The sequence below is a fragment of the Glycine soja genome, chromosome 5 (assembly GCF_004193775.1).
Source record: "Glycine soja cultivar W05 chromosome 5, ASM419377v2, whole genome shotgun sequence".
Lineage (NCBI taxonomy): Eukaryota > Viridiplantae > Streptophyta > Magnoliopsida > Fabales > Fabaceae > Glycine > Glycine soja.
Window position 1 is genome coordinate 42,495,003 of NC_041006.1, and position 133,320 is coordinate 42,628,322.

General features: G+C 32.0%; 14 protein-coding genes, 1 long non-coding RNA gene and 1 pseudogene across 31 annotated transcripts; 6 read left to right on the forward strand and 10 right to left on the reverse strand.

The window, feature by feature from the left end:
- The first annotated feature begins 6,449 nt into the window (after positions 1-6,449).
- Positions 6,450-9,247, forward strand: LOC114413554. Its single transcript, XM_028378017.1, has 2 exons — positions 6,450-7,236; positions 7,870-9,247. The coding sequence occupies exon 2, from the start codon at positions 7,874-7,876 to the stop codon at positions 8,897-8,899; it is 1,026 nt and encodes a 341-aa protein (XP_028233818.1). The 5' UTR covers positions 6,450-7,236; positions 7,870-7,873; the 3' UTR covers positions 8,900-9,247.
- Positions 9,248-10,757: 1,510 nt separating this feature from the next.
- LOC114413555 (protein phosphatase 1 regulatory inhibitor subunit PPP1R7 homolog) lies at positions 10,758-13,386 on the forward strand. Its single transcript, XM_028378018.1, has 7 exons — positions 10,758-11,092; positions 11,155-11,385; positions 11,469-11,615; positions 11,907-12,049; positions 12,125-12,239; positions 12,825-12,970; positions 13,059-13,386. Exons 1-6 carry the CDS (start codon positions 10,817-10,819, stop codon positions 12,903-12,905), a joined length of 993 nt encoding a protein of 330 aa, XP_028233819.1. The 5' UTR covers positions 10,758-10,816; the 3' UTR covers positions 12,906-12,970; positions 13,059-13,386.
- Positions 13,387-14,438: 1,052 nt separating this feature from the next.
- LOC114413556 (protein unc-13 homolog) lies at positions 14,439-19,283 on the reverse strand. Its single transcript, XM_028378019.1, has 5 exons — positions 18,725-19,283; positions 17,161-18,012; positions 16,485-16,949; positions 15,777-15,966; positions 14,439-15,686 (listed from the first exon to the last, which is right to left on the reverse strand). The coding sequence occupies exons 1-5, from the start codon at positions 19,109-19,111 to the stop codon at positions 14,749-14,751; spliced, it is 2,832 nt and encodes a 943-aa protein (XP_028233820.1). The 5' UTR covers positions 19,112-19,283; the 3' UTR covers positions 14,439-14,748.
- An 896-nt stretch (positions 19,284-20,179) lies between these two features.
- On the forward strand, positions 20,180-25,329 carry LOC114413557 (annotated as a pseudogene).
- Positions 25,330-43,692: 18,363 nt separating this feature from the next.
- On the reverse strand, positions 43,693-44,702 carry LOC114413558 (ethylene-responsive transcription factor TINY-like). The gene is given in 3 exon segments (XM_028378020.1): positions 43,693-44,002; positions 44,004-44,025; positions 44,027-44,702. Coding segments are annotated over 3 exon segments (648 nt in total). The 5' UTR covers positions 44,611-44,702; the 3' UTR covers positions 43,693-43,960.
- A 9,145-nt stretch (positions 44,703-53,847) lies between these two features.
- LOC114413559 (probable glycosyltransferase At5g03795) lies at positions 53,848-57,570 on the reverse strand. Of its 2 annotated transcripts, none has more exons than XM_028378021.1 (5): positions 57,436-57,570; positions 56,306-57,158; positions 56,078-56,208; positions 55,406-55,754; positions 53,848-55,019 (listed from the first exon to the last, which is right to left on the reverse strand). In XM_028378021.1, the coding sequence occupies exons 2-5, from the start codon at positions 57,086-57,088 to the stop codon at positions 54,351-54,353; spliced, it is 1,932 nt and encodes a 643-aa protein (XP_028233822.1). In that variant the 5' UTR covers positions 57,089-57,158; positions 57,436-57,570; the 3' UTR covers positions 53,848-54,350. The 2 variants fall into 2 exon arrangements, with proteins under 2 accessions (XP_028233822.1, XP_028233824.1); XM_028378023.1 differs by having other exon boundaries at positions 54,351-55,019; positions 56,306-57,224; positions 57,436-57,567.
- Positions 57,571-58,030: 460 nt separating this feature from the next.
- Positions 58,031-60,340, forward strand: LOC114413561 (CRS2-associated factor 1, chloroplastic-like). Its single transcript, XM_028378024.1, has 2 exons — positions 58,031-58,398; positions 59,021-60,340. Exon 2 carries the CDS (start codon positions 59,207-59,209, stop codon positions 60,002-60,004), a length of 798 nt encoding a protein of 265 aa, XP_028233825.1. The 5' UTR covers positions 58,031-58,398; positions 59,021-59,206; the 3' UTR covers positions 60,005-60,340.
- A 1,038-nt stretch (positions 60,341-61,378) lies between these two features.
- LOC114413562 (sugar transport protein 14-like) lies at positions 61,379-64,584 on the reverse strand. Its single transcript, XM_028378025.1, has 4 exons — positions 64,302-64,584; positions 62,774-63,096; positions 62,040-62,669; positions 61,379-61,936 (listed from the first exon to the last, which is right to left on the reverse strand). The coding sequence occupies exons 1-4, from the start codon at positions 64,441-64,443 to the stop codon at positions 61,496-61,498; spliced, it is 1,536 nt and encodes a 511-aa protein (XP_028233826.1). The 5' UTR covers positions 64,444-64,584; the 3' UTR covers positions 61,379-61,495.
- A 3,151-nt stretch (positions 64,585-67,735) lies between these two features.
- Positions 67,736-72,946, forward strand: LOC114413563 (probable lactoylglutathione lyase, chloroplastic). 2 transcript variants are annotated; one of them, XR_003666931.1, is made up of 10 exons: positions 67,736-67,938; positions 68,127-68,328; positions 68,556-68,680; positions 68,858-68,922; positions 69,165-69,377; positions 69,473-69,520; positions 70,515-70,622; positions 71,115-71,255; positions 72,259-72,367; positions 72,543-72,946. XR_003666931.1 is itself a non-coding variant. In XM_028378026.1 (9 exons), exons 1-9 carry the CDS (start codon positions 67,794-67,796, stop codon positions 72,582-72,584), a joined length of 1,089 nt encoding a protein of 362 aa, XP_028233827.1. In that variant the 5' UTR covers positions 67,738-67,793; the 3' UTR covers positions 72,585-72,946. The 2 variants fall into 2 exon arrangements, 1 of the variants encoding a protein (XP_028233827.1); XM_028378026.1 differs by lacking the exon at positions 72,259-72,367 and having other exon boundaries at positions 67,738-67,938.
- Positions 72,947-79,275: 6,329 nt separating this feature from the next.
- LOC114413564 (casein kinase 1-like protein 3) lies at positions 79,276-86,703 on the reverse strand. Of its 14 annotated transcripts, none has more exons than XR_003666943.1 (19): positions 86,455-86,700; positions 86,319-86,359; positions 86,008-86,077; positions 85,766-85,914; positions 85,483-85,578; positions 85,301-85,371; positions 84,998-85,059; positions 84,846-84,909; positions 84,653-84,737; positions 84,434-84,560; positions 83,963-84,045; positions 83,780-83,837; positions 83,531-83,661; positions 83,198-83,389; positions 82,935-83,114; positions 82,337-82,419; positions 79,858-79,931; positions 79,688-79,730; positions 79,276-79,607 (listed from the first exon to the last, which is right to left on the reverse strand). XR_003666943.1 is itself a non-coding variant. In XM_028378028.1 (15 exons), the coding sequence occupies exons 1-14, from the start codon at positions 86,528-86,530 to the stop codon at positions 83,210-83,212; spliced, it is 1,293 nt and encodes a 430-aa protein (XP_028233829.1). In that variant the 5' UTR covers positions 86,531-86,700; the 3' UTR covers positions 82,675-83,114; positions 83,198-83,209. The 14 variants fall into 14 exon arrangements, 1 of the variants encoding a protein (XP_028233829.1); XR_003666939.1 differs by having other exon boundaries at positions 79,688-79,737; XR_003666938.1 differs by having other exon boundaries at positions 79,688-79,931; positions 82,956-83,114.
- Positions 86,704-88,630: 1,927 nt separating this feature from the next.
- On the forward strand, positions 88,631-91,862 carry LOC114413566 (transmembrane protein 234 homolog). Of its 2 annotated transcripts, none has more exons than XM_028378030.1 (2): positions 88,631-89,101; positions 89,284-90,632. In XM_028378030.1, exons 1-2 carry the CDS (start codon positions 88,750-88,752, stop codon positions 89,358-89,360), a joined length of 429 nt encoding a protein of 142 aa, XP_028233831.1. In that variant the 5' UTR covers positions 88,631-88,749; the 3' UTR covers positions 89,361-90,632. The 2 variants fall into 2 exon arrangements, with proteins under 2 accessions (XP_028233831.1, XP_028233832.1); XM_028378031.1 differs by lacking the exon at positions 89,284-90,632 and adding an exon at positions 91,335-91,862 and having other exon boundaries at positions 88,632-89,101.
- On the reverse strand, positions 89,463-90,903 carry LOC114413565 (probable xyloglucan endotransglucosylase/hydrolase protein 26). The gene is made up of 4 exons (XM_028378029.1): positions 90,723-90,903; positions 90,320-90,420; positions 90,005-90,198; positions 89,463-89,905 (listed from the first exon to the last, which is right to left on the reverse strand). The coding sequence occupies exons 1-4, from the start codon at positions 90,886-90,888 to the stop codon at positions 89,497-89,499; spliced, it is 870 nt and encodes a 289-aa protein (XP_028233830.1). The 5' UTR covers positions 90,889-90,903; the 3' UTR covers positions 89,463-89,496.
- A 1,829-nt stretch (positions 91,863-93,691) lies between the features above and the next one.
- LOC114411411 (aldehyde oxidase GLOX1-like) lies at positions 93,692-94,436 on the reverse strand. The gene is made up of 2 exons (XM_028375102.1): positions 93,954-94,436; positions 93,692-93,865 (listed from the first exon to the last, which is right to left on the reverse strand). Exons 1-2 carry the CDS (start codon positions 94,434-94,436, stop codon positions 93,692-93,694), a joined length of 657 nt encoding a protein of 218 aa, XP_028230903.1.
- Positions 94,437-97,345: 2,909 nt separating this feature from the next.
- LOC114413567 (protein SPEAR3-like) lies at positions 97,346-99,380 on the reverse strand. Its single transcript, XM_028378032.1, has 5 exons — positions 99,031-99,380; positions 98,823-98,924; positions 98,066-98,133; positions 97,837-97,915; positions 97,346-97,726 (listed from the first exon to the last, which is right to left on the reverse strand). Exons 1-5 carry the CDS (start codon positions 99,322-99,324, stop codon positions 97,607-97,609), a joined length of 663 nt encoding a protein of 220 aa, XP_028233833.1. The 5' UTR covers positions 99,325-99,380; the 3' UTR covers positions 97,346-97,606.
- Positions 99,381-113,445: 14,065 nt separating this feature from the next.
- On the reverse strand, positions 113,446-116,444 carry LOC114413569 (auxin-responsive protein IAA27-like). Its single transcript, XM_028378033.1, has 5 exons — positions 115,834-116,444; positions 114,860-115,083; positions 114,552-114,693; positions 114,381-114,442; positions 113,446-113,886 (listed from the first exon to the last, which is right to left on the reverse strand). Exons 1-5 carry the CDS (start codon positions 116,229-116,231, stop codon positions 113,849-113,851), a joined length of 864 nt encoding a protein of 287 aa, XP_028233834.1. The 5' UTR covers positions 116,232-116,444; the 3' UTR covers positions 113,446-113,848.
- A 14,970-nt stretch (positions 116,445-131,414) lies between these two features.
- Positions 131,415-132,635, reverse strand: LOC114411578. The gene is made up of 2 exons (XR_003666490.1): positions 132,204-132,635; positions 131,415-131,989 (listed from the first exon to the last, which is right to left on the reverse strand). It is a non-coding gene; the product is annotated as an uncharacterized LOC114411578 (long non-coding RNA).
- Positions 132,636-133,320: the final 685 nt, after the last annotated feature.

A 133,320-nucleotide genomic window follows, 5' to 3' on the forward strand; every position in this document is an offset into this window, starting at 1 on the left:
CTTGAACTCTCTAGTTAATAGCATTCCAAATTTGCTTTGCTCTATGACAATCACGTAACACGTGGAGAATGTCTTCAGAGAATAAGCCGCATCTGCAACAAAACACGTTAGTAGAAAGGTGTCTATGGCACAAAAAGAATTTGGCCAAAGAAGAAAAAAAAACTATGGATTTTGGGAGTTGAGATGGATGTATTGTTCGTAGCTCCATTTGGAAGAGAGTCATCCGTGCGCTGATCGGGCAGAATAAACTCCATTTGGAGATGGGTGCCAAATAACACAATCTTCAAGCTCATTATTAGTAACAACAGATATCATTTGTTGCTTAACATCATGTGGAATATTTGTAGCCAGCAAATTAAAATTCCATTGGCCATTCACAAAAACATATTTGACCAGTAAATGGGTATCCCTGAATCCTGAATATTTACATAGTCAACTTGATTGCACAAATACCCCTTGTCTATAGCCACTTATCATACCATAAAGAAACATCACCAGATCCAATTCTTCTGAGAAACCCATCCTTCAAAAACTCCATTGCATTCATAATTGATGATCAAGTAAAGGAGCAATTGCTAGGAGTATGTGCTCGAAGGATATGATTAGACTTCAAATATTTATCCTTCAATATCTGCACCCACAATCTATCATTATTATGCATGAGACTCCATATGTGTTTGCCTAACAAAGAGACCTTACTCTCCGGCAGTATGTTTACCCAAACCTCCTTCGATCTCTCCTATGCTTGGTAATTATGACATTCTATTTAATTAACCCAATGAGATGTAGACTTACCCCAAATAAAGCCACGGGTAATTTTATCCATCTCATCACAAATTCCTTTAAGAATCTAACAATTTTGCATAATTGATGTTTAACGTTCAACGACTATCATATTTTAACATCGGTCTAAATTCAACGTTAAAAGCCTTTTGAAATCGATGTGAAAAAGTTGTTTTTTAGCAGTGAACATAAGTTGGAATGACGTAGTACAATCAGTCCTATTCAAGAGTTTACTCTTCCAACTTGTCAATCTTCCCTGAACTTTATCTAGAATAAAGTGTGTGGAAGGTGTCACAGGTTGTTGTGGCTCTGGAGGAACCCTATGGTCAGCAGAAGGGAGTGTACTGAGTCTGTTAGGGTTCTGTGACAGGCTTTATATGATATCTTTAACCGAATTTCACAAAACCAATAAATTAAAATAGCTAGAGTTATTTGTTTTTTTAAAATAAAAATACTACAACATACTGTACTAATTTTACCCTTATTTAACATCATGGGATTTAATTTGATTACCAACAATTTTGATTTTGAGAAATGTGATCCTTTCCTTACTGATTTTAATTTAAGTTTGCACCCAACTCCGTTTGTTAAGGATAGATGGGAAAAAAATACTCCTAGTTCATAAGAATTTAAGATAACTTGTTAAAAAAGAGCACTTTATTTTTTATTGTCTAAGAAACTTATTTAGCAGTTTTGAAATTGAAATAGTACTGTACAGTTCCTTATAAAAAAGGAGACATTTAGAGTTAGTCCATAAATGAGCGAGAACCACACGGGAACCACCATAGTAGAGAAAGAGAAATTGACGGACAAGAAAGACATAAAGGGTCTAATAAAGCCAATTTCCAACTCACCAACCATGAAAAGCTGTAAATTAAATTTCTGCACATAACCAATAGGCACGAAACGTAAAGCTCTTGCTTTAGTCTCCCACTTTAATTTATTGTGCAAAGTCGCAGTAGGTGCAATGCTTGCTTTATTGGGAGCGGAGAAATTCCAAACCACTAGAGGAAGGCAAGCACAAACAATTTATCTAACAAACACATCACATCTCCTTTTCTTTTTCTTTTTGTTTTCCTTTCATTTCTTTTTCTATTCATTAATCACCAACATTCAAATTAAACCCAAGAATACAGGGGGAAAAAACAGTTCCAAACAGTAACATACGGTGCAGTGAACCGAAATTAACAAGACAGTACGTATAAGCCAAAACACAAAATAAACATCAAGACAATCATCTCTCAAGAACCGATCCAAAAAAAAAAAAAACAAAGAAGCTGCTACATCGATCAAACGAAAGCAACAAAGTCGGTCACGTGAGTAGTGATCCATGTCACCATGCAACTTTGATGATGTAGCAGCCAAAAATATGCAGAAGGTTCGGTTCATGTGAGATATTAAGTCCTGATGCGACCACAAAGTTGGTTGATGAGGATCTCGAGAACCTTCTGAACTGCGGTTAGTATTTGGTGGAGGAGAAGCGGGTGGTGAAGTGGTTGGTGCGTTTGGTGGGGCTGTTACTGCAGCTGAAGGAGGTAATGTAGTGGTGGGGGTTCAGCTGCATGCATGAGGTTGTTCAGTGCAAGCTTGCCACGTTTCAGCATGAGATGGAACTACGCCATTATTTTGCTCTTGGCTATGCCCTTTCTCAACATGAAGAACAACATGCGTACCATGTTCCATACCTTCTTTGCCACCACCATCAGTAGTGCTTGTTTTCTTTGAGAATCAGAATTTGTATGCAACGGGAGAGGGGGTTAGGACCTATTTAAAGGAGTCTATGCAAGTGCAACACGGTTCTATTATTATCGTTATTGCCATCAAACACAATTATAAGATAATTGATATTTATAATAATTTTAAAATATATATTTAAGCTAATTTTTAATAGGATGAAAATGTTTAAAATTTCATATATAATTTCGCGTAGATAGCACGTGCCATTTAGCTAGGTACGTAGCTAGTATGAGATTTTTTATTAATAATTATAAATAATATTATTTAATTTATTTTAAAAAGTAATCTATGTATTGGAATTATGAATAATTTTTACACTGTTATATCTAATTAATATATATATATATATATATATATATATATATATATATATATATAGCTTTTTTTATATACCAACTACTTAAAAGTCATAGTAGTATCTATCATGATTATATATTAATTAATTGATATTTCCTAAAAATTAGGCTTTATTTTTATCTTTAAAACATATAAAATATTAATTAGTATTTTTCACTAATTTTATATAACCAAATGAAATATAAAAAGAAAGAAAAAAAAAGCAAACTATTTTTTTTGTCATTTTATTCCTTCATTTCTCAATTGGATTCATTGCAAGAAACGTGCATTCCATATATTGTCTAAACACAGTGTCGTCCTGCTTAAAAAAAAAAAACACTGTGTCATTCCCAAAGTAGGGTTTAGAACATTAGTTAAAGAAGTAGAAATTGTTTTTTTTAGTTTATTAGAAATCATTATCATTACAATATCTCATCTTTATTATTAATATTAATGAACTTTATATAATTAGCAAGACCAGTTAATTAAATAAAGACCATAACAAGTTTTGATAGCGGAGATTGGAGGGTCACACGCTAATTGATGAGTATGACAATGACAAAAATCGTTATTTATTTTTGTGCGTTTGCTGTTGTTGGTGGCTGCTAGCTTGGTGCATTACAATGAGCTTATGTTGGAAGGTGTCCATGATGGGAACCCATAATTATTTATTTTACTGAATTGCATTTGCACCCCAGCGCCCATATCATAAGTTCAATAATTGGAGACATGATTTGAGATTGAGTGCTCATCTGTTCTTGGGCTCAAGGATATGTGCAGACTAACCTCGTCATTAAACCGTACAATCTTTATACCTAATTTAATGAAAACGGAATATGTCAACACGTTGCAGTTTAAATTACATGCATTTGGCCCATTGAAATAAATTAACATGATTTATACACATTTTATTTATCAATTACTTTTAAAATTCTACGAGACTTTTAAACCAATTTCACCACGCCAAAACAAGAGATCCATAATTATCGTCTTGCAACCCCTTTCAAATACAATCATAAGAGAGGAGTGATTGCTCCTGCCATTGATTAAGTTTCCATTGTACAAGACCGATAATGATACCAAATAACAAATATCACACTCGAGACTCGAGAGTATAAGATTTGAAATTAGCATTTTTAAAATAAGACTGAGCAAACCATACACAGTAGCCATAACTAAATAATTCTTGCTCGTTCGATTGTGCACCACTCGATTTTGATTAATATGCTAAATAAACCATGGAAAGATATATGTCACACCAATCCTTCTCCAGAGGATGATGTATCAGAGGTATATAACGGTATCCGCAGTATCATACGCTGAACTAATGCCAAGTGGAGCCTAATGATATCTACAAAGTTGCAATCATGCATAATGAATCATGAATACTATAGCATCAACTACTCTGGAAACGTAGCATTCTCGTCTTCTCGTGGAAGCCCTAAACCATGAACCTTATATATAAGTCGTGGATATATATGACTGGACAAAATTTAGGAGCTGTATCTAGGTGTTTTTGTGTTCTTAAATTAAAATAGAGACTTAATTTGACGATTTAATTCAATGAAAATAGACATTAAAAATTAATTGACACAAATGATCGAAATATAAACTTCTAACTTCAATTGAAAAACAGGACGTACTACATAAAATGCTTATACGTTACACCTAAAAATTGTCTTATATAATACTCGCTTCCGCGAATGTCTAATGGCCACCGAATCTGTAGTGTTGAAAATTGAAGTATGAAACATCAATTCTCACATTAATTAAGAATGAGTTGAGCGGACAATATATAAGACTATAAGTTAAGAGAGGGGGGAGGGATCCCAAAAATAAAAAGTAATTAAAAAAAAAGGAACATATGCAACCTCTCATTAATACAAAATATTATATTTAAATATTTATGTGTATCTCATTTATACATAAATATACACATTTATAAAAAAACAAAAACACTAGTAAATTAAGTTAAGTTAATTTATGCAAAATTATTTTTAATGATAATAAAAATATTAAAACCATATATTTAAAACTTTTAATTTTTAAAAAATTCAAAAATTAGTTAGGAAGAAATTAAAAATTAAAATGTTGTGTACCTTAGTACAATTTTCATTTAATAAAAATTTATATATACATATAAACTAATGTTTAACTGTATGATACATTGATAATATATAGTTTAATTTTATGCACTAATTAAGTATGATCGATGTATCATACTGTAAATTTAGATTTATGAATTTGGATTCACTTTAGAATATTTCTTTTTTCAATAGAGAGTGCTACTGATATATTTTAATATATTACTTTAACCCCCTTTTTTTTTTATCATAAACATAAAGTTATTGAAATTTTTGAAATAATAAATTTAACTTATTAAATGAAAGCGAAGCCATATAATTTATGACTCTCAATAAATTTTAATTAATCTTAAATATGTACTGATAATATAAAATTTTATATTAATGTATAATTATAAACTATGGTGTATAATAAAATTATTAACCAAGTTAAACGTCATATTAAATATGATTTCTTACTAGTTAATATAAAAAAATACACTTACAGTACATGCCTAATAAATTCAAATTAAAACTATACAAATTATTAAAAAGATCTGAAATTGATATTTTTTTTGCCTCTATAGAATCATCGTAACTTATCGTAACGAAGTTAAGGTTATATTTAATAAAATTAACTTATTAAATTATAAATATTTGATAAAATGTAACTAAAAAATATTAAATGACAGAAAAATAATAAAATCATGATTTATTTTAAAAAAATAACTAAGAAATTAGATGAATATATTAAGGATAAAAATATAATAAAATATAAAAATTAAAAATTAATGTTTTAGAAAATGTTATTTTAATTAGCGTTAAAAAACGCTATAAAATAATAAAAAATTTATTTATCAAACTATCAAACAAATTTTTTTTCCGTTAATAAAAGAATTAAAAATTAACTAAAATATTTTATTTAACCTAACTTAAAATGTATGCTCTCATGCATATTGCTTAAATTTCCACTGCCATAATAAATTCATACACTCTCAATCACGATGGAAATATATAGTTTATTAGAAAAAAGATATTTTCTCTTTAAACATCAATTATGTTGATTAATATAGATTGACACAAGCTAATAAGTAGGGGGCAATTTCATCAAACAGATATCTATCTATATATTTATTTATGCACCAAATTACATATAAAACATTAATTCATATAAATTATCCAAAATGTTAGTTGCAATTATCAAAAGGTTACATATATTGACCATCACTGTCATAAGGGCAAACTAAACCTCTTTTTTTTTTTAAAAAAAAAAAATACAAGATTCTAAATATTGATCACTAGTTTCACATACTATATAGAACTTTCATGAATTTATAATAAAAAATAATATCTATATTAATCCTAAATTTTTAAGAAAATATTCAGTTAATTATGTTCTATAAAACTATTAAATTAGAATGGTATGCCCACATGAGGTTTATATAACGGTATATTTAGATCCATACACTTGAGCCGAGAAATGAGTTGGAGCATCACAACCTGTTCCGACATAGGTTTCCAAGCCTCTAGCGAGAGCATGAAAATGTATTTATTCACTTTTGCCTCTAGGTGTAGTTGTTCCCCGATACTCGAGATTGAGAGTAGTTACAAGAATCTGCACACCGGGTATATAGGGATATCGTTACATGGGATTGGGTATCACAGTGGTACAACCTTGGATCAAGCCTTTTCGTGGTTCTCTATCTCAATAGGTTTTGAAATAGGTCAAAATATTGAACGTTTAAAACTTGAGACCCAATTCAGTCTTGGTTCGGTTCAACTTAAAATCCAAATGAATTCGACTATCCAACCTAAAATGTGGTTTCTTTCTTGGTTTACGTTGGGTTGACCATGTTCACTGGTTAACCTATTGTCACTTATACTCTTATTTTTGCTTGAAGATAACACCTATCAGTAGATCCTCATATTAGTCCTTGAGATAGTAAGTATTAATAATTGTTTTAGTTTCTGACTTTTTTAAATACTCTTTAGTTTGATACCTAATATTCATTAAGTACTCGAACTCGAAGGCTTAGGTCATTTGAATTCTCAAATTTTCCCCGAGTGATTTGTTTTGAGTTTTGACTTTGAGTTGTTGCATTGCGTGTTGGAGAGTCCCAGTCTCAGGATTATTTTAGAGATGGCGACAAAATGTTAACTGCCACTTTTGGGCAGTCTCAACTACTCAAAGTATTAATTTTGATCTTCTTCTTCAAACTACAATTTTAAAGCGCAAATAGACTGAGCAACAGTCTCCCGAGAGAGAGAGAGAGAGAACAAATAATAAGATCACCGTTAAGAAAACAAGACAAAACAGGTCCACTTCTTCCTCCTCATTTTTCTGTTGAATTTTCTATGCCTCAATAATCTTTGTTAATCTTTTCTTCTCTTTTTTCATCAATCATCATGCCCATACTTGTTTCTTGGAATAATGGTTTGCCAAGAATTTAAGTCTTGTTGGACATCATATCTGGGACTAGAAATTGCCCATCAATGTGCACATTGACTTGATGATTTGGCCTGGTTTGCAATTCTTTTTTTTTTTTTTTTTTATGTTATCAGTTGTTTGCGATTCTAATAGCATCTGCAATGGAAGAAATACTTCTCTTCCGCTTTGTTTGAATGAATTGGTTGCACATTTTTTTTGTTTGACTTTTTAGTTCTTGGATTCTATCTCAAGTCATTTTTTAGTAGAGTAGCTTTGGTGGTGCTTGCACATGCTTCTGTTTTCTTTCTGTAATTGGACTTATTTTTATTTAATTTATTTCTCTAATGTAACTGCTAGTAATTGGACTTGTTTCTCCTCTCTTGCTGGTTTTCAAGATTTACTGGAAATTTTACATTTCTGGAATTAATTTAAGAATCAACATGTTATAATGTCCAATTGTATATCTCCTGGATCCTCAGAATATTTATTGAAGCATTGACAAAGGCGTTGACTCATATGCAGAAGAATGGAGTATCAATCTTTTGGAAGAGTCCCAAGACCAAAAGGTGCTAACATAATGCAGGCATTGAAGGTGATGCTAATTTTGGCTGTTGGTGCCTGGCTGATATATCAGGTCAAGCACTCAAGAAACAATACAGAGAACTATAGCGATCAAACCAAGCTTGATGAAGGACATGGAGTTATTTTGTTGGGGCGAAAAGGGATGCCATCACGGTTAGATCAAATGGATTTTCCTGACTCAGGAAATGTAGATTTTGCAGGAGAAGCTAAAGAGTCAAGTAGTGGCAGGGATGATGAGTCTGATGGAGCCAAGGAAGATAAGGCTGAAGAAGAGTTTGGACATATCAATGAGATATTCGGCAGAGGAAAAGAAGTGGAACTTGAACCAGAAAGTACTCAACCTGAGGAATCATCCAAAATTCAACACAAACATTTGTGCAAAACAAAATCTGAAAAGGTTGGTTTAGAATCAAGAAGTGAGTCAGGTCACAAGGAGCATGGCAATGAGAAATACCGAAACAGACCGATAATAAATGATTCTAAAAGTAGCAACAAAGAAGAAGATGTACAACTCAGGGAACAGCTAAATGAAGTGCATGTTAGAAAGAATGCTACATCAGGTTTCTCAAAAAAGGAGAATGATGGGGATGAAGGGTCCAGAATTAGAGAAAAGGAAACCAGGAAGCACAAAAATGTGGCCGAGAATGACACAAATGCTGAAGTGACAGAGGAAATAGATGAGGTCCAAAGCTTTCATGATGAAAATGGTGTCCCACCTGATGTTAATGAAACTGAAATAGTGTTTGCCCAGGCACACATCGTGCATGAAGAAAACATTTCAAATGTTCGCAAAGGAAGTTGGCTTAGAAAACACACTTATGAAGTCACATATGTTGAAGATAACATTGTTGAAGTGAATTTGGAAGCATCGAAGAACGATGCTGATGTTGAAAGTAATACAGAAAGTATTGCTCATGTCGACATTTCAGGCGTCAAATGCAATTCAGAAATCAGTGAGGGAAATAGCTAGTTTGGTTTTATTAGATTATGTTTCTCATCATTGTAATTTGTAAACCAGAGTGTTCATAGATGCCACTTTTCATTACAAAAAAAATTAAAAATAAAAATTACAGAGCTGTAAGGAGTAAGCTCCTAGGCTATAGATGATGGTCTTTTTTCTTTAATTCATGGCTATGTATGATGTGATTGTACATACATAGGGAATGGTAACATTGCAGATCTTTTTCTTGAAGAGATCACTAGCTGCACAATTCGGACGAGGTTTCATTTATGCAGCATTCTTTTTCTTGGATTTGAAAACCTGTATAGGCTAAAGATCAATGTAACTGTTGTGAATGACACTTTTGTTTTCCGGTTACTTTCAGCTTTATTAAAGTAGCTTAGCTTTCATTGAAAATCTGGCAACAAGGATTTCCGGTCCCAAAATTTCTAATATTATGAATGGAAAACATGTTTTGAGAGTGTTTTGATCCATTAAGTAGGTATAGGAGAAAAAATTAGAAGAAAAAATAAAATAAGTTTTTCCAAGAACTAACTAAGATAACTTATACATAAGCTAATTTGTAGAAGTTTACTTAGCTTCTCCAAAAACATATGTTAAACTTGGGCAGTTATGCATTAGCTTACCTTAACTTTTGAAAAAGCTTTTTTTTTTTTACTCTTATAAGTACTTATGGAAAAGTTTATCAAACATAACTCATTCATACTCAATTTCAATTAATCTCAGACAAAGAAGAGCAAAACAATTCAGTATTGGCATATCAATGTTAATTGTTAGATGATTGTTGGTTCCTAGTGTAAGGTCAACACACTTCATTTTTTATTGCTGTTGTTGGACAGATAAGAGGCAATGACGCCTACCCTTACCAGAAATAAAACCAAGACTAGATCAAAATCGATATATTGACCCAATAATCAAAGATGCTGGTGATACTCTGTACTTGACTTTGAGGCAGGTGATGCCTAGTTCCTAGAAATACAAGGAAAGAGGGTGTATCCGTGTGTACACTCATGAGCCGAAAGAAAGAGAAATAAAAAGGAAAAAGAAAATGTGATAGACATAATGAGAAACATAACAAAAAAAATAAGAGCAAAATAAATAAAAGTATGAAGTAAATGTAAAAAATCACGAGTGAAAAAAAAAACTCAGGACTGATGAAGATGTAGAGTCCACCTACCAGACTCATGAGCATATGATGCAAAAGCACTTGGGGACCAGTCATACATCAGCAATAGCTGATATAGATGGACACCTTCGGATCAACAATTCTATAATGATGGTGTCATGATTTTTTCTATTTTCTGTCTTCAGGTCGTAAACGTTACAACTTTTATATTAGGCCGCAAAAAATATTATCCATATATAAAAATAAAAAATTGGCAGAGAGAAAATAAAAATCAGTACTGCAGATTGACAAACAAGCCTACCAAGATTGTGAAGCCAAGCGGTGAACTGTAGAAAATAAAAGGAAACGCCAATTCCATCTATCATGTAGTGGGATTTGAGTTTGACTCCTGATACACTTTTGAGTTTAGAGAGAAAAGTACTGCTTATGGAGTACTGTTGTCAAGTAAAAGCATTCAGTGCTTATATCATACAATAGTTATGTATGCAGACCAGACAAGGGGATGATTCTAAATCCTCAGTTACAATTACTACAAAAGTAAAAAATCAACTTATTCTGTAATTAACGACAGAGAATTTACAGATAAAAAGTTCCCTACTTTCTAGTAAGCTATCCAATAGCTAAAAACTTTGGTCTTCCTCCCCCACCAATTTGCCCCACTTACACACCTTCGGTTTTACTAAAATAGGATAAGGGCATTCTAGGTATTATGAAAAAAGAAGATGCAAAGGAAAGCCCTTTAAAAAAAACAGAGTTTGTTGCTTTTGATTGAGGCGGATAGTGAAATCGTAAGTTGGAAAATGGAGGAGGAGGAAACAATAGCGGTTCCGGTTAATGACGAAGACGATCCTTCATCGACGCTTCTGGATCTCACGAGTTACCAGCTCCACGACCTCGACTCGGTCGAGTTGCCACCCAGCCTCACCGAGTTGGACCTCACCGCGAATCGCTTGTCCACGCTGGACCCGCGCATAGGGAACCTCTCCCATCTCCAGAAGCTCTCCCTTCGCCAAAACCTATTCAGCGACGCCGCCGTTCTCCCTCTCTCTTCCTGGAACGCCCTCTCCTCTCTCGAGGTAACTCTCGATATCATTCTTTAACGCTCTGTCTGGATTCGCTGAAACTCTTTTTCATGCAGGAGCTTGTGCTGCGGGATAATCAATTCAAGAACATTCCTGACGTCAGCGTATTTAAGAAGCTTCTGGTTTTCGATGTTGCTTTCAACGAGATTAGTTCGCTACACGGCTTGTCCAGGGTCTCCGATACCCTCAAGGAACTCTACGTGTCCAAAAACGAAGTTGCCATGATTGAGGAGATCGAGCACTTCCATCAGCTGCAGCTTCTTGAACTCGGCTCCAATAAATTACGGGTGAATTGCCGTGATGGGTTAAGTTACCGTGTGCTTTGTTTGTTTTCCTACTGTGTTTTTTGATGTTTCCGTTTGTGATTTAGGTGATGGAGAATTTGCAGAGCCTCGAGAATTTGCAGGAGCTGTGGCTTGGACGGAATCGAATTAAAGTTGTGAATCTGTGTGGTCTCAAGTGCATTAAAAAGATTAGTTTGCAAAGCAATCGTCTCACATCGATGATGGGATTTGATGTATGCCCTCTCCCAATAATTCCATGTTGCGGTTACCCTCAATTTTAATACACATATTTGAACTTGCTGATGAATTGGGGATTATTATTACTATAATGATTAGTCTATGCGCTAATCTTGTAGAAGACTTTTAATCTGTATGGAAAGAAGTTCGATGACTTATACAACATCTATCTTAAAAGTAATACTTACCATCATTTCTAATTAGTTGACATGCATAAAAATTAAACTTCAATACTACTATTAATTTTGTTTGTATATTCTAACTTCGTTTCTTTATTTTGGGTACAGGGTTGCGTAGCTCTAGAAGAACTGTACTTGAGCCATAATGGTATTGCAAAAATGGAGGGGTTGTCATCATTGGTCAATCTTCGGGTTTTAGATGTATCATCAAATAAGATAACTTTGGTGGATGACATTGTGAACCTGACGAAGTATTTATACTCCACAGATAATCTTTTATATGGTTTTGCATTGGTTGATTCATTGCCTCATATAATTTATTGCAGATTGGAAGATTTGTGGCTTAATGATAACCAAATAGCATCGCTCGAAGGAATTGCGGAGGCTGTCACTGGTTCAAAAGAGAAGCTTACCACCATCTACCTAGAAAATAACCCATGTGTATGGTTTCTAGCCTTACAAATTTGTTTTTTCCCCCTTGAAACCTTATATTTGGAGTTGGGCTATTTGTTAGCAATATACCTTGAGTTTCATTTCCTTTTTGGTGGATCTTTCATTTGTTTCATTCCTTGTTAGGGAGTTGAATTGTGTGGGCATTAGGTGTGGATAATCTTAACTGAGTTTCATTTAAATGAGCAAGCCACAAGTTTTAATTGTGCTGATTGATTATTCAAGTGAATTTGGTTGATTGTCATTGATTATTACATTCTCCAATGCAATGTAGCATTTATTTACTGTTCCATTTGTGGCTATGGCTGGTGAAATAGATGAAGGCTTTGTAAATGTGTCATTTGTTTTTTGGAATGTTGTATATTTTCAGCACTGAGCCTTTCATCCCTGTTGATTATCTTTTTTCCCCAAGTATTTTGGGTTTCTAGGAGGAAGCTTATTTTGAAAAATACATATTTATCCTTCAATGATAGATTCAATGTTATATTATACCTTGTTACTTAGATGTTCCTTCTTTAGGACTTTTAAGTTATATGATGTATCTCTTTAAGAATTAATCTTGCTTGTTTCTTGCAGGCTAAGACGCCCAACTATACTGGAATTCTACGGAAAATCTTCCCCAACATTCAACAAATTGATTCTGATATATTTTCTTAGAAGTTTCTTGGCTTCAGCCTTTTTGAAAACAGTTGCTTTGAAGCTTTCTCTTTTCAAATCTATTTGTAAGTTTTATATAGTTCTTTGTATGCCTTTTGTCATTCTTATAGGTTGCATTTTTATTAATTTCTTGGAAGTCTGTCATGCATGCAGATTCTGGTTTGAAAGACTGATGATTGGCTCCATCAACTTAATGAAGAGAATATGCTTATCAACCATTGGACGATACTGTGGCCTAACAAATGAATATGCTTATTTTATGTTTCTTTCTTTTGCAGACCACATTTCGTTTTGTTTTTTGGCATCCAATTTTTGAGTAGTACTGTAACACTTTCTTTCTACTGTGTCAATTATATTTCTAGCTACCGACTGTGGTATACAGAGGCTGTGGGTGTAGATTCATGATCATCTAGATTCATATGAATTTGTTTTACTGATTTCTTATCCATAATAACAAGTTACTATTTATTGTCTATATTAACGATGGTGTAGAGATTCATAGAAATTTGTTTTACTGATTTCTTATCCATTAACAAGTTGATATTTATTGTCGGTAACATCCATATTACTTAGCTCTGCAATTCTTCAAGACTCCCCTCCCCTCCCCTCCAGTGTTGTTCTTCTGCTAGATGGCTATTAGAATTTTTATTTTTGCCAAGTAATGGTATTATAATTGACAGTCATAAAATGCAGGCCATGCAAAATGGACGGGCTAACTTAATGTAGGACAACAACAATTGCTTCCTGCACCTACTAATCCGGAATGTAAAATTGCATCTTGGATTAACCTTTCTGGAATGTAAACTGAAAGACTAATCTGAAATGAAATTTTAGATTCTGGAATAGCCTCATGGGAAGCTTAAAAAGGATCAGAAAACAATTATTGAGGTGTTGGAAGCAATTACCTAGAATGAATGGGCTAACCTAATGCAGGCCGAACCAACTGCTATTACAACGAGTTTTTCCAGGGATTTGGATCATGCACTCCCATATGTATATCTTGTACCTCCATTTTTGTTTGAAATACCAAACTACCCTTTAATTGTTATGAAACACATACTTTGGAAGTTATTTTTTCTTGTTATGGAATGCTTATTTTGGAAATTATTTTTTTATTGTTATGGAATATATATGCTGGAAGGTAAACCTATTTTTCCTCGTTATGGAACATTTATTCTGGAAGTTATTTTTTCATTATTTCGAAAGATAAAGTTATTTTTTTTATTATTATGTAACACTTATTGAAGGCGAGCCGTGGTGCAACGGTAAAGTTGTGTCTTGGTGACTTGTTGGTCATGGGTTCGAATTCGGAAATAGCCTCTTTGCATATGCAAGGGTAAGGCTGCTACAATATCCCTCCCCCATACCTTCGCATAGCGAAGAATGTCTATTCTAAAAATTATATTTTTATGAAACACTTATTTTAGAAATTATTTTTTATTCTTATGAATAAGCTACTTTTTACTGTTTTTGAAAATGATATAATATAAAATGGGTAATTTGGGAATTTTAAAAAAATTGGGAAGTGCATGATTATTTAGAGAATATAAACACCAAAAATAGATAAATCATCTACTTACTTTTTCAAGATTATAATTTTGCCACGTTAGTCTTTCAAACTTCCTATCTCAAGTCATTTGGAGGGGAAAGAAAATATGAAAGGGCTTTACCAGAGAAAATGATCAAAACAAACAATTACTAATAACAATTTACAAATACTTGGGTCGTCATTAAGAGGATCGTGGCACATCTTCTGCGGCAAGTGAACGAATAGGTTTCTTCCCTTATGTTATTCGTTGATTAATAGCATTATGTATGCGTCATACCGTGTCTGTCGCATTTATTAGCGGTTAGACTTCTTGGGCAAGTTGTAGTTCTTTTTAAGGAACTTAGCTGCTGCGTCATCGCTTCGATGACACAAAATTCGCAGAAGAGTGTTTGGTTCTCTTGGACTCCAATGACCAGATGTTGTGGGCAATGGCAAGTGGAACTTGGCTGAAGAGCCATACATTCCCAGAATAAGCTCACTGAATAGCTCAGTCAAGTCCTCAGTATCCATGCGGAACAGGGGAAGCACTTCTTTAACAGTGGTACAATGCTTTTCTATCAGATCAGCAGGTAAACCCTCTCCATTGGACCAGAACAAATCAGTCAGAAGCTTAAAGTCTTCCTCTATTATAACATGGTCTTCAAGGGAGAAAGCACGTGCTGGACCCCCAGCTAACAAAACCAACAAGAACCCATCAAAAGAAGCCTTCATCACCTCAGTAATTACATGCGTTAGGACTCTATCATGCACCGTAGACAATATAATCTTCAAGCATTGGTTAAGCTCCTCAAGAAAAGGCTCAATTCTCGTGGATGAAACTTCACCAACATACAGGCCATCCCAAAGAACATAACGCAGATCCTGGAAAATCACTTTGTATGCCATGGCCTCGGAGAGTTGACGGATACCTTCCACAGATGCAGCTTTAGAAAGCTTGAACTTCAACCCCTTCTCTATACCATCCTCTTTTGTTGATTTAGAATTCCCAAGACGGGCAACTGTCCTCTTTTCCAAAACCTTTAGTCCCATGCCAATGCGCTGCATGGTATTTATGCGAACACAAAACTGGGGTAATCCAAATGAGCTGTCTACGTTTGTAGTTCCATGATGAAATATCCTTCTCTGATCAGTCGCTTGTGACTTTTCTTTTTTCCTGAAAACATCATGAAATTTTGATCTTGCCGAACACCGAGTCAAAGCTGGCATGATTGGGATGAAAGTATTGCGGTTCCCTGCAGATCATATCAAATTTAAGCCTGGTCATCTTAGTGATTACTGAATAACTCTTTTGGTATATCTAATGGTATGCAGTAAATATATACCACAGCCAGATTTGGCCTTCAAAAGGTATTGTTGGAGAGATTTATCAAGAGCAGACATCAATTCAGGAAGCAAAGCTGCATGCATGGGTATTGGCAACAGAAAGAACGCTTCCAGAGAGTCTTCTATGATTCCTAGAATTTCAAGAGCAGAAGGAGCAAAGCACTCTTTATTTGCACGTGGATTCCATACCTGCAGGAAAAAGGATGAAGTGAGGTCATGCATCATCAATGAAAAAGTGGTGTTTATTGGAGCAAGTGGGGGGGGGGGGGGGGGGTGGTCTAGTGCAAAGCATTATTGAACTTCAAATAAAGTTTGTGGAAGAGAAGACACTTCCCCAAAAAAACAGAAGAAAAGAAAAGATTGCATTTCATTTTACGGTTATGTCACAACAAAAAAGGTACCAGATTTCTAGTATTTGATTCACGATAACCTACATTAGCTTCTACTTCTTTTGAAAGATCTCAGGTTTATTTTTTCACGAGCATTAGCAGAAGAAAATGCCAAAAAAAAAAAGACTATACTTGGTAATCATGCATTGACAATTTTTATTTTTTTTTAAAAAAATAGGCTTTGCTCCATCTAAGTTGGCCTGGTATCTCATATTTAAAATCAAATTCTCTTGACAAAGGAAAAAAGGAAGATAAACAAACATTTTTTAGAAATAATTTTGACTTTGATTAGATTGTCAGCCACAAAATCTGGCATACCTCTTCTTGTAGATTTCTGTCAACACACTCCTCCAGTCCTTCCACTCTGGTCTTGATCCATGACTTGACCAGATTGATAATTAGAGCTTCAGCCTCATAAGGGTACATCTCCCTTATAACAGATTTTCCACCATCTTCACTGTCAACTGAATCTTCCACTGCTATCTGTACCAGATCTTTCTCCAATTTGTCAGCAGCCATCAGCATTTCTACAGCATCAGGAGTCAACTCTGTAACACTCTTGACGTATTGCTTCACCTCATGACCATAACAAACATGAAGGGTAGCAACAGCAACACCAGCCGCAAGTGGATGCCACCTCTTCAGTATGGGACTAAATGTTGCCTTCTCATTAAAAGCCAGTTCGCTGATGTCTCGTGCAAGAACGGAGAGAGTTGGAAAGACTTTATCCTGTTGTCTAGGTACATGCTTGCTGTTGCGGGGATCCAGTTTCTCCAATTTCTGCTTAAAGTACAGATTAGAAGGATTGGTAAAAATTACATTCATGGTAAATTTGACTTTTATATAATTACTTTATAAGATATAGCTAAGATGAGTTCTGATTGTTTCACAGTGCAAAAATGTCAACACTCCATGAAAACTAAACTCAAGAAAGAAAAGTAATGTTTGTGCTTAGGGAGAGGAGGGGAGTTTGAATGGCTGAACATGCCTGAACGAAAACAGCATGCAATGATGATGTAATATAATTTTCGACTTTGGTGCAGGATACATCAGCTTCTTTATTACACTCAAGAGAGATATCTCCTGCCAATATTTTTGCTGACGATACTGCAAGAGAAACAACACTCTGCATTGATTCAATGTTACCATTATGGAAAGTATCATGGTATGCAAGGAGTCTTTCTTCTGCCCAACTTAACATCAAATTCAATGCGTAGCTCAAGGATTTTGCGTAAAACGGATCCTTCATCGCCTTGGCATCTTTCTCAACTTCTGCCAGCAGATTACTCGATGCAAACAAAAGATCGTTATCCACTTGACCATTGGCAACATACCGTTGAAATAAGACCCAGGAAAAACAAACATCATGCAGCATCTCATTCACTCCAAGCATAGCCCAGGTCGTCTTAATGAGCTCCAAGACCTCGTCAACCTCTTGTATCACACAGGTTTCATCATGATTATCGAAACATGCTTCTAACAGAGTTTGGTAGATTTTAAGGTTCAGTGGAAACCCATCAGCCCAATGGCATGTATCGGGAACAGACCCGTCAAATGACCTCCAAGCAAGAGACATAACAACACTGCGAAGTGCAAGCATTGATTCACTGTCTTTTCCAATGTCCATAGGCTTCTCAAGGCCTTCATGGATTATCTGTTGCAGGCGCAGTGCACTAGTATCTGCCTTATCCAATGGCAGGCGAGGATGCAAGAGGAGTCCTGCTTCGAGAACCTTCAAATTCCTCCTTAGCCAAGCCTCGTACTCTTGTTCACTAGGAAAATCTGAGCACTTGAGCTGTTGTATTAGCTCTAGCGGCAGAACCATCGATTCTATTCGTCTTCCAAGCTATTTCAAGAAGACAAGAACAAAGAGGTAATCAGTTTGCTATTATCAAATGAAAGTACGAGTTGAAATTTCAGAATTTGGTCCACACGTTTCAATGCCACTTATTTCATTAAGCTATCAAACAAATGTGACCTTTTTCTAGCCCAACATAATAAATAACCATTGATCAATGAACGAAAAAGACCAAGGCAAGAGTTGATGGAGATCACCTTTCTCATTTAAGGTCTGATCTCCATATACATGGAAGAACAAATAGCCCTACAAATGAATTTAAGTTTCTTGAAGCAATTTCTAACTTTTAGCAAAAGGATATCCTAGTTCACTCAAAAAGTTTCCTCTATAAATTTCAGACCGTCCTTGAAAAATACTAGTAATTTACTCTCCAAAATTATATTTCCAACACACTTTTTCTTATTGAGTAAGATTCATGAGCTTTACTCATCATATGAATCTCATTCCCTGTGTGATAAGTATGGTTCCTAAGTTAGTTGAACTTAAAGAAATTTCAACCAATAACAATAATAAATGTGTTAGAAAGAGTATTGGAGAATATGATATTAACATTGCTCCAACTTTTTAATGAGATAAGAAGTGAAAAAAGGGAAGAGGTGATTTGATCTTACAAGAGTAAGTTCATTAGCTTATCATTAATAATTAATATTAGTGTGATGCATTAACATTAATGAAGTTTAAATTAGGAGGAGAAAGAGACCTGGCCTGCAGCTACTCTGAGGAGGGCACGCCTGACTCTAGTGTCAGTGAGTTCCGAAACCTTCATCTGCACTCTCATCAACTCCCCCGTGGTGGCTGCCCTTCTATTCCCCGACGACGACGACGTCGTTCTCAATCTCAGACCCAGCTTCTTCTTCACCTTACTCGACGCCGTTACAGTCAGCGACCTGTACAATGACGGCGACGGAATCCGCTGACCTCCTCGGTTAGACTGCTCAGAGTGAGAGAAGAACGTTAACGGCTTCGGCCCCGAACTCCGGCAAGCCCCCACGAGCATCTCATAGGCCGTTTCCCGGATCTCCGATTCCGATAAGTTTGGAGCGAAGGGGAAAGGAAGGTCCTCGAACTCCACAGCGTGCTCGTGCATGGTGTTTCGCAACGAACGACTCCTCTGTTCTGGATTAGCCTTTAGTTTCTGCGGATTAATGAAAGCCAAATTGCAATGTTGAGTGTGTGAGAGAGTGAGTTTGTGTTAAGATTGGATTTGTTATTGTTGCTTGACTTACAAGGTAGCGTAGCAGCATCATCAATGAATTCAATCATAGGAGGGACGTTTCTTATTGTGTGTGGAGAATTGCCGTATTTTGCGTGTTCAACATTTGGAAGCAAGTAAAATTAAAAGCAAATTCAGGCTCACAACCTTTTATTTAGAATTTAAAGGGAAGAAAGATTCATCATCATGTATACTATATTAAAAAATAAGAAAAGGAAGAAATTGAAAATTAACTCATGCAAATCTCCTAATCACGTAGTCAAAACAAGATTGGAACTTGAACTCTGTCAGATAATCTTCTACCGTTATGAATTCAATATGATATTCCTTGATGGATTATAGTGCACTATATCTCTTACTACGCCCTCAAAACTCAATAATAATAATAATAATAATAATTCTTTAAAATTTCAATCATACATGCTATCTTATTCTGAATGAGTTGGGAAAAACTCAACAGACCACTAGAAGCCGCGAGAAAACACAGTAGAACTTAAAAATTCTCATTTGTCTAAGACCAACCCATGGTTAGCAAGTTTATCTGCATGAGACCAATGGAAGATACCTCCCTGCAATTTAAATTGATTAATACTCTGGAAGAGGCTGATGCACCAATGGAAGATACTTCATCATGCATGGGTGTCCTTCTGGCGGTAGTAGCTATTAAATAGGTTTTTAAATTGTTCTTAATGAATTCTTTATTGGAGGAAAATGATGTCAATCTCATAGGTAAAAACTATCTATATAAAACAGTAGGCCGTGGAAAACTCAATTCTACCCTGAATTGGTTGACTGACACGTGTTAATTTTTTTGGTTTTTTTTTTTTTTTTTTTGTCTTTTCAGCTTTTTCCTTTATATAGATAGTTTTTACCCGTGAGATTGACATCATTTTCCTCCAATAAAGAATTCATTAAGAACAATTTAAAAACCTATTTAATAGCTACTACCGCCAGAAGGACACCCATGCTGTATTATCTTACCCTTGGAAAATTTCTTGCTCTTCCTCAACAAAACTTTCTACTCTTTTTCTTCAACATTCTCATTGTTATCCTAATCCCTAGTTTTTCTCTCGCTGGCATGGTTCGCACCTGACAGATACGCAGTATTTTCTTCATTTCCTCCGTCACTGAATATTACGGTAAATTCCTGTTTTAGAGTCCAATCCCTGTTTTCGTAGATTCTTTCAAATTCGAGCAAAAACCGTTTGCTATACATTTGCATATTTTGGAACTAGGGGTGTGCGCTGATACTGTTGCAGGAAATCCAATGTTAAACAAACCTGATTTCAGCCTTGAAGTTTATCATGTTTAATCACCTCAACAAATTGATTATGTTAGAAATGCCGGTTCGACCAATTAGAGGAATCATCTTTGATCAAGCTGGTAAGGAATTATCTCAAATTGAAATTTCCATGTGCAACAGTTATTTGTTTGTCATTTTGACTTTGGAAATTGAACTTCAAATTTTGTATGCCCACTTTACTTTGCTACTGATTGGAAATTTCAGAGCTGATATAGCTAAATCCAGATATTCAGTCTAGGACAAAGTTTTGAAAAACTAAAAGTGCTTCCATGCTCTTAATTATTTTCCCTTTCAGAGATTGGAACCTGTTGTTCATGGTAGAGGGAGGGAAACTGATACCTTAGACGAGACTTACTTAGGGGTCTGTGAGGAACAATTATATGCTTGGCTACTTAACCCTGTGGATGGTATTTTTTCTGAGTTGAAAAGGAAAAACTCTTATTTTTCTGCACTCTCCTGAGTTTGGTTCTCTCTCTGTGTACACACACACACATCAATCAATTTTGATGGTCTTTGAGAGTGTACTTTTTGCGGTTTAAATTATAAATTATTCTGAGTTGAAACAGTATCATTATATAATGGTGAAAGACAATTGTTGTAAATTAAAATTACTCTATCTTATTGTGGGAGGGGGCTCTTTGTCATTTTTTACGTTTTAAGAAGCCTTCTTTTTTAATGGTGTTTCTGATATGTGACTTTGGTTGCCGGTTGGTAATTTTCAGACTTATATATCTTCACAGAAATCAAGGCTCCAATTCAGGCTAGCAAATTTGGAGTTGTTTTCATTGATGGCATATAAGAATTTATGTTTCCAATCGTATGTAATTTGTACGGATTTCAGTTTGGTTCCCTCAACTTGATGGAGTAGCTTTTTAATTTGATGATTTTACATGACAATATCAAATGATTTCCTTATGATGATGGATTTGATGTAGTCCTTTACAGTAATTTTATGAGGTTGAAAAGGAGTAAAGAATATGGTGTGAAAGTGAAATATAGTAGAAATTTCTGTTATCATGTTGATATATATGATCTATTGAGGTTTTATAAAAGACAAAAGTTTAGTTGGAAATAAATAAAAGTTTTCTTGGTTTAGTAAAAAAAGAAAAAAAAGATTCTTGGCATTGAAAATGATAATTTGGTCATCACAAATGTGTCACACACACCCAAAACAAAGAACCATAAGCAGAATTAAAAATGTTCATATAACCTTCAGAGAAATAAATAGGTTGGCAGAGCAAATGATGTAAGTAAAAGCTAAAACCTTTGACGTTGTTTAAAAAAAAGTGGCAGGCTGATGGGTGGGGTGGGCTAGGACAGCCCATTAAATAGGTGCACTTCCTCTAACTTTAATTTTTCAATAAAATTTGGTAGATTGGACCTAGCCACAAGGCCATATTGCCTTTTGATTTTGTGGGCCTTTTGGCCCTGGCCCATGTTAATGTTTCTTGGTGTGAAGAATACAACTAACATTTTTTGGGACCAGTATTTTTTGTGAAAAGTGTGTATGAGTGTGTGAGAGTTCTTAAGGATATCTTCAAGGAGATTCAACTTTTTTATTCTGAATATCTGCTATTTACTGATATGGGAAACCTCCTTACTCAAATTTCTATCATTAAATACTAATCAATTAACATACTTGTATATTTTATTTATTTATTCCATTTTCATTTGTTTATGGCATATGATTGTTTTACTGTATAGTTTTTTCATATTCTTAAATGGTTCTCTTGGTTGTTCTACATTCTGTATTAAGCTGAATCTTAGACAGCTTCATCTTTGCCACAACAATAACCGTAGCCTCCAGTTGACATGAGTATATTTCTTAGAAGGTTCTGGGTTTAAGTTTGTGCATTGAATTTCTTTCTTTTTAAAATAATTAGATTAATAAACAATTTTTTGTGCTCATATTAAAAAAAATAAAAAATAAATGCTCATGTGCATATCACGTTTAAATATAAAACTTGATTGCTAGTGTTAACTTTAGACAACTGGGGATGGGGGACTAAGTGCATCTTAACATGAGATACATGAATATACTATTTCCTCAGGACATTTACTATTATTTCCAACAACTATAATATACATTGTTTAATTGTTGACGAGTGTAGGAGTGCATATGCTTCTTGCCCATATAGACATAAAACTCAATACTGAATTATGGGAGAGGCTGAATTATGGGTATGAGGACAAGAACATAGAACTGAGTGAGATGGAATGAAGTTGATTGAACTCCAACTGGTGGTGGTGGTGGTTGGAGAGGCTGAGTTAACCAAACCAAAAATGAAGGTCAAGCAAAAGCTTCACCAAGCCATAGATCTGTTGTACTCTCATGGACTTGCTTCGTTTGATGATTACACTCGTCTTGTGCTTCATTGTGCTCGGGCCAATGACTTCATTCAAGCAAAGAGACTGCAGTCTCACATGGAACTTAACCTTTTTCAACCCAAAGATTCCTTCATCCACAACCAACTCCTTCATTTGTATGCCAAATTTGGCAAGCTCTCAGATGCTCAAAATGTGTTTGATAGCATGACTAAGCGAGATGTTTATTCTTGGAATGACTTGCTTTCTGCTTATGCAAAGATGGGTATGGTTGAGAATTTGCATGTTGTCTTTGACCAAATGCCTTATTGCGATTCTGTTTCATATAACACATTGATTGCATGTTTTGCAAGTAATGGGCATTCAGGCAAAGCATTGAAAGCTCTTGTGAGAATGCAGGAAGATGGGTTTCAGCCTACCCAGTATTCCCATGTGAATGCATTGTAAGCATGTTCTCAGCTTTTGGATTTGAGGCATGGGAAACAGATTCATGGGAGGATTGTTGTTGCTGATTTGGGGGAAAATACTTTTGTAAGGAATGCTATGACTGATATGTATGCCAAATGTGGTGATATAGATAGGGCATGGTTCTTGTTTGATGGAATGATTGATAAAAATGTTGTTTCATGGAATCTTATGATCTCTGGGTATGTAAAAATGGGGAATCCTAATGAGTGCATTCATTTGTTCAATGAAATGCAGTTGTCAGGTTTGAAGCCTGACCTAGTTACTGTTTCAAATGTTCTCAATGCTTACTTTCAATGTGGACGTGTAGATGATGCAAGGAATTTATTTATCAAATTACCAAAAAAGGATGAAATTTGTTGGACAACAATGATAGTTGGTTATGCACAAAATGGAAGAGAGGAGGATGCTTGGATGTTGTTTGGTGACATGCTACGTAGAAATGTTAAAACCTGACAGTTACACCATTTCTAGCATGGTTAGCTCTTGTGCCAAGCTAGCTTCCTTGTATCATGGTCAAGTTGTCCATGGAAAAGTAGTTGTAATGGGTATTGATAATAGCATGCTCATGTCAAGTGCTCTTGTTGATATGTACTGCAAGTGTGGAGTCACTTTGGATGCTCGGGTCATTTTTGAAACTATGCCTATTCGGAATGTGATCACTTGGAATGCCTTGATTCTGGGGTATGCACAAAATGGACAGGTTCTAGAGGCCTTGACTCTGTATGAAAGAATGCAACAACAAAATTTCAAACCTGATAATATTACTTTTGTGGGTGTCTTATCTGCTTGTATCAATGCTGATATGGTAAAAGAAGTACAGAAGTATTTTGATTCAATCAGTGAACAAGGAAGCGCACCCACATTGGATCACTATGCTTGTATGATCACTCTCCTTGGTCGGTCAGGTAGTGTTGATAAAGCAGTGGATCTAATCCAAGGTATGCCTCATGAACCAAATTGCCGTATCTGGTCCACCTTACTATCTGTTTGTGCCAAAGGTGACCTAAAGAATGCAGAATTGGCAGCCAGTCGTCTCTTTGAGTTGGATCCACGTAATGCTGGACCTTATATCATGCTTTCCAACTTGTATGCTGCTTGTGGGAGATGGAAAGATGTAGCTGTTGTAAGATTTCTCATGAAGGAAAAGAATGCAAAGAAATTTGCTGCTTACAGTTGGGTTGAGGTTGGGAACAAAGTCCACAGATTTGTTTCAGAAGATCACTCTCATCCAGAAGTGGGGAAAATCTATGGTGAATTGAACAGATTGATCTCAATATTGCAACAAATTGGGTATAATCTAGATACAAACATTGTCCTACACAATGCGGGGGAGGAAGAAAAGTTTAGATCCATTTCTTACCACAGTAAGAAACTTGCTCTTGCATTTGCCTTAATTAGAAAGCCCAATGGAGTTGCACCAATACGGATCATAAAGAATATACGAGTCTGTGATGACTGCCATGTGTTTATGAAGTTTGCATCAATTACTATATCACGACCAATCATTATGAGAGATTCAAACAGGTTTCATCATTTCTTTGGTGCGAAGTGCTCTTGCAATGACAATTGGTAAAGTCTCAATCAAATGGTAATCTGCTGCACGCTAACTGTTTCCAAAAGGAAGGGTTCTAGCAATGTAATATGCACTCTGTATCCTTTTAAAAGATTTTGAAACAAGGGAAAAAGTCATGATATGATTCAAGACTCCCAACTCCCAAGTATTAAAGCAGGTATGCAGCATGACAAATGATAATACTAAGTGAGAAGTACAGCAGTACTTTGATGAAAACTTCTTGTGACTTGGCAATGCAGCTTAAGATGTTTTGGACTCAAAAGTATACTCTGAAGTCATTGATCACTACTTGACATTGAATGAGCAGGTTTGAGCCTTGATTCATTCTCATTTCCGAATAACATTTTTTTAGATGGGTATTTGCGAATAAGATATTTATCCTACTTTTAAGCTTTAAATTTGAAAAAATCAAATTGATGTTTCATGTAAGTGAGTGTTTGCAAATTAATTTTGAACGAAATTTATTATACAAAATTTATTTCAGCTAAAAATTAATTTTAAAGTGAAGCTATTTATGTTTGAGTGATTTTCCTAAATATACTTCAACTCAAAATCAAATTCTAGCAAGTATTTCAAAGTAATTTTAAATAATTCAACATAAATCTTAGCACACACTTAAAAGACTAGTTTAATCGATATTCATTTTTTATTTTTTTTGTCATTTGTATCACGACGAGATGTGTTTAATAACCAATAAGTGCAGCAAGAATTTTATGTGAGATTTTTGTCTGCTTTCCTGTACAAAATAAAACAACAAAACCCAAAAATGGTGAAGAAAAATGATGCACGTGCGCGTAATCTTTACGTGGTCCTTGTCTTTCCCAACGTCCACACTCAACAGACAACGCCCTACTAACTGCTGCCACTTAAAGTATTAGTCCTACTTTTGGGCGCGCCTTGTCACACGTACCTCCTTCTTTTTTTTATTTTTTATAAACGCTTGATATTTTTTTAATCGGAGACAATTCAATTTGAAATCAATAAAGTAATTATATAAGATAATAATTTCATGTTAATTAATCCATACACTCGATAATATTATCATACATAAATACATGATCATTCTTTTGCTCACCCTTCAATCTTCATAACATCATAATGCCATGACTTTTGCTACGCAGTCGGCACAATTCAATTGGTGCACCAAAATTGTCATCCTTTTGTCTCTTTCTTTTAACACCAACCATTCATGGTATGGCATGTTATTCATTTACTTTTTTTTGTTAGTACCTCGTTCTTTTCATGGTATGGCATGTTATTTCTCGTCGGGGGAAAAATGATAACATGCGTACTTAAAAGTGGTGACGTGGTCCTAGCGAATAATGTTAAGCTACCACTAAAAATGTTTTTGATTGATGCATTTGCATCTTGTTGGAGTATGTACCTGTGATCGTTGTCAAGTTTAAAGTATAGAAACTTTTAATTGTAATCAAATCAAATTAAATTAAATTCCGTATGTGGAGAAAGCATAAAAGATACCCAAAAGCAGAACCTCTAAAGAGAAGATAAAGATGCGATTGTGGAACCAAAGAGGCACCTGTGGTGGCTCCAAAATTAACTAGGCAACATGGAAAAGGAAAATAAGGAGTGGGAGACTCAGCCTATGAAGCAATGTTTTGAGGAAGCCAAATAATTAAATGATATGTTTAAAGTTATTAATTTACCTATACTTTTATTAAAAATATTAGGGAGTGGGGATGGGTGACCATTGACCATGATGTATAATGCTTTATTTTAGTACATACCCACGTATAAGTTTTTTTATCTCATTCCATGACGATGAAGTACGATGTTGCCTTTTGATATAAGGGTATTTCTAGGGACATCCAGCATTTTACTGGTACATTCAGCAAAAAATGTGTAATTCCAATTTTACCTTTTTGTAAGTTTGATACGGATTGTTAATTTGTATGTACATACGAATATCCCAATTTCACCCTTTTGTAAGTCTGATACGGATTGTCAATCCATGCGTGGTCCGTAGGTTTTTTTTTATTTTTTATTTCAAAAATATAATGTACAATTTAATTTAAAATTAATGATTCAAGCAATAATCAAATTTGTGTCTTCCGCATTATTAATAGAACACTGAAACCAATTGAGTTAATAGACATATTATATTATAAATAAATAGTGTCGCTATATATAATACTACTAAAATTTCTAATTTATATTTAATGTACATGTAAATTTACATAATAAATTTTGTGATGATTATTTTTTATCTAATAATTAATTTGTTTACATATATAAGTTATAAATAAAAATCATAGGTTTAATAAGTATTTATATATGTAAAAAAATATCAAATTTATTTAATTATCAATTGTTATAAAAACATCTAAATACATCATTCAATTAAATATCACATTAATTTAATTTTTAATCATTATAATAAACATCTAAATACATAATTCAAATTTATTTAATTATCAAATTTTGTAAATAAATTAAATGAATAAAAAAATTCTAAAAAAAATAATTTTTAAAAAATTAAAACATATGACAACATGTATGACTCATACGGATCAACAATCCGTATGAAATTGATTTGTATGAATTTTTTTTATTTTTCATTTTTTTTTAAAAATTCATACGGATCAATAATCTGTATGATTTTTTTTAATATTTTTTAAAAAAATTATAAAAAAATTCATACAGATTAATGATTTAAAAAGTTTATACGGATCATCAATCTATATGAATCATACGGACCGTCAATCCGTAAAAAAGATAAAAGATATTTTAATCTTTTCATTATATTGTTGGGTGTTCCCGCAAAAATGCTGGGCGTCCAAAGCAATAGCCCTGATACAAACCTATGGACATTCTCTGTCCTTCTCTGTCTCTCCACAAAATTTTATTGAAATTTTTCTTTATTAATGCTTTTCATTATATCAGTTGCGATTGAACTCTTCACGCAGGGAACCATTTCATAGTGCTAAAAGAACGTTGGCAAGTCCAACGAAGTTATTGATTTCACCAATTTCGTATCAGTCTTCAAACAATAATGGGAAGAAATATCAAATGCCACTTTTATTCATATGATAATTGCGGATGAATTAGCAAAATCAAAATCAATTGTATATTTATTTCGCTTTTGCAAAAAGTAGTAAGTAGTTAGTTATCAATAAAGGTGGATAGAAGGATTGTGATGCACAAGTTAGTTGCATAATTTGCAATTAGCGTGAATTTAAACTAGCTAGGAAAAGTGTAGTTAATTTAATTGTTAAGTTTACATAAGTCAATTCATGAAGGTCACGAGTTTAAAAATGCAGGTAATCTTGTATGCAGTGTGGCATCGTTTGTGTTATAGTATTTTTTTTTTCTTGGATTAGAGATTACCGTTGTTTTTTAATTCATTGAGTTAGAAACTGATCTTGATTGTAATATATAATTGTTATTGGTCCAAAAGAATTTTACACAGTACAAATCAAATATGAATTCTCTTACTAAATAGATCATATTTCATTCATGTAAATATAACAAAATCTTATATCATTAGTCAATCTTATAGGTTCATTCATGTTGTGGTATATAGCAATATAAGTGTGACCAAAAGATGAAAGCAACAACAAAGGAATAGGAAGATGCATCCGCTACCATTCCTGCCCCAATTGTGATCTCTGTTTCCATTGCCCTCTCATTATGATGTCCTCATAACCTAATATTATTATCATTATAATCATTGTCAAAAAAATATTAGTATCAAAACCTATTATTATTTTTATTGTTATTATTGTCATCATTGTAAAAAAAAATTACTATCACAAAGACTATCACAACTAACATTCTTGATGTCACTTAATCATTATCGTTATGACTTGATCATTATTGTTAATTTGTCATTATTACTATTGTCACAATCATTATTATCATCATATTATTATTATCATAGTTATTGCATTCATTTTTAGATCATTGCTTCCACTAACAATGTTATTTGTTCCCGTCAAGACAAAATAAGTGATTTGTATAGTTTCTATTTAAAATTTAGCATTAAGTTTGAAAAAAAAGTCTAAAAAAAATTAAAACTATAATCATAAAACTAGACACTAAAACATAAATATATTTTATAATGTATGTTAAATATGGTCAAATTTAGTGTTAGTCTTCCAAATTTTACTCTCTTTTTTAAAAAAAAAACAAAAAGAAGAAGTCTTTATCAAAATTAGTGATGCCGTGCATCTATGTATGCCATGTGAGCTACCAATGTAGGATAATAAATAGCATGACATGTTAATGTCATCAATAAGTAATGATAAAAACTATTTTTCAAAAAATAATTATAAAAATTAAACTAGTAAGTTTTTTAAAACTAAAATCAATTTAACGATATTTTTAAAAATAAAACATATTTAACTCAAACTTACTTTGTTTAATTTTTAAGTATGCACGAAAGTATTTCCTAATCATTAATTGGACTCAATGATAAGTTTTCCAGTTAAAAGTTAAACTATAACGAACATGAATTAGACTTTTTGGTCTTCTTTATCCAATTTTCTTCACTGCAATGGAGAGAAAACATTTCAGTAGATTTCACTACACTTTTCTCCTCCTCCCTTAGCCAAATAGGTAAAATGACATTTTCTATCTTATTTATTTCTTTTCTTTCTAGATTTGGTCCACCTAAAAATAATTAATTGTGGCTTTTATTTAACTTGTTTTTAATAAAATAGTTTTAATTGAAAAATAATTAATTTTTTTTAGAAAATCCTTAAATTAGTCTTTATGGTTGTATAAGTCAGACATATTAGTTCTCGAAACTTTAAAATTCCTCTCATTTCTAACTTTGCAAAAATGTCCTTGTTAAAACACACACACATTGCCTTGGAATTTAATATTTTTATAAAATAATTTAAAAAAAAAAGAAGTTAAAATGAAAGCTTGTGGTTAAATTACAAGATAACTTCTCATATTTTTGTAGAAAAACAACATTATCTGCCTCTCATTATATACCAGAATGAAGATTAAATAAAATATTAAAATGTCACTCAAACCTAATTAAAATGTTTTTATTCTAAACTCCTATCCAACATCGAATATCACGTTCAGAAATCCACGTTTTAAAAAAAAATACTTTTATAAACCTTGAAACAGAGAAATTTTTAATAGTGGTAGGGTAAGTTACTTCTTCTCCAAAACATAGCAAACAATTTATTATTTTTTTAGAAAAAAAAAAAAAACATCTGGATCCCACTGCAACTATTCCATGTTACGTATTTGAAAACAATTTCGTGAAAACTCGTTGGGGATATTACATGTATTTACCATTTCTAACTATATTGTGTATATATATACAAGGCACAAACGTGTATAATATTGGTGAAATTTCCCAAGTATATTATTGTATATTGGTAAAGACCTAAATTTGAATTCCCATGCACGGCATCGCTCGCCATTTTTTCTGCGTCGGCAGGCAAGGATATTGAAATCTTGAGAGGATAGATTTTGTCCAAGTTGACATTCTCACATTTTGTTATCATGCAATTATTTTTAGGCACCACCATTGTTTTAGTGGCAGTAGCTCTTTCAATTCATAAACCATACAAATAAATAATCGTATAATTAATTATTATTATTATTATTATGCTACCCCACTCTCCCTACCTCGTCGTTACAATCAATTTGCATACCATATGTGTTTTGACTATTATTATGCAAGCAAGACCCCTCCACGGTATTCCACCGCCAACACCCTTGCCTTCTCTCCTATGTATTTTTTTGTTTCCTTTAAGAAAACTTTGATCTTTCTTATCCAAAGTAGTTAAAAATGGGTTACATGAGATTTAATTTAAAGAAATTTTTAAAAGTAACAAGTAAGGTTTTAAAAAAGGTTTTATGATTACAATTTCAGACACAATATTAAGGTTTTTAGCGTTACCATAATTGTATCACAATCGCATCAATCATATTCGCATGCAATTTTCCGTAACATCAAGAATCATGATAAAATCATAACTTTTATTTAAAACCTAGTTTCTCTCTCGTCGACATGTACATTCTGCAGCACAGCCGCACAAATTGAACGAGTGAATGGGGGGACCACTTGATAAAATAAAAAGGTGAAAGTGATATTTTTCTTGGGCTTCTAAAAGTGACGTTTGTTTTTTTGGTACGAAAGGTGCCCGAAAATACCAAACCCAAATAAATAAATAAATAAGAAAGGTAGAAGTGGTACCCAGGTGTGTATAGTAGGAGACAGATACAGAGAGTGGAGGGTGGTGTCAAGGTGTGTGTGCGTGAGAGATTGAAGAATAGCGATGACAACTTTTGAGATAAGAGAAAGAACATGTGCTGTAACGAAAACAGTGCCGACAGCCACTGTTCATTAGTCATAGACGACTGTGACACGCAGTTTTTTACCGACCACCGCCACCCTTCACCTCAGTTTGACCCTTTTTTCACCAAAATCCACCCGACCTCATAGTAGCCAGAGTTTTTTTATACATTAGAAGAATTCATTTTGTTATTAATAGACCAGAAAGAAGAAAATAATATAACATGAAAATAGAAGATAATAATTTATTTATTTACATTAAGCTTTCACGATTCTGATAACAAAGTTCCTCTATAATATGATCATGATTTTCGAAATCATGTGCGGTAGCCATATATGACAAGTAATGAGATCTTGAACTAAGCATTGACTAAACTTGAAAATCTTAATGTGATAATGATTTTCAAATCTTCCTAACTATTATTCTACTACAATAATTCTTGCTAATGTATTACTCCTACTCAAGATGAATCCTATTGGCATGTCTTACACATGCAAGTAAGATGGAAAGTGGTGTTTTAAGTGGTGGGTGAATAACACATAAGAACTTATTCTATAAGTTGTGAATACAAAGTCTTATATCAAATTTTTTTAAATTAAGTAAAAACTTAGGTAAGTTGAATCTCTAAATGTTTATTACAAAGATCTTAAAAAATGTATAAATTATTTATTAATAAGATTTTTATATTCATAGCGATAATTAAATTCATATTTTTTTTAAAAATATGAGTTTATTTCTGATGGACAAAATCAATATTTGTTGGTTCAAAGTTTTATATTAAATTAAAAAATAGACAAATTAAATGATATATGAAAAAAAATCTATAATCTTAAGGTTTTACTTTAATTTGATGTGAAATTCATTTATATATAGTATATTCGAAGTCCATTATGAAGATTTCCCCCATATATTACCCCTTTCATATTCTGAACACATATATTTCATGCTCCATCCTCTCCCTCTCCCTCTCCCTCTCCCTCTCCCTCTCAATCTTATATACTTTTTTATGTACTCTTTTAAAATACAATGTGCTCTTTAAATAGTTCATGATCAAATTAATGTTTCGTTGAAGGAAAAAAAATGGTGATATAGACATCTAAACATTCTGTTAATTGATGCTTCACATTTTTCTTTATTTTTCTCTTCTGATACATTGCATCACTATTTATAATCATACTAACCACTTATCTTTCTCTTGATGTCTACTCTAACATATGTGTCCATGCATCTTTTCCAAAAAGAAAAGAAAAAGGAAAGTAATCTTAAAAGAACATAGTAGAATAATTGACACGATCAACCAACAATTGATTCTAAATGCCCGGACAAGATCCAAACTCTAGATCGTAGTATCTAATTACTTTTTGCGTTTTTTAATAGCTATATTATTAATAATTATAAATAAAATTACTTTACATGTTTTGGTTTTTAAAATAATTCATCATATTATGATTAATGTTAGTAACTCAATTAGACAAGTCTGTTAGAAGTGGTAACTGTTGTTACTTGCGAAAACCAATTTTAATGACATTTTTTTACATGTTTTAATGACACGTTTAGCACAATCTTTGTAATATTTTGTGCAATTTATTGAACATTGTTAAATTATGCAAGTTTCATTTTTTTTAATAAATCTTCCTCATAATTTTATTTTAAATCAGTTTCATAGATTAAAAAAAATGTTAAAGAGAATAATAATGATAAACAAACACTCGATTTTGAGGTGGTGTATGAGATAGATGAAAAAGAAAAGAAAAAGAAAAAGGAAGACAAAAAAAGTGAATATAAATGCATATACTTATTATAAAAAAAAAAACATTTTACTACTTGGTAATTGATTAAGCAAAAGTCTAAGTAAATCTGTTTAAGCATGGTCAATGTATAACCGAATGTGCTAGTGTTTAATTGCACTAAAGTTTTGGGGAGAGTCTCTAGTTACATATTGCAGTCATCACTCATCACCATATATTCACCACCCACGGTCACAAGGGGCTGCGAGGTAGTTGCATGCTATTACAAGGACAAGTACAAGTCATTGATAAGAATAAGAATCTAGGACATGGCAATGGCATGTGATAAAAAAAAAAAGAATTAAGTACGATAATTCTTTTGAGCGACAAACTTTAGAGAAAGAGGCCAGTGTCTTCAATTTTAATTTTGGCTCTATGATTGTATTCACTGTTGAGCTGAGCAATTGCGAGGAAGAACCAAAGCCTTAGAAAGTTGCAGCTAAGTGAAGATTGAGGCCATTTATGTGGAAGAGTAACACTTCCCTCATCAGCTATAGTTGAAGTGGCTAGTTACGATCCAAGATTAACCTTGGTATTAAATGATTATATTAAGCGGTTATCCAATAATTCATTGTTAAGGAATAAATTGATTGGGACGAAGAGAGTATATTATTAGCATTTCTTTACTTATTTTGACTTTGTGCTATTTGTTGATACATTAAATGATCCAGATGATATCTCAATTGACTAGGGAGCTCTTTTTGAGCACGTTTGTTTAAAAATAAAATAAGTGTTTAAAAAAAAAATATTTTTCTAAATGATCTTAAAAAACAGATAAAAAAATTAAAACAAAAATAAAGAACGGCTTATTTTATTAAAAAAAACATAAAATTTCTTATTTTATTATTTAAAAAAGCAGAAAACTCTTGATTTTATTAAAAAAAGTGTTTTATTAACAAATAAGTTAAAATAAATGGGTCAATATATGTAATCGCATGATACATTTGAATTATCAATTTATTTATTTTTATTTTCTATTCAATTCATTAACACGTTATATTTTTATACAAATTCGTTATGTAGTTTATGATGTACTTCAATATTTATTAATTCTTGAAAATGATTTACAATATATAAGAAGACAGCCTATTATTTTCACAAAAAAGTTTTCGTATATCACACGAGCTATGGAACTGATAATCTATATTTACCGCATCGCAATAATAATATACAATAAAAATAATACTCCTTTTAAAAAAATACTTGTACATTTCTTTTCTGGAAATTTTAACAATGTTTCAAAAGAAGAAATGTGGAAAAAAACGAGTGCGAATCAAAAGCTGAAGGCGTAAAGTACAGCCAGTCGTTGCATTCCACAATTCTAAAATAACGTCAAGAACAATAGAACATGGTCTGAATGATGCATAAAGTGAAAGAAAAAGTAAATATAAAATATCCATTTAGAACCACATTTCTTTTACAACTTTTATTATCTTTTAGCCCCGTTAATGGGGAATAAACTGCTTTACTCTATGGTTCAGTTTAATAGCGGACAAAAAGCGATGTTGATAATGTACAACATACTTTGTAATATGTTTTTTATTATTATTTTGCTTAAATTTATTTTTAAAAATGCGCACGTGCTTTTAAGTTTTAACACATGAGTTTACCATTGAGTAGATTGAAAGATTCTGACGGCAGTGGCCATTAATGAGCCCTAACGAAATCTTGTAGTTGAATATATGCAAGCTAATTGAAAAGCGTCATTAAAATGAAACTACTTTCATTTTGCATGAATGGATATAACATACGAGACATTAGGTGAGGTTAGTTGAAGTGTATATTATATATCAATGTCAATCATAATTTATTTAGTTAGTTGAAAAGTATTACGTCTATCGGAAAAGAGGAAAAAGAAGGGAGCTAGCAAAGAATGCATGCGGAGCAATGACATGATAATTATTCTTTTCTCACAAATAATTAATATACTAAAATTAAAGTTAAATTGTAATATTCGAATTTAATTCTTATTGAATTTTTTTTAATTTTACTTATTTCTCAACCAACTTATGATTAGTCAAAATCTTTTTTCCATCATAAATTAGATTATTAAGACAAAAAAAATATTATTTTTTGACAAAAAAAAAGATTATTTATGTTTGATTTTGATACTAACAATTTTCATTTTAAAAAAAGATATCTATTATGAAGATAACATGAATGTTGAGTTAACAATTTTTAAATGATAGAGATTAGCTGGTGTGACATTATATTAATCACGTCATCATCCATTAGCTGGTGTGACATTATATAAATCACTTGCCTTGTGGAGTGACTCACTAAGGCAAGCAGCGCATACTCTAATGGCAAATGGCAAATACTAGTCATTTTCTGTCTGCTAAAACATCATTTTACTTTCATAAAGATCCCCTACTAGATAGATAATGTATTATAATTAAGCTTATGGAATATGCTGTTATCCTATTAGAATGGTTCATGATTCGACTGAAACATTGTTGTTTCATTTTCATCGTCCACCAAGTCCCAAGGGTTTTACGCTTTAAAAAAGAAGATAAGTATGGCTCTCTCCCTGGCTACCTAATGTGCTACTACAAATAGATACGAACAAAATACAATCATACATAAGATCAGGGTTGTCTTCAGAAATTTTGGTATATTAGATTAAAATAATTAGCATATTTTAGTGTAATATAGTGAATTCATTGAATAAATCTTATAACATCGTGGATTTAAGTAATTTGTTTTGGTGAGAATAAGTAGGTAAAACATTGGGAGATCTCTCTCAGTGGACCATAAAGTTTGAAGTATATATGCATCTCTAATAACTCCTTAGATTGCGTTATTGATGAATTCTTGCATATTGTCTCATTTACCACTTCACTTGAAATTGAAAAGCATATAATAATGAATCTGACATGCATCTCTCTATTATAATAAAATGAAAGGGTAATTAGTGATAGAGCTGTAGGAATTGTGGGCCTAAGGAATGCAGTTGCCTTTAACAGGCTTTCTCTGCTGCCTAAGACGTACATTCTGGTTTTTGTTTGTTGCCTTTGGTATATCGAATTGGGCATATGTTAAGTAAGAAACGATGTATTACATGTAGAGTCAGAAATAAATAACAGGACTGGTGTAAACCAAAGCTATTGTTCTACTAGGTTCAGCAAAATGTTGGCTGGACCTACAGGCAAAAGGATGGTTCCAACCTCCTTAAGAGGGCACGCCACTAAAGACCGTTCAACCTCGTCTCCACTTTGACCCAAAAAATTCAAAAAACACAGATGTGAGTCCCCATTCCACTCCCTCCCATACCCATTTCTTACGTATAATTTTATAATATTAACAATGCAGTTACATATTTATATATAATTTTATTATTATATATTATATTTAATGGTTAATTATATAATTATTTACTATTTCATATTTTATTTTTTTATAATTATTAAAAATATAGAATATTTATTTTAATAGTTAAATAAATAATATTATTATTATAATACTAATTATAACAAAATTAAAAATAATACATTTAACTAAAAATATAATTCAATTTTTATGTTATTTATTATTTATTAAGTTATATATATATTATGTAATTAATTGCTTAATCTATGAATAAATATTTTTTTTTTAAAAAAAATATGAGATGGGTATCTGACGAATTTTTTCAAATTTGATAAAACTCGATGGGGATACTAACTCAACCTGAACACACCTGTCTTTTGTGGGAATGAAGATAGACAAACCCGCTTCCGAGCCTTCCCAGTATCATCCCTACTCCATAATTTATTATTAGGCAAAATCCTTCATATCAATAATAGCTAGAATATAAAAAGAAATGAGTAAATGTGGTGCCATTGTGCTTGCAACATCCTTTTTAAGTTGTGGCCTGCAACCACAATTGTGGCTGTAATTTCATTTGGAGATCTTCTCAACCGTACCGTACCTGTAATTACTATTGCTTCAGTTGCATTTTATCCGTATTGCTGTAAATGTAAGGTTTTGGAGGTCTTCATTAATGTAATCACTATTTAAATCCTTTAGCACTCTATGGCGCCGTGTCTGGTGTCTTTCATAAAGTGCTCAAAATAAGATGACAAAGAAAATTGATGCAATCATTACAATTCACAAAGTAACACTGAGACAAATCTTGCACACATACATACTTTTTGGTGCAGTTCTAAACTTGTTTGCACCAGCAGCCTTTGTATATAAAATCATACACACCATCATTTGTTGTTTTGCTTTTGGGTCCATAAGCATCACCTTTGATTATATTAAACGCTTTCTTTCCTGCTAAACCATTGACTAATTATTTAATTTGCAATAACCCATTATTAATTGGATGCTTTTATTAATTATAGAAAAGAATTTGAAGAGAAGGAAAAATACTCGGGCAACAATTTTTTGTTTTGGTTTACACAATTATCTCATCAAATGTGAACTTTTTTAAGAAAAATTCAAACAAATAAGATTATTATAGATAATAAAATTATCATTTTAAGTATTTGATAATAGTGTTTGCATGAAATGGGACACAATCTTATTCTTAAAAGTATAGCAATTAATTAATTAATTAATTTTCCCTTTAATTTCCATTGCAAACCATGCATACAATGTATTTTTCCTAAAAAAAAATATTTGATGAACACCATGATGTTATCTTACACTTAGAGAGAGAGTTGAAAAACAAAAAATATATATATAAGTATAATAGGACATATAATATGATAGGAAGAGAAAGATAAAATACAATAAAAGGTGTTGATGGTATATTTAAAATAGATAGGTATATTTGTATCATTACTCACTTTTCCTCACTCCTTCATTAAAACTCCTAATCTCATCTCTCCTTTATTAAAATCAAAGTGTGTCTTCTTTCTCTTTCTTTGAATCAAACAATGCACGTGAGTCTTTATGATTGAGCGTTAGAGTTTAGAAAGGAAGAGAGGGATCGAGTATTAGCTTTTGAAGTTCTAATTTGTAAAGTTATAATTTTTAAAATAAAAAATAATGGAATATTGTGATTATTTTAGTTTACTTCTCAGATTTAAAAAAATAAATTCAAAAGTCTGCTTTTTTTCCCCAAAGTCTTCCATCTAATCATCTCAATTATGGTCCAAAACGAAACAAACATACAGAAACTTCTTTCAATAGCTAGAACCAAAATATCTGCTGAAAAAATATAGGGTGGTGAGGAATGTTAATCTAACAACCTTCTTTCATTAATTAATTTGAGATCAGCACTGTCTTTTCACCTAATAGTACTCTAATGGAATACAATGCTTCATTAATTTAGACAAATAAATCAAACACCAAAGTGTTAGTACAAAACTTTATCATGTAACACTCTCAATAAGAAGAGGACAATGACTAGCTTGTTTATACTTTCGGTGACTTTAAGTCAAGTAGAAAGTAGGACAAGAGAATCTTGAGATTCAGACCATTATCATCACAATGATTCATCTCTGGCTTCACTGCTTCACACACGCTAGAAGAAAAAATGAAGACTGAATTCCATTATCACCAAAGAGTAATCACTGTAGGCTTATTGTCTTATCCCCCACCGGAGGGCCCATATCCTGATTTATTCATTGTAGTACAACACTAGTCCTTATGGAATGAGACTGGTTAGGCCTCCTTAACAGACAAAAACTTTTTTGGAGACATGGTACTCAGGCCCCTGGGGACTCTCTCTCATTGCCATCAAATCACCCCAACTACCCTCACACCATATACACATGAATCATTGCAATACATATGCTATTTCAAATACAACTATCTTTTTTTCTTTTTTTCATGTCCTATATATCCTATTATTGTGTTTGAGAAGCTTCTTTCTTGCTGCTACTAGTGCTTGCATTATGTAGTTTCTCGAGATTAGATATTATATCTCAGACGAGTAGTGCCAAAGTTTGACCAACTAATACAACTTAAATATAGGCAATACAAGGTTGACACTTAATAATACAAACTAATCCCAAAAACGAAATCGTAATATGGAGGGAAACTATTGTTGGTATTTATTTTATGTTTTTGGGTCACTCTGCAGATTCTTGATTTGTTGGGATTTATTTTTTAATCAACCAACTTCTAATTTGCAATTTTTAAGGCCATCTAAGATCTTAGTAATTAGTATCTTCAGCCAGTCTGTTCTCTGTTGCATCTAATAATGCTTTATAGTTTTGTTTCTAATTGAAGCAAATCGCTGACATAGACACTTTTGTATTTTGAAGCGCCGGCTACGGACGGTATGCAGAAGCATGTGAGCATCATGGAATTGGAATCCTAACTAATAATCCCTCCACCAAATTAAATCACATTAACTAATTGGTCTCTTCCTCGGAAGAAAGAAAACATAGGTCTTAACCCCTCATGTTTAAGAATGATTTAATGTAATATCACTCAATTTCAGGGTGATCAGACAAATGTGAAAACGCTTTAACGAGAACTTTACATCTATTCGCTGAAGAGTGATGTGATAATTAATGTTTATACAGCTTATGTTTAACATGTTAAAGAGCGCATGCACCAGTCCTGAGTATCTTGTAGTTCCCAAATCGAATCAAAGAGCACGTGTGACTCCGCAAGGAATTACACTAAACTCGATAAGATAAATATTTATAAAAACCTACTAGGGTCAATTTGCATTAACAATGCAGTTATTGTTTGATCTATAGCAACAATCAAGCTTAACATAACATGTTAAAAAAATGCTCGTAGCACAAAAAGTGCCCCCATCCTGTAAATCACTCTGTTATCAAAGGATCCAGCTTCTTTTTTCTTCAAAAATACTTAAACACTTTATTGTAATTTGGATTCACATGTATGGCCTGTATCCTATTCATGCTATTGTAATTTGAGGGGTTGGCTAGTTGTGATTTTAGACACACGCAGAAAGCAGAAAAGAATATTAAACGAAAAGGTCACAAGATTATAGATGATGAAGAAAGAAAAGATTTATATAATAAAAATGAATCTGGTAGCTAGTTTCTAAGATCTTGCCAATTCCAACCACAAAACAATAATACAACCAAATCTGTACTAAAATACAAAAAAAGGTAAGCGAAGCAATATGGGTCCTTTTCTTCACATCTTACAGCTATCAGCTATGTGATGGGGTCACGAAGTTTTGACTTCCATTATAACCGATGGACACTGAAAGGGGTGAATTCACAGTACTCCAAATTGTATTTTTAGGTATATTCTTGTTATTAAAATAATTTTTACATTAATTTAAGCTTATAAAAAAATATAAATCGCGTCGTCAACAATTTGTATAACACATCTAACTTGTAATATCGTAGAAAATTTTAAAATTAAATGAATTCATATATATGTGAAGCAATTGCGAATTGATAGGTTAAGAAACCAGTGAAAGCTTTTGCTCAATTATTGGAACAAAAGTCACTCTTTGTAATGGTATGTGACTGGTGTCCACCTACCATTGGGTTTCTTCCCAATAATGTTGAGTTAGAGGCGACTTGGCAATGCAACGACCAGAAACAATAATGTTTCGTTTATATTATATTTTAAATTAAAATAGATCTTTATATTTAAAATTGTTTCTTTATTATTTTGATCTTTACTTGAAAAAAATTATATTTTTATCCAAGTTGAATTAACGGGATTAAAATTTGCTAAATTAACTAACGTTATGTTCTACGTACATGAAGAACTTGGCAAAATTTAATGCTATCATAAGTTCAATTAACAGTAGAAACTAATTTGTAAAACATTTTTATTCCTATGTAATGATCAAAATGTATAATTTTTTCATGTTAGATTTAAGACAAATAATGTAGTGTAGAGACTAACTTTTCATTTAATCATTTTTTTAACATCATATGCATATATACAAGTTTTTTTTATATAATTAAATAAGAAAATACGCATTTCAGATGCACATATCCATCATTATTATTTTAATACAAGGTAAAAATAATTACAAATATAGTTGTTCAAATAATTTTAAAACGTAAAGAAGTCATTCACTACATGCAGAACACACATTTTGCGGAGCTGCACTTGCAGATATACTAGGAATGCTTAATAAGTTATGCAAATACTAGGAAATTTATGGGGTCCAAAAAGTAACTATTAATAACACAAATTACGCTTTTATTTTTGAAGAAGGGAATGGTGGAGTTGTGATATCACAAGTGTCATCTAGTTATATGGATGATCAATCGTACCATTAATTCGTATTCGAAATTAAATCTTCATTGTTTTGTCACAAATATTACGTACCAAATGGACCACAAGACTATTAATGTGATGAATGGTAGATGAAAATAGATCGAATCGAACAGTACTTTGATGTGGGGCTATATTAAATATAAATTTGGCGAGTGTGAACATAAGAATTTTCGTGCTCTGCCTTTTTCTTTTAGGGCTAACTTTTTTCTTCAGCCAAAAAACTTACCAGGCTTAAGGACATTGTACCCTTCCCCCCACATTGCGAGATTACAAAGAGGAGTTTCTTCTATTCGTTATTATAGTTTCTCATTTTCATGCTGGTTAAATTTATTAATTACTAATTCAAACTCCTTGTTTTGCCCCATTTCAACCCAACCACTTCTGCGGTGCTAACTAGTGTAGGCTGCAACTATTGTTTTCGAGCCTCATTTAAATTGTGTATTTTATTTTGGGATCCCAAATTTCTGTGCCATTCACTGCAAATATTAAGGACTCGTTTATAGTATTTCATAATTAGTTTTATACACTAGTACTACTGTTCTACACACACATATTCTAATTGAAATTAATTTAGACATAATCCAATTATATTTAAAAATAAATTAATTAATTTTATTCATATGTAAATAGACCTATATGAGGTCTATAGTTAAATAGTATTACATTTGTGATGATCAACTTAAAATTCAACGTCAATTAAATTATCGTATACGTTCTGACCATTTTATTGCTAAAAACTCAGAAATCATATCGGCACACTGCACGCACACGTCGTAACAGAAAACCAAGTGCTGAATGCAACCTGTCACCGGAAAGAGCCATCTGAACCCCCACAAACAAAGCATGTAAGTGTAACTATGGTCAACCAAATAAAAAATAAATTTTACTAATTTTAATTAAATTCCTCAAAAGTTGGAGTAAGATTTAAGATATTCAACAAGTAAAATTTTATTTATCAAATTCACACATAATATCACGGAGTACAAGTTAAAAATGAATTTCATTAGATATTGGCATAATATGTTTGTATCTATGATTCTATGTCTAATCTTCACGTAGTTGAACTTTAATCTTCACGATTTATATCAAATTTACGTTAAATTCGTAAATAACGCAAAAACTAGTATTAGTTGCTTCAACTGTAACACATGTCCATCTTTCTTTGACGCCATGCAAACACGCTGTTAAAGTATAATGTCAATAAATTATTTTTTTATTATCTTTTAGAGCATGTTTATTGCTTGTGAGTTACTTATTTTTAAATATTGTTTCTTAATTTTTTTTTATTGAAGATAATCTACGTGTCATATTAGATAACTTAAAAAATTAATTTCTATTACTATTACTTATGAGTAAAAAATATTTATTACCATTTAAAAAACATTTAAATGAATAATTTAACAGTTATTTAAAATTATATTATTAGAGTAAAATATATATGAATTGTTTGACTTATAGGAATCAATTAATATAAGATAAAAAACTTAAAATAAGTTGCTTAAATTGTATTCACGGGAGATACTCTTACCGATGTTAAAAATCATATTGGACAAAACACTTAGAGCATGATAAATTTTTTTTAGAAACACCCGTAAGAAAAGAAAAAAATAAAAAAATTATATATAAACTAAAATTTTCTTATACATAAGTTAAAAATAAACTTTCAAAGAAATTAAGAAATTTTGTACAAATCAACTTATATATATAAGTTAATTTTAATTTGATTTTTTTTCATTTTTTCTTCCAATATCTATAAAAAAAAAGTTTATCAAATCAAATCCTTACGAATAATGTAATGTTTTTGTTTCCAAAGTCAGTTTTCACTGTAACGCATAAGCTCTTTAATTTTAGATTAACACTTCAAATACGCGAATTTTTCCTATACGGACACGAAATCAAAACATACTCTATATAAATCAAGTTGCCATCTCATCTTTATTTTTTTTGTTTTTAAATTTATATCGGTGATATTAAATATATTATTTGTATAGTGTAATTATTATTATTATTTTGGAGTTCGCCGCAATTTGCAAAACCAGCAGAGCAGGTACTAGTTTCCGGTTTCCCAAAAACGCAGTATAGCTAACGAAAGAGGAACTAAGAACATCCACTTCACGCGTCGACAAGTTATTGCTACCTGTACTTACTATGATCAATTTTATTTTAAGAGTACATTTATCATCACAGTAACTAATAAAAAAATGTATATTATATATCTTATTTTTTATACAGAACAATTATTTATATAAATACATTTTATTTTCTTAACAACTACTTATCTTTAAATAACTACCACTAAATATGGTCTAAACTTCAGCCTTACAAATGTGTAGCAGTGTGGGTCAATAATTTTAAGATGCATTTATCTTTTTATGTAATCATATGATAAATAACCGGAGTTTTTATAACCTTAAAAAAAAAATATTTTTGGGGAAGCCCTTGTTAAAAACTTGAAGTCCCATTTGTAAGCCATGCATTTTGATTTTCACTGCTCAACTTCGTATTGATTAAAAAAGAAAAGGAGAAGAAGGAGAAAATAGCTGTAAGAAAAAGAATGAAAGGTGTAAATAGAGAATCTACTTTTACTTATACTTATTCCAGTGAATGGAAAGTAGAATAATTAATAATAATATCTGACACGTAGGATTTCTACAGGTATATCGGATTTCATGAGTTGCATTACATGAAACAAGACAAGACATTGAATATTGAGGAGAAGGCAAAAGCAGAAGAGGCATACCTGTTGTGCAACAGCAACACCCGCAAGGAGGATGAGATTCAGAAACCAAATAGTAAATGTATTAATGCTGCCACAATGAAGCCTCAAAGGCAAAGCCACAAAGAACCATGCTCTCTGTCTCTGAGTCCTGCATTGAAATCTGATCCCCAAAAAAATAACTCTCACTCTCATCATAAATGCCGTGACTCCACGCCTGAGAATACGGCCACGGGTCGAAAAATACCAACTCCCCACTCGGGTCGGGTATTTCAAAACTCGTCCCCAGACTCGGCAGCTCCACTATCTCCCCAAGCTCCTCCGGCGTCGACGGGTCTTCGCCGGAGGAAGAACTAACCGCCAATGACGACCAAGATGACGACTGCGACAGTGACGCCGACGACGACGAAGTTGGCGTCGTCGGAGCATCGTTAACCTCCATGGCGGCGGCTTTGGCGGCGGCGGCCTGAACGTCTCTTGGCGAGTTGGAGTCGGGTCGGGGCAGGGAGGAGGCGAGTTCGGGGAAGTTGAGAATGGCGGAGTTGCCTTTGATGGCGAGCGCCGCGACGTCGTGTGCACGCGCGGCCATCTCGGCGGTGGCAAAGGTGCCGAGCCAGATCCGGTTCTTCTTTCTGGGCTCGCGGATTTCGGATACCCACTTCCCCCAGGCCCGCATTCGGACCCCTCTGTAGACGGAATGCGAGTGCTTGCGAGTGGAAGCTGATGATGATGCTTCTGAGCTAGGTAGCTCAGCCATTACGCTCTCTCTTTTTAATGTTTTGGATTGGACCAAGTTGGTTACTACTTAGTCAGTGCTACAATGTAATAATGTGTGTGGTATATATATACACTATAGTTGGAGTGGAATGAAAATCAGAGGTGTTAGTGAGTCATGAAGGTCCAAGTTGGAGTCTGGGAGAAGGGTTATGAAAGAGAAACGTGGGTCTTATTTGTAAGTGGCCCCACACTAATTTATCATAAGTTAATTTTACTTCTTAGATAGATTTTTCTTTTTCAGCTATAAGGATTAATAGAAATTTTTTTCAAACAAAAGACCCCATTTACTCTGCTTAATTTATAGTTCAATTAAATTATTTGTAAATTCTTAAATGTGATTAAGACGGGACTGACGTGTATTTAAATAAATTTAAATTACTACAAAAATTATCTGTGATATATATTTATGTTAAAAAGTGCATCTTTTAACACGTGAGTAATGATGCTCTTAGGTAACATTATTTAATTTACATCTCACTTTTATTTCATTTTTTTTTCTTTTTATCTCTTTATTTTTCTCATCACATCAAATATTATATATTTAATATTTTATTTTTTTCCTTTATTAAAAAGTACAAACATTTCAATCCTCTTAATTAACATTTCCATCTTTTTAAATTAATGATACTGGTACCTTTTATTTTTGGGTATATTATAGGTAAAAGAGAAATGTAGACAAAAATATATGAAAATAAAATAAAAGAGAAAAGTAGACAAAGTTATATGAAAATAAAATAGAAGAGAAAGTAATAAAATTTTTAGTGCTCTCCAGTCTCCATCTTGTTTTACTCTCTGTTTACTTTGTGCCTATGCCTAGTTGGGACTTGGGACAATGAGAACTGAGAATACTATTCTTGTCCTCTGCTTCTTCTTTTTTTCCCCTTTAAGTCCCATGTTCTTTTTATTTTGATCTTATTTTAAGAATATTAATTAATATATAACAATAGTTTTCTTATACTAATAATATTAATATTATAAAGGTAATCTAGTTTTTTAAAACTTCTTTATTTTTAATCTAGTTTTTAAAAATATATAAGGGTGGGTAAGCATGTTGGTCAACCCCATCTAAGACCTGCATGTATAAATCTTTATTGACAGCGGACTGAGTTAGTTCGTCTCACACTCCTACATAGATTTAAAATATTGGTCTGTCCTCCTCCTGCATACCCCAAGGATCAAACGGGCTAGTCCATGGGTCTTTTTTTTTTAATGCAATTTTAAAATTAATATATTTTTTTATCTTAAAAAAATAATCAATTACACTCAAATATATATATATATATATATATATATATATATATATATATATATATATATTAAAAAGTCTTAATAAATCTCTAACAAATACTTAATTACAAAATTTTTAATACAACCAAATAAATTTTCAACATAAATACAAATAAATTTTGAACTGAGTTTTTAAGATTAATTGAGTTTGGATTAGACTTAACTAATGGTTGTGGACCCCGTAGGCCAAACATGTAGATTATGCAGGATAAACCTAAAATCTTTTATAACCATGAATTTTTTTAAAAAAATTGATCCATAACTTGCACTGAACATAGGCTCCACAGTCGATCCATAGACCTGAACCGTTTACCCACCCTAAAAATATATGACTTAGTTTACCTTCATTTTGTCTTGTAGCGAACCAAAGCTGGGAGAACTATTTTTTTTAAAGCTACGGCCACTGTCACTATATTTCACTTTTCAGTGAGCGTGGAACATAGGTTGGCGTTTTTATTTGTTGTATTTTTTAGTTGTTCATGTCTGATGAGGCTTGTGTTTGTTGCTTATCTATTTTCCTTGGAAAAAGGAAGCATGACAAAACAGAAAAAACCCTACTGTTTGTTTTCATGTTTTACTAATTTATGAATCTAAACAATAAAGGATTTGGTCGGCATTAGAAAAATCCAACATTCAACTACATGGTTCTTGGAGATAAATTCCAATTTTGGATATTTGGCATCTACTAGTACTTTGAGTATGTGTATCGTGATTCTTTGAAAGAATAACGAAAAAGTGTTTCTACAACCTATCAGAAACGGACGCAAGTTCAGCCAAACAGGATTTTCTAGCATTAAATTAAGGAAAAGGGAGAGAAACTTTCTGATTTAGGAGTTGGTGATATCATTAATGAGCATAATTAAGACCCTTTTTCTATTTGCTTCTGGAAATTTTAGTTAGAGACTATAAATTCGGTGTAAATGATAAGTAGTAGTAGGTTGAATGTTTGATTATGATGGAGCGAAATGGCATTCCACTTTGTTGCTCCTCATGAGTTAATTGCCTGTATCTAAAATGTAGACAATAATTAATGTTGATTCGGTGTTCATAAATAGATAATCTACAAATTAATTTGTTGGTTTTTGTCATAAAATTAATAGAAAATCCAACAAATAAAGGCGTTTTTTTTTTCTTTCTAAATACAAATACTTTAGACTAACAAAAGCGAACCAAATTGTAGATAACTTTTTTCTTTTTGATTAGATTCGTGATCGAGGTCATGTCTATGCTTCATTTCCTATTAACATTAATACCAAAGAATCCTTTGTTTCATAGTAATTACTATATCAGAATAAAGGACAAAGAATCTCTTTACTTACTAAAATTTATAGGATAATGTTTTGCGAACATTAAGATATATTTTAAGATGCACATATATGAAAATAATAATAGAAGTATAAAATAAAGATAATTATATATGATTTTACATATATATATAATATCCTTTCTCAGTGACTAGATACATAATTAATGGATGATGAAAAAATAAAAATAAAAAAAGTACTGTGTGTGGTGAAAATAAAATAGTGTATGATATAACGAAAAAGAAAGACAAGAACAAGATGAAGGCAGAACTTAATTTAATTTCTTACAAAGAAATTTTTTGATTTTATATTTAAATTGGAATAATTTCTTAGGTCAAAGAATATTGTCTCCTGATTAGATTAAAAAATTTAAAAAAAATTACAATAGCCTCTATTCAAAGAAGAGAACTAGGTCTAGATATTATGATGATTCAAAATGGGGAAGGAGATTCAGAGAGTAAATTTTACTTTATTTCAATGGAGTGCAACTAAAATGATGTAAGAGCATTAGAGAGAGCTCACGTAAAAATAAAAATAAAAAGCATTTGAGAGAGCTTCACCGGGCTTTCACTAATATAGGAGTATTTGACGAAGTGTAGTAAATAAAAATAGCCCATGTCCCAAAATAGGCTAGCAATGAGATTATTAAAAGGAGAAGGGACGTTAAATTGGATAAAGTTAAACAAGTTGGAATGTGCTGTTGCCGGTTACTAAATACCATGGCCCAAGCATTTTAAATATTAAATGAGTGGAGCCATCCAATTTATCATAAAAGCATAGTTTGAAATATTAGTACCTCATCTCATTTAGATGTAACTCCAATTCAATGATTAAGGCATTTGGGGGTAGTTTTTTGTTTTTAAAAATCAAAATCAGTTTTAATTTCAAGTAGTGATTTATATTTTGTTTTTAGTTTTTAAAAAAATGTTACAAATTGAAGATAAATAAAATGAGTTTATTTATCTCGCTCTATTATGAAATAATGATAATAACAGATATAACATGGTGTGACTGATAATAGTAACGATGATGATAATAGTGATGGTGTCATTAACGATGACGAGAGTGGTGAGATTTGAATAATGACAACGACGGTGGTGGTGATGGTGATGAATATATTTTAAAATCCAAACTATCTCAATCGTTTGGACCGGTTCAACTGCGACCCGAAGAAGTGATCGGGTCAAGTTATCTACCAGATCGATCATGCATTAAAATTGGTGCAACCCGGTATGACCTAGTCGGGTTTGCAGTTAAACTGATGACCCACTAACCCTGACCTGGGTCATGCCTGAGAGAGAAAACACACTAGGTCATACATATTAAGGTTCAGTATAAAGTTTTACTTTTTTTTAATAAAGATTGAGTTATGCTGGTCAATTAGTGACTCGCTAGTTCAACCATTGACCCAGTGCTTTGACTGAGTCAATCATCAATTTTATTTTTAAAATTATGGGTGACAGTGGGGTGAAATAGTGATAATAACGACGACAATGATAATAGAGACAACATAATGGTGGTGATAGCGACGACAACAGTGGTGGTATAAAATAGTGGTAGCAATATTGACTATGATGATGAAGATGACAAAATAATGATAGCAACAGTGATGGTGATAGAGGTGACAAAGGTGAGGTTGAGTGGCAGTGATGATGGTGGTGAAATGGTAGAGGTGATAGTGATGTGATAGAGACGATGACAACGAGTGTGGTGGTGGTGGTGATAACAGTAACAACGACGATGATTGTGGTGGAATGATAGCAATGAAGGTAACAACGATAGTGTGATGGCAATGACAAGACAATGATAGTGGTGAAGATGGTTAGAATGTTTTTTAAAATTAAAAACCAAATTTACAATTTTTTTTTACTTTGATTATGAATGTAAGACTATTTTAAAATTGAATTAAAAATCAATTCAACTTCATTGTTATCAAACATGTTTTATTTTAAAAAATCAAAAACTTATAATCACCCCGAGGAGGAGATAAGGAAGGAAAGAAAAGGTATTTTAAATACTGTGGGAAATGTTACACCCCATCTTCTCCGAATATGGTATATAGACCATATATTGTAAGAGAAAATAAAATTTTAAATGAAAAAAATTATACACAGCATACGGATTTTTTGTTTTGTGGGTCTTTACTGCGGAATGTGGATGACTTGAGAAGATTTAATTATATGGGCAATAGCATTCAGCAATTGCTGGTAGACCCAAAACATAGGTATTAAATGAGCGGAGCCACAATGTTATTGGCGCTGTTATTGTAATTGGCTTTTGATCCATAACACTGACTTATCTCATCTCATTCACATGCAATTCAGGAGCCACCCATACTCCACAGTTTGGGGTTGGCAACTTCTTCAGATATTACTGGTAATGTCATTTGATTTTGCTGCTTTCTTTTCAATTTTATTAAAAACTTTAATTGATCGATGGTGGAATTTTTTGTTTAAAATAGTTAATATATATATTATTTAGTATGATAAACGTAAATTCAAAATTCAATTTTATGGTCTCAAATATTTTATATAGAGAAAAAGAGAGAATATGACTCTCATGAGAACACTTTTTATATGATTTATAATTAAAAAGTGTTAAAATTACTTTTTAGATTTATTTTCCAAAATAATATATCTAATCATGTTAAAATATTTTAAATTCATTTATCTAATAATTAAAAAGCTAATTTTCTTTTTAAAAAAAAGCACAAAATGGCGTCAAATGTGTTTTCATGTGATGTTTTTTTTGAATGAGTTGTTAATCTGACTAAATAATAGTATAGTAATAGTAATAATATAACTAAAACTACAATCCCTTTATGCTTTCCTCCCATAAATTTTCGAACAAATCAGTAGTTAAAAATCGAACAATTTAATTGAGTTATCGGTTGATGACAAAGGCATTTATTGTCCGTCTAATCTCAAGTACTGCTGTGTATACGTGCCCACAATAAATAACTGCAAATTCCATTTTCTATCCAACCTTGTGGTCTCATAGATCGATCATAAACCCATAATATCTCCCATCCTGTTTACGACGACACACTTGTAGGCTCTATGGTTTCTTAAATCTTAATTTCAAAGTTTCAAATTATTGTTTCAATACAAGTTTATTATCTCTTGAAAACTATGCTTAAACTAAACAAGAAATCAAATCTGCTGTTATTTTGGGGAAAATCCCTTTTGATATCTTTGTCTTTTGCTTTTTTGGTGAATATATGTCATTTGGTGCTTATGCCCGGTGCTTTTGACAATTATTGTACATATCACATTTTAGTCAATTTACACTCATATTTACATTTTATACATTCTGTTAATCGACACATAATTCATTACATCTTATTATAAGTTCTTAACAATTTAAAATTTCTATCTTCTCTCAAACACATGTATAATCATTGTTTTCCTATAACAAAAGGTAAAAAAAAAACTATGTTATTGTCACATAAGTTCTGCACATGCAATTTGACATATGAAACGATATGCATCAATGATAATGAAAGAATATACATAATGTATTTTTACATCAATGATCCTTGTTTCATGGGTACGTTTGTATTTGTACTTAGCTAATCCTCTGTCTAAAGCAATGATGCAGTTTGGGTCATCAAGTAGTGTCCTTAACCCCTGAGTCGGTGACTTATCTCAAGGGTTATTATTGGCCTTAACAAAATTATTTTTGGTTCCTACGAATTAAAAACAGTTATCAAATTATACTTCCCCCTCCCACCTCACCCTGCACTCACGTTGTCAGATTATTTTTTTTCATTTTCATGATCAAATGGATTCCATTGCGAAATAACAAAATCATAATTTTTTTATTTTTAATGTTGTTGATGCACAATAAAATCATAATTCTATTGAGCAACAAAACTCATTGCATGAAATTGTGATTCGTTGTACATTAACAACATAAAAAATAACCAAATCGTAATTTTGCTTTACAAAATTTCACACTTTTGTTGTAAATTTTTTTCTCCACAAAATACTAAATAAAGATGTGATTCTGTTGTACATCTTTCTTACGAACAAAATTTAAAAGGAATTGTAATTCTGTTGTAAACGTTATACAACAGAATCACACTCCCATAATGCTGTCATGTTTTAACCTCTCTTACAATGATTCTATTGTATGTTTTTTCATCCCTAAAAAATATTACGATATCGTATTTCCGCTTCACAAAAGGGACTGAGAATTTGTGAAAAAATTTGCACCCCTTTTGTGCAGCAAAAACACAATGCTGGAATACTTTTTGCGGAAAAATAATCTTAAAATTTTGAAGAATGGTAGAGACCAATAACAAAAGCTACTGGGACTAATTGCAACCCCCATTACCTCATGTATTTCGTTTCAAATTGGACTTTTTTTGTTTTTGCTACCAACCAAATATCATTGGTCCAATCCACTAATGCCTCTGCAGAAGCCTTGTACGATGCCACCAACACAGTACCTTTGCATTAAATATTACTTGTTTCATTAAAATCACGTGTATTATATAAGTATTTTTATTGATAATAAAAAAATGAATAAGATATACATTTAAAAAAATATTTTAAAAATTTAATATTAATTAATAAAAGATTGTTTTAATCATAATTTATAAATATTATATTATAAAGCCTGATAAAGAAACACATTTATAACAAGCAATATAAACAAAGCACTGACAATATAGCAATGTATCACTTGCTGTAAGAGTGCATCACAGAGAAAGGTAATCATAAAATGAAGTAGAAATTGAATAATATGTATAAAAAATCACCTAAAGAGTTTAAGCACAGATTTTAGTAACCAGGCCCAAAGAATAAAAATTGTATGTTTCAGATGTATTCCCACAGTGATGGTTTCTTAAAGTTTTTCATCTATCAAAGCCAAATTGAAGAAAAAAAAACGCCTATAATAAACCATATAAACAAGACAATCACAATATAACACCCTACAATTTGTTGTAAGGAGAGAGCATCAGGGAGAAGCGGAAACATAAAAGGAAGTAAAAACTGAATCATTTGTAAAATAATTACCTAAATAGAGAAGCATGAAATAGGGATATAACTTTCAGCAATTCATGACACAAACTCTAGTTAGTGGAGAGTTCTGAAGTAAGTACTCCACTATCCTGGTTACTTTTGATCGGATATTGTTATGTATGGACTCGTTTTTATTTTCAATAACTCCAATCTAACAAAGCATGGAGGTTGAATTTCCATTGTAGCATGATTTGATAGAACCTACACAATTTAGAGTGAATTGTAAAACAATATTTAATGGATATTGTGCAACGCAAGATTGTGTATTGGCAAAATCATGCATACATCTTATTAGTTTTATTAAAGTAACTTACCATTAGTAGTATATTAAGGGTATAAGAAGAAAGTGTCAATGTCTTTACATTAGAGAGCACTTGCAGCCATCTTACGATGACTGAATGATCCAAAGGCAAAAATGTGTCAATACTTACTACATCAATAAATGAAAGATTACATGTTGTGGAGAGTTGGTGATGGCAGAAAATGATATCATCCATGATTGTGAGCGAAATAAGATTTGGAGCAGAAAGCAGAGTTTTGTTTCCAAAGGTGACCCGGTTTACAAAGGAATTATCCAGCCTCAAAGTGGAAAGGTTAGAATTATTTATGAAGAGGACTCTTGCATCACTGTGAAAAGGACTCAGCTCAGTCATGGTAGCTTGCAGTAAAACTGACGTTACAGAGGCGCAAGCTTTTTAAGGTTGGTAACAGCAGAGATGTTGGAAGTTTCAAAGGAGGGTCACGAGAATAAATGTAAGGAGTAAGAGATGCCAGAGACTGGCCGGAAAAAAATACAATTGGATGTGTTTCTGAGATCGAAATTTATAAAGATTGTCAATTGCGGGACATTGTGCAAAACAGCGCCTTGCTGAGGAGTTTGGTGCAGTCGCACTGAAGGTTTCCAAAGGAACGGAACCATCTCGACTAGACAGAACCCGAGACACAAATTTGTTATAATCGACCAAGCACCATTAATGAGACGTTTCCAAAGATCCTTCCATCGTTTAGGCAAGGCACAAGTTTGGACAGCATATTTTGTGTCCATAAAATTCATTATATGGAGCAGAACACAGTCAGACAAGCCACTCAGTCTGTCCCTCCTCGACAACTTCCTATTGGCATTACGGTTGCTGTTGGTTAAGTAAGGTATAGCATACTATCCTTACTATGCATGTTGGTTAAGTAAGCTACTTTAATTTTTATTTTAACAAGAGTAAGTTTCTTTAATTAATCTGCAATAAAGTGGTAACAATAAAAACTAACAAAAATGAACAAACTAATAGCTAACATTTATCCATAAAAAAAATAAAGTGGTAATAATGGTGATAAGATGCACATATTAGTAATGGTTTTTATTCTAATTTTTTAAAATTTGGTGATTTCTCTCCTTGTAGGTAAAGTTGGAAACTTACGGGGAAATAATCTTTTTACAATTATTTCTTTTCAAATTAGACCATTCTACACATGCACTACAGTTCAAGTTCCAAACATGTTTTAGGCTATGGGAGCAAAATGGAAGAATAAGACCATCAGTGATATTACAGATTTTCCACCTAGAAATCAATTCTCAAACTCAAGGCTACGAATGCATCTGAATCAGAAAGCAGGAAGGAATTTTCTATTAATTTTTTTTCTTTTGGCAATTACATCAAAGGGAAAAATACAAAACTAAAGGAGCAAGATAAAGGTGTCTACTGGATACAACTCCTTAGCCCTTGCTCTGCTAGCATATTGGTATTATTGAGATCTAAGGCAACTTTAGGCTACAAGACTGGTATTTACAACCGCAACCTGACAACCAGTATGTGTACAATAGAAAATTTTAAACTTTCAACATACGGCCAATAACAAAATATAACAATTCCAACTTTTTTTGGGAAGGGGGAGAGGGTCTTATTGGTTAATTATGATTTCTTTTTTATGCATTCAAATGATACAGCTTTTATACATACAGAACAATCTAAAACTCTGAATACAAATTCCAAGTTCCTATTATATTCTTTCACGAGTTCTCATACTCAGAAATTCCCCCTTCTTTTTCATAAGCTCTTTTGTCATGTTTGCTTCTGCTTTCTAGTTCAGAGGGCTCATATGCATCATCATCTCACCTTTATTTGAAACACTCTATTATACCAAATTGAATGAAGGGTCATGTGGAAGAGGTCATACTTCAAGGGTTTTACATGCCAAAAAAAATGTTTCTGAGCCTTTCTAACCCCAAGTTGCAACTTGAGATACTTCTCTTGTGACACCGAAAGAAGTATCTGTTTCAAGTTGGGAATATCTTTCTCTGCCAGGATTATTGAGAATGCATCCCAATTTAAAACCTCAAAAAAAGGTGGCACAAAATTGTCAGATATAATCACAGGTACACACTCATAAAATATGGCTTCAACCACCCGTGGGCTGTTGACCTCATACCCTTTAGGGCATATGCAGTATTTGCTGTTCTTCATGTGATTGATATAATTCATTTTGCTTGCAGCACCATGAGGCATTGGGCCATATATCTTCATATCAGGGTCTTTGTCCTTCCAGTGCTTTAGCAATATTGGACGCAAATAACCATGCATATTTCCAGCATAGAAAGCAAGAATGGGTCGTTGGTGAGGAGGCTTTCCTCCCAGATCTCTCTGAGGATCTCTAACTGACCGGACATAAGCTTCTGGAAGAGAAACATCCCTTCCTATTTTAAAGCCTTGAGTCACATCAGCATTGCAGAGGGCCTTTATGCAGTATTCCATATGGTGTCTTGTTTCATATGGAGCCTGCAATAATCCCGCCATAAATCTTATACCAATATGCACACAAAAGCATAATGTTATGCTACACACTCACAGGGGTGATTTATTTACTGATATGCAAACTGATGAAGATCACTAGAGATGATGTAACTTAGTAGAACACTTCATATAGGAGTGATCTGTTTTAGAACATGATAATTGATATCTATCAAAGGCTGCTATTTATACCCTTATATTCACAAAAATGGACATGATATAGCTAGACAAATTTGACATCATCAAAATGAATGTCATATCAAGACATTAAAGAGACATTCAATTCAACTATCATAAATAAATCATGTTGGAAGGTTGGAACAGTATATGGTTCATGTGCAAGTAGAATTAAGGGGAAAAAATAAATAACATACCCAATCATGGCAAGCAACAAGAAAATGGTCAGCACCACCAGTTCTGTTGAAGTAACGATATTTTGCAGAAATTTTGTCTGTATAGTCCTTTAAAAACTGACGGAGATTTGTTCGATTATGAGAGTTACGTACATAAAGGGCGTGCTCTAACATACGTGAACTGAATGGCATATAAAATAGATGGGCCTTTGCAGGATCCTTCAAAACAAAATGCTTATTTTCCTCCATTAATTTCATAAACCAACCCTCGGAGGCATACAGTCCCTTCATTATAGGTTGATGGAAGATGGGTTTATTTCCATCCTTGTATATATAAACCTTGAGTGTGCGTTCCATGAGTTCATAACTCCTGCAAATCCAACAAGAAAAAAGTCAAATGATCTTGAACTTTGCTCATAGTAGTACAGACCTAAGTCAGATACAAAAGGACAAAGAAAAGACATGTAAGAGCAAACAAGTGAAGCCCAATATCATATATCTAGAGAAAAAACTAAGATGACATTGTGATTAAGGTACATTCCAAAATTATCATACCCTTAAGGGGAGCAGCAAGAGTCAAACGTTTAAATGGTTAGTTAGAAGAATCAGGTGCATGAAAAACAAGCTTGAGTCAGGATACATGCATGTCAAGGAAGGACTTTATATTTCCTTCAACAACTCCTTCAAGCATACCTTTTGAACATGGAAAGATTGCGAAAGAGAGGAGCATAAAGTTCTTTGTCGTGTGTTACTGTAGGAGCATGCTCAATCTCTGACCTCGCAGCAAGAATTTCAAGGTCACGTTTGGATGACCACCTTGGTCTCTGCAACCAAAAATAGAACTCTAGATTGAAATAACCACAACAATAACTTGTCCAGGTAGCTAGCTCATAAATTGACAGAGATATTAAATATTAATACCATAGCACGAGCAGAAGCACGCTTGCGCACTAGAATACGGTTCATCTCCCCAATTAACGTTCTTGACTTAGGCGGCATCATACACCTCATCTTTCTCCTAGGAATACTCACTGCAGTACTGTTATCCGAGGCAGAAAAGACAATTTTCTGGGGAGAATTTTCAAGATTAGTAGAGAAAGTTGAACTGTCTGAGGTATGAACACCAACTCCATCATGTTCCCTTGAATCCATGTTATTATCTTTTACCAACCTAGAGGCACCCCTTTTTGTCTCCAAAAATTGCTTCACGGAAAAGTCAACCTTACTGCCCTTGGCCGAATCTGCTATGAAATTTTTGGAAACGACACTCTCCAACTCCAACCTGTCACCTTTTCCAACATCTTTCTTCTCAGACAAACTACGAACATCATTTCTATCTGCCCCATGTTCAAAAACATTATCATCAGAGCCGTTTCTTTCAGAGACCAAACCACCCTTTACATTATTGTGCATCCCCTTTTTCTTACCGTGCCCAACTTCATCAACAACAATAGGAATATGCACTTTTTGCACCGTAGCAATGAAAGCAGAGGAGTTAGAAAACCCTGAAACAGTACCTGTTGGTGGATTCCAAACAGTGAAGTACTTTGGTGTTGAATGTAATGAAAGTCTAACATTATCATACTTTTGGGGCACTGAAGACCATGGGGCATTTCCATTTCCATATGGAACCAATATTGACTGAAACAGTAAAAAGTTAACAGCAAGTACCCCCAACAGAAAAAGCAATCTCCGGTTCCCCATATGACAGATCTGAGACGACACCAAATCACTTCATTCTTCGAAAATTAGCTTCAATCTCCCCAACACTTAGCTGCATACATAAGTTCCCAAATCAATGAAGAAGCTTGAAAACAAATAAAACTCAAAGGATCCCATCCTATTAAGAAAAATGGAAAATTTGATAGTTAGAGAACTGCAGAAGGGCCAGAAAATTGTTGTGACCCAGATCAAGTAATAAACGACTCTCACTATTTCTTAACACGCATGGTACTTTAGGAGCATGAAGAAAGCAAAAGCAAAAAAGAGTTCAAAATTGACATTTGCTCCGGAACGAGACAACATGGGGAAGTACAGTACAAAGTACTAACCTCAGTACAGTGAAGACTGAAGAGTGAAGCGTCATACTTCAATTCAAGCTCTCTTTCTCTCTCCTTTCCTTTTTGCTATATAATATTTGACTCCCACGGAACCAAACAGAGAAGCACGCAGCTGTCTAGCAGAAGGATCTAAGTTATTTTCAATTTCAGGTATCTTAATAAATTGAATTCTTGTAACACCACTTTTTTTTTTTTTTTGCATGATCTTTAAAGATTAAAAAAATAAATTTAATTTTGAATTGAATTATTTGATATTTTTATATTTTTTTAAGTTTAAAATATGTTTTTAAATTAAAATTTTATGAATTGTATATTTTTGGATCATGAAATTTACAAAGAAAAAAAAGGTAAAAATAAGAAGCTCCAAAACTTTTAAAATTATAGTTTGTACATTTTATTTGTATGAAATTATTACTTTAAAATCTTTTTCTTAACTTTATTTGTCTCCACTTCATTTACTTTATTTTGTAAATTTTAATTATTAAAAATAAGCTTAAAAAATATTCAAAGGACTAAAATAAAAAAAATCCCTATTTTATAGTGACAAAAAAATTAATAATCATGCCTTAAAAAAAATGCATGATTACGTCGGCACGGTTCAGCCGTAGCACTAGCAGCTAGTTGCGCTGGAAGCACAGCAATTAATAGCTCTGAAGCTCCCACACACTTTCCCCATCTTCGCCCCTCCCCTCGGAGCTCCATCTCTCTCGCTGGAACAACCGCAATGTCCGCCGAACACACCGGCCCACCGGGCCTTCCTAAAGGTCGAAAAGCCCAGCAAGATCCAACGTCGACCGGCAGTCACACCCAGCGTTCAGGTTCTCCAACATCCTCAAATTGAAACCGCAACGGGTATCCGGCGCCCCCAAAAACGTGGAAATCAGCGACGACGGACTCTCCTATGTTATCGACGGTGCCCCGTTGTTCTAGTACTGTTACACGGAGACCCCCAAGGTAAAGCCAACTAAAATGCACGAAGCGCCGTTCGTGCTATTCGGACCGGACACGTTGCCCGAGAAAAGGCGCCAAAAACTTGTTAATGCACCAATTTGTCAAACAGTAAATTACTTACAAGTCCGAGTGTTGAATGGACTTAGTTTGTATTTAAATTAATGCAAACTTATAAGTAAGAGATAAAAAATTAATAAAGTAATCAAAGATTAGGAAGTAAGATAAAATTTTAAAAAAAAAACTCAAGTCTTGGGGTGATATAAGAATGAGTATTTCTATATATTCTTCTTTGTTTTTTATTCCTTTTACTGATCAGCAAACGAGGCCCCTTTCTTAAGGATGTTCATTACTGTTTAGCAATGAAGAAAAATTAATGCTCTTCTGGCAAACTGGCATCTAACTGTCTTTATCTGTCTTTTTGCGTATAAACTGTCAAGGACTAAATAAAAGGAACTATCGAAAGATTGGAGCAAAACTAAGGGTATAATCAATTTTGCATCCAATGTTGAAGATCATGTGGACTCAGATTTTTTTGTTTGTTTTCTATTCTTTTGGTTTTTTTTATGTTAATTAATGAAAATGCTATCTTAAAATCTTTCTTTCATATCTATTCTTTTGACCGTAGGATCTTGTTCCATGCACATTGATTTCGTTTGAATATGAGCACATACTTATGTGGAGAGGACCAAATTGGAAGTCATCTAGCCAGATCTAGGAGATGATCGCAAGGAATCCAATAAAAATTACGAACCACTGCCATCAGAGGCCCTAGAATTCTCAGCACTGGGCCTACAGATGAACCCAGTAGAGCATGAAAGCAATTTATTACATGACACTAGCATTTCCTCTATTTCAAGTGAAGGTTGAGGTGTCATATCCCAATGAAAATAGCCATCAATCTATGTATGGGGTTACTGAAGTTCCTTCACTTACAAAACTCTATGAAGTTGAAACCACAAACAATTCCACAAACTCCTATGCTGATCCAGAACCTCGCACAAGCCTCAGTCCAAGTATGACCATACCACACTATAATAGCCATGCTGAAAGCCCCTCGAAAGCTATGAGTGAAAGTCATGGAACTGAGCATATAATGGATAGCAGAAACTGCAGTGATGGTCTTTCTGCTTCAATTTCAGGATCTCATGCAACGCTAGATGGTAGTGACAATTCTACTGATGGCATGGTGGATTCTCATTCTGATAAGTTGCTAGATGCTTTAGGAGATGTCAGTCCGCCACCAAGGTCAGTTGCTCCCTCTATGAAAGCAATTTTGTTACTGTTGGAACAAGCTGTTGAGAAAGGCAGTGCACTTGTTTTAGATAAGGATTCTTTGGATGCAGACAATATTTATCAAAACACGGTTGCCTTTGCCAAATCAGCTTCATCCGGACCAGTTTTTAGGAAAAACAGAAAGGCTGAGGCTCAAAAGAGTCACAAGCAAGAAGGTTCAACTTTGGAGACTGAAGAAACTACCACTGTTCCCATGAAACGGAAAAAGGAGAACAGTACTAAAATTCCTAGACAAGCAAATTTTGATGACCAATTACTGAATGTTGTACCACAAGGAACATTAGGAGTTGATGAACTTGCTAAACTTTTAACATGATATTGGATGATTTTATCAGAAGTTCTAGTGTAATTTTACTTGGTGGTGAGGATCAACCAGCGACGTCCGAGTTGGGGAAGTGGAGGGCTTGGAGGAAGGCGCCAGACTGGCGGAGGGGGCTGTTATAGCGGAGGTCAACTTGGATCCGGGCAAAGAGGATGTCCATTATTTTTTATCCATTTTGTTTAAGTTTTTTCTGATTTATTGTTACTGCTAAAGTGGTAGATTCTGGTGTTTGTAAATTTTTTCTGATTTATTTTTTATGTAAATTACATTCTTTTGTTGTTTCCAGAACAATTTTCTTAATTTTTAAATGCTAAGACATCAAAAGTGGTATTTTCTTAATTCATGTTTGATCCAAATTGAACAAGTTTTTGCGTTCGTTTTGATCAATTTACATTCAATTGTTCATAGTTGGTAATTAGTTCATATAAAATTATGAATATTTCTTAGTTTAATCCAGGTGATCTTGTGTTAGTTTGTGCTTAGGAGTTTTATAATAGCTTTATTTAAAGATCTTGGGTAATTACTTGATTTAAAGTGAAAAAATTCTTATCGAAAGCAAAAGCATCAAGTATGGACATATTTACTTTTAAAAAGGCACGTAATGTTAGAAATACAGGGGAAACGAAAGCTGTGTTCTGTCTCTATTGGATCAAACATAGGGGAGTTCCTTCTAGAGCGGGTTTTGGAGGAGTTATGAGAGATGCGTTTGGGAATTGGATCTAAACAACTTCATTCTGAGTTCATGGGTCACCGCAATGCTGTCAGTTACTCAAACTCAGCCTATGCTATTGCATAATCAATCAAGAGTGTCAGCACTTTCAATTTCAGGGAATCATCAAGACCATCCAATATCTTCTGAATCGCAACTAGGATGTTTGGTTGTTGCATACATTGCTATTGCTGATATTTTAGCCAAGATGGGTGCGGATCAGGAGGCCCGTTGGATCGTTTGGTCCCTTTTAGCGGATGCTATGGGTGTTTTGTTTCTCAGGTCTTAGCCTTTTCTTTTTGGAGGTGCAGAGTAAGTTATTAATGTGGTATGATGTGAAAAAAGGTTTTCTGTAACAGAAATTAGCGAAAAAATTGTAGTGCTGAACGCAAGGCATTTCGTGAGTCCTGTCAAATACACTTTGTATGCAGCTGTTGAAAAGTTGCGGCACACACCGATTCTTGTTGACATGTCGTTAGTATTTTGGTGGGGACCATATACTTGTATTCGATTTTGTTATTATCTCATCTTATTTTAAACAATGATAACTAAAATGTTTTTCCTTACTCTAAATATAACCTCAATGGTCTTCTTTATAGTACGAAGTTCTCATCGCTGAGGAAAAGAAATTCAAAGAATATTAAAAGCAAGAAACCATATTTAAAAGAAATATCCTAATAGATTTATTTTTGGACAATGCAAGTAAGAAATAATTGACTCCAAAATGAATAAAGAAAAAAAAAACTAGAATTGTTCAATCTATTTTGTTGAGAATTTTAAACAGTCTCCTTTGATGTCTCTGGGTCTTGGTCAGTTACAAATCTCCTCCAGAACCAATGATTCTCAAAAAGAAGATAAATCTCCTCAATTGGAACTTTCTTGGTTTCGGGCAAAAGGAAGAAGATAAAGCAACTCATGAAGAAAATTAAGCCAGCAAAGAGCAAAAAGATCCCAAATTTGAGGTGGCAAAGTGACATGAGGAACAATTGAGCAACAAGTGCAGTGAAGATCATGTTGACACACACCACAATGCTCTGTGCAGCTGACCTTATCTCTAATGGGAAGAGCTCACTGGGAACCAACCACCCAAGGGGACCCCAAGATCTCCCGTATGCCAAAACGAACAAGAAGATCACAACAACCAGAATGGCACTCACTCCTCTCCCAAGTTCTTTGCCGTGTCCAAAGTCCACTGCCAAAACTGCACCTGTAATAATCTGCAAAGCAATCAAAAAGCCCAATTAGCAGTGGTTAGCATTGCACTTGTTGGATGAAACTCAAGGACAATAAACATGTAGTAGTAGTAGTAGTAGTAGTTACCATGCAGCAGATCATTTCAAATCCAGCTTCCAGAAAGAATTTTCTTCTACCAAACTTGTCAACCAAAAACATTGAGATGACAGTGGCAACAAGAAGAGCCCCATTGGTGATAAAAGATGAAAACAGTGAAGCATTGGCACCAAACCCCAAGCTCTGGAAAATGACTGGGGCATAGAAGAGGATGGAGTTATTTCCAGTCAGTTGCTGGAATGCTGGAATCCCCAAGGCACCTATGATCAGTTGTGGCCTGTACTTCCTCTTGAGGAGTGTCCTAAATGGGCTCTTCACGGCTTGTGCTTCTTCACTGGCTTCTTTAAGATCCTCAAATTCAGCTTCGACGTTCTCGGTACCTCTAATTCTCTGCAATACTTCTTTTGCTTTATCCAACCTTCCTTGCTCCACAAGGCTGTTTGGTGTCTCAGCACACAAAATACCTCCAACAAGCATTGCAAATGCTGGAAAACCTGCCAAACCCAGAGATATCCTCCATCCATAGGGATGGAGTTTTGCAGTAGCGTAATTCACTAGGTTTGCAATTAAGATTCCAGCACAAGTTGTGAACTGAAACAGTTGGTTCACTGCTCCTCGGTTCTTAGCTGGAGCCATTTCTGAAAGATACAATGGAACAGCCTACACAATTAAGAATAATACTATTAATGGAAATCCATTCAGAAACAACAAAATCAATGACTAAAATGAGTCTTATAATGGTTTTGGAGTATTTCAGCACTTACTTGGTTGCCAAATCCAATGCCTCCACCAAGAAGGACTCTGCCAATAATTAGCATTGCAATGTTCTTGGCTGCAGCATTGAGGATTGCCCCAGCCAGGAAGCTAAGGGCTCCCACAATGATACTGGCCTTTCTTCCCTTCTTTCTTGTCAAAAAGGAAGCAAAGAATGTCATGACCAGTGCTGAGAAATAAAGAGATGATGTAAACAGTGTCAGCACTTGGTCGTCATATTTACAATAGTCTGTTTCATGCAGATGCATCTGCTTCCTTCTGTACACATTTGGGAAGAATTCCTTCAGGAAATCATCCATTGAAGTCACCCCACCTGACGCATCACAAATCATTAATGCTTCTGATTTATAAAGACACTTTAATTGAAAGTTTTATTTAAAATTGAAAATTTTCATACCATAAAAAAACTTCGTACCCCATTGTCCAGAGGCTCTTCGCTATGGGGGAGGAATAATGTACGCAGCCTTACCCTTGCATATGCAAAGAGGCTGTTTCCGAATTCGAACCCATGACCAACAAGTCACCAAGGCACAACTTTACCGTTGCACCAGGGCTCGTCCTCTGGACGTAAAGCTACCATAAATTCACATTTTTTGCAATAATCTATAAACATGTGACATTTTTATTTTAAAGTTAGCTCGTTAAAATTAATAATCAAGGAATGCTAATCTGATCTGGGAATTGCTTGCCTCTGCAAAGACTTTTGTGAATTTTCTTATTTTTATTGCCTAATAATACTGGATTCAATTAAAATAAAGTAAAATGTAAAAAAAATTATCGTTTAATTATGAATTATGACATATAGTTAGAAATTATTAATTTTTAAATAATTATTTAAAAATAATAATTAAGATAATTATAATTAATTGGTAATATAAAAAAATTATACTCCAATGCAGAAGCAGAAGCTAGCTGTGTTTCCAGCCGCGATTCTCGGCAACAGTTACACATGATATTGACAGGGAATATAGAATATGCTTGCTGCTGCTGTTTTATCATCCTTTCCACAAATTTAAAAAAAAATAAAAAATCAAAATCCACCATTTTTATTTTTCTTTCACAACAACGCGACAGAGGACGAAAAGATCACTATTCCGGCGTGCAACTTCTAATTCGATCTAAAAAATTTTAAAGCAATCAGCATTAATTAACCATTAAACGCAGGGCATATGATCTAACATATTCCTCTTCATAAAAAAAAACCACCGACATTTTTAATTCCGGAGTATTATAATATTTATATATATGTATATATATATATATATATATTTGGAGTACCAACGTATTATCATCATCATCGGCTCGGCCTGTCAAATTCGTCGTGAACGAATTTAAAATGTTTAGTTTCAATGAATGTGATTAAGAGGCTTCTGAAATCTCAAAGAGAAAAAGTGAAAAACGATGAAACAAATCAAAGCAGCTAGCAATCGGCATTAGATCAGTGAGTTACAGTCAAATAAAAATGAAATAAAATAGAGCAAATGGGAATGATGCGAAAAAGGATAAGAGAAACAACACCTGAAACACCAAGATCATAGCCAAAGAGAGAACCACCAAGGGCACCAACCAAGCATGTGTATAAGAAATAGCCATTGAACTTGTGCTCGTAAAGATGAGCCCTTTTCCCTGGCACTCCACTTTCTACTCCTCCACCAGCCATTCTCTATTCTCTCTGTGTGTCAGAGAGGTCCACCAAACACAACCTTACACACAAAGAGCATGCTGCGTAATCAAACTTGAAAAGACAACTTTCATTTAATGGTGCTCTAAGATGCGATTCTTTTCCTATTTAATCTTGGCATTAAATTTTTTTGCCTTTTGAGATATTCCCACTGTCCTAAAATAAAATAATTTTCATATTAAGTTATTTGATGTATATAAAAAATAATAATTTATAAAATTAATCTTATCATTATTAATTCATTTATAAATTTTGTTATAAAATTAAAATAATAATTATAATGCCAGAGGAGAAGTAATAAATTAATTGAGTTAAAATCATTAGGCACGAAATTTCAAACTATGCTATAGTAGCGTGGATAAAGACAGAGAAGAGTCACATTTGAGTGTGGGTTTATCAATATGAGTAGAACGTAGTTCAGCTAGAATGTCCAATCTTATCCCGTCGTATGAAATACGTCGTAGTTCATGAATATGGTTTGTGCCAACTTGTCAATAAAAAAAGCATCCTTTGTCTTATATGAGCTACGCTTGTCAACAATTATACATGTAATTTTTTTTTTTCTTAAAATAGTCAACTGTTGTCTGACAATGGGATGTTAAAGGATGCATTCCAAAAAATGATAGGGAAAAAAATCAAATCGGTTGGAAGTCAATAAAATTGTGAGATATTTAATTTATCTAATTTAAAAATTAGATTATTATTACGAAATAAATGAGAAATAGTTAAGTTATCTCCTAGTTTGAGTAGATAAATAGGTGATGAAATTTAACCATGAAGAATTGATTTACAATCTCTTTGAATGAAAAAATTTAATAGGGTAATTCAATTTTTTAAAGATCTTAAAATAATGTATTTGGATAAAGAATTTGAAATTCTTTTTATGAACTCAGGACACAACAAACATATTCCTTTTTTACAATCGTTCTCTCACTCCTCTTTCTTTCTCAACGATGATCTCTCTCTAATTCAGAGAGCCCTCAATCTTTTTCTTGGAGGACTCTAACTTCTTTCGTGAAATATAAAGCTTGTTTGTCTCTCGAAAGTTAGTCTCTCTCGCTCTCTCGAAAGTTAGTTCTTGGAGGACTCTGACTTCTTTGGTTTCATTCATTTGCATTTTGTGTATATAATCTAGGGTTTGTAGGTTGCATTTCCACCAAACTATGTTGGATTTGGATTTTTGTTTGTTTGATTTCATTATTGATATGCAATTTGTGTGTATATTGAGATTGGTTAAACTTAGAGCTAGTGTATATGAGGATGTAAAAGAATAAGGATAATGTTCAAACTAATTGTATGACCCATAACACTTTTGCTTGAGTTTACACTTTTCAAAATGTTGAATAGGTTTTCTCTGCTCCAATGGACACTTTTTTGTTGGTATACTATTCTTTTTTTGGTTTGTTTGTATTGAAGTTCTGTAACAGTGTTTTCTAGCTTGCTTACTTCTAGTTTGCTTCTCGTCGTGGAGTGTTTGATGATTTTTAAAAATGTTATGCTGAGTTGAGGTTCCCTTTTTCATAGTGGTTTTGTGTTTATAAAAACAATTTTATCACACATCAGATGAGAAGCTGTGATTTATTGTTTATAAAAACTTGAAGATTCACTATTTGTTATTGGATCTTAAAGATTTACCATTGGCTATTCGCTCTTTCATTAAACCCTAAAAATCTCAAAAAAATAATTATTTCTTAATTTTGAGTCAATAGAGTAATTAATTTTGACAATTTTTACTTTCTTACTTTATTTCTTGTACAATCGATATATTTGCTACGATCCTAAGACAACACTTTGTATCATGGACCAATAGCGTGGAGCGTACTATAAAATGAGAGTGTAGAGACTCTCATTGACACGTGTGAAACTCTAGAGGGTCATAGAGGAAGTATTTATCGAAAGCGTACTATAGAATGATCGAGTGACACTTACATACACCTTAAACTTGACGTAAGTACATATTTGAGGTGGAATTAGAAGTGACACCATTATTTATAGGCTTAAGTTTCGTAAGGATCTGACACGAGGTGGTTGCCTAATTTGGGTTAAATAAGATCCTATGTTGAGTGAGGACTTTTAAACCATTGAATGAGAATCCTTTATAAGTAGGATCAGGAATTGAGACTTGTCTAAAATATTTTCAGCTAGTAGACATGGAAGACAGACAATGACATTTTTTTTAAGGTGGGATAGGACGTGTTTGAATTATGACGTTACCCGGCCAAGGTATCTTGACCTAGATGAAGGTGGGATATTCATGGACCGTAATACCTTCGTGACCTAGTCTATAACCACACCCAATTTTAAAGTCTAATAGTTTGAGGTAAGCTTGCTCGCACTGAGATTTTGTGAGACCCATTCTGAAAGCAGTAAATATAATCTCATTTTGTTATAAAATAATATATAATCTCATTCAATTAATGATATTTTAAAAAATACATTAATTATCGATTTCAAATTTTTTAAAACATTTTGTTTTATACGGTGTATGCAGGGTGAGGAGATCATGTCAGCTTTATTGCCACTTGATCATTGAACTCATGTATTCAATGAAGTGATCTTTGTCTTTTATGGTGCATGTTGGGAGAGGGTTAGAAGGTGATTACGAAGGATGATTACCGAAAGTATATTTATGGAGGGTGTGGCTAATTTATAAAATGTTACTTAAACTTTTTAAAGTTTGTAAAGAAATATTAATGTTAATTTAAAGTATTTATTGTTTTATTCCTTTTTGTTATTTTGTATAAGCCATTATATTTATATTTTGTTTTCAATTGTCTGTTCCTTTTAATTTATACTCCTTTATGTTTATATTTAAATTGAATTTCAATAAATTTTTGTTAAATTGCCAATAATTAAAAATAATATTATATTATAGTTTAAATTGTTCCTTACAAATTAAAAAGTATAGTTTATAAATTTAAAATTTTTTATATAGCAGTTAAAAAACTATTTTTATATACCTTAGACATATTTGTTTCCCATAAATGTTAATAATATAAAAATAAAACCAAAAATTATTTTGTATAATTTACAAACTAAAATATTAGATAAACCGATATTTTAACTTGAGTATATCACATGTTTTTTTTTTTTTTTACCAAATTAAAGCGATAAATTCGCCATCATAGTTCATTATGTAGAAACTAATTTTGTGAAACTTTCCATCCAACTCCAAAATGAGAGGGAAAAGGAATGAAAGAGGAATCAATAAACAATAATTCGACAGAAATGGAATAATGTAAGGTAAAGAAAGCAATTTGAGGAGTTATATCATTTTACAATTAGTTGTTATTCTCCCCTCACTCATCCACAATACAAGGGTCACCCCAATGGTATTGGTGAGAGTGGTTCCCATGGCTTCTTCTTCTTCGATTCGACCCACTCTCTCCTCCCTTAGATTCTTAACACCGTCATCTCTTTCGCTCTCCAACCCTTCTTCTCGTATCTCTTTCTCCCATCTTCCCTCTCCCTCTGGTAAGTTCCTCTCGCCATTTGTTTAACCTTAAATTTCACATCCAACTATAAATCAAACACCACTTTACTAACCTGAAATTCCGCACCCTTGCTAATTCCCTTTTTGTTTTTAAATATACTATAGTATTAGCAAAACTTGTCATGAATAATTGCATTATTTGATGAACTAAAATTGATTTTGGGTGCAGTGTCTCAATCCAATAGTTTTGGCCTCAAAGCTTCCAGAGAGTTGAGACAACATGGCAACTCCACGAGAATCATGGCATCAGGGCACGTGTCTCAATCGATTTCAGCTGCTTCACCAGAAAATGTGCTTGAGTGGGTCAAACAGGACAAGCGAAGAATGCTTCATGTTGTATATCGTGTTGGGGACTTGGACAGGACCATAAAGTATGTACTATCATATCCTAATTAGGTTCTGTTTGGATAAAACTTAATAAGCACTTATAGGATAAAATGAATTAAGCTTCCCTCACAAGTTAAAATTAACTTACGTAGAGGTTAAAATCAAGTCTTGGAGAAGCTAAATGAGAGAGCTTTTATTAAATTGATTGAAAAGTGCTTATCTATGATATGATAAACTTTGTCGAGTGCATGTTTACTCTTGGTGGTTTCAGGTTTTATACAGAGTGCCTAGGAATGAAGCTCCTCAGAAAGAGGGACATACCAGAGGAGAAATATACTAATGCCTTTCTTGGATATGGGCCCGAAGACTCACACTTTGTTATTGAACTGACATACAGTAAGGATCTGACTATTATGTTGACAATGACATTCCTCTTGAAATGTGCAAAATCAAATCTATTTGATGACCTTTCCTAATAATTACAAGACTTTGTCTCTTTATGGAGTAAGTTATGCCTGCTTCTGCAGAGAAAGCTTTCAATTAATTTTTGTTTTTCGTTTAACAACATTTCAGATTATGGAGTTGACAAGTATGATATCGGAACTGGATTTGGCCATTTTGGTATAGCTGTTGATGATGTAAGATTTCCAAACTTTAGTTCCTTCTACTGTCCTTCTTAGCATCTTTGCTGTCTCATGTTGGTGGCCTTTATTTGCAATCTCTTGTGGCTAGTCATTAGTCAAATTGTGTCTTCTTTATTCTCTTGGGAATCGGGTGTGGAATAGAGGTGCAGTTTTGGTTGTCATTTAGGATTTCTTCTCTATTGGACTTTTGACTAACATATATGCAGGAATTTCTTTGTCTGTATGATTCTTTATAGGTTGCAAAAGCAGTGGAACTAATCAGAGCTAAGGGTGGCAAAATAACTAGGGAGCCTGGTCCTGTCAAGGGAGGGCGTTCAGTAATTGCATTTATTGAAGATCCTGATGGTTACAAATTTGAACTTATAGAAAGAGGTCCCACTCCTGAACCCTTGTGCCAAGTAATGCTTCGAGTGGGTGATCTTAATCGTTCCATAGAATTTTATGAGAAGGTAAGGGTCAATGCTATTTTATGCTGGTTCAGACTTTAGTTTTCTTGTTTCCTTTACTTTACATTAAGACATTTATGTTATTGCTTGCCATTTAGGCATTTGGTATGGAGCTGCTTCGTACACGAGACAATCCAGAATACAAGGTATGACGGCTTCCCTTTTAATGTAATTTTCTCTGTGAAATATATGCAATTAATATACCTTGTACTTAACAGTTAAGATGGTTTAAATTTAGGTTTATGAGATTGTGAAATTTTTGTTATGTATACTTCATGACACCTATTCTGGAAAAATTAAGCTTGAGGATAAGAGAGCTCCTTTCTAATCAATCCTAAATGCTTACATTTTTTATATCTTGTTATTATTGAATAACTACTATTACAAGCTTGATTCTCATAAAATATGCACCTTTAGTTTCTTGCTATTTGATTGGTAGTGTACAAAAATATATTCAGTTCAGCATTATAGTTGTTTTGAATGGAAGAATGGAAGACTATTCCAAGTATCTGTCTTACCAAATGCCAATTTCATCCTTTTACTTAACTCTGTCTGAAATCTTCTGAGGGTGCAAGAATGAATGCAAGGTAAATATATTATTAGTGTGTTTGGATTAGCTTCATGGTGAGAAATAATAAAAAAAAATTCAGTGTGAAGGTAAAACAACAAATAGTTGCTTCTACTTTTTCATATATCACCATGATTTTGTGAGATATAATTCATTCCTGTGTGTTATCCAAACACACTGATGGGTTAACAGCTGGTAACTGGAAAATGACACTGTTTATGATCTGCAAAATTTGCCTTTTGGTTCAGGAGTGTCTACAAAGCTGTAGAATAAGTGTCTTACTTATAGATTTTTGTCCTGCGCAATATAATTATGAAAATGAATCCTTGTCAAAGTCCTTTCAATTTGTTCACTTGTGGATAATTCTGTGGATATCTTCTGCAAATGCAACCGCCTTCTGCTCATTTTTTTCTGATTTATGCTTATTTTGACATATTTCTATGACCTTTATAAATTTTAGGTTTTCATCTTGCTTTGTTTAATGGCCTCAATTGTTTCCCAACACCTTATTTGATACTTTGGGCATGTACTTACCTTCGTTTCATTTTCTTTGATGGCCTTCTTTTGGGCAGTACACCATAGCAATGCTGGGTTATGGTCCAGAAGATAAAAGCACTGTTCTGGAGTTGACTTACAATTATGGAGTCACTGAATATGATAAAGGAAATGCTTATGCTCAGGTAAGCAGAAGTTTCTCTCTTGGATTGTTCTTTTTTATGGAATCTGTTGCTGCAATTGTGATGTCAGATTTTATTCTGTATTAACAATAACAGCTGCTTTTTTCTTCTTTTTTTTTTCAATTGAAATTATTGTTACCCTGTGTTTTCATATCCACAGTTAACTTCATACCTCAAATTTTTTAGTACAATAATGGCAACGAGGTTTAAACCTATGACCCCATGCTAACTAGCTAAAATCTCACCATTGGCCCAATTGTAGATTTCAGCTGTTAGATTCTGTAAGGTGCTTAGGACTCTGGAATCAGTTGAACAACAATTTGTGTAGTATTCAGAGTCTATAATATAAAGAGGCTCCAACTCTTGTATTCAACTTTTGAGAAATAACAACATTCTCTCTTTAAAAACTCACACTCTACTTTGTTTTCTCTGTCTACACTTACCTCTGACCTCTCATTTTCTATCAAATTCATGACTGTAATACCCCATTTGCAGATTGCAGTAGGCACAGATGATGTGTACAAAACTGCAGAAGCAATTAAACTAGCTGGAGGAAAGATTACTCGGGAACCTGGAGCATTACCTGGTATCAACACAAAAATTACTGCATGCTTGGATCCAGATGGCTGGAAGTCGGTATGTCTCTTTGATCTTTATTATTTAAAGTCTCCCTGAAAAGTGAAAACTCATGAATGGTTTTGTTTAATACATCCTTGCATGTAATAGCTTGTTGGACTTGAAGCTTGGATAATGCACAACTCATTTTTCCCTCGTGCTGATATTCAACTTATGTATAAAAGAATGTGGATGACAATGATTGAACTCTTGACTGTTTGTTGACAAAGACTCTAATACCATATCAAAAGACACTATCTTAAAAAGATTAAACTATATTTCTAACATGCCTTCTTGCCCTTCACACAACATGCTCATTTTTACAGTAAATTTAACTTTATTTAGAAGAATAAAGGCAATAGAGATGAAAGTTTGAACCACTTGGTCATAAAATTTTTGATACTGTCAAATATAAAACCATTCATATGTCCTTTACTAGCAATTTAAACTGTTGGGATATCAAAGTTCTTAAGACCATGTGGTTTAAAATTCAATCCTTGTTGCCATGTTGCTCTATATAAAAATTAAATTTCAGTACAAGTTAGGGTGGACACCTTCGTTGTTCACATCTCAAGTCTAAAAGGACTCGTGTGAGGGGGTGGGTTAGATATAAAATCATTCATGTGCCTTTACCCAACAGCTTAAGCTTCAAGTTGTTTCATGTCAAATACCATGTAAGCGAGCAATTATCTCAAAAGCTCATTAATTATTTTCTATCTAATGCCTAAAGAAGATTTCAGTTTCTTACTTTAATGCAGATATCTCATTATGATACCATGCAATGGTATTTACAATATCAAAGTAGTAATACTTAGAGATGGTAGAAAATGTCACGGTATCAACATTGGTCGTGTGACATAAAACTTTTCCATTTATCTGCTCCTTTGTTGAATTTATTTATTGGATTTTGTGTTGTGATTGTGATAACGTGTTAGCTTAATCAGAATTCGCCCAGTATGATCAATGCCACCTAATTTTTACAAGTGATTACTATCATTTGCTTGTGCTGTACTTTCGCATTCAGTACATAACAAGGAGTGGAAGGTCTGTCTTCTGTTTGCTTTGGCATGACACATAAGAACATGTTGATGTTTTTCAGACAAAATTAAGTTTTCAACTCAACTGATTAAAGTGTAAGCATGCATTTTTCTTTTTTCATCATGTTTATTTCTCAGTTCGTCCTTTCATTTTCATGTTTGGAGATCTAGCGTCCCGTGCTCATTCATTCTTAGTAATCATCATCTTGTTCATTCATTCTTAAGTAATCATCATTTGTGACTAACTAGCTTTCCCACCTCCAATGTGCAGGTTTTTGTAGATAATGTTGATTTTCTAAAGGAGTTGGAGTAGAGTATTTTGGTAGGTCATCATAGCAATCTTGTGAGATCAGTATCAAAATCTGGCAAAGAATCGGTATTCTTTAAGAAAAATGTATGCATCAGAGTGTATCATATTCAAATCCGATTTTGTAGATAATGTAATAATGACAATAGCACCGACCCCTGTAAGCTGTAGCAAATGTCTTCAACTAAATACAATGAAGCAAGGTTGAGAAACATATGTCGTTTATCTCCATTTTCTTTGGCCTTCGTGATTTTGGCAGTAGGACAAACTTTGTCGTTGTTCACTCTGGATATTTCAGAGGCGTATCATGGAACATTACTCTTCTACTTTTTAGAGTAAATTTTGGACACGGGTCTTTGCCAATTGAATTAGAACAGTTAAATAAAATTATTCAATTTAATCTCATGATTTATTTTTAATTTTATTTTACCATAGTTGAAACTGTTGTTCATTTTAATTTTAAACAATTGAAAGATAACTTATACAATGTTAAAATCTTATTCATAATTGAAATATAACATTAAAATAGTATAAGAGAATAAATAATAAAATAAATTACAGTTTCATATTTTCAAAAGAATAATGCTTATTGTAAAATTATTTCAATGAAAATTCAGTAAAAACTTAGTCCATGAATTATTGATAAGATAGTATAAATTTAAATTTCATAACCATTTTTTACATTAAATAACAAAAGATGAAATCATATTTAGTGATTTGATTATAAACAATTTGTGTGATTATGGTTCTACAAATTTTCTTACTACAACAATTACAAAATAGATTTTATTTTTATTTTAAAGATACAAAAATATAATTTATTTTTTCATTATTTTTAAGTTATCCTAATGTCAAAATTTTGCTCAAACGTTGGTTCTGCAACAAAGAAAAAATATTGAAGAGAAAAATATTGATGATAAATGATAATGTTCCCGCAATAAAGAAGAAATAACAAAAACATTGTGCAAGTCTTCACGATGTGTGTGAAATACTAAGCTTTAGGTTCGATTTACTTCCAGTAAAAATTGAATGCAATAGGTTATATGGTATGCAACTCACAGTCAAGCTTATTTTCAATGGTAGTTAACAAAATAATAATTTTCTTATTTCTTTCTACGCACAAAAGAAGGTAGAAAATGATTTGAATGCAAAAAAATTAGCTTCTCAACTATTTTCACTGTGTATATTACTATTACTTTTGTGTGATCATTTTTTGTCTTTTGGCGAAGAAATATAACCCTTCAAAAAAACACATTTTAACGATTTTTGGCAAAAAAATTATGTAAAGAGATACATGTTATGTATTTTGGTGAAGACACAAAGCCTTTGATGATAACATATCCTTTCATAAAATGATAGGACCTTTTACATTTACAACTTTTAACTAATATTCACATTTTTTTTTATGTAAAAGGACACTTTTATAAAAGGATACAATGTTTCATACTTACACTTTTATATTTTTAATCAAATTTAAGTTTTTCTATTAAAATAAAGTTTTTTTATATTATTTATTTATTTCTATTTATTCAAATAATAAGTATTTTTATTACAATATTTTTGTAAAAAAGAAAATCCGTTTGCTACTTTGCTTCCGCATCCTGAGTAATAATAATACTTAAATGAAAATTCCCCTGCCTGGACCCTGCGGTTTTAATTCAGCTATGTGAACGTAAATGTTGATGATGGTTTTTTTCTATGGGCTTTTAAAAGTGGGTAAACACTAAGTACAGTTTTAAAATAAAGTTACTTGACCTAATTTGTTTTTTTGGATTATAAATAATATAACTATTTTATTAGAATAGATAGAATGGTTAAGTATTTTATGTTTATAACTTTGAGGAATTAATGGATTAATTTTTTTTAGATCAAAGTGTTTCTGACATTTTCTTTTTCTTTCTCTAAAAAAAAATTCTTTTTCAAAAATGAATAATGCCATATTTGTATATACACTCGACCCGGGTCTCTGAATCGTTGCATGACATTCATTGTGTCTCTCTGTGCGCGCACATATGCATGCCTGGACGAACTCGCCTGAACGTGCACGTGCGTCGCAGAGAAGGAAGATCATGGCTTATGGGTTGTCTATGGATTTTCAATTGAACCCTCATAAATAATAAGGCTCACTTGAACTTTTAATATATATATATTTTAATTTTGCAATTTCATTCTTTTTTGAAAAAAAAAAATTGATTTCTTACTATTTTAATTCTGCAATTGAAAAAGTAGATAAAACAAACATTTGAGAATAATATATTTGCAAAACCACAAAAGTCAAATATAGAAGAGCAGTGTCAAAAAAGGAATAATAAAACAAAAAAAGAAAGGATGAGGCTTTGCTCAAATTTCTATAACCAGGGTCCAAGTGAATTATGGTCATAATTGCCTTATTACTTTTACTTTCTACGTTTTCTTCATTTGACCTGACTTGATAACGCTCATCATTATGGCACTTCAAGACGAGTGCACTAATTCTTCCTATATCAACACATCAACTTTGTGTTTTCTCTTTCACTAATTAAGCACATCACCAATGGAAAGCAGAAAAAACTCAAAGGTGCTGCACACCTTTTCTTATGATCAACAAGGGCAATACACTTCTCCCTACCTCTCCTTCACCATGATCCATTCCAACAACTTGGAGTGCAATGTGCTAAAGAATAATTCTAATACCTTTTTACCAGCTGAGGCCTCATTTGATGTCCCTTCTATTCCTAAGGAACATTCTATTGAGATGTCAGAATCAGACTCTTGTAGTGAGGAAGGTGGTGATTCAACTGATGAAGAAGTCATGAGCTTGGATGAGTTGCTGAATGATGGAAAAGCACAGAAGAAAATTGAGCAATTGGCTGCACTGGTTGGAGTGGACACTACGGAGCCAGCAATTGTGCTGACGGAAGTAGTGAGAATTCTCAAACACTTGAACCACTACCACTATACTACTACTACTTAAATGAGGCAAAGAATTCCAGTTCTTCTCCCATCATGGGCTTAATGCTTTTTTTTTTCTTTTTCTTGTTGATATGATATATTCGACTTGTGTATTTTCCAGGTTCCTTCTACGAAATATTAGTTCGAGAATCTCTCTTCGGATCGTTTTTACTTTGTTTAATTCGTTTCTTCCCTCTTTGGCTAACTTAAAATCCTTCGTCCTTTGTCGTAAACTATTAGTTATCTCTCAGCTAAATGGTCCTTAAATGTAAGAAAATTATATAAGCAATCTCAAGTATTATTAGAAATCATAATAAGTAGTCCTTCAAATATTAAAAAATTCATCAAAATAGTCCTTGATTATAAGGTAAATAGTCATTTTTGTCCTTAAATGTGTAATTGGTTGATAAATGTGTCCCTACAAGATCAAAAATACAAAATTTAGTTTCCAACATATGGACATATTTGTCAATTGATATTTTTTTGACTTTTCGTCTTCCTACTTTCAAGAAAAGATAAATAATTATTTTTGTCCCTGAATATATAATTCTTGACAAATGCATCCCTTGGTAATATTTATTTTGTTAAATTGGTGCAAAGTTTATTTTGGATAATTTTTATTGTGACAGACAAATTATGGTTGATAATCAATATTGTCGTTATTATTATGTTTGTTTTAAATTATGTTTGTCACTACATTTTTTTAAGTAAGTGATTATTGTAATGTTATGCTTTTAACGATACAAAATGGTAAAAATTTATCCTAAAATATAAACGAAATTTCAGGTCTAACAAATTATTCCAATAGAAACAAACTAATATTTAGGTCTAATACAAAATTATTGACATTTTCGTCCAATAATGATTACTTATTGACATTTTAGTCTAACGAAAAGTACTGACATTTAGATAAAAAAACAATTACTGACATTTTCCTCTAATAATTTTTTTTGACATTTTCGTCCAACAAAAAATTATTGACATTTACGTTGAAAAATGATATCTTATTGACATTTTCATCCAATCTAGTCAGCATGACCACGTTAACAATCATTTCAGTGACAAATTCGTTTCTCCGCGTCGTGTAGACTATTTTATTAACGGTGACACACGAAAGTTAACAGACAGATATATTTGTTACACTTTTTTTACATTTTTTGGGACTAAATTTTGTATTTTTATCTTTTCGAAACACATTTGTCAATAAATTACATATTCAGGAACAAAAGTGATTATTTATCCTTGATTGTAAAATGTACCAACTCCAAAACTAAACCGACAAATATTCAATACTTGAGAGAGGTTATTGATAAAATTTTATTATTTTATGAATTAAATAGGAGAAAGAGTATTATTTATGGACTAAATTAATAATTTGTTCTTTAAAAATTATACTGATATATACCACGAAATGGAGAAATAAAATTATGGTTTTGGTTTGCCTAGTTTCTTCCCCCTTTTTCACTTACAAGTTACAACTAAAAATGGTGCTAAACATAAGTTTGGTTGTTTAAAAGCATTTTCAAAGAGCAAGCTCAAAATTAAAAAAAAAAAAAGGCTTAATGTCATTGTTGTTTTATTTTGGTACATCAACTTTTAAAAGTTTTATTATGCTTTATGTTTTTAAAATGTATCATTTTGGTCATTTATTCAATTTTCTATTAAAAATGTTAGTGTTCTGTTAATTATTAAATTTTAAAATGATTTAATGTCACTTTGGATTTATTATGTTTTACAATTATTTCGTTTTGGTACATTATATTTTTGAAGTTTCATTTTAGTCATATTTTCGAAATATATCATTTTGATCATTTTTTGTTTTTGGTTAGAAATGTCAATGTCTATCAATGTTTTAAACTTTAAAATAGTTAAGTTAACATAGTAGCGGTTAAAAATCTCCACTGACTTTTTATTTAAAAAATAAAAAATACTAAATGAATGAAGAAAAGATGGATCTAAAATTACGAACAACAACAACCTTCACTCTCTTCTTCTTCTCCTTCTTCTTCTTCTTTTTCTTCTTATCATCATCGAATTCAGTTTAATTATTCAAGAACGATAATAATTTCATTCACCAATTATTCTCAATCACAATGGTAAAGGTTTATTTCTCCTTCTTTCGCTCTGCCTCTCACCATCAACCCAAAAATATTGTTGCCCCCTTCGCTTCCACCTCTGTTGCAACCTCCCTACATGGTTAAAATTGTCACCTCACCTAATGACAACAACTGTCTCATCGCCATGGGCAGTAGTGCGTTGACGAAGGCGAAGAAGAAGACCAACAACTCCTAATTGTGGACGAGATTTGACCGGTTGGGCATGTCAAAATTATTTTCAAATGAAACAATGGAAGTCTTGCTCGTAGACCTCACAAAGAGTCACATTGTGACTTCCTCTTTCATATATGGGTTAATTGGCGAGTTAGGATCACGTTTTTGTCTTTCATCGAAGACAACTCTTGCGTCGAACTCCCTTGCTTTTGTTTCTTATAGCATAGCTATATGAAAGATTTTGGTTTTCTAGTAAGGAGTATAATATTTTTTTATGGTTCCAACGAAATTATGTGTTGATGTCGTTCAATTTATGTGGTGCTCTATTTTTTACTTTTTCAGATCTAGAAGAGATTGGAGGAGATGATGATTTTTTTAGTTGTTTATTTTTTAAAAAATAAAGATAATGACAGTTTTTAGCCGTCATTATGTAAAGTTAATTATTTTAAAATACTTAATGTCATTTTTGACCCATTATGTTTCACAGTTGTTTCACTTTGATATATTAAGTTTTAAAAATTAACCAAATTTTAATGTATCTAACGAAAAAATGAAAAAAAAAATCAAAACGAAAAAATATCGAAGCAGAATAAAAATTATAAAATATAATGAATAAAAAATGACGCTAAACCTTAAAAAATGAAGTCGTTTCCAACATTTTCTTTTCTACATTCTCTCTTTTATATTTACTTTTAATCTTTTTTATTGGTGGTGAGCCTAGGATGAGAAATGCGATAGTCTTGTGTTCTAGCAACTGAGTCCTGTACAAGATTGGCTTTTGTTGATGCTGAGGATGTGTGACGACTCATGGTGGTTGGAGTTTGTTCTGAATGGAAGCTTGCTATCGGTAGAAAGGCGACTTCAAGGGAAGACTTGTGATGAGTTGATGAAGCTGTGACATAGATGAAACCGTGAATGCCATTCTTAAAGTATTATTAGAGAATTACTCATCATCCACGCCATTTATTTTTTGAAATCTAATGATTAATTATCCAAACAATAAGTTATTTCAAAAATACTTTTTTTAATTATGTTTAGCACGGAAGGGCTACTCGATGCATGTCAAAGCCGTGCATGTTTTATGGTGACGGATCCAAAAGGGGCAAGCAGCCCCTAAACCCCCAAAGACTACTTGTATGTGAGAAGGAAAAAAAATAGAATGTTAAGTTAATGTTTACTTAATTTCCTTTTAGTACTGATATAAAAAAAAATCGTCCCAGTACTGAATTCTATGTTTAACTTTAGACAAAATTAATAATAAATATTTTCATATTTTTGTGAAACTCATAATTTAACAAATAATTTTTTATTAGAAATTAAAATATTTAAATAATTGCATAAAAAGTAAAATCCACCCCTCCTCTAAGACATCTCAGGATCCGTCCTTGTATTTCACCCTGTCTAAATGCTATCCTACCCAAACGAATTTTCAAGCATTATTTTAAATAATGAGGGTTACTACAAAAGCGAGTTACCATAAAACTGCCAAAAACATATCAAAGATTGTCTAACAAAACCAATTTGCATAAACCCCTGTAATTGTGACACATCTCAACCCTGTAATTGAGACAATGAAATCTTAAATTAAAAGGTATCTTCAGCATACACAGCCAAGATCTTTAACCATACATTTCAATATGCATTTCAGAATATAAATTGCATTTGAACAACATTTAGCTCTGGCCGCAAACATTGGCACCCTTCTTCAACATAAATGCTACTGGTATCCAGATGGCATTCCAGCAAAGCACTCTACTAATCAAATTCTGAAAGTGCACCTCAAGGATGTGGCTTTCCTGTGTTTCAAGCACAATTTCGATTCACTCACCTGGGAAGCATTTGATAATTCAGCATTTTTCATGCACATACAACAGTATTATTTTGGCTATATATGTTTGAAACACTAACCTCATGGAAATGGAGGATGCCTTGGAATAATCTTTCACAATCCCTGCAATCTTTTTTATAGTTCAACATAATTTGTTTGTTGTTTGTACCAAAACATGGGAGATCTTTAGGAAGATTTAATGCTGGGGTTATCTAATCTAGTAGAGAGAAAAGGATGGCATATGAAATACCTCCAGAGAGTCTGCAAGTTCAAAGTTTCCATTCACCCAATCAATGTACTCTATTTGACACGGTTAGTCTGTGGCTAGAGAATAGTGGAAAACATGAAATACAAATTAGTCAGGAATAAAATCAGCAATTAGACTGAAGTAGAATAAAAGCTAGTGTATGAAATACCTCCAGATTTACTGATAAAGTTACAGGTAGTCTTGCTTATCATTGGAACCACATATCATCTACTTAAGAATGAGACTCAAATAGTTCAATTAAAACCAAATCTTGTTCAGGCTATGAAAATTAGCTGCCTTCAGTTACGTGGCCTCTTTGTAGAGTTTTTATTTTTATTTTTTGGAGACTAGTCTACACCAGCACCAAACAAAATGATAATAGGTCATTGTTATGAACCTTCATGTAGGATTGAGTCACAGGCCTAGACACATAATAACCCTTCTTGCCACCTATGGTGAAAGCAAGAAATAGACTCTTCCTTGACAGAGCCCCTCCTAAACTAACACATACAAGCTTTCAGAAAAAATATTTTCATTAATATTCTAATCAGGTCTTTCCTACAAAGATATCCTTAATTAATAGGATCATAACTAACAACTATCCTAATTGATAAAATAAAAATACAGAGACCCTTAATTAGTAGGATCATATCTAACAATTATCCTAATTAATAAAATAAGGATTTGAAATCAAGATTATGATATCAAAATCTTATTAAGATAGGAAAGATAAAGAAACAAGATAGACTGAAAAAACTCAGATGACCATTGATTAAAAAAATAATCCTACAGAGAATGATGGATAGAATCAAATAAATCAGAGATATATGTTCCTCAATAGACCTTTACCAACCAACATTCATATTAAAAGAAACTCTAGTTTCAAGCAAGTTACCAAGCCCTAGTAATCCTAAAGCAATGGAAATTCAATGAGTAAATTTTTCCTCTTTCCCAAAAAATTGATCACAAAATCTAAGCTCATCAAACTTAAACATTTATTAGAAGTTTCAGAACACTAGAGGACCATACAATACCCTGTCACATATACAAGGTCCTTGGGACCATCAAGCTGAAGTAGACAAACAGACAATACATAATTTTGGCCTGACAACTGAAGGTGTTAGACAGAAAACCTATATCTGCACTAAAAGTTATACAAACTTTACAGGTAGGTGACATTTTTGCATGGACTAAACACTAAGCAGAAACAAATCAATTCATCCCTCATCTTGTCAGCTGTAGCAGTAATTCAAATCTAATTATTACATATTTGGGCCAGCAAGAGAATTCAAGTTCTTAAATTGAAGCACCATTAGGTCCATTACTAGGTAGCTCTCTTGTCTACTGTTGAAGTCAATGACTACTTTCAATAACTAGTGAATTCACAATGTGATACGTATTGTATCAAGGGTGCCAGCAGAAAAAGGGAAATAACAGTAAAAGGAAGAAGAGAAGAGGTTTCCAGAGAGCTATAGCCCTCCCTAGTGAGAGAAATATCTCTGCACTCCCATTTTCACTAGTGATCTCGAGGATGATCCTCAATGGTTACAATCCCCACCCTTATAACAGAATTCTCCCTCTCCACTATTCTCTAACCAACTCAGCAATGCCCATTCTACCCCCTTCTAGAATAACTAAGTAAATGATAATAACAAAGCATCAGCTCATTAACTTGGTCTTGGGCCTACGACTATACACCTTAAAGGGCTTGTCCCATTTTGAGGCACATTTCCTAACACATTGACTCTTCAGCTCAGTGATACTGGCAGTATCAATATTACTTAATGCGTTCTCACCCAGACCTTGTATATGGTTATGCTGAATTATTTATCAGAAGTAGCAGCATCATGGAGTCTGTCAAAATTTCATCCTTCAGACAATATTGATTGGAAAAAGAAGTCCTGCTGTAAAAGTAAAAAAGTATGAACAGATAATTGAGCAGCCCACTTGCAGAATTAGATTTACCAGTTACCACAGGAACATGAAATATATACATCAGTTTATCCCAACATTGAACTACACTAAAATAAAACTAGATTGTTCACTTCATCCCAAGGACCGTATAAATCAACCAGGGAAAGTGTCAAATTTGCACTACCTACAAGTATAGCAAAGCTTCTTGAGCATCATAGTCGTATTTAAAAAAAAACACCAAAATGAAGCCATAAAAATATTGACAAAAATGAAAGACTATCTGAAGCAAGAAATATCTGATTATTCCAACTACTGTTAATTATATCTGACTATTCCAACTATGCTACACCAATCTTTTAACAGCTGTTAATTATATAAAATTACAAATTTTGATAGTGGCAAGATATTGTAGTTTTTCTCCCTTCTTTCAACAACAACTTAAAAGTTAAAAGAAAATGAGAAGTTCCAAATGATGAGGCAAAAATCTTGATAATTAGGTAACGACATTCTTCAAAGGACAACATCCTCATAATCATATAAGTTTAAAACATATGGCACCAAGAACTACCTTTGTTAACTCATAAGAGACCATAATTTCAGTGATCTTTCAGCCATAATGTTTGCTTCAGTATAGCTTACACTTTCAATAACCTGGTAAATAACAAGAAAGTGCAACTAACCATCATGAAATGCAAATCATGTGATCACGAGGAAATTGAAATACTTGACATGAAAACAATTGATAAATATGAAAATCTTTCAGACTATATATCTCATTCTAAGAAATTTCATATATGGATGCTTCCTAACGTGATGTGGGGGCATTGGAAGTGTAAATGTACCATTTTTTTGTATCAACAAATATAACCAGGTAAAAATAAATGAGAAACAGAGACTAAAATACTGTGATCAAAGATATCTAAATAAAAGAAACTGAAAATACATTTGCAATTTATAATATTGACAAATAATTTAGAAGTTTTAAAACACTCTGTCACCATTTATTGTATGGCACAATGATAATCATCATCAAGTAACATATCGGAGTAACAGGGCTACTACACACATTAATGTTACATGAAAACATGAATACAAAATATTGCTGTGTGCCAAATTTGACATCTATGTACAGCACAGGAGCCAAGCCTGGGAAGTCTGTTTTATACCGCACAAGCATTTGTAGTCACCTCAGGAAAGAAGCAACACTAAATGGCCTCAAAATAGGAGCTATGCAATTTGTCAACTTTCTGGCACATTTGCAGTCTCCATGAATTAATAATGACTTGAATATTCTTGACCAAATAATAGGGGAAACAATGCACAGAATCTTCTTCAAAGCTTCATAGCTGGAAATACAACAAAATACAAATGGTCAAGGACAAGAATTACATAATAATACAGCATTGTGAAAAACAAGATAGCAAAATACCATATTTTGCAATCATTTAGCAGAAGACATGTGCTGCAGAGATGACATCAAGCTACTTGAAGGGCCAATTTTACTGCCTTGTGCATGTCCAGGGTTGGAAGCTTCAGCAGACAAGGATTGCTTCAAGGAGTTCCTTTGTGAAGTACTAGCAGGAGAAAATGAAGTAGAGGGAATATTTGCTTCTCCAAAAATCTGCAAAAAAATAACTCAATAATGCTTGCTAAACACGGATTTGTTCAATTTTAGATATGATAGTGTGCAATCACAAAATCATGACTTCTGTGTTGCATCACAGCCACAACAAGAAAAGTTAAAAATTTTAAGATGACTTACATTTTTGTCAAGTGGTTTCTCATAACTCAAATTTTTACCCACTGGTGATTTAAACTGAATTTTAACACCAGAACCAGTAGCATCACCAGCTCTAATACGCTCTTTAACATGCCCTGAATATGAATTAAGACCTGCCAACCAGGCAATAATAATAGAGCATTTAATAAAGTAGAAAAGTAAATGTTAATTTATCCATAAACCTAGACTTACTAAAGTTAACCATGACACACATAAAATGATTTGACCAACCTTGATGATTGTCAATATCCATTGGAATTGCACGACTGTTACTTGCTCCTGGAACTGGCTGTGATATGACATAATTTAATATTGTCAGGAGCACAGGAAGATTCAAGTTACCAAATAAATAGTAACCCTCTTCCTCTGCCTCAAACTATATAAGAATATGGCCCAAAAATCAATTATACTTACAGATAATGGAGGGAGCATTACATTCTTTTGAGATTGCTGGTACTTCAAAATGGTCCAATCAAAAACGTAATCAAAATCATAACCTGACATACATCAGGAAAGGTAAAATCAAAAAGTAACCTTATTTTGTTAGGATTATGACCTAGTGTTATCATAAATATTAAATAAGGCTAGTGCTTTACGTTTTGTATTATATAGTAACACATCATGTCAAATCAATATCAATCTCAGTGAAATTAGTCCTTTTCTTTTATCTCTTTTTCCTCCCTCTATACCTAAAACCCTATAACTTTCAACAAATTCCTTGTATTTTTAGTTAAAGAAAAAACTGCCTTCCCCTTGGTTTCCTAGTAAGATATATTGTTCTCCAAATTTATAATTGTAACAATATGCCCAAGACCAATGCTACTTTTCCAAAAGCATATTGATACAGTTGTACAGCTTATTACTCAAAATTGAAAGAATACTCACCATCACGAGCAAATAGGTCCCGAAATAGGCGCTTCAAGAAACCATAATCAGGTCGTTGATCAAATGTCAAAGAGTGGCAGTAATGGAAGTACGAAGCAAACTCTACAGGATGAGATTTGCATAGTACCTTTGGAAAATAACAAACAAATGAGCATATCATTATTTTTTTTTGGTGAGTGAGGGGGACTTCACAAGACAGATATATGTCCAAACACATACCTCAATAGGAGTTGATAATTTCTTCTGGCATATTTTATCATACTTCTGTTTCTTTGTAGCCGCCTTTAGACCTTGCCAAGGAAGGCTAAACACAAATATAGCCATTTGAAGGTGAGAAACTGAAAATATTCGTTATATAATCTGAATTATAGAAAATTTACTTGTAGAAGAAAAGTAGAGCAGAATAACGTACCTTCCTCTTAGGAAGTACAGAAGTACATATCCTAGTGATTCCAAATCATCCCGGCGACTTTGCTCTGCAAAATAAAAAATATAGCATATGAAAAATAAATAAAATTTATTTGGGCTGAATGGGTTAATAACTTTTTCTAACTTATAACTTACCAATCCCAAGATGAGTATTGCAACTTGCATATCGAGCAGTACCCGTTAAGTTTTTGTTCTCCCTGTGTGTTTCTATTGTTAGTATTATTCCAGGGTATTTCCCGTGAATCATAAGAAAGAAGACACAGAAAATAAAGGAATCTTCCAAACAAAAATATAAGAATATATTCATGAAAACTGATTAAGAGGTAGTTTGTAATATGAAAAGAATTCAAAATCAGACGAGGTGGAAATTACAAGATATAAATGTTGAAATCAAAATAAAAATAAAGATTGAACTACTGAGGAATACTATAGAAGTACCTGTAAGGGATGTGGCGATTGGTAGTGGAATCCCGATATCGTTTTGCAAGCCCAAAATCAATTATGTAAACCTGAAAAGAACAGAACAATTACACATATATGGAACCTAAATAACACCAATAAATCCTTTAAGGGAAAGTTCGATATACTATAAAGGAAAAGGGCAATAACAAAATAGTTACCTGGTTGGCCTTTCGACCAAGTCCCATGAGAAAGTTATCAGGTTTAATATCCCTGTGTAAAAATCCTTTAGAATGCACATATTCTATTCTAGTGATCTGTCCAAAAGAAAAAGAACACTTAATATCAAGTACACAGACCGGAGATCTAAGAAAGCAACATTGAAGACAGATTTTCTATTTCAACACGGAAGTAAAGTGCAAGACTAACAGAAAAAATGAAGAAAGTTTGACAGGAAAGGTCAGGGAGTTCAGTTCAGCTCGATCGCTCAACACGCCAACTTACCATTTGATCAGCCAACATTAATACTGTCTTCAATGAAAACTTCCTTCCACAATACACAAAGAGATCCTCAAGACTCGGCCCAAGCAAATCAATAACAAGCACATTATCCTCCCCGTCTATGCCAGACCATTTTATGTTCGGAATGCCACCTGCATGCATGCAAATTCAAAATCTCAATTAAAGTCACCAACTTCCTGATGCACTTCACCTCCCTAAAATGTTCAAAATTGCAAAATGCATACTTCCTCCTTGAAGAATATTGTATAGCTTTGCCTCGTAAAGCAGTTGTGGATGTTTTGTTTTACTATTCTCCTGCAACACGTGAGAGAGCGATTAAGTATCGTAACACGGTAAAGTTCAATTTCAGTGGATTAAAAAAAACCTAATTGTTAGGTGGCGTAAATCAAAATAACTCATGCCAATTCATGTATAGGTAATCAGATACGTAAATTCACGTATTCGACTTCAATCTGCAAAAAAAAAAAAAAAAAATAGCACAGAAGCAGAGACAACTAGGAAAACCCCTAGCAAATAGCAGTACGCGGAGCCTTACGATCTTGACGGCGACGATCTCGAAGGTATCAATATGCGTCGCTGCAGCAAAGAGAGCAATCGATCAGAACAGAGAAGCCTATAATTAACGGTTACAGTGAAATCAATAGCAGAAGAGAGAAAGAGAGAGGGTTCACCGAGGTAGATTTCGCCGAAGGATCCACTTCCGATCTTGCGGCCGAGCTTGTACTTGCCGCCAACGATGCGTTCCATGTTTGGAAGGTTCGAGAAGTGAGTCAGAAGAGAGGGTGGTCGTTGGTTGTCCCTTCGGAACCGAAATCAAAGCCACACAGCACACCAGAGGGAGAGAAAGAGGTGAAGGGTATTATAGGCAAATTGAATAGCGGAGGAGGTGGGGGTATTTCTGTCCTTTCATCGAGTTGTTGTTAGTATGCTCACGAGAACTGCCTAGGTGTTTCCTGTGTTGCCTTTCTTTTAACTCGGGGTTGACTGATTACTAGTCTACTAATGTCATAGGTGGACGTGGTGGAGTACCATAGGGATCAAGATTAACATTGTTTGTTTGATTTAAGACGAGAGAATTGATTTTAGATTTATTTTTATTTGTTTCATTTTATCTTGTAAGTTATAATTGATTTTGAGTTAAAATAATTTTTAGTTTTGATTAATAAATTTATATTTAGTTTTATTGTTAACTTGATGTTATAATGAAAACATCTAAACATAAATTATATTATTTTTAAATTAATTTTGTAAAATCAATTTCATTTAAAATTAATTTTGTTAATTTCATCTAAACACACACTAAAATAGATTAGGATGCTTAATTGAGGTTATAGATTTATTACATGTGTATTTGGATGAACATTGATAAAATTGATTTTGAATGAAATTAATTTTGTAAAATGAATTTTGATTAAAAATGATTTTGAAATAATATGATTTATGTTTGGATGTTTTCATTATAAAATTAAATTAGGAGTAAAACTTCATATAAAAAGTATGATCTAATGCAGAAGTTATTTAAGATTATTTCAACTCAAAATCAATCATGAACCCAAGATTAATTTTAAAATATTTGAAACGTGAAATCAAATATGTAAAAATTTATCTAAAATCAATTTTTCAACATGAAACCAAAAACATACCCTGCATCATGCTCATGTTAGGTGAGGCCAATGATTTTAATAAAGTCTATTAAGTTAAATAGGTCAAATCCTTAGTCATTTAAAAAATCTTTTAGGTCACAAACTAATCTATTTAAAAAATCATAAATAAATGTTCATTGTTAGTAGTATTGTATTTATATGTTATAATACATTGTAATCTTACATATATTTATCTTTTTAAATGTTAATCATGTCTACATAAAAAGTCAAGCTAAAACTAATAATTAAGTTTATTGAAAAATGAAGTTGTGTTATTTAATGTCTCATTGCAAAATTTATTTTAATTATGATATCACGAATGTTATAGTAAACCTTAAACATATATTTATATCATATAAATAAATTATATTTGATTTTTATAAAGCTTAATATACATATTTTTATTTCTATCTCTGAGTTAAATTGTCACAAACTAAAACTTATACATGCTTATAAGTTAGGCCAAACTTTTACATGAGTCACACATATGCCCTTAAAAATGGTCTTTGATGAATAAACATGCATGACTTGAGCTTAGCAAAACTTAGTTTGACTCAATTTATTTTCACTCCTGCACATCATAGTTTTCATTTTATTTCCATTTTTCTTTTATTATGTGTGTTAAATATAGGGACCCACTATGATTTTAAGCTAGGTTGAATTGATTAAAAAAAAATCATTATAATAATTGTAATATATTTTTAATTATAGTTTACATTAGTTATCTTATATGATTGAATTTGATATTCTTTAAGTAAAATTTTATATTCGAGTTTTGTGAATGAAAAAAATATGATTAAGAGAAAAAAATTCTATTTAAAGTGATCGAATAAATTTTTTAACATAGATTAATCATTAATAAATATTTCGTATCAATAATATAGTGAAAAAAAGTTATATTATCCGGTGACATTTTTTAAATCAAACATGAAATAATTATATTTATGTTGTGAAAATACTAATATCATATGGTGCTTTTTTAGCATAGCATACAAACACTGTTCAATTAATTAGTTATAAACGACATTTCAATTATGTGTTCACCATGTCATGGGTTAAGAACTCACCTCGGTTTTAGTGTGATAAAACAAAATACGGAGTCCCTAAAAATAGTATTAGGAATAATTTTTCTTAGAATTTCTAATTAGTGCAAATCTTAATAAGAAGTTTTGAATACGAATCCACGAATCCTCTTTTAAGTTTTGCTAATGGCTCTAGGTTGGGTTGGAGGCCCAGCATAACCCAGCCCAGCCCATGATCATGCTGCACTGACGGTTCCGCGTGTAAAAAACTTGTGAGGGAGGCTTGAGAGAGGGAGCAAAGATGGAGAAGATGATCGCAGTGGGTATAGTATGGGGCGCCACCAACGCTATCATGCGCCGGGGTGCGCTACTCTGGGACGAAGCTCTGAAATCCTCCGCAAAGCCACATCCGCACTCAACTCTGTGCCAAAAAATGCGCATCTCCGTCGGGAACTGGGTCAAGCTTCTCTCCATTTGGCAATACTCGATCCCCTTCCTCATCAACCTCTCCGCCTCCGCCACTTTCTTTGCCATCCTCTCCGACGCCCCGCTCTCCCTCGCCGTCCCCGTCACCAACGCCACCACCTTCGCTGCCACCGCTGTCTTCGGCATCCTCCTCGGCGAACGCACCCACCTACCCCGCGCTTTCTTCGGTACAGCTCTCATCGTCCTCGGTCTCTGCTTCTGTATTCATACCTAGTACAATCTCTATAAAATCATTTTTTTCTCTCTCTTAATTATTCTGTTCCTTTAGTTCCGAGATTCCCATTCCATTACATGCCTAGGGTTCACTTTGCAAATTCCTGTATTGGATAATTTATTCATTCTTCCGTAGATAAGAGAATTCAGCATTATTCAGTACATCGTGAGGTGAGTGAACAAGAATGGAATCACCAAGAACGTGACAAGTAGCAAACGAATGTGACATAAAAAAAAAAAACACTTCAGCTGTCCCGATTAGCTGCTGTTGCATTTCCACGCATTCACACAGTTCAGATCTCGCATACATTGAGCTGCTGACTGCGTGAATGCATGGAAAATCAGATGTCTAGAATTGTGGTTTAAAGCATTCCGGAGGGATTTGTCCGTTGAATCTTTTGGTATCTGTGCAGTAGTCATAGATCATGTAGTTGTTCCTGACCCAATTCAGTTGCCCCATCTGGGAGTGACTCAGCTGCTTGTATCTCCGGGAAGTCCACCAATTTGCTGGGAGATTGGAGGCACATTGATTGATGCTCTTTGCTCCGCCCCACTTGCAAGCCCTTGCTCTGAAATGGTGGAATCTGGCCGTGAATGGTGCGCTGTGCCAGTCCGTCTTAACAAGGCCGCCTCTGGTTGCCCAGTCGTCTGCATTCCATAGGGTTGTGTAAACCCTCATTCCTTGCTTGGTTGGGTAAGCAATTCCCTCTTTTTCGTAGTTTCGAAAAACCCGAATTGGCACACTATCAACATACCACCTGACGTACTCGTCATAGACTCATACTTAGTTAATGGATCATACACACTTAGAGAAAAAAATGAATAGCTTTGTGTTCTGGTAAAATTTATCTACTCACACAATTGCTGTGGGATTCCAGTGAATGGTGTAATTGTGAAAATCAGCAGTTGGGTCAAACCAGAGGTAAAATTGTTGCTCTCTGCTTCCTTTTCCTTGTGTGTATATGTTAGTGTGGACAGTGTATGGCTGTCCTGTACTGTTGCCTAAGAACTCAAAATCTATCTCGTCATGTTGGCTTCCTGCAGAGGATAACTGTATGGATTCTGAGTGAGAAACATGGACACTTCATTTAGTAATGGGAGTTTGATAGATTTGGTTGTTCAAAAGTGCGTGTTTTGGTGTCTTTGAGATCTCTTAGATCCGGTGAACTTACATAGTAGGCTGTAACTGTTCCGGCAGAATTACCAGGTACCAGCTTGATTAGCATTTCAATGCTTCCAAATAAGAATGATCTCTTTGATTGAGCAGCTGATCCTGAAATCCATAGGCAACACCACATTGTTCCACTCTAGCTAGTAATAGATGAATGCATTTTTTATTATTTATTTAACGTCAGTTTGCATAATGTTTAGTTTGATTACAAATCTTGTGTAAAGTGGTATATGAACATATTATTGTGATGCTCATGTTATAATTCAGTTGCAACTTATTTAAAATGCAATAAACTATGAAACTTTTTTCTACTATTCCTAACTGTTGGATGCAAAAAATTTCTCGCCAAAAGTTACGAGTCAATTGAAATCTAAATTCATGCATGTTAAGCATAAATGTTTCACCTGAGGTTTTATCCAACACAAGATGAAGGTCTTCGCCCAGAATTGACGCGTGCTGAACACCCCAAGTGAGGTGCATGCTCTTGTAAATGTTGGCATCCACTTGGATAGTGTTGGGTACGACTGCAATCATTAACAAAGCTACCCACATTTTTTCAAATTTTGACATTCTAACTCCTATGAACAACCTCTGTGTTTGCCGTTCTATGAAGATGAAAACTTGGTCAATTTATCATTGGTTGGTGATGTCTTTATATATAAGTTCCAACGAGCAATATGACATTCTAAAGATGAACTCTGTGTGATTATTATACATTTAATTGCTCTGAATATATATGGACCTGTTCATAGGATTTGTCATTTTGATATTATTATTTTTAGAACGGGGAGCCTACAGAATTTATGTCAGGTTTCATAAATAAGTTGGCTCCTGATGGCGTACAAGCGTTTGAAATCTGGTGCGTTTTGTTTTTGTATTTTAAGAATTTCCCAGCTACCACAGTCGTGTCTATAATTTTAATTGTTTCAAAACAATATGTTACACTAAGATGATGTCATAAATCAAGATTCAAAATAATTAGAAATATCAATGGTATATTGATGCCTACATTGTAGGATTCAAGGGAAGTTGGTGAGGTGTTCCTGCTATCTAAGCCTATATGCCTGAGCTAGCTGGAACGCGGGGTGAATATAATTTCGTGCTCAAGACTATTAGAAATGCAGAATGGGAGTAGCATTTATTTTCCTCCGAAAACGGAAAAGAGCCCAAGGGGGTAAGGATATTCCTTTGGGACACGTATGTATCGACCAAAACAAAAGATATTTTTATCCGTTACCTTAAGGTGATTTAGAAATTAATATACAACTACCGCAAGAACTTTATCAGTTTAAAGCTACTACACCAGATTGCTCAAGAGAACAAAGGAGGCGCGTTATTTATTGCCAAGTAATTTGGTACTTAATGTTACCGACAACATGGAAGATAGAAATCAGGTTCAGGTTATATGCTCTTCTTAAAACTGAGAATGGAGTTAGCGGCTTTAGGGAAATCAAGGGGGCGTTTGAGTGAAGGAGTTAAGAAGGAAATGTAATTTAAGAGTGCATTTAAAACTTTTTATAATAAAATTCATTGTTTTTTTTTTTGTCATCCTAATGTTAATATGAAATATTTATCGGTTGATAACTAATTTGTATCAGAACTTAAGATCTTGTTTAATGGAGTTTAATTTTACTCACACAAATGATATTTTGGTAGTAAAAATTTATTGTTGGGATGCTTTATAAGAAAATTTAAATTTTAAAGAATTTATTGAGAAATAAAATTTACTAAAAACGAAGAATTTTTAATTCCAAACTAAGAAGAGGGAATTCGAAAATTATTCTCTCCCTCTTGTTGCTCACTAGTTCTCGTGTCTTAATTACTTAGTCAGGCTCTCTCTTGTTCATGCATTTCTTCTCTAATTTAGGTTTATCCGAAAATGATTTGTGCATTTGATTTTATTTCTTAGGTAAGCATAGGTAAGATCGATTTTGTTTATGTTTTTTGTTCATTATTTTGATTTTGCTTCTTAGGTAAGCTCCATTTTAATACTTTTTTTTATCTGTGTTTTGGTACGGTTTTTGTTTTCGTTTTTGTTGGTTGTTATTAATATTTTTGCTTTGCATGACTTGGCATTATGTAGAAAACTAGCAGAGTTCCTGTGTTTCGTTAATTTTCACGTAATGTTCTGATGACTTATATATATATATATATATATATATATATATATATATATATATATATATATATATATATATATATATATATATATATATATATATATATATATATATATATAATTTTGTATATACAAATCCTTATTCTAAAGTTCAGTCACAATTAATTAGAGCTTCTCATCTTTTTCTAAGAATCTGTTATGCTAAAAGTTTCTATTATTCTATAAAAAAATTATTAAAAGAGTGTCTTTTGAGCGCAAGGTGTGTGACGAAAAGTAACCATCCCAAAAGTACGTATATATATGAACCAAACAAGATGGCAGCCCCTTGTAACGTTTGACAGCCTCTAACAACCCAAAACAACCAGAAATTAAAAGATGCTAAATATGAACTCTATCAGCCACCACCTATGTATCAAAAAATAACGTACAGCTTTGCAATTGCCACACATAAAATGTCCCCACGTCACATGTCCAATGAGCCCCCAATTTGTTACCTTGGTGATGCAATTTATATAGGTTACCGCAGAATTAAGTTTGTCTTAACTCCACATAACCAAAGTTGCTCAAATTAAAGTGGTAATTTGCACCCTGATGCCAACCACGAAACCCCGTGATATGACATGCTATTGTGATCTCATGAGAGTTGTAATATTTTATTGGGGCTACTGAAGAGGTGGTTCATTTGATGCTAATAAGTCATACTTTAAATATCAAAAGCTTGCCTTCTCATCTCAAATATATATTCTCAATTGAACTGAGGCCTCCAATTCACATGTTACCATTCAATAAGCCTCACATATCCATTCAAAAAAGAGAAGCCTTCACAACACGGTCCAATAAGCAAATGCTCCTTCACAGACAATCTGATATATCAATGTAAAAGCCAACCGGATGTTGCCAAGATAATTCAACATTCGTGCAACAAATTAATAAAGTGTGTTTGATATTACGTCATTGATGCACTTTCTCAGATTTAAATGGAAGCAATTAGATATCACTTATGCATCTACTAATAGATGGATGTGATTTCTCATGTTATTAATGGGTTTCCAGACACAGATAAAATTGAAGCCCACGCAACATAACCTAGTTCAAAACACATACTACTAATTAATAAGCAACATTACCCGTGCAATGGTATATAGTAATTAGAAACTTGGGAAAGAACAAAAGTCTTTTCTAATTAATTTCCCTTGAGCATACAAATTGAATGAAGAATTTTAAAAAGAATTGAACAAAACAATTAGAAAATCTCTATTGAATATGCACCCAGATTCCCTTGGCTGCAGGCAAGCCACGGGGAACGACGAAGAGCAAGTAGTATCCAGGAGGAGCAATGGCATTAGATGGAGGTGCCTCCACTCTAACCCTGTAAAACCCTTCTTGGGCTTCTACGATTAACTCGTCAATCTTGAGAAACAAAAGCCTCTGTCCCATAGAGAACCCATGAGTGGTGAAGGGTGGGGAATACATGGACACCTTAATGTTATCCTTTGTTAACCCAGTTCCATCTTACCGAGAAACTTGTCTCAAAAAAACCACCATATGTCAACTCTTTCTCCGAAGCATCCTCGTTAATTTGCGGCCTATACTTGTCAAAGTTGGCGTCCAAATAAGGAGGAGAGAAAGCTTCAACTCTTGTCTCAGTTGGGAACCTATCCACGTCCCTATATGTATTGTGTGTGTTGCTTCCAAAAACCCAAATCTTGCCACTAGGAAGCACCGTGGAAGTGGAGTGGTAGATTCTCGCAATTTGGCTTGCCTTAAGCACCCTAAACCTCAACCCTTTAGGGTCCTCGGGTCTGTACAACACGGGCGTGTAGTTAGGCAAATCAGCATTCCACCATGCAGACGTACCCTTGGTTGCACCATTAATGAGCAAGAGGTGCCCATTGGGGAGGACCAAAAGGTTGCTATCCGAATATGTTGTCGTATTCCCTCCATTCACAACCTTGGCAATTTGGACCCATGTATCTAACGCTTCTCGCTCCGGTACCATCAGGTGCAACCCCTCCGCAGGAGCACCGCGGATCTCCCGTTGTTACCTACATTGATGCTTAATTTTGTCATTAATATTCTTTCCACCCTTTAAAAGTACATGTGTGATAATAATTAATTTATTCAAATTTTAAATATGAAGATTTTTTTTCCTAATTATCTTCATTATATCTAAATGATTTTTATGAACTAAAAAATATAAAAAATATTTTTAATTTTTCTAAAAAAATACATAATATTTTTCTCTCTAACTTGTTTACTATATAGAAAATTAAGATAAAAATAAAATAAATACATTTTTTAAAATTTTATCAAATGTATTTGTTCTAATTTTAATAAAAGATAATTACGAGATTAATTTATTAGATATAATTATATCATATTATTTTATCAGATAAATTCAAAATTTATTAGATAATATTTAATTTCAATTGATTAATTTAAAATTAATTAGATAGTATTTTATAAAATTTAATTAAATGAATTATTTGATATGAAGACCTAAATGACGACGTAAGTCATATAACATTACATAATACACAGATCACGTCGTTATTTTTTAAGTCATATCAAAGTAACAACTAAAAAATTATAATATAATGTTATATTAACTTAAATGTAGACTAATGTTCGGGTGTGATTACACATTAGCTAAAAAATATATAAATTTAATATTGTATGAAGTGGTTTGAATTTAAAAAATACTAACAATATAATATTCTTTGCTATTTTATAATTTTTAAGAAGAAGAAAAAACCTTTTCCCCTTTCCTTTGGAGGGGGAGGGGATGTTCTATATGAAATTTTAATTATTTTATTTTCTTCTTTTTTTATTTCTTTTTATATTATTTTTACTAATTCAAACAAAGAATATATAAGAAAAACAAAGAATTAGTCCCAGACACTTGAGAATCTTTCTAAAAATAAAATGTCTACCAAACCAAATTTTTGGATTCAAACTCATGCCCGAGGGCAAGAGTTTTTATACATGAAATCAAATCATGGAGTCAGCATTATCATCAATAGGAAGATACCAAATTAACCATGATGATTGTCATTGTTTTATCTACATAATAGCGTCATCCACTAGGAGTGATTTCTATTAATTACTATTTTGTCTGGATTGTTAATCCTTTTCACTGGTTGTCACTAATACAGCTGTTTTTCCATCATCTACCTCTGGATGTTGATTTGTTGACACCGTACACAAATATAGAGAGTACGGCAAATTGCAAAAGTAGCAAAACTTTATGCTAGCATTGATGCTAATCTCTATCACCATAAACAGGCACCGAGGACTGTTGCTCTTCTTGTAGTACTGACATGACAATTGTCCCCAGGGGTAGCTAGATCTTGTAACCATTTAGACATGTATATTATTATTATGCTTGATTTTTGGCTAAAATAATTATAGCTATCTTTTCCATACCTAAAACTGCACTTATTAAAGTAATTATGAACAGTTTGCAAACGACGTTAACAAACATACCTGACAGTTCCTTCCCATTAAAGAAAGTAACCGACCAAACTTCCATATTTGTCAGAAACACATTGAACAACATATTTCAGTTTCAAAGTGGCAAATAGACTTCTGCTCCCTTGATTCTTTTCTATTTTGACTGACTAATCTGATTCAAAATTTGTCTATTCAACACTAGAATTGAAGTGTATATTTACATATAAATGGCCAGATCAAGTTGCTCAAGTGAGGATTAATCAACTAATTATATCGATGTTGACCAACCTTAAGTTGTTCAATATTTGAAACCGAGTTGGGCAAACCGGTTTTCTCTAACATACACTCACATCTTCTTGTAATAATTTGTTATAGTAAATTTGTGCCTAAAATCCATAACGATATTATTATATGAACTGGAATACCCCTTGTACTCTTAATACAAAATTTTCTTGACATTTAAAAAAATCGATCCATTTGGAGAAAAAAATAAATCATCATTAATCTTATGTCCTTGGTAATGGTAGCAGAAGGTATTAGCAAAGTTCAAATATTTGTATTAATGGTGATTTACCAAAAAAAAAAAGAATCTACCTATATATTTATGATATGTTGATTTAGGAAAACAAAAATTAAAATGATTTTAAAGTTATTTATGTTGTTTTTCATCCTTGAATCGTTCTTTCCAGTATTTACCATATTAAACAAAGTGTTAAATTCATTTTCATGTCTTTAGTCGGGATTACAAAACAGTAAATTTATCTCGTCCCACTTTCAACTTATCTTAAATGGGACAGGACAAATTGATCCACAGCCAAAAAAGTGAATCAAACAACATACCTAATATTCGAAAATGGATTTTCTTCTTTTCTTTTTTTCCTTCATTTTTTCCATTTGATAAGGTTTTGGAAAAATAAATAAAATAGAGATGATACAACTTTATGGGAAGTGACATTTATTTATTCAAAAGCTTAGTGATAGGAGTAATGGAGAGAAAAGGAAATGGATCTCCTTAAGAGTGAGATGATGAAGTGATCTACTAAAAAAGTGAAAGTGAGATATAAAATGAAAGTAAAAAAATAAAACTAATTAAATAAGAAAAAAAAAACAATTCAATCAACATCGGCCATAGCTTTCTTCAAGAATCTATCTTTACGAACGAGTTATAGTTTTCTACCAATCTTCAGTCAGTAACGTGCTTAATTAAGCTAGCGTATCTTTAGTTTATTTTGAATGCAAACCTCGAGCCCAAATCAATGTTGGTTGAAAAATCATGCAAATCTATGTCAGGTCGTTTCTTTCATGAAATTAGAAACCACTCTTTCCTGTTGTTTGTACAAATGTACAAAGCGTTGATGATATGTATAACCTTATATACAACCAGTCAATACATTAACAAATCATGCTGAGTTCATGAATGAAATAGCTATGCTAACTAATGGAAAAACTAAGGACTGTAGATAATAATAACTTCTCATTTCTTTGAGAGTTCATGTAAAAGGATAAAGATTTTGCATTGATTTATATGCAAAGAGTCAATCTATCTTCTATTACACAAGTGATAAGGACATATCCTTCAATTGAAACTTAGAAAAAAAACACATATATTGGCCTGTTCAATTTTTTTGTGCTTTTGCAATTCTCAATTGTAAACAAAAGCGCAACAATATAATATTAATCATATGAGAACATATCACTGCATTTATAAGTGGCAGATCAAAGAGATAATCTAAGCTCTAAATCTAGTTCTTGAGTGTCACTTGATTCGGAGTTCTGACTGCTTGAGCCCACAGAACCGTTCCTATGCTTCCTTGTATCTATGTCTTGATGCGTGTCCTAATTATGGAGGGAAAAAAGCAACAAATATAGTAAGATCATTTTCAATTTACATATTTTCTGCATGGAATATCAAACGAGTTGCATGCACTTTTAAAAAATCTCCTAACATTTAGGTTTAGAAAGGGTCGAGCTATGTTGGATGGAGCAGAATACTGGCTCTCCAAGATGACGCTGGTAGTTTCCCATCTTGTTTGAGAAAAAGAATTTCACATATCAGCAAGAATTCATCATGACAGCAAAACAAGAGAGAGAAAAAATAATCATCTTTTATATATAAACACACTCTTTTTTTATCAATGGCAAGGATCGATGGCTGGAGAAGACTTAATTAAGTACCTTGCTGTATTAGTTGGCTGAGAATCTCCATATCTGATGTTTGTTTTTTGATATTCGGATAGGCCCATCTGCACAAGCAAACAATTGTCAAAATTGCAGGATTCTCCCAAATCACTCTCTTTTCATGTGTATTAGTATATTGTCACACTTCATCCTATGAAAAAAGAGTTGAAAGAAAGAAATAAGGAACTACTTGTACTATCTGCAAATAGATATGTGAAAATCTGTAAGCACGAATATTATCGATGATGTTTTCAAAGACAGTCTTGACGCTTCTCGTCACGCTAAATAATGACTTTGTCATTATTTAGCTACCAGAACTCAGAGTAATTCAGCCCTTTATGCCTAGGGTTAGTACTTGCATTAGTTGTACTACCCTGATAAAGTAGTAGTAGAGTGTACTTTAATTCAAACTCAACGAAATATAAAGGAGGGTTAGTTCAGAATTTAAATATTATATTGTCAAGTTCGTATATCACATGGATTTATATAATCAAATAAAAAATTACAAGGTGTAGAAAAATAACCATACTTGATTGCTGCTTCGCGTGCGGTGCAGTTATATATACACTGTACACTTGCATAGATTGACTTATCAGTGATGGTTATTTATTAGTCAGATAGGTGAAAAATATGTATGTGCGGAACATGTCATCCATGACAAAAGAATCAAAGTTAATTAATTGGTAAAATTATACTGTCATTTAAGTAAAAGAATAAAACTAACTAGCATTTGAAAAAGCCAAATTAAATTAACCATGATGTTGGGTTGGAATCCATAGGAAGCTGCGTATGATGATGAGTAAGAAAAAGAAGATGATGGCACCGATGAATATGCTATTTGCACTCTTGGATCTTCCTGCAGAGGGACAAATTAAACTCCATTGAATTTAAGGAATTCAAGAAAAAGAATTGTTTTGTTTTATCGAAAGGAAAAAATTAAAGAAGAGAATAGAGAGGTTTACGTTGGAAAAATTAGAAGGGTAAGGAGCGTGCAGAGAAGGGTGATAGCCATGTAATCTGATTTTCTCCAATTGAGCAACTCCAAGACCTCTCTGTGGTTGCTTTGGCTTGTCTGAGTTGTGGCTCTTCTTCCCTTTTCTTGACGAAGAAGAACAACTTGCTCTTTCATTTCCAAAGTTAGGTTCTCCAAAATAACTGCTACCCATATCTTGTGCTATAGCTAGAGACCAGAGAGGTAAGTGTATGTATGCAAATGCAAATCCCGGAAATGGAATGGAGTGAGAGAAAGAATGCATATGTGTATTTTTGCATCGTTGGATGAGATTGTGTATGGATTTCAATGTTATATACGCCTAAATCTTCTCTCCTCCTCCTATCCTCTTGGCTCAAGATATTCTTTTTTTTCTGACAACTCTATTATTTTCATTCATTATTAGTATTACTATATTAATAATGATTACATCATTTATTAATTCTTCTACCCATCTAGATGTTAAATTAGACTTTCTGAAAGCGATTGTCTCCCATTCAATATGTTAAATTATAAACTGCACGCGCCATAAGGTAGACTGCACGCACACACTGTATACATATGGTGTGAGAGTCACAAAATAAAATAAAATAGAATGACAAAATATAAATTTGTACATGCTAATTATATGATACTATTCAATAAGTTTTAATTTAATTTTATTGATAAACTATATTTTGATGTAACTATAATTTCAGTTTTTAATTAATTTAAACTCTTATAATTTTTTATTAATTTTTATTACATTTTTTAGTTTCACTTATTATATATTTTTCACATTAGGAAATTTACTATTGATCTTATATTATTACTTAAAATATTCTCAACCGAGTTTAAAATAAAAATCAATTTAGTAGATGTCGAATATTTTCATTATGTTGATCAATATAATAATTAATTTAAATTTTGTGAAGTATAATGTTAAAATAATATAATAAATAGTGTAATGGTAAATATAAATTTTGTAGAAGAGAGAAAAAATAAATCCTAACTTATGTTAAAAAAAGGTAAATAGAAATTTAAAAATATTTTAAAGATAAAATGATATGAAATATAAAAATCTAGAATCCAACATTTTAAAAATATGTTAATTGAAGTAGTGTTCTAAAAAACACTACACGTTACTAGAAAAATTATTTATCAAACATTATTAATAAGATTGAACAAAAAATTTCAGCTATAATATATAAAATAAGTTAGAAAACAGGCTGAAAATGTCTGAAAAACATAACCTCAATTAATAACTCTTATTTTCTTATACTGCATTATCTTATATTTGATTTCTTTCTTCTTTTCTAATAGGTAAAATTATTATTTTGATTTTTTTAATTTATTCAACTTAATTCCTTTATTTTTAAAATGTTTAATTTGTTCATAAAATTGTTAAAACATATGCAAGATAACTTTGCATTAAAAAAATATAGGATAAATAGTCAAATTTATTTTCAAAAAATATAATACGGTGATAAATTTATTCTAAAAAGATGAAAAATATAAATTTAATTTCTGAATATTTTACAAATTAGTTTTATTATTAAATTTGTGAGAATATTTTATTATTAAGTTATAATGTTTAATGATCAATTTGATAATAAGTCATATTTTAGGATTAATTTGATATTAAGTTATAAAGTTTAAGGACTAATTTATTATTAAATTATTTACATAATTAATTTATCAAACTTTTTATACATTCAGAAATTAATTTAAATTTTTTATTTTTCAAGAAACAATTTTTCGGTGCTTCATCAAAATTGCAGGAACAAATTTCTCTATTTAACAAAAAATATATGCAAAGTAACTTTGTTGATTTATTTTCACTAACGAGTAACGACGTTCATTGGCACTCTAATATCATTAGTGAGAAAATATAGGAAAATAGTCACATTACATATATTTTAACAATTAAAAATCAAATTAAAAGTTTTAATAATAAAGGTACCAAATGAAATAAATTTTAAAAAAATAAAGAATCAAAAAAGAAAACTAAACAGAAAATGTGCTTTTATATGTGATTATTTTAATTTTACTGATTGGTGTAGATGACAAAGCTTCAAATGGGTTCCACTTTGCATGAGGTTTCCTAGTTCACGGTCAATTTGTCTCGGCTGATATACACTAAACTGAAAAGGCACAGCTGTAAATTCCATAAGCAACTAATTAACAAAGGAAAAAGAAAAATAAATGCAGTAACACAGTTTAAAACACTTAGTTCATACTAATATTAATTTACTGGCCAAACCGTGTTTGAATGATTCCAATCCATTTCCTTATTGTAGTTTTAAACCTGTTTTGCTATAACCTCTTACAAGCTTTTTAAACAATAAATAAAATATTAAATAAAAATAGATTTGCTCAATATTTAATTAAAAAAAAAACTATATATGATGATGCCTTTTAATTAACAGGAAAAAGAACTAAATATTTTTTATGGAGTTACGATCCACAAGTTTATGTTCTTAATATATCTAAAAGTAGCAAATATGTAGTTTTGCTTAATATATATGTATATATATAAAAGGAGGCATTGACCTAGAGATTGTGATAATTCAAACAGTATATAATATAATATTATTATTATTAATGTGGTTATAGTTAAGTGTTGAGAGGCCAAATCTAAGTGAGCTGTTTCCCGCATGATTTGTGGGTCATATTCTATGAGTTGTTTGTGTGGTGGAAAGTGAGAATCCTCCAATTTGTTAGCCAGACATGTGAACCCATTCAAATTACGAGAAACCCCCCTAATCCCCACCAAAAATATGTCATTAGTTCCTTAAGCAACTGTAAGATATAGAGTATTACAGTTATAAAGAATACAGATTCTAATTTGAAGAAAATATTATATATATATATATATATATATATATATATATATATATAGTAACAGTGCAAATGAATTTTTATTATATTTTATGAGAAAAAAAATTATATACTAATAATATAAATCATCTAATCACAATTTATTATATATATATATATATATATAATATGTTTTCTTAATTTTATCATAAAGTCATATTAATAATAAATTATAATTAAATAACAATATAAAATTATTTTACATTATCAATATATATAAATATATATAATGATAATCGTTAAATCCATATTTTATTACATATCATTACATACAATAAGTTTTAAGACTTTTATAATAATCTTCTTAAAAATTATACCTACTACCATAATTTTAAATTGGTTAATGGAGTAGTTTTTTAATAGTTTTAAAGCAATAATTAAAAATTTTATTTTTTATACTATTTTCTAATCTATAATTACTTTATTTTTCCCATAACTTTTTTCTTTTCTTATTATTTCAATCTTTTCATTTTATTTTCTTTTTCACCGACCAACCACTTTTGAGTTTTCACCCCTTTAACTTTTTGGGTTTATTATCTTTTTAATTCTTATATTTTTTAGGATTTTGTTTTGCTGTCTTATTATTTTTTTTTACTGGTTTTGATCTCTTAACTTTTCTTTTTCTTTACTTTTAGTCCTAAAATGGGAACTAATAGTAAGGACAAAAAATAAATTAAGAAAACTTAAAGTAAGAAAAAAAATTAAAAGATGTTGACCAGTAAAAATAGTTAATGGACTACAAATAAAAATCCTAAAATGTTCAGGGGTTAAAAATATAGTAAATCCTAATTTTTTTTCTATTCTTCCATACCTAAGGTCAGAGAAAATTCATTAGATTATCTAATTTTATTATTATTTTAGAGGATTTTGGGTTCATTTATTAAATACTAATGGTTTTTATCCTCAAATAAATAAATTGCAAAATATTATAAGGGAAGTTAATTATTATCTATTTCATTTTCAAACAGATTCTTAGATTTTCTTTTATTTTATTATTTTTTGTTTTATCTTTAGGTGATAAAAGAATGAGGATTAGATATTTAATAAATCAAGAAACAAGACTAAGTGTGTATTTGGATTCATGTTGAATAATTCAAAATCACATTGAGATACCAGGTATAGTAATTTTAGGTAAATTTGTAAATTTATGCTAATGAATTGATTAGTTCTAAGAATGATTTTATGTTAAACTAACTTTAAATAACTTTTGTATTGATATAAAAAATTATTACATTGAGTCTAATACTGATTTGCTTTTAAAATAAAAGTATCTAAAAATAAATCACTTCACTTTACAAAACCAATTACTACGTACCATCAATTTTACAAAATGATAGTTTGCCGATAAAAAAATAAAATTATAGTTTCATTTAAAATTAATTTTGCAAACATTTACCGAAACACTCACTAAAAGACAACCGATTGCAGAGAGTCATTAAATTTAGCTTATCTCTTTGGTAAGAGCTATCTAAGCATATATAAAAAAGGGTAATTAGAACTAGGGATATTTTATTCTATTCTCTAATTTAACAAGAGTTCTAGCTCTCTTTAGGAGTTTTAAGAGTATAAGAGGGTGATTAAGGTAAAAATTCATAGAAAGATTAAATTGGCTTTGTGGTTGGAGAAGAGAGAAGGGTGGGAAAAAAAAGTCATAGGTACTCAAAGAAGAAAGGTGAAGGGAGAAGGGTGATTAAGATAAATACATGTGTTTTTTTATTTATTAGTAATTTTTAGGTAAAAAAAACGATTTAATCTAATTACAAAAATTTATTTTGGATTGGTTTAAATTAGATTTTAATAGAATATCAAATGCAGTTCAAGTTTATATTCCTATTTTGAATATTTGTCTCTAAATTAATTTTAAGTCTTGTTCAACATCATGATCAATTAATATTGTCTATATGATCTATTTATTTAAATTATATTAAAAACAAGCAAAATAATTTCTCAATAATATAGTAAAATGAATTTCTTATTATCTAATGTTATTTACATGTTTTTTTTATTTTATTTTAAGTTATAATAAGAAAAAAATTAATAAACTCAATTATTAATTTTATATCATATTCAATTGAGAAAATAAGAAAATGAATCAATTGCAATAATGGTGATTTAATTTGATTTCCACAATTTTAATTTACTTTGAGATATGTCGGTCTCCTAAGACTTGTTCCTTAGGGATTACTAGTAGTGATTAATTATATTGTCCATGAAGCAATGCGATAGGATAAATTCAGTCTACTTACTAATGACCATTACTTTAAGGAAAGCATGTAATAAATAAATTAATTAAACCCAGTCGTACGTGAAACAGATGACTCGCCACTCATGGGATAAGAATTAAAAAGCTACCGCATTTATAGTGCTGGAGTGTGTCATAAATTTAAGGTGCACTTTCTAATTTGTATTTATAATGACCTAAGTACAAAAACTTATTCCACGAGTTGAATCAGCAATTTTTAGTGACATTATCAGATCGGAACAATTAAACCATAATGAAAATAGCTTTTTTCATTATAGAGTTCCGTACGTATTATCATATCCTTTTAATAAAACTTCACTTATCTATATTTATTTAAAAAAGCACAAAAAAATTCATAATATTTTATTAATTATATAAAAACTTAATACTGTGTTCATCCATTCTCAAATTTTAATGGATATTGGCTTAATTAGTAAAAAAATAATTAAAATACGCTAAAAATATAATTTTATATTGTCATTTAACAATAAATTATAACATATATTAAATTGTTTATAATAAAGGGTTTTGAATAATAAATAATAAATAACATAACCATAAAATTATGGTTAAATTAATCAGCAAGTCCATATGAACTATTTGATTATTCTTAATTAAGTCTCTAATGCACAAACCTAATTAATTAAAAAATAAATACAAATTTAGAAATCCAATAAAAAAAGGAAATTAAGAACTTAACTAAAAATTTGATAAAAGTTTAGGTCCCACAAACCTAAAGTTAACACGAGCTATTGCAATAAATGAAGTTGAGTTAATAATTCAAAAAAACATACATGAGAATCTAATATGTCAAATTCACATCTAGTGAGGGAAAGATAAAAGTGAAAAAAGTATAAGTATTATAATTTGACAAAAAGAGAGAGATAGTGAGGAAAAAAAAAGATATTTGTTAGCTATTTAAAAAAATGTGAGTGTCCATGTATTCTCACTTTAATCAAAATTATAAACCCTTTTGTAATATCAAATGTTTAAGCTTAAAAAAGAATAAGCATAAATAATATATATATATATATATATATATATATATATATATATATATATATATATATATATATATATATATATATATATATATATATATATATATACACATATCTGTCATAATGAGCTACCTCGATATGACATTGAACAATAGATAATGTGTATGAAAAGGGAACAAAAGTACAAATTTCTGTTGAATTTACACGTAGCCTTAATTATTTTTTAAGAGGAAGAACAATGATTATATTAGTATTACAGTATTATTTAACCACATGATCTTCTATTTTAATTAAGTGAGCTATAGGGTTGTTTGATAATGTCATAGAGAGAAATTAATATTATAGGTCAATTCAATCCACAATAATTTCAGTAATAATATAGTAAATTAAAATTGAAAGGTCATATGTTTCATATATTATATGTTGGTGAAAAAAGGTTAATGGTTATCAAGGTCTAGTTTGCTCTTATCATGTGTTCCATCAGCATGTGTTGGACCCATTCTATATGTGAATTTAGGAATTTATGATAGTTGAGCACCTGAATATGATGTCTTACTTTTGTGTCAATAGCTGAATTTTCTTTTACCTATTATAATGAGATAAAAAAATTAGAAAATTATATATTGATATTAAATTATCACAAATACTCCTATATATATGGCGTTACCTTCTATATATTTTGATCATTTGTTTTGATACAATATCACAAGTGGCATGTTTATGGACACTTTGGCCCTCAACTGTAACAACGTGTTTGTCATTATTCTTACCATTGTTGTGTGATAAAGATCAAAATATTGATAAGATATATATAACATCACTAATTTGACCTTACAGATGAAAATTAATATGATAACATGCATTTAGTGTTTTACGTAGCTTTATTTACTAACTAACTTGTTATTTTTATTTTGATGGTTGTAATTTGTAATCACTTTCCAGATTTGGTATTAGGATCTAACTCAGATGAATGTCTAAAACAACATATTGTGATTCCCCCATATTTGGCCAATAACGTGAAGGCACGCGTGGTTTGATCAGACATGTTAATTTATAGTTAGTTTAATTTAATTACAAAATAAAATTGCAATGCAAATGAAAAAGTTATATACATTTTCCTCTTAGGTTTTACCATTTATACATGATTTAAAGACGTACTTCCTTTCGATAAATATATAAACAAAAATAATTAATTTCATGTTAATTAAGAAAATTAATTCATCATTTAATTTTAAAAATCTGAAATAAAAAAAATATTTTAAAAATATTTAATGAGATTTCTTATCAAGAATAAAAAAGAATTATTAAAAATAAAATTATAATGAAATAAATAATATTTTAAGAATGATAACAATAAAATAAAATAAAATGAATTAAATTTATTTATATTTAAGTTGAACGAAATACTTTTTTCTTAAATAGGAGTCAAAAGGATATAGAATTATAGATTGAATAGGTTTACCATATATAATGTATGGAAGACAAAAGAAAGTGGAAAAGGACGGTTGGGATATCCATTAGTGATTTGTGGACAGATGCAGATGCACTTATTCGCAGAAAAGGCAACAAAAGTTCTCTAGCACAACACAACCGCTCCCAGATCTGCACAGAATCACTCACAATCTCATATTATATTATATTCTCGCCTTTATCTTTTTTATAAACACACGGGGACTTGAGCCTAGCTACCTCTCGCCATCTCGTTAAGACTTCTCAATATATATATATTGTTACCTTTGAGACTTCTCAATATTCAGATTTCAGATCTTATTATTATACACACACACACGGGGACTTGATTATTTTTTGTTTGCAAGAAAAGTAACTTAATTGACGTATATATCTTTGTATATATATATATATATATATATATGTTCAGACTAGGCATATGCATTTGCCACTTGCATATATATATATATATATATATATATATATATATATATTAACTAACGTGTTTAAAATATTGATTAAGAAATTAAAAGAAAAAATATTTATTATAATACATAATATTATGTTTTTCATAACATTTTTTACATTCTTTTATAATTTTCACAATAATTTTTTTTTTTTACTTTTTTAACCATTACCCTGAGGATATTAGTTAGAAATATCATAAATATATGTATTAGTACAACTGGAACGTGACCTTGGAAACTACTTAGGAAATGGTCCTGACCACCACATGCGGAGAGGAACTGCAAAACTCAACACTTCGTTTGCCTTTGGATACGTAACCCTTATTATAATTATTTTTTTCAGTTTCATAAAGGTCCCAGTGATTACTTGGAAATGTGGCAATATTAATCGGATTGGTCCTCCTTGTATCCTAACCGTACATAAATATTTCTGTTTATTGATTCAGAAAACCCACATCCCAAGTGCTCTCATGATCTATCTTAGATATGGTTTGATACATTTGAGTATCATCATATCAGACATGATTGTATCTGATCTTAATTTCATTTGTTATATTATGTGCACTGTATTCATTAGAGTACTGTCTGCTTTGTATCTTCCTATTGATCAATCATATGATTTTCTATCTTTCCAGTGGAGGGCACATCAGAATAAGATTCCTTTTTTACTTTAGTTTAATTTTGGTTTGATGTATAACTGGAAAGATTCAATGGAACAGGTATATTGGTTATTGGCATCATAATCTTTCAGGGGAATTATAGTATTCCTTTTGCTGTTACAATGACATGAGCTTTTCAGAGCTTATGGCATCATATGATCAATTTATGTCATACTTAATATTTGTCTTTCAAGAAATCTTAAGTTCCAACATTGTATCAAACACACATATTGATGATCAATTAAGATATGTACGTGGTGGCTACAGGTGCTGGCCAAGGGACCCCAAATTAAACTATGAATCTTATGCCGCATGGTAATAATATTTGGCCTGCTTCAACATTGATAGCTTGCAAGTTAATTTTGAATTTCAAGTACATTGGTTTATAAATAGGGCACGCACGACACTTATGCGAAGACGACGTTATTATTATATAAACGAGACCTTTTTTTTTAATTTGTTAACTCTAGTCTTCCCTATGCATATGTGCATATATTTATCTGAATAATGATTTTGTTAAATTATATTAATTTGATCGTTTTCTTTTTTAATTAAACAAAAAGCAGAAATTTAATTAAAATGATTACAATCAGTTAATGAATGTGCAAGTCTTGACTCATCAAGAGTCAGCCATACTGAGTCGTCGATGACATATAATGCCTCTGCTTTTCACGGGTCATTGAGATTTCTTCTCAGATTAATTTGGCTGTTTTTGAATAAAACAGAGTATCTTCCGTTAAAGTTCTGTTTAAAGAACAGAGTTGGTGCTTAGACTATATTAGTTATACGAAATCGATCTCTAGCACACCGATGATGTCATTCTCCTCAATCTTTAAATTATTATGAGAGTTCCACACATGCTCATCGATTATTTTATTGATTATGAGGTTGTTGAATTAATCCTTAGATTTACCTTACCCAACAAAACGAATGCATACTTCCCATAAAGATTTGCTTCCATGCATGCATGTGATCTCACTATTATTAAATTTTCTAGCTTCCCATGTATTGTCTTGCAATTCTTTATGTCGTTTCTCTTTTATTGCATTCCATGGCTTAACCTTTTTTTATCTGGCTGATTAAGAATGTGCTTGTGGGAGTTAAAAGTAAAAAACTTTTCTAAAACGGTAGGAGAATGACAGAAAGTACCTCTAGCTACATAAAATATATAATCGGAAACTGTTGATTGCTTCTTAAATTCAGTTAAGTGGATTAGGTAAATCTATGAAAACCGTAACCTATTAGTGTAGGATGATTACAATGTATATGGTTGGCTTGATCGGTAGCATTATACTAGCTATCTTTCTTTAATGGATTATTTTAAAATAATATTCTATGGCTTGGTTAACAAGTAGGATGAAAGGTTTTTCTCACCCTTTTTATGACCGGTTTATATTGCCAATAATGTTTGAAAGGGTTATAGTATACTGGTTTGGTAATTATACAGGGCTGCAGGATTGTTGGTTTTTTTTTTTATCGGGCCAATGGTAATTGTTTGTTAGTAGAAAAAAATTTAAATTCACGACTTCTCTTTTCCTTTATTCTTCCTCTATTACCAAGCCAACCTTATAATCCCTCTTGTAGGAATGTTGGTAGGATTTTGATTTATAACAGATGAGATGGGCAGCAACATACTTTGTTTATCTGGATTTCAAATTGATAGGAGGTGTTTTGTGACTTTTGTGGCTGCAGCTTGGGAGGGAAAGTTTATGATGGATTACAAGTGTGAGGTGAAGTTTCAAATCGGGTAGAAATAGAAAGGTTGAACACCATATAAGTGAAGAGAATGTTCATAAACCTGAGCCTTAAGGTTTTGGGTTAGAGTGTGGTGTCAGGTCTACTTATATGGTGACTCGTGATCCACAGGTGTACCCCTCAAATCTGCCGATGATTCAAGTTGGTGGAATGGCCACCGCAATTGGTCATGACTACATTCGTGGATGATAAAAAAAAGTCACAAACTTAGAGAACATGGTATCCACGTCCCACGCCTCCCTTTATTTGTTCTTCTACTCCCCTGAAGTTAGGCTTTTAAAAAATTTAGAGAGTAGGTTTATCGAGGAGAAGAGTAATGAGAAGATAACTCTTGCAACTCTTTAGTGATTCTTAAATTTTGTCTTGTTACAAAGTAGGAAACTTCACTTCTATTTATACTTTGTGCGTGTCATTATGTGAACTGTGAAGTGCCATCACACATTGGTGAATAATTTCAATCATTTTTAGATGCTATATATTTCTCTAATTTTGCTCTTTTCTTCCATTAATTCTCATGTAATATTGAGCTATCCAGTTTACTATTCGACATTCCCACTTAAAATAGATTTATCCATCCAAGCTTTTGATTCTAGCAAAGTCTTTATGCTTGATTGGCTTTATGAATTAGTCTACAATTTGATTTTTGGCATCATATAATTAACTTGTACTTCCTTTCTGATGATGCATTCCTTTATGAAATGGTGGTGTGTCGATGTGTAAACATCTATCTGAAGGTGACAAAATGTGCCAATAGATGAGGGTATAGAATTGTGACCTCGTGAAAAATTATAACATGAAAACTCAAAGCTTGAGTTATTTTTGAAGCCCAATAAAGATTCTTTATCATAAACTCAGCTTGGCTCCTCCCACCAACAACCTCTTGTTATAAGCCAAGCTTGGTTGACCCATCAACGGTCCACCTCCTGCGTCCTACCTATGGAAGCTTCACCAACCAGCATTTATATCTGGCTAATATGTTGGCGATAATCTCCCAATTAAAAAATCATAACATACTAAGATGCTTATTCTATTCGATAATCAAGTTGTATAAAAATATTATATATGATCGATAATTTATGCATGTCCTATTAGAGCATTTATCAACTACTTGCCAAACCTCTTTTGTGGATGGCCAAGAAGAGCCCATTATGGTTCACAGGTTGCCTAAGTCTCTTGGTCTTGACAAACACCAACATATGCTATTATAATATCACACATTCTATTATATTGAACTAGACACAACAATTGTGTAGTGAAGACATACTATGTCAAATATTTTATACTGACAATACAAATAAATTAAATTATTATAATAATTACTTTGAAAATCATATCGAAGTTTATTTTCTAATTTTTTCTAATTAATTAACAAGGTAAAATTCTTTTACACTAATCATGTATAGAAATTAAACTTTGAAATTAAAGGAAATATGAGATGGATTAAGTGGTTAAGAAAGAAGAGAAGAAAGGAAATATTGTGGGTCCAATCTCTGTGCTAACAAAAAACTAATAATTAACAATGAACATTTATCGATAAAAAAAACTTTGAAATGAAAATATATTATTTTTATGAGAGGTGTTTATTAATAATGTTAGAGAAGTTAGGGAGGGTGTTAAGTTAGCATTTTACATAGAAGACAATTATTTAATGTACCTCATTTTTTGCTAGATGCACCTCCAAAGTTTCTAATATCCCCTCTGTATCCTTTCTTCCACCACCTCCTCCTTGAATCACAACCACTCACCCCCTTTTTCATTTGCATGCCGCCACCTCGTCACCACCCAAACACATCTCACTCACACCCAGATACATACACTTCTCTTTCCTTTGTGTGCCGCCACCAAAGAGAGTCTTTGAGTGAAGTGTGCGAATGTGAATGTGAGGAGAGGCAAGAAAGTGAGGTGAGTGAAGTGTGCATCAGTGCGATGCTAAGTTTAGGTCTAGAAGATGAAGGTTGAGGAAGAAAGGGTAAGTGTGGTGCTGAATTTTGGTACCTTTGATCCCATTATTGATCGTTCAATCCGTAGTACAAAGAAATAAATTATGGATTGTTCAATTCATAGTATAAATGCATTACGAATTACTCAATCCATAATGCTTTTGGTGGGTGCATATCAATTATGGTGGGGCCTGGGTGTGTTTGGTGTGCAGTTGCATGGAAGTGACAAAATGAAGTCGCACACACACGACACACGGATCTGATGATGATGGTGTTGTGTTTGGTGGGGAGAGGAAGAAGAAGGATAGAAAGGGCATACTAAATTTTTTGGAGGTGCAAGAAGTAAGCACAGATAATAAAGGCTTAGCTCGAACATTGAACCCAATCTATTTATGTGTTGGGGCTTGGAGCACTACAAATCTTTGTCCGTGTGAAAAGCCCAGTAGCGGCTCGGCTCGACTCGGCTGTGAAGCGCGCCGAGCCGAAGAGTTTCATCATCGTTTCGTTTATGTCATTTGGTGTGGAGCGGCCTCTGAGGTACAGACTCTGCTTCGACCAAAACGATTCTTGTATTGTTGGATAATTTTGTAGAACTCTGTTATCACTAGGTGTTTGAACTTTGAACTATTGGACTCACTTCTTACTGTTACAAATTTCTTTTTGGAGCATTCTTGTTCCACCATGTGCTTTGAATTGATTTATTCAAGATAATTTCCCTTATTGTGTCGTAAAAGGACTTTCATGGCCATGCTATTTATCTGTTTAAAAATTAAAGAGAATTTGATCAATACATTTCACTTAGACAATCCTCGTCCGTAATTTTAGCGTGGGTTTCTTATCGTATTATGTTACATTGTGATTGAAATGTCAATACTCAGAGGTTCAAATATTTTGTGCTCTAGAGTCTAGACAATAATCTTGGAGACATTAAGATTAATGAAATCTAAATAAGATTGTTGCAATTTGTCGCAGAGTAGTTTTGCCAAATGTCAATATAGAAATTTCAGCAACTCTAACCAAGGCGAAAGAAATAATTGGGGTTAGGGCTTTGAACACTTCTAATCAATGTGCATGAATGAAGTGATAAAATGAATAGAACCTATATGTGTAGTGGCCAGTGGGAGAGAGTAAACCATTTTAGTTTATATCTTCATAAACAGAATTCACTGACAGTTTTCATATATACTCGAATTCGTTGGCCATATTTGTCTCAGTAGAATTGAAACCTGGACAATTTTCATGAAGATGTGTGCAATATTTCTATACTTATTGATGATGATATTGGAAATATTCGATTATGTTTCTTAATGAACTACGGTTGTGTTTGTATGGACATTAATGCTGATATAAAGACCAAATTGCATCATGTGATTCTTGTTTTTACAAAAAGGGAAACTGTACCAGATGTTTCTGATGCGCAGGGTGAACCTGAAAGCAGCAAGGGGTTGGTTGACAATGTTTCCTTCTGAAGTAAAAAATAATGCACAAGATGAAACTTCTGAAAGGTAGATATGGAGGCCAACACATTAGACGCTTGGAAATGGAAATGGGTTCAATTCAATGATTTGAGAAAGAAAAATCAGCGACTTTCCCATATTTTTGCCATTAGATCAATCTAACAAAATTAAACCTTTTTAAAAAAATACAAAATTTATTAAGATTTGAGTAATATTAAAACATTTTTGACATTCTATTAATTAAAGTTAAATTTATTTTATCTACCAACATTTTATTAATAGTATGTCAAAATCCAAAATTTAAAAGTTAAAAGTTAAATTTAACATTTTTTTAATATTAAGATTAGAGTAATATTAAAGTTTAATTTATCTTACAAAGATAATTCTTTAATTTAATGCAATTTATCAAGATTTGAACTTTAATTCAAATTATAATTGAAATTAAAAAAAATTAAACGAATAAGAATAACATAAAGGTAATCAAATTCTTTTTTTTAGGATAAAGATAAGTCAAGTTCTTAATACAAGAAAAGTGACATGGCATAGTGAGAAGGAGATAATTTTTAAAATGACTCTAATTTAAAAATAAATATTTAACTTTACATGTAAGAGTGGACACATAAAGAAAGTATGATATTTCTTTTCTTGGCTTGCCATGACAAACAAAATGCTCGCTTACAGAAATGCAAAATTTACAAACTACGGTAAGCCATGATGGCAGTAATTGAAGTGTGGGAGAACAACCTAAAACCTAAAACCTTAAACCTTAAACGTCTACATCAATGATATAGACCGCTACTACAACAAAACTAATATGCTGTCATCAATATATCTTTCCCACTAAAGTTTAGGACACCCCAATCTCGTATATAGAATTATAGGTAAGAAACAAGGTATTATATGCTTAAATGTGATCTTCCATCTTTCCGGATTAGAAGACAAAAGCATACAGCATTGGCACTAGTTACGACTTTTGCACTTTTCCATGGCTCTAGGTGCTGCAATGATCACAAATTTAGATGAGTGTCATAATAAAGCTTTCAAAAAAGAAAAAAAAAATACAAGAAATATAGAGACCAAATTCTATGGTAGCAATTCTGGACAAGGGTGTAAATGGAGACCGTTTTATCTTTACCCCTTTCCCAACTTCAAATTATCATGGAGATATTTATTTGGATCTGAACCAAACATCATCATCAAGACCAATAATATATGCAACAAGACCATATTAATCTATTTTTTTTAAGACAATATATCAATTTAATGTTATATATAACTCGCCCTAAAAAAACATTATAAATAACTAACTAATAAAATTAAAGAAACATGAAACTAAAGTCAAAGCATTAACTATGGAGTACAATTGTGTTTACCAAACCAGGATTCTGTTTTCCAGTTTGATTGATGAGTTTCCTGTTTTCTCAATTCTACAACTATATAAACGAAGGAAAGCAGAGTATAACAGATTAATTAAAACGAACGTTGGACCTACCTAGCCCAATTGCTTCAAAACTCTTCATTATCCTCAGCCTCTTGCAAGACTCAGTGAACATCCTGAAAAGAAGAATAAGATCATTTCAGATATGTCCTAGAAATTATTGTCTATCAAATTAGTGAAAATCCGAAACATTCTCCTAGAAACTAAGTCAGAAAATGCACTTACTCCCACGGAACATCACCAACTAGCATCCAATCTCCGTCCTTGTCTTCATAGGTAAGAACATATTCTGAACCATGAAGGAGATCCATCAATCTACTTTCACTTAAATTTTCTCGACTAGAAACCCCATAAGAGCCACATTGACCTGAATTTGTCAATAAAAACATCATCAGAATACTACATGCATATTATTCAGTTATGTGAGTCTATGCCATTGAAACACTATACAACGGTTGAAATACACCAATATTACTAACAAACAAATTCATGCCACCAACCAACAGCTGCACTTTCTAAACATAAGAACTTACTGAGTGTAAAACAACTAAACATCTTTTCAAGTGCCAAAGAGAGGTCCTTGTAAGTGGTAAAACTATTCAGATCCACTTTCCTCAAGTATGGGGCGCCTTCCATGCTGACTTTAACATAAAGGCATCCAGACTTGGCTTCTGCATCAGTATCATTCTTTAGAGGCTGAGAAGCCATTGAGTTCTTCCTGAATGAACGGATTGGTGGCCATCCCACAACCTGCGCCCTGATTCACATAACAATAAATTTAATTACACCCAAATTCATTAAAACTTTCAATTATCAAAGCCATTGATTAAATTCTTCAAAACAAATGAATCTAGATAATAGAGATTTGCATCCTAATCTCTAGGGTGAAAATCTTTCAGCATCAGGATCAGGAAGCACAGAAAATGATAAATGGAGGAGTTCAAACCCCAAATCATATACCATAACAAGAATAGCATAGACAGCCAAGACAGGTGAAAAATTATGGAACAAATAAAGTAACTATACGATGATTATTAACATAGAAGGAATATCCTCTAAATTACAAAGAACACAAGTAATAACACTTTCTTTAAAACTAGAGGCTAACATGAGAATAATCAGCAACAGGCTGAGTTAATTTATTTCAATTTAAATTCCAACTGACCAAAATAGAAACAACAGCAAAGCAGCTTTATCCACTAGCTAAGGTCAGTTACATGCTAGGCTTGATTAAAGACTAAACAGAAAGAGAAAGGAAAAAAAAAAAAAAACTTTCCTCTTCCTCTGAATCATCTGCATGCCTACCCAATCACTCAACACGAAAAGAAACATCTTGCTTCCAACTAGCTAAAAACACACAGAGAAACTATAAACACTAAATAGAGACAAGACAAATAAATAAAATACTTTCATGAGGGCAGAACCAACATCAACAAGCTAAACAAAACTAAAAAAACACACACAGACACAGCCATCTAATAGTAATAGCAAGGAGAAAGTAATTTACTTAGCAGCTGGAGCAGAAATCTGGGGCTTTTTCTCATGCAATGGTTTTGGAGAGCGTGGAACAGTTTCCTTGAGAACAGAAGCACCCAAAGCAGTTGGTTGGTTGGTGCAGTCTGTTGCAGTGAGAGTGAGAGACTTGGCAGCACTAACACTAACAGCACCCCTTGGAGAAAACAAGGCAGCATCTTTTTCAGATCCACCATTCCAGTTTTCATCAATGGCATCAGAGAAACCCCTCTTGGCCCCAGACACCACCACACTCCTAAACGCACCCTCCCTCTCTGGTGACTCACACCCTGGTAACCCAAGCCTCAGCTCAGTAGCCTTCAGGTTCAACCCTTCTTCTTCTTCTTCACACCCTCCTTTCATTGAAGGAACATCTTCCAATGCCTCAGACATCAACACCACTTCTAACTGTTTCACAGCACAAATCAAGAAAGAAAAAGAGAAAGAGAGAGAATATATGGTATTGAAGAATCACAACTCCACAGTAGAAAGATAGTATATGTTAAGTTAGTGAATAAGTGAATGAAGCGTTTTTCTCTTTGCTCTGTTAAGTAGTGTTAGCCCAATTACATTGAAGGGAGCAAAAATAAAAATAAAATAAAATAAAAACACAGAGAAGTGGTTTCATTAAACAAAGAACGAGGATGTGGTTTGCAAAAGAAAATGCGCAACTGTTTCCGCTTTAATCTACATTTTTTTAAAAAAAATTCTTTGAAGGTTGTGTTTCCTTTTTAGTTTTTTTTATAAATTTGTGTGAATCTTTTTGTGGCCAACTACTCCGACAACCCACAGAAAGTACCCGGCATACTTTGCTTATTTTATCTATTTTTTCTTTAAAAATAAAAGAGTGTATGTTACTTAGAATTTAATAGTTAATAATTTACAGAGTTATTATAATTATAGTTTACTATAAAATGATCGTGCTGGTTTTTAAACCATAAGCTTTATCCATAATGATTTAGTCCATCGAGATATTTGGGGTGTATTTAATTAGAATTTTGACGGATTTTAAAAGATTTTTTTATAATTTTTTAATATTTAATTAAGATTTTTAAAAGATAAAAAACTTATAATATTTAATTAAGATTATTGAAATTTTTTTAAAGTATAATAAAATTTAGTGGTGATATTCAAAATAAATTTTTTATCACTTAAAAAATCATTTAATATTTAAAATCATACAAATTTTAATAAATTATATTATTAATTAAATTTTAATAGATTTTATATAACTTTTTAGTTGTTTCTATAAGTACTAAATCCACCAAATAATCTCACCCGATCTTTTGAGACTTTTTTTCTCTCACTCTCTCTTAGTTAACAGTCTCCGTTGACACAGGCAGCAAGATTCCATTCCCACACGTTTTTTTCCAGCTTTCAGGTTTTCTCCTTTTTTTTCGGGGTTATTTTGGTTATTATATATGATTTATTCTAGGTTATTTTTTATTATGAGCCCCTAATCCGTGTGAAGAACACACTTGGCTGTAGTACGCTAATGGTTCTTCCGTTTTTCTTCCCTTGTAGTATTTCAAACTTATGGGTAAAAAGAGAACAGAACCATTGCGTCTTATTTTATTTCTTACTATCTTTTTATTGGAAAACAAAATGATAATAACAATATTATAAATATGTAGTGGAGCATGTATGAAGGTAATTGCATAGAGGAAGAAGAAATTAATGACAGAGAAATAGATGAAGAAAGGAACGAAGATATAGATGATGAAAGAGTGGATGAAGAGTTTTATGAAGTCATGTACACATGTGATGGCAATTTATGCATTAATGCATGTGCTAAATCAGTTTTCTAGTTTGGGATGAACATATTGAGCGTCCATTAACTCAACGAAGAATTACTAACTTGGGATATAACAAATACGTCAAGCGTTAAACAATGATCCTGTCACCTTCCGACAAGTATACAGAATGTATCCCGATGCATTCAGAATGTTATGCATAATTATGAGAGAAAGAACATCATTGGAGGATATAATATTTATTTGCATTGAAAAAAATTCTTGCATTATTCCTATACATCATCGGTCAGAATGCTCGATATCGTGTAGTAATTCGTAAAGAATTTGGGTGATCACAATTTGCTGCTAGTGAAAATTTTCACAAGATTTTGAAGGCCTTAAATTCAATAGCATTTGATTTGATGGCTAATCTAAGACCAACTATACCTAGTAAAATAAAGGAAAGTACAAGATTTCACTCTTACTTTAAGCTATGTGATAATTATTTAATTATAATTTGTTTGTAATTTATCATTATTATAATATGTACTTTTATAATATGGTTATTATCATATATGAACAAACTTAGGATTGCATTGGAACTATTGATGCTACACATATTCTAGCAATGATGAAGGGTCAAGAAGTAAGCAATTATCGCAATTGCCATGGAAGGATATCACAAAATGTATTAGCAACTTGTAACTTTGATTTGGAATTCATCTTAGCGGGTGGGAGGGTTCACCTCATGATTTCAAGTTGTTGAGTGATGCTTTCACAAGGAGGAATGGACTTAAAGTTCTCCAAGGTAGGTACTTAATTTTTAGATAATAAATGTTTTTTTTTAACTTTTTATGCTAATTTTATATGTATTGCATATGTAATCAGCTACGTTTTCATTCAAGACACAGACAAAACTTGTGTTAACATACACAATACTTCATAAAGAATGACGCTTTGATGAATTTTTAACTTCATAAAGAATGACGCTTTGATGAATTTTCAATTGAGTCATTAGACGAGCCTTCATCTTCAGAATTAGTAGTTAACGAACACCATAATTTTAAATTTATTACTTAACCCCAAGAGTAGAAGAAGCTAATGCATGGAGAATTAGTATAGCTTTAGATATGCGGAGAAATACTATATAGGAGGAACATTGAGTTTTTATATATTGTAACTATCCAACTTCAATATTTTTATGCATTTTGCATGCTCTTAAACTTTTTTATTATTATATGATTGTAATGAACACTTGAATTATTGGTTTGCGTTGAATGATTTTTTTGTGCATACTTTTTCCAATTTTATTAATTACAAAACAAAGAACGCATGCCAAAATCATCCTAGTTTTATTAATTAGGTGCTTTTATCCTCTTGAGTGGTCAATTAACGTGCCAAGAAATGAAATTTCAAAACATAAAATTTGGAGGCCGAATTCATTATTGTTAGTTTACAAATATTTGGTGATCTTGAAATTCCAAAAGTCCTCTAAATTTTTTTAAAATCTATAAAATCTTTTTTTAAAATCTATAAAATCTTTTTAAATATTATGAATTTCTAATTTATAAATCCATTAAAATCTAAACTATAAAATCCTAATCATAAAAGTCTTTTAAAATTAATAAAAAGAGAGACAATTAAAGATAATTAGTGAAATTTTAGACATTAATAATCAGTAAAATCAGCTAATATTTGACGCAATTATTTGATTCCGTGTATACATTTTTTAGACAATTTTTTCATTTAAATATTTCTGAAAATTATCTCTAAATTGGACAACTATTATAAAAGATAACTTCTCAAATATAACAGTTATTTACATCTTTTAACATTTTTAATTAAAAACTAAAAAAACAAAATATATTGTTGGTTAGAGCACCGAATGTCTATTTCGAACTACAAATATTAAAAGAAAAAACTATAACCGCGTGTAATTTCTATTTTCGTTATTTTGTATAACGCGCTAATTTGCGCCAAAAAGCTAAGATGCACCCTTGGTAGCGCTTGGAAGAAAGGTGAGACAGTGAGGGTGGAAAGGGAGCAAGGAATAAAAGAAAATCTTAAATTACTCATTTGTCGTATAGTTTTATAATTTTTACTTTTTATTTTTTATTATTTAAAAATGGTCTTTTTAATTTTTATAATTTACATTTTAATTATTTTTAGTCTCTATAATTTTTAAAAGGTGAGACAGTGAGGGTGGAAAGGGGAGCAAGGAATAAAAGAAAATCTTAAATTACTCATTTGTCGTATAGTTTTATAATTTTTACTTTTTATTTTTTATTATTTAAAAATGGTCTTTTTAATTTTTATAATTTACATTTTAATTTTTTTTAGTCTCTATAATTTTTAATGTGTTATTTTTAATTCCTATAATTTTATGATTTTTATTTTTTTTAGTCTCTATCAATTTCAAATTATATGAACTAACTAAACAGAAAATTAAAATATAAATTATAAGAATTAAAAAGAATACTTTTAAACTACATAAACTAAAAAAAATTAAAATATAAGTTATAAAAATTAAAAAGATTATTTTCAAATTATAGGAACTAAAATGATAAAAAAACAGGAACAAATTAGTAATTTAATAATAAAAAAAATGGAACAAACAGTCTCTCTCAAAAAGCCAAATTTTCATGCGCCTAAAAAAAAGAGTAAAGGAAAATCAGTGACCGTAACAAGTTCCAGATTTTCTTGGCTCTTATGCTGCTTTGCTTTCTTGGATTCTCGTGAAGAAAAGAAAAACAAAAGTTTGAAGATGATGGCATTGGAGAGGCCAACAAAGAGAAAATTAACGAATACCAAATACAACAAAAGTGACAACTAAAAAAGAAAAAAAAATAAAAAAAGACATCTGCAGGGAAAAAACAATAGTAAACGAGAAAAACAAAAATGAGAGAAAAAGAATCGAATTTATTATCATACAATTAACTAATTAAGTTCATGACCAGGTTTATGAGTTTTGTTCTTGTCATTAATTAATTATTTGCAATTCCTATTATCATTATGGATCTTGTAGGCGTAATATTACTCTCACTACTTAGCCTTCAAAGCTAAAAAATTGCTTAATACTAGTAATAATAAAGTATAAAAGCATAGGAAGAAAAAAAAAGTTATAATAAAATATTCATGTTTTTGAAGGAAAAAACCTAGAAATATGATTACGTAAAAGGTTAAATGATTGTGCTGTATTTTTATTTTTTTACAAAATGAATGATGAGTTGTTTTAACTTTCATCTCATTTCATTGTCCTTCTACTTTTATCTTACAGCTTTCACTTATTTCAAACACAGTGTAAGTTTAGAATTAATTTTGAGTTAAAATAAATTTAATAAATGTGTGTTTGAATACAATTTCGAAACATATATATAGTTTCTCTCTCCACGTTTCACAAAATCGATAAATTATTGCTTCTGAGTAAAATAGTCCAATTGACATGATTTTAGGGAGAGATGTTCCTAATCGACGCGCTCCCTAACGCACACTAAGTAGCTCTCAAGTTGGATAAGAAAATCTATGTCATGTTAAACTAAATTTTTCCTGTTAACTTACTTTTAAAATAAAAATATTCAAAAGAAATTACATCACTTTAAAGTTAAATTTGACCAAGATTAATTTAATTTAAAATCAAATTTATAAATATTCACCAAAATTTTGTACTGAATGTGTTTCACCACGTCTATGTGATCTCTCATCTCTCCGCCATCCTATATTTTTTATTCTTGGTTGTTTATTTATCTTTTTGAATAATTCACAGTAGCAAAGTCACTAAAGAGTAAGAAAATTGATTAATATGGAATTCAAAAGTTATTCGTTCCTATAACTTGATATCATTTATTGGTCCTATCGAGGATAAAGATTAGCTTTGCTAACCTTTTTTCAACAAAAGTTTAATATTATAAACCCCAATAAATTGTGCAATGTTCACTATTAGTTTATTTTTAAAATTTTAATTATTCAATATATTATTTAAATAGGACAAGGATTTTTTTAAAACTAATGTCTTTAAAAAATAATATATATATATATATATATATATATATTTACAATATAAAAAATTATACTCTTATTTTTAATGGTAATTATATATATTAAAATTATTAATTTTTATAATAACTATCTTATTATTCATATTAAGGATATTTTTTTAATTAATAATATTAAACTTAAAAAACATACTATTGATTAGAGATTCTTTTATCATTTTCTCAATATACATTCCGGACGTGCTTGCGAATACAGGGGCTGCTTCCCTTCTCCTTTGGCGGCTGCTCTTTCTTTTCTTTCAGCATGTTATTACCAAAAAAAAAAAAAAAAAAACAAAAGAATTGTAAGATGGAGTCTTTAGGTGAGTTTGGTTATATAAAAGAGAAAAAAAATAAAAAATAATTATAAAAATATTTAAATTAAAGTAAAAAAAAAATGTAAGATTCACACTAGTTTTCCCACAACCAAACAAACACTTAATGAAAAGAATAATATAGGTACCCAAAGGAAATCGTGCGAAAAATATGGGTTGGTGTGAGAAGTGAACGGTACTCTATATGCAATCATTTTTTAACCTGCAATCATTTTTATTTTAACAATAAAATAGTTTTTATTTTAACAATATAAAAGTTATAACTTTCGATCATATAATTATTGAGAAAAAGGGTTACAAATTCACAAAGTCATAAAATCACAATCTATTATATATAATAAATTTATTAACTTTTAAAATAATTATCTTAAAATAATTTAAACAATAATTTATGATTAAATGATAATTTAATTAAAATTATCTTACACTATCCATATATAATTTTTTTTCTCTAATTATTTATGCTTAGTTTAAATTATAAGTCAATTATTACATATATAACATGATTATTAAAACTGGATCGAATTGGCTAATTCAACCGTAAACCAGCTTGTCATATGATCCTAATAATCCTCAAAACAGCTTTAGCTAATAACCATTTCTGAACCGATAAAATTGGTCAAGAATCGAATGAACCGACTAAAATCGATAGTACACTTTAATTTGGGAGAAGAATGAGATCATTTTATTTGTTTGGTAACGTATAATTATTGTTTTCCTTAAGTATATATTTTAAGTTTTAATATTTAATATTGTTAAATGGGTTAAACAAATAGAAAGTAATAATACCTATAATTAACCATCTTATGACAACAGTTATTAATTGTTGAAAAGTCAAGGAGCACGTACATAAGAAGTTGTTTATTTTGACCTACCTACATATATCCTCTTTTTTTCTTTATGCACCATAACGTAAGTCTATTTTTTTAAGGTATAAAGAATATTAAAATAATTTCATTCTTTTCAATAAAACATTTTTCAAAGTATATCCTAAAGAATTCAACCCTTACTAATATTTCAGCGTGGGTGATCATGGATTTAATTTCTGATCCACACAAATAGAAAAATATATATTAGAAAAAATAAATCTCTTATATATGAGTATCTCAAAAAATTAGTCATTGACCTGAACCAAAAATACCTTAATTCATCTAAATAAATTCATGTGTACATATTTTAACGGTAGGCTATACAGTTGGTCACAAGGTAATGGAGTGAATGCTGTCTCTTAACTCTCCGATAACGAGCCTCCGCTTAAGTACTATTTTTCGCACGAATCATAGTTATGCAAACAAACAAACAAACAAAATCTATTTGGATTTCTTGTTATTTGAATTAATTAGAAGTTTATGATTTTAAATAATTTTTTGATTAAGCACTTAATATTAAAAAGAATAATTTAACGGTTACAGAATCGCGCGTCGAAATTCAGGGACCTCGGATGTTAAATAAATAATCTTACACTAACAAATATTCTTTTGTAAAACTATTGTTGACAAGTATTTATACGTTATAAACATAATGCAATGCTCAGATTTTTTTAACTCAAAACTACCGTTAAAACTCTATAAATTAATAATTTGAAGATCAGATAAATTTATTAATTTAAAAAGTTATTAATTTATCGATAAATTAATAATTATTAATTTAAAGAGTTTTTAAGTAATTATACTGTACATATGGCGTCAAACACTTTTTACAACTTTATGATACAATACATGAGCTATTAGATGCAATAAGAAAAGTTAGAGATTAACTCTAAATAGACTTGAACTTTAAAAAAAAACACACAACTATAAAATTATATTTCAATAGAGTGTAATATATTTTCTTCAATTTCTATGAATTATTAATTTATGATTTTCTTGAGATCGAAAATTATAAAGAAATCTCACGAAAAATTATTATTTTATTATTTTATCGAGTTTTTCAATTTTTTACATTAACTCAAATCGGAATCAGACAAATTTATTATTTTAAAGAATTTATTAATTTATCGAGTATTAATTTAAAGAATTTGTACTATAGTTAAAATATTTAATGTATCTTAAAATTAGTATAATTTAATAACTTCAAAAGAAGACAAAATCTCAAACATCTAACAAGTAATTTTTTAAAAAAGAATATATATATATATATATATATATATATATATATATATATATATATATATATATATATATATATATATATATATAACTAACATAACAATTATCAAGTTCTTGAATGATCAGTAGCGTGTTGGGTATAACTTAAATTATATATAAAAAAAAACACTCATTCTTTGGAAAATTATAGTGCTGCCGTGTATATAGGAATGGCAAAAAATTTCACACCCGTACATAATTAGTGGGGAGGGGTGTGAAAGTTTTTGTCTTACCTACCTGCGGATTCCCATTACTCAATAATATTAAAATATTTTAATATGTATTTTTTAGTTGTACTTATTTTTTGAATATAATTTTTTGTTGGGTTTATATTTTAGTGTATTTTTATTTGATTTTTTTTACTCTATAGAGTAATTTTGCTTGAAGCTTACAAAATAAATTTTTTATTTATTCATTTTTGTAAAGAATTATGCATGGATATTTCTAATTGTGAAGAATATTTGAGTGCTTTTTTTGTTGGAAATAATAAAATTAGTTTTTTAAAAGAAAATGTTAGAATAAATAAAAATCATAATATTTTTTTAAAAAGATGTTTTAAAGCTTTTTTATTTTTTAAATATTCACGTATACCCCCAAATATATAAAAATAAAATAAAATTGCGGGTATTCACTTAATGGGTACTTGCATTGGTAACAGGTGGCGGGTAACTACTACTCATATCTGACTTATCCCATTGTAATTCCTAAACGTGTAATATTGACTTGATCAAATTTTGGTTAAGGTATTTATTTAATTTATCGAGGTTTCAAGTATATCAACTCTCTTCTCTTATGCGATTGTTGTAGAAAAAAGTTAAATACCTGCAAAAATATATTTTGAAGATTTAGTTGTCAATAATTTTAGCAGAGTAACCATGTGTAATAAATGTGTACTTAAAATTGTAAAGGTTGATTAAGTTGAATTCTCTAGAACAAGGCTCAAGGTATCTAAAGAACCATGTTAACCCACTTTGGAGTAAGACATTATCATTTTAAACTCTTTGGTATAGGTGCACTCTTATGAGTCTAAGTGTATTATGGCAACCTTACTAGGTGGATTAGGCTTTTAGCCCCAATTAGATTAGTAATATACTGTCTAAGGTGGAAATATAGATTTGATTGAACTTTGATATAACTTTGATCGAAGTAGGTATATTGCTGATTGAGATTTAAAGTGTTCGAATTATTATTCTCTTCTCTCCAACGTGACAAAGATATCAAAAACAAGAATTAAGTATTCTACAAAAGGCACCTTGATGCCTAAGTCAACATTGATTTTACAATAGTAACGGTACCGATCTGTAATAAAAGTATACCTACCACTACACATGTTAAATGAGCTAGATTCCTAGGACAAGACCCAAGTTTCTAAAGGACAATATTATCCTATTATAGAGTAAGACACTAGCGTTTTACTTTAGATCAAGGTGTGATCTCATGTGTCTAATGATAATGTTAACTTCAGTCAACTCCTAATGTAATGGGTTAGTTTACCCTTTGTGTTGAGGCACTCTATTAAGCAGAATGGACATCCAGCCTAGTTTAAAATAATAACGTAGTGTTTAAGATGTGAAAGGTTGACTTGACTAAACTCGTATGTATTCATTACAAACATATAATTTCATGCTGCAACCACAATATAAAATGATGGTTAAACTCATTAAAAATGAAAGTAAATTATTGAAATGGAAACATTTTTTTACGTTTCAAAATTATTTTTTTTATTAAACTACCTTACTCTTTACTAGAAAAACAAAAAGGCATGAAGCTAATGAATGAAAAGTGAGTTGAATAGGACCGTTAACAAAACAATTTGGAAGAGACTTAAAGAAAGAATTCATATTCCTCGATGGGTCCTGTTATTGAAAAATGAAAATTCTTTCTTGTAGTTGATGGGTCCCAAGAACAGCAGTGCTAACAACATTGTAATCGTTTCGGGCTAGACCAGTGCTTGGATTTCTCTCACTTTCTTTCCCTTCTCTAATCAAACTATGATGGCACTCCACTATCCTTACATTCGATAGTGTTAGTAAGAAGAGGCTTTCTGGTTGTGGGTTAGTTAGGCCAAGCCCAACTATATCCCAATCACAATCCCATGTTCGATGGCTGTGTCAATTTGTGGGGTCCAATTTGTCATGCATTTTCCCTACAGTCAAGCCACAGTGCTAACTGGATAATAAGATAAGCTTCAGCTTTTTAACTCGTACTTATGAGGATTCTAATCTTTTTCCTCAGTACTCAATGCCATCGTATCCAATTTGTGTGTGGAATATTAGAATAATGAACTGTGTAATTGCTAATCCTCATTGATTATATATAATTTTAGCCCTATTTGCCGATGGTTAATTTCCATGTTAGGCCTTGTTCGAATCTACAAAGTAGTATCTATCTAATCTCCCATGCTACCCAAGCATCGTACGAACTACTAATGCTGGGACAGATCGATCGATGTGTTTTAACTTTTGCATCTCATTATCATCTATTTATCAATAAATTTTGCAGACTATTCCAAATATTTTTTTGATGAAAATACATTATTTTTTTTATCAGTTGAAAATGCATTAATTTATATCATCTATTATTTTTCTTTAATAAAAAAAATACTGACGAATTAAATCTTTTTTGAGACAAGAGCAAATGATAGTAGAGTAATAATTTTGTTCCTCAAAAACAATAGTAGAGTAATAATTGACTGACACCCTTTTACCTATCTCTTGCAGTTGGATATTCTATAAAAATTTCAAGTTTTGTTTTGTTTTTTATCAGTAAAAAAAAAAAAAGCCAAAATCCAGCCAAAAAGAACGGGCAAGGACAACACCAAATAATGAAAACTTAAAAAGCGTAAAAAAATTTACAGCTCCCAAACAGGTACTTGAACAAAGTTTAACTCAAGCATATCAGGTTGTCATAATCGAACCAGAGACTTTCTAGTAAAGGGTACAAGACAGCATGAATCTTCAAAATAACACTCCCTTGACCCCATCAAGGATTTGATATAACACAAGTGGAGTCCCAACCTACTTTTCTTAATTTTATAGTCCTAAATGGACAATCATATTCCTGTATGAACAATACCACAGTCTGCACATCTGATGCACTAGATCAGGGAAACCAGGCCCCACAATTTCAGTTGCTTGCCAAAGATTCTCCTTACCGAAATACGTAAAAACAATTTTTATAAAAAAAAATCATATATATGTGTGTGTGCATGTGATTGGGCTTGAATATATTACCTCTATGATCAAAATTTATAATTAGTTACAACTATAGCTGCAAAAATGCAATGGTAATCAAGCTTACTTTTAAGTTTTTCTTTTGGTAAATAGTTATTAGATTAAGGTAAGTAAAGTGAACCATCTTCTTTCCACGTCAATCAGAGATCACATCTTAACTTTTCATCATTCGTATGGGTCTTTGGTTTGTCTTTTCAAACAGGGGGGAGGGGTTTTGTGAATCAAAAATATTGTCAGTATAAAATCTTAAGAATAGGTGCTGTTATAAGAATGTTATTAATATGCAAAAGTGAAAAAGTCCTATCATGCAAAGTTGTGTCTTCTTTCACGTGTATGGAGTAGTGGTTAGATTGCGCATGGATGGAGTACAAAAATAAAAAGCCTGTGTAGCAGCTATAATGCAGAGAAGTGTTGAACCGCAGTGAAGAAAAGAACGTGAGGAGAGAGGCATATTGGATTCATGTTGAAATACTAGCTAGCTAAAGTAATTTACTAATTTACATAAATTTTTATACCTTTGGTCACCCGTTGAAGAAGCAAAGAATTAATTATGATTTTAAAATTAATTTTAAGTTAAGTAATGTTGCTTTAAAAAAATTATAGTGTATATTTAATGTAGCGTTGCGGTAAAAAAAATCATATTCATTTTTACGTTAAATGTAAATTTACTTTTTTTTAGTATAAAAATATTCAAATATAAATTACTTCAGAAATATGCTAATAGTATTATACTACTAACTAACTTGAGCATTTAAATATAAATTACTTCAAAAATATCAGATTTGATTTGCCGTTCAAAAAAAAAAAACTTCAGAAAAATCAATTTTAAGCGAAATCAATTCAACTTTCACCCAAACACTCCTTAAATAGGTGTGTGAGTCTATGAAATCCATAAAGGCTATGCTAATTCAAGACCAACATCCATTACTGTAAAACCTTTAGGCAAAACTATATGAAACCATGCATTGCATGGTTACTGGTCACGGGTCAGTACATACAGGGACAAGGATCAAATACTTAAAAATTAAAAGTTTACTAAAGTCTTTGGTATTTGCTTTTGGTAATTTGGAGCAACCATCTTGGCAATGATCTAACGTTAGCACTATAGTGTTGAAAAAATCAGTAAAGAGGGCCATCAAGACTAGAAGAAAGACAAATAGGGATTCAAAATTTAATTAAGCCTGTATATATTTAACCACCCCACATCACTTTTAGGAGCTGCAACCAAACCTCCTCTTTCCATTCTGAAATAATTACTTGATGACCATATAGGTCTTTGTATTTCATCGCGTGGGCACAAGGAAGATTGCAAGTTACACAATATTGTCAGTGCAATCCAAGCACACCACTACCCTAAGTCAGGTCTTATTTCTGCTAAATGGAAATCCTATTCACCCTTTTACTAGAGGAGGGAGTCATATCATATCAACGTCCTTAATCTTGTCACCTAGCACAGCTGAATTGTGGGATATAATTCAAAAAGCCTGCAGATTGTAATGTATTCCAACTAGCTAAGGGCCCCTGAATTATTGGCCCTGCGTGCATCTCACTTCATGTACTATGATTTAATTTGAACCTTATTAATCACCGCCATTCACCACCCTTATATAGTAATATTGTAGCATGCATAAATAAAATCAGGACATTGGTATTTCATAGTGCTGCTGTAACAGACTAACACTGGACCCATAAGCTTTTTTTTTTCAACAACAGTAAATTATGTGCAATCATGATGATATGCCTGCCAGCTGGGAGATTAATTATCAATACTGTGAACTTGAGGAAGTGAAGAATGTGACAAGAGGGAAATACATTGCTCTTTACCAAGGGAAATCTCACATTTCTGTCTCATCACTAATCAGCATCCTAAGTAGACAAGCATCCTTTAGTAACAAGGTCCTCAATCTAAACGTGCTAATATAATTAAGTTTGGTTATCTTTGATTAATTTGGATGGACGGTGGAGTAGTAAGATATAGGTAGGGTAGCTAGGAAGAAAAATCTATATCTTGGAATATTTAGTGATTCGTGAATGACTGGATTTTGTTCGAAAATTCTCTTTTAACTTTGGTTTAATTTCATTAATTTTGCTTTATTAATTGGGTAGTGCCGTACCAGTGTACGTGATACCGTACAAGAACAGAATGTTAGCCACATTGAAGCTGATCGTATCCACTAACACCGGTTCTGCCGAAAAGAGAGCTTTTAGTGCTAAAAAGACTTTCTGCCAAAGCCAATTAGTTTCGGACGCATAGACACAAGACATCAATTGAATCATAACTATTTTACATACAAAGGATGTAGGCAGCACACAGGTCGGGTCTGAAAAAAAAATGAAATGAAATTGGAGTCTATGAAAAAGTGAAATAAAATTAGGGGTCTAAGAAAAAATATGAAAAAAATAAATTAAATTACCTGATGCAATACATAATCAATCGACATTGAATTAAATCAGGTCAGTTTTGACATTTTCTTCTTAGTTAATCGTATCTAATACAAATTGATAAAGTTGAGTTAGATTTGGTTGGGTCATTAGATTATACATTTTAAATTTACTGTATTATCTTTAAGAGAGGATTCTCCTGATAACGAACTTCTTGTTAAATGGGCTGTGAACTTGGAGAAGAGTACATCACACGAGCTGATAGTTTCTTTTTTCTTTCTTTCTCAACCGTTAAAAAACCCTCCGAAAGTCTTGAAATTGAACATGACAAGTTTGATTTAGCCATTGTATTATTGGGTTTATTGAATCTTATTAATGATCAATATAGAACAATGGAAAAGGTCATCTTGCTGATGGATTGAAATGACATTTACTTTGAGACACTGTTATATCTGATTGACGTGATCATGATTCACCGTGAATAGGCATTTTGTAAAATTTGAAACATGATATTCAGAGCAGATAGTTGGAGAAGTGAATGTAGATAAAATTAACCCTCTATATATGTAAATTATTAGCCACTGTTAAAATAGTAAAACAAGAAACTTTAGTAACACTAGATGAAATATCAGTTGCACGTTCACTATATTATTGATACAATATGTTAAGCATGTTAGAGAGTTGTATGAGTTAAATTTCAAAATGTATAGAGGCAGATGACAGCTAACAGAATTCCTATCCACACTAAATAAAATTTTAATGAAGTAACCATGAAAATGATACATAACACCAAGATTGTATAAATTGAGTCGAAAATCATGAAATATAACAGCAAGATCGGTCAATTTTTTGAAGTGTATATAGAAAGTTGTACGAGTTATATAGCACAAAAACAACTTTATTAGTGATCCTTTGAGAAAATGTCAAACGTGATCAATGTATCAAAAGTTAAATATTCCCATATCCCCTTAGTTCATCACAGAGCCAACTTGAACCAATTTTGGTATTATTTCAATTCTACAACACAATTGTGAAGTAACACCCACACCATTATTTTCTAAGAAAAGGAAGCCATTTTTTTTACTAAAGGAAACGTGTAGCAATTATTCATGTTTTTCTGGGGTCTTCTCCCTAAGAATATTTGAAAAGCATTGAATGACATACTGATGTGACTTTAGAAGACTTTGAGCATTCTGTAATGGAAGACTTGGAGACGACTTGAGTAGTCACTTGAACGTATGAAGAAATTCTAGCAAGTGCTAATTTGACTTTGGAAACAATTGACATTGCATGGAAGCAAATAACAAGCTATGGCTCCTAGCCTACTAATCACACTAAAATTCTATCTATATAATATACCAATAACGGGAAGAGTGGAAACTTTGAGTTACAAGTGGAACTAATAATTTTTTCTTAAATTTAAAAATTGCTGATGTTTGACATAAATAATAAAATGTGAGATAGAGCAAGGCAACTAAAGCATCAAACATAGTATTTCAAAAAGAAGTGCGAGAAAGACATGCCTCCACTTCCTCCTCTATTTTTAATAACCTATAGAGTATAGCTAGCTTGACATAATGATAGAACAGGTGATTAAACAAGATAATTATTAAATTCATTGGTAAATGCATGTTTAACAAGATTTGTCTCGGGTATAATAGATCACAAGACGTGACTTAATATATTATCATATTTAGAGCATCATATATCAACAATTCAACATCAAATGCCGAAACAGTCACATATAGTTAAGGTATAGAAACACTTGATAGGAGGGGGAAAATATAGTCTGCATAGGAAGGGAGCTTTTGAGTGTGTGTACATTGTAGTCCACATGCAGTGACAGTTGATTTGATACAAATAATTCATGATAACAAGTATCACTAATATTTCTTCCTATTGATGACTGGCTTAAAGAAAACCTTATATCATACCAACCTCTTTTGTTTTCTTTTCATATCTTGAGGATCTGAATTCTCACATTTTGTTAATCAAAAGTTCATAATCCAAAATCCTACCAAACAGACAAAAAGTGAACCACTTGAAAGGCATAAATGATCAACTCAGTTTACAGCCATGGAAAGAGGAAGTTGCAGGAATCCCATTTTTTATATAATGGTTCATTGCCTGTGGAGATTCCATCTCGTTACATAAATTAAATCATGTCCCCCTTATCTCACCTCAACCAATCAATCAGCTGTAAGAATCATTATTCATTACCAAGACAACAATTTTATTATCTCCCAAGTACCAGTTGTGCTGGTCCTTTCCTATTCTGTGATCTGAAATTCTATTTAAAAAGAAAAATAAGTAAATTAGAAAAAGAAAAGAATAAATAATATATATAACAATAGTATTGTAAATATTTTTTATACTGTGATTCAGTTAGAAACCGCTATGCATGATAAATCATACAAAAATAATTTATAGTTGATTGATAATCTAAAATTACATTGATAATACATGTTTATTAAACTCTTAGTAACAATAGCACAAACACTCACGCAGATTTAGCAGCAAGAGAGCCATCAGGAAAGTATTAATGTTAGTATGACATATCCTGTTCTAGAAACCCACTTCAGAGAGCTTCATGAAATAAGTAGGCCTTCTGCATCAACTTGTTTAGAAATTTAGATGTACCATGAAAGAAACATTGCAGTTCAAACTTGTTAAACGGAAAATTTTGTATTGTTGCCTCATCTGAAGGAAGAGGACTCGTTTCATGTTCCTTTTTTATTTTGGCTAATCTATAGCAAAAAGAATTCTATGATTACATAACATGTGTTTACAGTCTGTGGTGGAGCACCGGCCACCCAAACGTGATCTTAACAAAATCAAGGAGTGGCTAACGTGGGTCACATCATAAGAAGTCAAATGTTTCAGGCAATAAAAGATATACAGAGACAATAATTTCAATTTGCAATAGACCCTTCCTTCGATGATGGCCTACACCAGTTTGTTTGCATCATATCTTGCTGAATTGAGTCCTTATTTTGTGTTATCTCCCCCTCCCCGTTGCACGGTAGAGTTTGCACTGGGAGCAAATAATGCAATGACAGCATCACTATAGAAATGGTAGTTTAATACTCTCTAACACACTTTCCATCATTGCCTAAAATTTATCGGAAATCTTAAATTTTGGTGGCTAAGATCAAAATGAACAGCTAAAACATGCAGTTTGAAGATTATCATTCCATTACTATTGGCATTTTTTTTTTCAAACCAATTAACTAACTAAAATATCATTAACTTTATGTCTAATTTATCTTCTTTCATACTTGTATAATCTAAAAAGGTATTCATATTTTTTCCAAAAAAATCGATAACCATATTTCAAAGAAAATATAAGAGCATTCTCTTTTTAGCACTATTTGATTTGACTAAAATTTATTCTGATCATAAAATTACGCGAGACTGTACATTAATAAATCCCAATCAAGTGTAAAAAAGTGTAATAAAAAGGGTGCAAGAGAATGTCTTGCTAAAATTACTTTAATTTAACAATTTTTTTATTAAAAAAAAAAACTATTACCACTGCCCAGTCAGTTCTGAGATCAAATTTTAGCTATCGCACATTCTCAACAAATGGAACATATTCTTCACCTATTTATTGGCTCGACA

Excerpts from the sequence above, each read along its gene's own strand:
- LOC114413554 (XM_028378017.1), top strand. The coding sequence starts at position 7,874 with ATGGAGTATCAATCTTTTGGAAGAGTCCCAAGACCAAAAGGTGCTAAC.
- LOC114413555 (XM_028378018.1), top strand. The coding sequence starts at position 10,817 with ATGGAGGAGGAGGAAACAATAGCGGTTCCGGTTAATGACGAAGACGAT. Across the intron at positions 11,616-11,906 it reads CATCGATGATGGGATTTGAT|GGTTGCGTAGCTCTAGAAGA; the intron begins GTATGCCCTCTC and ends TTTTGGGTACAG. Across the intron at positions 12,050-12,124 it reads GACATTGTGAACCTGACGAA|ATTGGAAGATTTGTGGCTTA; the intron begins GTATTTATACTC and ends AATTTATTGCAG.
- LOC114413556 (XM_028378019.1), bottom strand. The coding sequence starts at position 19,111 with ATGCACGAGCACGCTGTGGAGTTCGAGGACCTTCCTTTCCCCTTCGCT. Across the intron at positions 18,013-18,724 it reads TCAGAGTAGCTGCAGGCCAG|CTTGGAAGACGAATAGAATC; the intron begins GTCTCTTTCTCC and ends TTCTTGAAATAG. Across the intron at positions 15,687-15,776 it reads GAAGGCCAAATCTGGCTGTG|GGAACCGCAATACTTTCATC; the intron begins GTATATATTTAC and ends TATGATCTGCAG.
- LOC114413559 (XM_028378021.1), bottom strand. The coding sequence starts at position 57,088 with ATGGGGAACCGGAGATTGCTTTTTCTGTTGGGGGTACTTGCTGTTAAC. Across the intron at positions 55,755-56,077 it reads AATCTTTCCATGTTCAAAAG|GAGTTATGAACTCATGGAAC; the intron begins GTATGCTTGAAG and ends TTGGATTTGCAG. Across the intron at positions 55,020-55,405 it reads TTGTTGCTTGCCATGATTGG|GCTCCATATGAAACAAGACA; the intron begins GTATGTTATTTA and ends GGATTATTGCAG.
- LOC114413561 (XM_028378024.1), top strand. The coding sequence starts at position 59,207 with ATGAAAGCAATTTATTACATGACACTAGCATTTCCTCTATTTCAAGTG.
- LOC114413562 (XM_028378025.1), bottom strand. The coding sequence starts at position 64,443 with ATGGCTGGTGGAGGAGTAGAAAGTGGAGTGCCAGGGAAAAGGGCTCAT. Across the intron at positions 63,097-64,301 it reads CTATGATCTTGGTGTTTCAG|GTGGGGTGACTTCAATGGAT; the intron begins GTGTTGTTTCTC and ends GTGATGCGTCAG. Across the intron at positions 61,937-62,039 it reads TTGAAATGATCTGCTGCATG|ATTATTACAGGTGCAGTTTT; the intron begins GTAACTACTACT and ends ATTGCTTTGCAG.
- LOC114413563 (XM_028378026.1), top strand. The coding sequence starts at position 67,794 with ATGGTATTGGTGAGAGTGGTTCCCATGGCTTCTTCTTCTTCGATTCGA. Across the intron at positions 68,681-68,857 it reads TGTTATTGAACTGACATACA|ATTATGGAGTTGACAAGTAT; the intron begins GTAAGGATCTGA and ends ACAACATTTCAG. Across the intron at positions 68,923-69,164 it reads TTGGTATAGCTGTTGATGAT|GTTGCAAAAGCAGTGGAACT; the intron begins GTAAGATTTCCA and ends GATTCTTTATAG.
- LOC114413564 (XM_028378028.1), bottom strand. The coding sequence starts at position 86,530 with ATGGAACGCATCGTTGGCGGCAAGTACAAGCTCGGCCGCAAGATCGGA. Across the intron at positions 86,360-86,454 it reads CTTCGGCGAAATCTACCTCG|CGACGCATATTGATACCTTC; the intron begins GTGAACCCTCTC and ends TCTTTGCTGCAG. Across the intron at positions 84,046-84,433 it reads GGACCTATTTGCTCGTGATG|GTTATGATTTTGATTACGTT; the intron begins GTGAGTATTCTT and ends GATGTATGTCAG.
- LOC114413566 (XM_028378030.1), top strand. The coding sequence starts at position 88,750 with ATGGAGAAGATGATCGCAGTGGGTATAGTATGGGGCGCCACCAACGCT. Across the intron at positions 89,102-89,283 it reads CCTACCCCGCGCTTTCTTCG|ATAAGAGAATTCAGCATTAT; the intron begins GTACAGCTCTCA and ends ATTCTTCCGTAG.
- LOC114413565 (XM_028378029.1), bottom strand. The coding sequence starts at position 90,888 with ATGTCAAAATTTGAAAAAATGTGGGTAGCTTTGTTAATGATTGCAGTC. Across the intron at positions 90,199-90,319 it reads GAACAGTTACAGCCTACTAT|TTATCCTCTGCAGGAAGCCA; the intron begins GTAAGTTCACCG and ends GAATCCATACAG. Across the intron at positions 89,906-90,004 it reads TGGAATCCCACAGCAATTGT|GTGGTATGTTGATAGTGTGC; the intron begins GTGAGTAGATAA and ends CGAGTACGTCAG.
- LOC114411411 (XM_028375102.1), bottom strand. The coding sequence starts at position 94,436 with ATGGTACCGGAGCGAGAAGCGTTAGATACATGGGTCCAAATTGCCAAG. Across the intron at positions 93,866-93,953 it reads TTTTTGAGACAAGTTTCTCG|AGGCTTTTGTTTCTCAAGAT; the intron begins GTAAGATGGAAC and ends TCTATGGGACAG.
- LOC114413567 (XM_028378032.1), bottom strand. The coding sequence starts at position 99,324 with ATGCATTCTTTCTCTCACTCCATTCCATTTCCGGGATTTGCATTTGCA. Across the intron at positions 97,916-98,065 it reads CAGCCAACTAATACAGCAAG|ATGGGAAACTACCAGCGTCA; the intron begins GTACTTAATTAA and ends TTCTCAAACAAG. Across the intron at positions 97,727-97,836 it reads GACCCTTTCTAAACCTAAAT|GACACGCATCAAGACATAGA; the intron begins GTTAGGAGATTT and ends CTCCATAATTAG.
- LOC114413569 (XM_028378033.1), bottom strand. The coding sequence starts at position 116,231 with ATGTCTGAGGCATTGGAAGATGTTCCTTCAATGAAAGGAGGGTGTGAA. Across the intron at positions 115,084-115,833 it reads ATTTCTGCTCCAGCTGCTAA|GGCGCAGGTTGTGGGATGGC; the intron begins GTAAATTACTTT and ends TATGTGAATCAG. Across the intron at positions 113,887-114,380 it reads TTTTGAAGCAATTGGGCTAG|CACCTAGAGCCATGGAAAAG; the intron begins GTAGGTCCAACG and ends TGATCATTGCAG.